The 144179-nt window shown below is 41.0% G+C and overlaps 6 protein-coding genes and 2 long non-coding RNA genes across 28 annotated transcripts in view; 4 read left to right on the top strand and 4 right to left on the bottom strand.

The window, feature by feature from the left end:
- The window catches only part of LOC307046268, a 3089-nt gene extending 2146 nt beyond the window's left edge, over positions 1-943 (bottom strand). The window contains exon 1 of the long non-coding RNA XR_013810122.1: positions 858-943. This is a non-coding gene — a long non-coding RNA (uncharacterized lncRNA). The remainder of the gene's footprint in view (positions 1-857) is intronic.
- Positions 1-5483, top strand: part of fsip1 (fibrous sheath interacting protein 1) — a 43830-nt gene extending 38347 nt beyond the window's left edge. For all 4 annotated transcript variants that reach the window (XM_079692614.1, XM_079692613.1, XM_079692616.1 and 1 more), the window contains one exon: positions 4005-5483. In XM_079692614.1, the coding sequence (XP_079548740.1) occupies positions 4005-4112 (108 nt within the window). In that variant the 3' untranslated portion in view covers positions 4113-5483. The remainder of the gene's footprint in view (positions 1-4004) is intronic.
- Positions 5484-19769: 14286 nt separating this feature from the next.
- LOC307046255 (thrombospondin-1-like) lies at positions 19770-28438 on the bottom strand. Of its 2 annotated transcripts, none has more exons than XM_079692585.1 (22): positions 28261-28438; positions 28080-28163; positions 27224-27783; positions 27019-27097; positions 26754-26843; positions 26549-26658; positions 26122-26247; positions 25612-25705; positions 25337-25510; positions 25066-25242; positions 24798-24971; positions 24426-24706; positions 24121-24339; positions 23908-24015; positions 23345-23504; positions 23115-23233; positions 22687-22921; positions 22328-22555; positions 21970-22241; positions 21772-21869; positions 21528-21667; positions 19770-21431 (listed from the first exon to the last, which is right to left on the bottom strand). In XM_079692585.1, the coding sequence occupies exons 2-22, from the start codon at positions 28141-28143 to the stop codon at positions 21424-21426; spliced, it is 3516 nt and encodes a 1171-aa protein (XP_079548711.1). In that variant the 5' UTR covers positions 28144-28163; positions 28261-28438; the 3' UTR covers positions 19770-21423. The 2 variants fall into 2 exon arrangements, with proteins under 2 accessions (XP_079548711.1, XP_079548712.1); XM_079692586.1 differs by having other exon boundaries at positions 25337-25507.
- Positions 28439-76431: 47993 nt separating this feature from the next.
- On the bottom strand, positions 76432-93870 carry acp7 (acid phosphatase 7, tartrate resistant (putative)). Its single transcript, XM_079692611.1, has 14 exons — positions 93792-93870; positions 92603-92738; positions 91280-91480; positions 91010-91192; positions 89987-90012; positions 89052-89149; positions 80496-80558; positions 79708-79822; positions 79384-79497; positions 77982-78048; positions 77531-77598; positions 77368-77439; positions 76865-77002; positions 76432-76755 (listed from the first exon to the last, which is right to left on the bottom strand). The coding sequence occupies exons 2-14, from the start codon at positions 92709-92711 to the stop codon at positions 76690-76692; spliced, it is 1320 nt and encodes a 439-aa protein (XP_079548737.1). The 5' UTR covers positions 92712-92738; positions 93792-93870; the 3' UTR covers positions 76432-76689.
- Positions 93305-96425, top strand: LOC307046263 (KATNB1-like protein 1). Of its 2 annotated transcripts, none has more exons than XM_079692618.1 (10): positions 93305-93461; positions 94090-94211; positions 94411-94448; positions 94540-94810; positions 94916-95031; positions 95118-95168; positions 95253-95342; positions 95499-95603; positions 95812-95905; positions 95993-96425. In XM_079692618.1, the coding sequence occupies exons 1-10, from the start codon at positions 93452-93454 to the stop codon at positions 96023-96025; spliced, it is 930 nt and encodes a 309-aa protein (XP_079548744.1). In that variant the 5' UTR covers positions 93305-93451; the 3' UTR covers positions 96026-96425. The 2 variants fall into 2 exon arrangements, with proteins under 2 accessions (XP_079548744.1, XP_079548745.1); XM_079692619.1 differs by lacking the exon at positions 93305-93461 and adding an exon at positions 93890-93916.
- Positions 96426-96804: 379 nt separating this feature from the next.
- Positions 96805-99571, top strand: LOC307046264 (fibrinogen-like protein 1-like protein). 2 transcript variants are annotated; one of them, XM_079692621.1, is made up of 3 exons: positions 96805-96971; positions 97074-97234; positions 98255-99571. In XM_079692621.1, exons 2-3 carry the CDS (start codon positions 97090-97092, stop codon positions 98947-98949), a joined length of 840 nt encoding a protein of 279 aa, XP_079548747.1. In that variant the 5' UTR covers positions 96805-96971; positions 97074-97089; the 3' UTR covers positions 98950-99571. The 2 variants fall into 2 exon arrangements, with proteins under 2 accessions (XP_079548747.1, XP_079548746.1); XM_079692620.1 differs by having other exon boundaries at positions 96806-97234.
- chrm5a (cholinergic receptor, muscarinic 5a) lies at positions 99025-131326 on the bottom strand. Of its 15 annotated transcripts, XM_079692600.1 has the most exons (8): positions 130992-131326; positions 129766-129841; positions 129557-129636; positions 115112-115190; positions 113174-113631; positions 109768-109871; positions 107406-107615; positions 99025-101643 (listed from the first exon to the last, which is right to left on the bottom strand). In XM_079692600.1, the coding sequence occupies exon 8, from the start codon at positions 101559-101561 to the stop codon at positions 100005-100007; it is 1557 nt and encodes a 518-aa protein (XP_079548726.1). In that variant the 5' UTR covers positions 101562-101643; positions 107406-107615; positions 109768-109871; positions 113174-113631; positions 115112-115190; positions 129557-129636; positions 129766-129841; positions 130992-131326; the 3' UTR covers positions 99025-100004. The 15 variants fall into 15 exon arrangements, with proteins under 15 accessions (XP_079548726.1, XP_079548724.1, XP_079548728.1 ...); XM_079692598.1 differs by lacking the exon at positions 113174-113631; XM_079692602.1 differs by lacking the exons at positions 109768-109871; positions 113174-113631.
- LOC307046269 lies at positions 127351-128628 on the top strand. Its single transcript, XR_013810123.1, has 3 exons — positions 127351-127472; positions 127593-127728; positions 127943-128628. It is a non-coding gene; the product is annotated as an uncharacterized lncRNA (long non-coding RNA).
- Positions 131327-144179: the final 12853 nt, after the last annotated feature.

The following is a 144179-nucleotide window of genomic DNA, read 5'->3' as shown; positions in this document are numbered from 1 at the left end:
TGTTGTTTGTGTCTACCGTCTCTGCGTAGAATAACAGTAGCAACAAGAACCTGTGGGCTCACGTGCGCCCCCTTCAGTGCGGCAGAGGTTATGGCTGCCTCTCCTGCTGCTTTTTTCATTGCCGTTTTATATGATGAGACCAGCGAGCCTAAATATCATATATACGTTAAATAAGTTATTTAGAGACTATGGATGGCGAGGATAAATGTAATAAAGGGATCTACAAACATTACATTGGTGACATACAGTGAGATGATAACAGGCATGCGCTTAGTGCCCGCGCTCCAGCCAGTTTCTGTGGGGTGACACATTCTGAGGTGAGGCAGAGCTCATCTGTGCCTCACCTCACCCCACAGTAACTGGCTTGAGCGCGCTCACAAAATAAGTACCCGCGCTAAATTAGTGCCCGTGCTCCAGCAAGTTACCGTGGGCTTACGAGAGGCAGAGCTCGTCCCTGCCTCACTTCTCATCGCTACCCGTAGTTGTAGCGGAGCTCGGCAAATTGGCTGATTTTGACTTTAAAAAGCGATTGGAATCATACATAAATCACACTTACATCATAGATCAGTGGAGACATTTTATTATTATTACTATTTAGTTTTTCTTTAGTTGTTTTTCCGTTACATTGGATTCCCTGACTGCACGTCGCTGCTATAATATATTAATTACTGCTGTAGACTACAACCACTACTTTTTTAGCTAGCATAAACTCAACAGAGCAAGCATTAGCTGGCTAACTGACGTTATTTTGCCGCTAAACTGCACGATATAAAACGGTGGTCTTCAAAGCGGATTTAATCTTCAATCACAATAATAATATTCAAAGTAATACTGGGCAAGTAATGGGCAAAACTTACCGTTGATTGACGCGCCATGTCAGCGGACTGGTAGCGACACGAACCGTTAGCCCCGCAGTCAAGCCTCGTCTTTCTGATTGCTACGCCCCTTCGCTCCAACCCCTCTCCCTCCCCCCACATCTACAGGTGAAAATTACTTTTGCGACACATTTATCGCAAGAAGTGTAGCAAAAGTCAAGACCGCAGATTCGTCGATTTATACTGCCACAGAGCAGATTCGTCAAGTTGTAATTACTGATTTGAGAGGTTGTAGTAACCAAGTTGCAGTTGTAATGGAAAATATATTTAAAAATCTGTATTTTTCTGCAAGTGAATATTTCATCACTAAGTTCATTTTTTTTCTACAAGCTAAAAAACTTTTTTTTTTCTTCTGTGACTTCAAATTTGGTTCACAGTAACGTGGATATTTTATACAAGTGTATATTTGGTTCACAGTTACGTGGATATTTTATACAAGTGTAAATGTATGCACACAAGCTCAGATTTTTTTTCTGCAAGTGCTCACATCAGGTTTTACATGCTCTCGCATTTTGCACCATATCTACCTTCATACACCTGGTGGTTGAAGAACGTTATTGAATTTTATTATTTTATTATTAGATATTAATAGGATCCCTATAAAGTATATTCATTACTCGTTATTCTCTACTAATAGGGAATTAAAGACTGTATATAATGACTAGTTTGCACATCCCTTTCAAGATTTTAAGATTTTCTATGCTAAGGTTTATTGACATATCATAGTATACACAACTACGGTGTAGTTATGCAATGAATGAAAAATTTGGGTTGCAGGTTCCTCAACAGTGCATTAAGAGACATCTATCAATATGTGTGTATACCTCCAGCATTAAACTGTCATTCTGCACATTTCTTATAATATCTACATACATCTTATAAGAGTATAATACATATGTATAATATCAGTTTAATAATAATCAAATAATAAACAAATAAGTGCTTGAACATACTTAACATTGCAGGAAAGCAATATATTAGACCTTAAGTACTTTGTCAGGCTTAATATTTATCTGTAGATACAAATGTCACTGTGTGTGCTGTGTGCTCTGCATGTGTGACCATTAAAGAGGGTTTCATCCCTCCTTATTCTTCTTCTATACCCCCAAAGCTTTTTTCTTATCAAAAGAAGACCTTAACCTAAAGTACTCTTTAATGTTTAAATTAAGCCTTATTAGTTTGTCTGTTTTGCACATCCTCCTATTAATATCTAATAATAAAATAATACAATTCAATAACGTGCTTTAACCACCAGGTGTCCCTTTCTATCAGCTCTGCACCGTTATGGTGTAAATACAGCCTATCTACCAATTGGATCAAATATAAAAGTCAGCTGAATTAGTGTTGATACAAGGAGACGTATTGTGTGAAAGAAATTGTAAGATGTTGTTTAATTGCTTATATATTTATGATCCACGTCACATTTTCAGTTTTTGCGGCAGTTCTTCCTGTTTGTCTAGAATTCTTCTCAGCAGGGCTCTATAAATAGAGAACTAGGGCAGATATGTAATATTTAATGCAGCCGAACCGTGTATTACAATGCCGTTATGTGATGACTTTCAAAGAGAAAAGCAAGCACACTCGGAATAAAGTATTATTTTATTTTTAAAAAACGTTTTCAGATTTCAAATCAACACCAAATCCCAGCATGCATTGCGGCTAAACCATCAAATCATCGAGCTGAGGATCTTGCCTATGTCAGTTTCCGGTTTCGTTTATCACCAATGTATTTTGTCATACACACATTCCTTCACGTTTACATTTTAATTTTCATTAAAGTATTTCATGAGGCCTTCTAACATGTTTTTAAATATAACTACGGTTGTAGTTGAAGAGTTTGTAAATGAACATGAACCGAAGCTGTTGCCTGGCAACGCAATCGCACAACGTCACGTCCGTTAATTCCACATCCACACGCATGGATTAACATTGATTTAATACATTAATGTAGCCTTTGTTTCTGCTAAAGGAGGTGTCGACCAGCTAGGGCAACAAGAACATCGGCGTAATCGAGTGTGACTATTAAAAAATAAATAATTATTATATTAATATTGACAATAACAACCGACCGTCGGGGTAGCATTTGCTTGGCATTTCCGGTTATTTCTCCACTGGTTAATATGGGTTAATAATACCGTGTAACTGTCATGTTTGAAGGGACGAAATCGTGACATCTTCGCCTCTCCCAGCATGGTAAATCGTCACATGTTCACGTCTTGCCGTGGCATCGGGTTGGCCAGATAATACATCAGTCACATCACATGGATAGATATTGACATTTATTCAAATAGTGAAATTCTTTCCCCCTCGTTACCTACTTTAAGAAGTTTGGCTTTTTTCTCCTTGAACTCACATGCCCTCCCTTAAGGCTGCCTGTGAGGAGTCGGACTTATCAGAAGAAAAACAAAAGTTATTTCGAACTGGAAGTGTTTATCCCCAAACGGCTTCCAACTAGGCACAAGGGAGGAGTGAGGAAATAGATACTGTGAACTGCCACTGTTATGCATTCATACATATTGTCTGTATATGTCAATAACTGAGTTTTATATTTTGCTAAAAGATTTCCGTAATTGGAACAAATTTAAGGAGGATTGATGAAAGATAATGACATGTATTATGAAAGATATTCTATTGTCACTTCTGTAATAATATATGACCCTGATGCTGCCAGAGGTCTGCTGCTTGTGTCTTATTGCTCATAAAAGAACAATGCGCTGTGTGCAGATTTTTTTTTTTTTACCTTAGCATGAAACACTTGAAATAACTAAAGGACAAGAAAGTAGAAAGAAAGGGAGGTGATAGAAAACTATTGCCGCTAAAAAGTTAGCAATGATTGAGAGTCAGACCTAAACATTTCTGACGTGTGTATCTCACACTGCACTGTAACTTTTATTCATGTATCTTTGCTTTTAAATTAGTGTTTTTAAATACCATTTTACATCGTTGCTTTTAAATTAGTGTTTTTAAATGTCATTTCATAATATGTTTCTTAATGCTCTTAATGTCATTCATTTTTGTAAAGCACTTTGAATTGCCTTGTGTTGAAATGTGCTATATAAATAAAATTGCCTTGCCTATCTAAACTCATATATTTTTTAAATCACACATTATTTTTGTGTCTTTTTGCAGAATGAGTCACCGGACCTTATTGAGGAGCAGTCACTTAGTCTGCTGGATGAATGTGAGCTGACAGACAGTTGGACCCAGGATCTTGAGACAAACGCAACAACTGATTGAGACTCAAACAATCTGTATGTTCCAATACCCAAGCTAACATACTATGGAGTATGACACAAACAAATGTAGTATGTCCATTGTCCACAATATATAAAAAGTCAAAAGCAGTAAGCCAAAAATAATTTTTCCAATTCTTGGAAGCTGCAGTACTTACTAAAAGTGTTTTTTAAAGCATGCGATTTTTACTGCTGCCAAAGATGCTAACAACTGGAAGCCTTACAATCAGAACGCCTATCAAGATGCATCATTCCTGGGACAGCACTATCCGGCTACTAGGGGGTTTATGAGAAAAACATTACTGGATCTAAACATATTTAACAAAAAATTCCACAACTGATATTCTGAATTTACGAACATCTGAGTGAAATTGTCGCTTTTCTAATTATGTAAATATAACTAACAAGTCTTATATTTCTTTCAATGTTGTACTCTGTCTTGAGCAATGTTTCTCAAACTTTTTCATACTAAGGACAACTTAAAGTTAAAAAAATCTGCCATTTCCTTATAGAGCCCCTCCTCCAACACACACGAACGCGCACATGACCAATGAGGGCACGAGGTACATTTGTGCACAGATGGAAGGCTGAGAGGCAGGTAGGCCATACAGTTATTTTAGCCGGGCCGGCTAAAATGATTGGTCGTACTTTTTACAGTACTACGGCTTCCACACACATTTTTTTATGGATTTTTTGTCAAAGCACTTAAGATATTCATTGCTATTGGGATGTTAAGAGCATTCCATGGAATATAACAAAAAGTGTATCTCGAGCCGGTTTCTCAAACTTACATACCTACCTTTAACCAATAAAAAATATATAGAGATAGATAGATATAGAGATATTCCCGCGAGAGTGCGGAAAACTTAAATGTAATTATTTATTTAAAATGTTACCAATATACTCACGGACCACTAGGGGGCGCTCACGGACCACCAGTGGTCCGCGGACCACACTTTGAGAAGTACTGCTCTAGAGCAGTGCTTTTCACAAACACCCCCGCCACACACAAACATTTGTATCATCTGCTGTAGACCCAAATAAATACAATAAAATAAGAACTCATTCTCAAAAAAGATAAACGCCATTCTTAAAATGTATGAACGAAAAATGGTTAGATTAATATTGATTAGAGTGCACAATAGAAATAAAATAATTGAGAGAAGAAAAAAAGAGATATGTTAACTATCAAAACCCAGTTAGATTAACATTCATTGGATTGCACACTTTGTTTGTTTGTGTGGAAATGTAGCAAATTAACATTGTAATAGCATTTAATGACTGACTAAAAGGAAATGACAACAAATGAAAATGTAAAACGAAAAAAGCGATCATGAAAATGTTTCCAATAAATGAATAAAATGATTTTTGACCACTTTGTTGTTCAGATATATCACATATTTGTAACTGAATTATACATTAATTGAAACAAAACACTGTATAAACTGAGTTGTGACTCCTGTGGGTTTCATGTGTTTTCTTCACTCAGCTGGAAAACTATAGGTTACTAACGTAACCCCAGTTCTCAGAGTAACATGAAGTGAGATGTCTCACTATGGATGCGCCTCCCCGCGTATGCCTCAGAAGCATCAATCTCATTACGGCAATTCTGATTGGCTGGTGATATCTTAACGTCCACGTCAGGGAATCCACCCACCCTTTAAGTAGCTTGCGCTATGACGCAGCGTCATTCAAAATAAGCACCTCTTCTCGCTTCGCCTCAGCAAGAAGGGCTGTCTGATGAGACATCTCACTTCATGTTACTCTGAGAACTGGGGTTACGTTAGTAACCTATAGTTCTCATTATAACACTCTGTTCGATGTCTCACTATGGGATATTGAGACTCCCGTATTGCTAGACTGAGCAATACGGAAATCATCACAGGTAGAACTCTGTCCCAACACGGGGCCCAGCACTGCATGGGCCACACTAGGAGCAGAGACATCCATTCTGTAAAAATGGACAAAAGTGAGCGGTGAAGACCAGCTCGCTGCTGCACAAATGTCCTGGATGGAAACACCCTTGAACAAAGCCCAGGACGTAGCCAGGCCACGAGTAGAATGAGCGAGCAGGCTCGTTGGTGCTTGCAAACCCTGACTCGTATAAGCCAGAGCTATCGCTTCCACAATCCAGTGGGAGAGTCGTTGCCTGGTAACGGGCTTGCCCTTTTGAGGGTTAGCCCAGGATACAAAGAGTTGGTCATTGCATCGAAACTCTTTAGACCTGTCCATATAAGTGGGCACAGCAAATTCGGCCGCTGTTCTTCAGAAGAACATAACGGTGAAGGAAATGCCGCAAGGTCAATGGGGGTGCATGAACCATTGAACCAACCACCTTGGGCACAAAAGCAGGGTTGGGCTTCAGCAACACTCTTGTTTGCCCCAGGGCAAACTGAGTGCATGAAGGGTGTACAGAGAGCGCATGAATGTCACTGACTCGCTTGGCAGATGCCAGAGCCAGCAACAACACTGTCTACAGTGACAGGTGTTTCATGTCAACTTCTTCCAGGGGTTCAAATGGAGGTCGAGTGAGCCCATCTTAAACCACTGCCAATTCCCATAAGGGCACCAGTGACCTGGAAACAGGGAGGAGCCTGCGAGCCCCTTTCATAAAACGGCAGATCAAGGGATGTTGGCTAGCCGTCTTTCCCTCAAAACCCACGTGGCATGCAGCAATAGCAGCCAGGTACACTTTAATCGTAGAGAAAGATCTGTGTTTATCAATCAAGTCCTGCAGAAATGACAAAATCACACCGACAGGACATTGAAAAGAGACGTGTCCCTTTTGGAGGAACCACTCCTCAAACACCCTCCACTTACAGTCATAAAGAAATCTGGTGGAGGAAGCCCTTGCACTCTGAATAGTGTTTATCACCTTCTGAGGAAGGTCCACTGTACTCAAATTATACCACTCACGGTCCAGGCCCATATTGCCAAGCGTTCCGGGTGTGGGTGAAAAATCGTCCCCCCTGCCTGAGACAGTATGTCCCTGCGTAACGGGAGCTGCCACGGCTGCACGCACAGCAGCTGATATATCTCCGCCAGCTAATACATTGCAGGCCAGTGCGGAGCTATCAGGATCAGCGTGTGGCGATGCTCTCTCACTCTGGCCAGAGTCGGAGGTATTAGAGCCAGGGGTGGGAATGCATACAGAAGGACCGGTGGCCAAGCGTGCGCGAGCGCGTCCACGCCTAACGGTGCGTTTAGACCTCGCATTGAAAAGAACAGTTGACACTGAGCGTTTTCTTTTGACGCAAACAGATCTACCGCGGCTCGGCTGTAACGTATCCACAACTGACTGACAATTGTTGGATGTAGAGTCCAATCTGCATATAGTAGTGCACCTCTGGACAACAGATCCGCTCCGAGGCTCATCACCGGTACGTGCGTTGCTCTCAGAGAAAGGAGACGTCCGCAGCTCCATAGTATCAGTTTGCGTGCCAGCATGTGTAACTGGAGAGAACGCAAACCCCCTTGACGGTTTATATACGATATTGTGGTCGTGTTGTCTGTCCTCACAAGGACATGATGTGCTTTGAGAAAAGGCAGAATGCGTTTTAGGGTGAGAAACACCGCTAAAAGATCCAGATAGTTTATATGTGACTTTTGGAGATCTCTGCTCCAGAGACCCCTCACAGGTCGACCTTCGTATATACCCCCCCAGCCCGTCAGACATGCGTCTGTGGTGACCACCTTCCATGATAGGACAGCACCCATAGGTACGCCCCGTACTAGAAAAGCCGGGTGCAGCCAGTGGCGCAGTGCCATTACGCATTCCACAGTGACTATCACTCTCCGTGCGCCATGACGCACGGGGTCCAGTCTGAGGGCAGCTACCCAGCGCTGAAAATCCCTCATGTGTAAGCGGCCCAGTCGTACCACCAGGATAGCTGACGCCATGAGCCCCAGTAACCGCAGACATGATCTGAAAAGAACATATTTGCGTGGCCGGAAATGAGCGAGGCAAGCCCTGAAGGCTTTCACTCTCTCCGCTGACAGGCGGGCTGTGAAGGACACTGAATTTAGGCATAAGCCCAGGAAGACTACAGTCTGAGCTTGGGACAACATGCTCTTTTCTTTTTTTATTACGAAACCCAGATCAAGCAAGTGTTTCATGAGGATATTCGTCTGCGTAATAGCCTCCTGCTCCGACTGTGCAAGAAGGAGCCAGTCGTCTAAATAGGTTGCCAGGCGAATGCCCTGTTGTCTTAACGGGGCGATTGCTTCCTCCGTACATCGTACAAACACCCGTGGACTGAGAGACAGGCCGAAGGGAAATACTCTGTACTCCTAACAGACACCCTGAAAAGCGAACCTCAGATATTTCCTGTGTGGATAATATATTGGGATGTGAAAATACGCGTCTTTCAGGTCGATTGATGTGAACCAATCGCCCTGACGCACGAGATGCAGCCGAGATGCGTGAGTGAGCATCATGAACTTGTATTTTCTGAGGTATTTGTTCAGAGCCCTTAAATCCAGGATAGGGTGAATTCCGTCCCTCCCCGTTTGGGGACGAGGAAATACCTGGAATAAAAGCCGCTCTGACTCTGTTCGGGGGGCACTATATTTATGGCCTTTTTTTCTAACAGCGAGAAAATATCCTGCTCTAGAATACGGGCCGACTTTCCCCGGGCTTGTGAATGCACAATGCCCGAGAAGTGAGGGGGGGTGACAGCGAATTGGAGTCTGTAGCCCCGTGATATCGTCCTCAATACCCAAGCTGAGCTTGTGAGCGCTTTCCACCTCTCGCTCATGAGAGGGAGAGGAGAAGTAGCCTCTGCCCTGCTGTCGGCTCTCTGTGCCTTCATTAGTTGTGTTATGGGGCCCTCTAGTGTCTGAACACGATAGTACTCCTGACTGACAACCTCGGCCGACACTGCGCATGCACGAGGTGATAGTGCATTGTCAGACTCGGTTACCGTCCGCTTGTTGAGAGAGGCGACAGCCCCCCTCAGAAGCGGCACAGTCTCCTGACTGTTTATTGTTTTTCTTTTCATTATTTTTGACTGTGCCCTTGGCTTCAAGCCTGGAAACGACAGTGGAATATGCTTTATTGAAAAACGTGGACATGTGCTTGTGTGACTTAGACGGGCAGCAGAACCTGCTGTCTCTAACATAAAGTCCATCTTCCTCACGGCGCAAACTTTGGGATGTCGTTTTGACATCACTCGAGGCGACGGGGAGTCAGGGGCATGGGTGGCCCCCGGAAGCACATTCCAGAGCAGAACAGGTGGGGCTGGAAAACAGGGAACTTCCAGCTCTTCCACCGAGGAGAGGAGGGAAGGCTGTCAGGCCGCTCTCTTCTTCTTCCTCGCCTGATGACCGAAGGTCTGGGTCGGCTGTGCCGGTGCAGCTGCAGCTGCAGTCGGAGCTGGGGACTTTCTTGGCCAGCTCGTCCTCGCCTCGTGCCTGGGTGGGGGACCTGGGGCGGGCTGTGGCTTTTGCCATTTCAGGATCTTAAACTGGGAGGGTCGTGAGGCAGCCTTAGCGAAGGTCTGTCGCGGGGCCGTTGGAGGTGGCGGCTGGACCTTCGGGGGAAGACAGATCTGGAGAGCCTCGTCTTCTCTCTTTTTGGCCTCACACAGCTGCTGCATCGAAGCCAGAGCAGTGCCAAATATACCTTCGGGGACAATTGGCATGTCCAAAACGTCCTCTTTCTCCCGGTCTGGTAGGTTCGTCAGGTTAAGCCACCTGGCTCTCTCCTACACTACCATCATTCCAAGTGATTTAACCGTGGCTTGGACCGAACAGCGCTGCACGCGGAGGCAAATGTCTGTGATCGCGGTAATTTCATCCCACACAGCAGGCTCAGGTTTATTTGTCATGTCTTCGCACAGCTCTGCTTGGTAAGCAGTCAGCATCGATGAGACATTGAGTGCCCTGACAGATAAAGCTGCCGCTTTGTAAGCCCGTTTGGTCATTACTGACTGAAAACGATCTGCTTTTGTCGGCAGTGTGGGGTTCTTGTTAGACGCCGAAGACAGCCACGGTTGGAGGTGGGCTGCAACAAGCGGCTCCATCGGAGGCATGCGAAGCAAGCCGAGTTTCTCCATACCCTCGAAATCCAAAGAGGAAGCTCCCTTGATCGGGGACTTACTGCTGAACGAGTGGTCTCTCCACGAGACAGACACCTCGTCCAGCAGCTCCGGAAAAACTGGGAGAAGTTGTCTTGCCATCCTCGCAGCCTGGGGCAAATTCTTCCCTTCGTAGCAAGATCTGGTGGTCTCCTTTGCTACTTCAGGGGATGTCCAGCCTGGACGCAGCGCGTTGGCACACGGCTTGCAAGTCCATGCTGAGACGGGGCGAAGTTGGCATGCTTTCGCCCGGAGGAGCAGACACAGCATCAGGCTTGGCAGCTTGAGCTGATGAGACGAAAATATCATCCTCGTCTTCGTCTGAGTCGGATAAGAGAAACTCAGAGGCACCCTCTTCGTCTTCCTCTATATAGTCCAACTCCAGGACATCCTCCGCGGGCGGAACCACGGTGAGGTCCAGCTGGGAGCCCCAGCTAGCCTCAGCGCAAGGCTCAGCCTCCGCGGCGGCTACCTCCATGTCTCGGTTGCCGGCCGGCACATCGCTAGACACGAAAGGGTCTCCTCCCGACAGGCTAGCTTGGCGCAGAGTCGAGCCTCAGAGCCTCCGTCTCCTCTGGTGTGAGGGAGAGAAGGGTCCATCCTCGAAAGCCGGAGTGCCGACTTGGAGGAACAGAACAGTAACTGGTATGTTACTGTTCGATAATCAAAAACCTTACCGTTAAAGAAAAAACAGCGGGCAGAGTTGATTATTAACTGGTGCGTTAATTATTCAAATCTGTTCGAAGCAAGTGTAGCCGGCAAGTGTACAGCGAACGAAAGATGGCTTTGAGTTGTTCAGTCTGTAGACGGTTAAGCTAGTCAGGCTACTGATAGTTTAGAGATGTGCTCCGAAGCGAGAAGAGGTGTTTGAATGACGCTGCGTTGTAGCGCAAGCTACTTAAAGGGTTGGTGGATTCCCTGACGTGGTCGTCAAGATCACCAGCCAATTAGAATTGGCGTAATGAGATTGATGCTTCTGAGGCATACGCGGGGAGGCGCATCCATAGTGAGACATCGAACGGAGTGTTATGAATGAGAACTGCTCTCATGTCAAAAAGCAACAGATCAGTGCATGCGCTGCATCGTCCAATCAGTGAGCGATACACAGTAAGGGGGCGGGGCGAGTGTCTGAGGATTTCACCGGAGGATGGTCTGGTGGTTCCTCGATTATCGCTCCTCCGTTATCGCTCCTCGATCCTCGGTCCTTCGGTACACATAAGGCCACTGGGACGCTACTCAAGATGGCGCAGACAAATCAACTTCCGGCGATACAGAGACCGAGGAGCGAGGAAATGAAAAATAACCGAAGTGAGACGCAGCCGCAGGGTGTTTCGAGGACGCTTGGTAGCACATGTCTTCCGAGTCACTTGCTTCAGAAGCCAGGCAAGAATCCTTCCTAGCCTCGGAAAACGAAGAATTGTGGAACAGGCTAACAGGTGTGCAGGTGTGCGTAATATGCAAGACCCCGCCTTAAATGGAGCGAGATCTCCGCCAAAGATTTGGAAATTGGTCCGTGCGCAAAGCATTGTGGGGATTTTAAGACCGCGGAGTCTACACATGTGCAGCCCCGACATTTCCCGCTACGAAGTACGCGGACCTCGGTAGAATTCCAAGTATGCTGGACATTGGAACAGTCCTTCGGCGGCACTCGATTATGTAGTATGCTTGAAATAGTGGCTCTGGAGCAGCCTTCCTCGACATTGAGAAACACCCAGAGTCTCTATTCCAGGAATGGTGGCTCCTTATATTCATTAATTGGCTATTGGTGAAGAAAGTATGTCGTCCATTGTCGCAGGGTGTGCGGCTGAGCTTTGCAGTTGTGGGTCGAATATACAAAAATACAAAAAATACAAAATAGTGCTAGCTCAGGATTAGCATCAGAGCTAATAAAGTCTGGTTACAGGTGCTAGGTAGCAGCTGCTGTTAGCTTAGCCAAAACCTTATACCAAAACATGACATTTATCTTAAATTAACAGCGACTGTAAATCACTATGTTTAGCCACTTTATTATCACTCTTTTAATCGCATTTATAGTAATAACGTCGTCACACCGAGAGATGGCCAGGCAGCATAGCACTAATGATGCTCTCACACACACCTGTTACTCCCGCCCCCAGCCAATCAGCAACTAAGCAGTATGTCTGACTTCTAAGAGTTAGCCAGGGGTCAGCAACCTTTTTGATATGAAGTGCCATTCAAAAATAATTATTTTATCAGCGTGCCGACGCTCGTGAACTGTCAACAGGAGGGCGGGGGGAGCCTTGCTGCGGGGAAGCAATGTGTGGACCTGTCAGCGCAACTTACATGATGCCGAATTTAAAGGTGACATGTCATGCTTTTCCGGTTATTACCCGTCCCCTTGTGTGTTATGAAGGTTTTTCTGCATGTAAACAGTCTGCAGAGTCAAAACGCTCTAAGTACACCCTGTAGCGAGTAAAACTCTAAAACGGAAAATACCTCCCCAAAACGCCTCGTTGGTGAAACGTCATCATGACGTCATTGTCATTTGATTCTTTCGGGTACGTGCCTGGAACTAAATGGGCCAATCCGTGGAGCCGTTACGTTACGTCGGCGGAGCCGTAACGTTAAGCCCCCGCTGATTGGTCCAAATTGACCAATCCACACACACACTCAGTGCAGGCAGCCCTGCTGATTTCTTCTCCCTGCTGCAGGCTGATAACAGATGGTTGGGATCGCGCGAAATTCTCTCTGCAGACCCATTCTCACGGCGTTTATCAACCTATAAACCTTTTTCTTACTCAATATCAAGCCACACTTATAATTTTTATTTCGGCTGCGACTTTGTGTGTGTTCAGGGTGAGTTTGGCTGTGTATCCCTGCAGCGAGCCGTTTAGTGGAGAAAGTGAATACTGCTGAATAGACATATTTTACAGAGATGCTGTATGCGAAACCAATGTGAGTTTGGAAAATTGCACAGTATTTTTCTATTTTAGTATACCTCAACAATGGAATTATGATCAGTAGAAATGGCCATGACACCTCTCCTTTAACAAACACATTTAAATAATTGGTTTAAACGGCATAATAATAAGGACGATCGTCCGTTCTGTGATTCTCCAGAACACACATGGCCAGTCCACCCCTGTGTAGCATGTTATTTCGATGAGAGATGAACAGATCGCCTCTGGGCTTTCAACTAAAGACACAGCCACGCAAAAACTGCGGCATTTGTACAGCTCCTTAAGGGTACCGCAATAGAGAACCCGGAAGTAAGTTAGCATTTTTAGCACTTCCGGTTCCTTCCTCCAAAAGCAATGCATTTTTTCCATAGGGTTTTGGAAAATAGCTCGAAATAAGGTCTGTGGTTGACACAAATTTAAGAGATAAATCACGTTTTGTTCTACGACATTAAATACATCAGCAGTGACCCCACTGGGGATTTTTGAAGAGTTTACGTGTATGAAAAACGATGGTTGTTACCGAGTGGCTGAATAGGACTACAGAAATTGTCGAGGCCGTTTTAAGTCATTACGCCGAACACGTTTGTTTTCCCCTGTGTTCTTCTTGAAAGCAAATACCTGCCTATCTTTAGTATCTGTATATCTATATCTGAGCATTAGAATCTGCATTTTTGAAATTGTCGTTTTTAACACCGTAGTTTTACAAATGATAGAATAATTAATTACCAGTGTTTTCCAATTTTACTCGGCAGTTCGTTTCGTTAGCTAACGTTAGCTAAAGCTAGCGCTACTAGTTAGCTACGCAATGGTTTGTTGCTTTGCTCCGGGTTACAGCCACAGGTCTTCGCATGAGACGTGCTTGTTCTATCGTTTCCCGGCTGATGTTTTCCAAAGGAGAGTCTGGATTCGTGTCATGAGGTAAGCTGACGTTACATTTTTGTCCATGTCACGGTGAAATGTAAAAATGGGTTGTGACTGTATCGCCGTTTTCGAGATGGCGCTGCTGAAAAGACCGCAACATAAGTAAAGATAATGAATACATCCTATTAAAACCTGCGTGGCTTATATGATAAGTCTAATTAGTACAAGCAGCATAACGTTTCACCATGTAACTAAAGATTGTAGTCAGGGAAATCAGTTTGACATATTGAACTAATAACAAATCACCTCTGGCTGGCAGAGAACTCTCTGCTCCATAGCTTCTCTTGGACGTAAAATCACATGTACATTTTACATTTATATTCAATTTAATATTCCATCCCTCACATACTTTTGTATATATAATAACTTATATTTTGTTTTTCTTGTTATGCTGCTGCAACACAAACATTTCCCAAATTGGGATCAATACAGTAATATCTTATCTTAATTAATTAAGAAATATAACTATTATAATTAGTGTAGCAGCTGACACCTATTTTCAATATGGATTAATCTACCATTTATTTCTTTAGTTCAAATTTCATCTATAAAAATGTCAAAATAGTGAAAATGTTCCCGAGACTTATCGAAGTGCAAGGTTATATCTTTAGATGTTTTGTTTTAGCCTATGTACTGCATGTCTTAATGCTCTTATATGTGACGGTGTGACTTCCATGAAATTAATATTTTATATCTTCCCAACAGACGGGCTGACAGGAAACCTAACAATCTAACAACCACAACATTGCAAAGGCAAGTAAATGTAAATTAAAAACAATTCACAATTTTTTTATTTCTTCTTCTTTCTTGCAGTGAGGTGAAGCTGACCTTGCACTTGGTGCCAGTAAGGATGTTCCTCATGCAGGCTGAATGTTTCTCCTTCCTTACTGACAGCCCTTGATTTGCAATGCTTCACTAATTGTCATTTCCCTGGCTCTGTAGGGACACTTTACCTCCAGCACAGCGGAAGACCCTACCAGACCATCTGGAGATGCCCCCAACAATCCTGATAGGGAGAGCCACAAATCTGACTCATGGACCTGCATCTGGGTTGCAGTGGTGAATGCCCTGACGCCCTCACATTCATTCATAGTCCCCCACTGTACAGACAAAACACCATCAAGGGCCTGTTGTTGCCCTAGCACCCTGGCAATAAAGGAAGCAGTCACACACTTTGACCTCAGGACAGCTCCAAAGTTGCTGGCAGTCAACCTTCCTTTCCTGAACAAATGCCAGTTTGGGTTGGTTCGCTTACCAGTGGTAGCCACCTGAATTGCCCTCTGTTGCTCCTCAGACAATGCCATGCTTGCCACAATTGCCTCAGGTCCCTGATGCCCAACAGATTTGATAATTTCAGGAACAGTAAGTGTTTCCAAGCTGCAGTGTTCCTCTTCTGGCTCGGGGGAGAGAAGCCAAGAAATTCCTGAAAACCTGCCCCCGAGTCTGTCCCTCAGCCAGTCACGATCTTCGGAGGTGGGCTCTCTTGTGAGCGGGTTAAATTAGTTATTGGTTTCAACAGTCACATTAAAACAGTTACTAAATCAGCCTACTATCACCGAAAGAACATATCTAGGATTAAAAGACTAATGTCACAGCAGGATTTGGAAAAACGTGTCCATGCTTTTATCTTCAGTGGACTGGACTACTGCAATGGTGTCTTCACAGGTCACACAAAAAAATCTATTAGAAAGCTGCAGCTGATTCAGAACACCGCTGCTCGAGTCCTCACTAACACTAAGAAAGAGGATCACATCACTCCTGTTCTGAAGTCTTTACTCTGGTTCCTCACTAACACTAAGAAAGTGGATCACATCACTGTTCTGAAGTCTTTACACTGGCTTCCTGTGTGTCAAAGAATAGATTTCAAAAATACTACTGCTGTTTATAAAGCACTGAATGGTTTAGGCCCAAAATACATTTCTGACCTCCTGCTAAATTATGAACCATCCAAGTCTCTCAGGTCTTCAGGGACGGGTCAGCTTTCTGTCCCCAGAGTCAGAACTAAACATGGAGAAGCAGCGTTCAGTTATTATGCTCCAAATATCTGGAACAAACTCCCAGAAACTTGCAGGTCCGCTAAAACTCTTACTACTTTTAAATCCAGGCTGAGGACTTTTCTTTTTGTCGCTGCTCTTAATTGAACTATTAATATCTTAGACTGCACTGTAACTTTTATCCATGTATTTTTTCTTTTAATGTGTATTTTATGAGCTTTTCTTTTAATGACTGATTTTAAATGCCATTTTCTTAATGTCTTTCATTTTTTGTAAAGCACTTTGAATTGCCTTGTGTTGAAAAGTGCTATATAAATAAACTTGCCTTGCCTAATAAAGATTTCATGTGACACATACAATTGATTTGTTGATGGGAATTCATGTGAATAAATTAACTCTAGGTTAACGGTACTCTTGCTATCACTACTCACCGACTTGTCCCTCATGCTAGCCCTGACAACACCGGTAAGCACACCTTCATCTAGGCTGCCCTGTTGTACGTGTCCTGACTTGTAGTGGTTCTCTCCTATCTACACTCTTCTTGTCATCTTTGTAAAACGATATCACACTGGTAATTGACACAGCCATGACTTCTAGTTAAATTCAGTGTGGCTCAAATGAAAAGCTTTGTTAAAATATGCAAGCACGCGAAAGTCAAATTCAGCTTTATTGTCAAAAATTCGACATGTGTTATAGCCTACATCCAGAAATATCGAAATATCGTTTCCCACAGTGTGACATGTATACATAAAACAAAAAGGGCCTAGATAAACGTGGTATACATTAAACAAAACAAAAACGGGCCTAGATAACCGGGGTATACAGTTTAAAATTTAAAAGTGTTCAAAGTGCAGTTTCAGTGCAAGTCAGTTGAAACGATCTTAAGTTGGCGTGACGTTCAAGTAGTGCAACCCTGCTGCTGTACTGGCTTGTAGTTCGTTTATAGCATAACGTTAGCATTTTGCTTCTGGCGACTAGATTTATGATTCAAAAATTATAAAAGTAGGGTTGACATGTGGAGATTATCCGGCTGAACAAAACGTGATCCCTCTCTTAAATGTGTGTCAACCACAGACCTTATTTCGAGCTATTTTCCAAAAATCCTATGGAGAATTTGCATTGGTTTTTGACAAAGGAACCGGAAGAAGTTTAATTCCGGGTTTTACGACGCGTCACTGCGGTTCTCTATTTTTGAAGCGCTTTCCTCTGTGGTAAAACGATCAGCACTGCACCACGGAGGAAAGCGACAGAAAGCCGCCTGGAGTTAAATAGAGCGGGACTGCGTTGCGGGCATGGCTTCCTTCTGCAGGTAACGGGGAAACGAGCTCTGGCGGCGGTCTCGTTCAGGATCCGAAAATAAAATGTTAATATTTTGCACACTTATTCCACTTATTCCTAGTGTGCCACTGGTTACGGCCAATGGTGGCACGCGTGCCAGGGATTGCCGACCCCTGAGTTAGACTGTGACAAACAACAATATTGGATGTCCAGGCTTTTTGATATCTTATGTCATTGAAACATAAAACATGGGTAGGCATAGATAATGGTAGAAATATGTCCAAAATATTATGGTATTATGGTGATTGACATTATTCACCCACGGAACTATGGGTTGGGGTATTGTTCCGCACGGACATTAGTGAGTTGACCGGACTTCCTGTTTCCCCCGGTCTTACCTTACCGGGCTGAAAGCTGTTTACATGTTGTTCTGATGTTAAATAAAAGTCTAGCTTGTACCTTCGATACCCCGCCTCCGACTCCCGTCTCTCGGCACTACAGTATACATTTATAAAACAAATAACAGATTGATCCTTCTCCAGTTCACACGAGGAAAGCTTTAACACCTCACCATGTTCTCTGCACCCTTGGTGTAAGTGTAAACAATGTACTTTTAAAACAAACTTCTTCCATGTGTAAATAGTTACAGACATTTAAACACCATTACGTATTTTATAAATACACACATAGAAACAAGAAAATTGCCTAGTTTAATAAAAACTAAATTACCCAGGGGGTTACATTTAATACATTGTCCACAATGTGTCACAACTGGGACATTTTTAGTTTGAACTTTTGGCATAATGAATGACAGCTGTTATTTTTCAAATCTTAATTGGGCTCCATGTTTTCAATATGCAGCTGGATTGTCTCCCATTGTTTTTATCTATGTTTATGGCCCTGCATGAAGAAACAGAAGCAGCAGGGCCACCCTTTGTATTAACCAAAGTACCAAAGATTAGAACAGTAAATTGCTGTCATTAAATCTAATAACCGGGTACAGTGGCCACAGGATGTTCTACTCCACCCATAAACAAGTACTCACACTATATTGTATTAACTTTAAGACCTCTCCTATAAAATACAAGATATTCGGGACAGAGAAATGATGTGTGCTCCACAGGAGTGACGGTAGGATCCACTTTAGCATTCCTTTCATTCCTGCCTCTATAGGTGATCTGCTACAGAGTGGGCCAAATTAGTAGGATCCTATTAACCCTGTGTGGCCTCTTACCAGCTTAATTTTCATATAAAAAAACAGGATTCCACCTGAGATTACCAACTTCAAGAGTGATGCTTTTTGGTTTGTTTGGAAGATTTATTGAGCTTTTGACACGGTTATCCTGCTTGCAATATGTCTGCACCTGGCTGACCTCACCCCTGCCTTTCTCTGTCCTAGGACTAGACACCTAAAGGCCTGTTCACCTCTCTCTTCACCGAGTTCACACATTCCGACCCCTTCTAAACGACAGGTATTATGTCACATTCCTCTAGACAAAAAATATGTTGGCCAGGTGAGCCTCCAAGGTCAAATCCCTTCAAGGGCCTTGCTATCAGTGAGACATGTATATCTTTACCAAGATCTCAACAGACACCTCAGCACATGTTCAAGAGCACACGCAAGCACTTTCCAGACTGACACCACTTGATCATAGTACCATGCTTTTCTTATAACCATTTAATAGATACACATGTAGCATATGTATCAGTTTGTCCTTTTACTAAAACAATTTATATAATTGACACAAGATATCTTCAATAGGGACAATATGCTGCTCATTTGGGGTAATGGAAACACAGTGAGCTCAGTGTGGTAAGAATGAGGTCACTTCTAATGTAAAGAGAACCACGGCATTCTGAGACTGTCTGGGTTTTCTGGCACAACCCTCACTGGTGCGTTAGATTACAGCTCTTTCCAGGCCCTGTTAAACATCTAAATTAGCAGTCAGAGTTCTGCTTGCTGATGATATACCCTTGCATAACAGTCAGCGAGTGGTAAACCCAGTCCACAGAAACCTCATCTGCTTTGATACGTTTTATTAAGACACTTTAAATGCACATTGTGAAGAACAGCCATAAGTTTTCATCCCCAAAGACAGTGAATTTATCACTTAAGAGTGCAAAATTCCATATGTCTGAATCTCACATGGAGTGTTGTCGTTTGAAGGTGTAAGGCGAGCTTGTGTCATGTGTAATCAGATCTGTATGGATGAGCTGTGTAAGTGGGCTATACTTCATGTTGGATTTTCCTGCTGTTGACTCCCAAGGATACTCCCTTTCTCCAAAGCTTCAGCAGACTCAATAATGGATTCCAGTTGCTCGACACAGCATGGCTTCACTTCTCTTACTTTTCTAGGGAGAAGAACTTTATCAGAGTCTGAAGTAACAAAAATCTATGAGAAATAAGTTTTTGAGTTTTGAAACAACTCAACTGAATGTTTGCCAAAAAAGAAAGAAACTGTGCGAGATCTTCTTTTTATCCTGAAGTGTTTATTGTTCACTTGACATTACAAAATACAGGTAGGAGTATAAACAGCACTTTGGGTAGAAACTATAGTACAAAGTTTATAGAAAAGCTTCACTAATAATAAAAAAAAAAACATACAAAAAACGAAAATAACAAAGACATCCTCATGTCAGTGTGCAAATATGTTTATACAGACAGAAACGCTTCCATATGAGGCTCCGCTTCTAGATAAATTATTTAAATAGCATATATCTACACAAATGAAATAACCTCCACATAAAACAAACAAAATAATTTATCAAAACAAATGCACAGGAAATACACATAGCAAAACATAGTCAAGAAAACATTTCTTTAATCCTTTACGATCCTGCTTGGGCTTCTACAAAAATATCTTATATACAGCATATAAATGATACTAAAGTCTTGCTTAAAAAAGAAAAGAAAAAAGAAGCCAACCAATTTATACTCTGTTGCTAAGACAAATGATTCTTGTCTATCGCTGACCTAAATACAAAAGGAATTAATGAGGTAATATTTGTACATAAAGGGTTTCCTTTGATTTGACCTTGTCAGAAATGTACACACAAGCTCAGGCACACCAGTCATGCACACTGTGCAGCATCATTACACTTTTTACTTTTATCGGCCAAATGAACCGCCAAATCTTTCCACAGGCAGATATTTTATTTAAAAAAGGCAAAATGGAAGGATGCAGAGATGAATGAGAATCAAAGCCTTTAAAATGTGTAATCATACGAACTTACTATGGTTTACTCATGGCAGGAAATAGACTGGCCCTCTCTGTTTACGTCCCTTGACACATTCAATAAAAATTAGAGGTATTACCATAATATTAGCTAATTATTGCTATTCCAAAGCAGTGGTCAGTGCCTCTGCTTTGGGGCCCTGTGCTGTCCTGAATTTTGTGCTCTCATCGTTTCTTCTTGTGGTCTTTCCTGAGAAGATTAATATTTCGGGCCAGACCTAAGCCATGACACCTGATATACACAGGTCTGCGAGAGGGTGGGGTGGTGGGTCGTTGATAGAAATCAAAATAAACCATTGACGTGGTTGTCTTCATAACTATGCTTCTTGAGTGGCACACATGCACAAACACACAACATCATTCACTCTCTTTGATAGTAACAGTCAGTCCATACTGTCCATGATCCCTCAACAGTTCCTTCAAGGGGTATATAAAACCCGGCCTAAGAAAATCCTCCTACTGCTCTCTTTTCATACTGAAAAAGCATCTTTGAGTCCAGAACAGATGTATATTAATGCTCAATAATAATAATACTTAAAAAAAATAAAACATGGAACACTCTTCCCTTTGGTCCCTCATCCACAGAGGAAAACCTCCAACCGTTCAGGTGTGCAAAGCAATAACATCTAGGCCCCCCCTTCAATGCTGACCATAGCAACAAAGTGAGAGGGCCAATTTCTTCTGAGCAGAGCTGCACTCGCAATTTTAAGTTTGGTGCAGAATCATCATTGTACTTTCATTTGGCTTATAGTCCTGAGGTCAGTTTACCTCTCATTAGCTCACTTGTTGATCATTCCTCCAATGTGCAGTTTCCAAAATAAAAAAAGTTGACGAGATATCAATCCAGGTTTTATACTATATCTTCATTCTGAGTAGTCTGAAGTCCAATTATGTGTCTGAAAGAAATTAAACAAAGAAAAATGTTTACAATTACCGTCTAAGGTGATGTGAACACTCTTTTTTAAATTGTCAAACCAGGTTTATGTGCTTACCTCTGCATTCGTATTTGAGATCTGAGAAGTAAACCATCTCCTGAGAGAAGACGTACAAGCCTAGTCGCCCACCAGCATATGTTTTGTCGTAGATGTTTCCAGAATCAGCCATGATTCTCTTGCCTTCGTACATGACCACTCTGTTGGAGAAAATGTAATCACATGAGCCCGTTGCGAATTCTAATATATATGGTGCAGATATTTAGTTGAATGAAAGGGCATTCTCCTGAGGCATTGAACTCACCTTATCAGTCCAGTCTTGGGTCTGTGGGTCAGATGCCATCTGTAGGCGGTGAAGTCTTTCCAGCCGATGTTCTTTGGGTCGTGCCACAGAGTACGCACCTGAAATGGATGAATTGTAATGGTTAAAATTAGAAAAGCTTCAAACATTAGATAAGCGTCAAACGATGTTTCCAACCTAAGTCAATAAATGTTCTCTCACCTGTCCTGCGGTGTCTCCGGTGTGCCACAGGGCGTTCCTCAGATGCTCACCAGGCCCGGTGGTAGAGTTGACCACTTGGATTGTCAGGCCAGAGTAGCCTTGAGCTCTTGTGGGGGTGTGGGACCAGTAGGTCTGTGTGACCTGTTTCCACATCACTGTGTAGAAGCGTGAGCTGGACTGGTAGCCAAACACGAACCCAGCATAGTCATCATCTCTTTCTGTGTTGATGAAGAATGTTCCACTGAAGTCCACCGCGCTGAACTCATCAAAACCTGAATCAAGATCAAAGACGGGTTAGCAAATTGTTCGGTATTTCTTTGTGACCATGCAGTGAGATGCCTGTCTGTGTATAACATACCAACAGCAATGCCAGGGTCGCAGTTGACAGTCTGCACCAACTCCTTGCCCTGATGCCGGACCACCCAGTTGGGGTCAATCTGTGAGGTGCCCTTGGGGTCCAGAGGAACCATTTGGAATCTGCGGAAGTCTGTTTCACTAATGGCAAAGTTCTCAGGGCACACGTCATGGATGTCCAGAATATTGTCTTGGTCAAAATCGTCTTTGCAAATATCACCCCGGCCATCACCTGAGAGGAAAACATGGACATGGTAATCACAAAAATGGACGAGGAGCGACAAACAATTAGCTATTTGTCAGATAAATAGCACCAACGTTTCAAAATACCACATGTGAGACAATATTGGGAGACTAACTCACCATCAGAGTCCAGCTGATCAGGGTTAAATGCCAGCCTACAGTTGTCTTTGTCATCAGGGATGCCGTCGTTGTCATCGTCATGGTCACATGCGTCACCCTTGCCGTCCTTGTCGTGGTCTGCCTGGTTGGCATTGGCAATATAGGGGCAGTTGTCCAAGTTGTTCTGGTGACCGTCCTCGTCAATGTCCTGGTTGTTGTCGCACTTGTCTCCAATGAGATCTGAGTCAGAGTCGATCTGTGGGAGAACGGCATTCCTTTATGATGAGATTTCGCACTCACAATACAGACCCTTGTCCTCAATTCAAATAAATCCCGTAACTGTTTTTTTTGCCAGATTCAATATGAGAGGTGCTACTGATTTAAATGTAGCCCCTTGTTAAAGCAGATCAATATATGTTACCAACGATGGCTTGTAAAGGAAATATTACCTGATCAGGGTTGTGCTCCAGAGGGCAATTGTCACAATGGTCTCCCACCCCGTCCCTGTCGGTATCTCTCTGGTCCTCGTTGTAAACAAATGGGCAGTTGTCGTCCTCGTTCAGAATGCCTGTTTAATCAAATTATACAGATCTTAGCCTTCAGGGCGATATAACAACTTTTTCACACAGAGTTAAGCCATGAAAAGAAACTTGCATAGAATTTGTAGAAAAGCACTTACCATCGCCATCAATGTCAATAGCACAGGCATCACCCTCTCCATTGTTGTCAGTGTCGGTTTGGTCAGTGTTCGCCTCGTGCACACAGTTGTCACAGCTGTCGCCAATGTCATCTCTGTCTGCGTCATACTGCCCGGGGTTGTACACTTTTGGGCAGTTATCCTAAATATTTAGAGAAATATCAAATTGCAATTAAATTACTTGAATGGGTCCTTCTCATATAAATTATATTTATAGGAACAAAACTGCTTTCCATGGCTTGTTTTCCCTCAAACTTGTGCTGGAATGTGATATTCCACTGCAAGCAAGCTGGTAATTTTTTACCACAGCATTTTTCTTGCCCAACTTTCCAAATCCACACTAAGAATTATGGGCAACAGGCCACCTCATCTTCAATTCTGGCTTTGTACTTTGCTACATGTTTTCCACTCTCTGGTGAAAGCACAAAAACATAGAGACTTAACATTCCTACTACCCAAAGGAAAGATGGCTGCTGCTGATTGCTATGTTTGGTCTCTGAGGAAAGCGCACTTTGGGGTTAAAATAAACTGATGTCATGACTCACCCTATCATCGGGGATCCTATCATTGTCATCATCACTGTCACATTCATCACCCAGACCATCTTTGTCATGATCTTCCTGTCCAGAGTTGGGGAGGTTGGGGCAGTTATCCTACAAAGGAACAAAGGAGTGGTTAAGGATGGAATCATCACAATAATAGAGTGAAAATAGGTAAAAATAGCATTTTGTATTTCTGCCTTTGTGGGGTCTGGCTACCTTCTTGCAGTGGTAGGTGGCGTTCTCCACACAACGCAGGTCAGTATTGGGCCATCCATCAAGATCACTGTCCTCTCCGCAAATTCTGCCATTTCCGGCGTAACCTGGCCTGCACTCGCAGCGGAACATGGTCTCGGAGAAGACGCCCAAGTAAACGCAGTTTGCATTTTTATGGCAGTCGTGGCTACCATCTTGGCAAGGGTTACGGGGTTTGCAAACCTAAAGAAAAGAACAGGGAATTTAAAAAAAATGGCTAACAGCTAGCCTATTAGCTACACACATAGAGAGCAAGTTCTTATACCAACCTGTTTCTTAGCAGTTGCCTGTTCCACCCCTCTTCCAAAAGGCTGGGGACCGGAGAAGCGGGCGGGGCAGGGCAGACAGTTATAACCAGGCTGAGTGTTTTCACAGCGATGGACTCCGTTAAGTGTGTGGCAAGCATCAGAGACTGCTTTACACTCATCGATGTCTTTGCAAGCGACGCCATTCCCAGTATAGCCAAGAGGACATTTGCCGCACTTGAAAGAGCCGTCGGGGAAGCTGGTGCACTTTGCGCCAGGAAAGCATGGGCTGGAGAGGCAACCATCTGCAGAGGAAAAGACATTGAATGTTAAAAAGGTAATCTGTTGTGAATAATGACATATTTATTTAACATTAGTAAAATCCTAAATCCTTACCAATTGGGCAGGCCTTTTTGTTGCACAGTTGGGAACCAGTAGCATCACCACCACACTCCTTTCCTCCATATTGGGCAATGGGATCATTGCAGAGACGTTTGCGGGTCTGAAACCCTCCACCACAGGTAACACTGCAGGTGTCCCAAATTGACCAAGGTCCCCAACTGCCATTGACTTAAAAGATTCATAAAAACCACATTCAGTATCCTCCCTTGAATTAGGACACATTACAATTCCGTATATACTTTGATACTGAAATGTAACTCACTAGGACAGGGGGACTTTTGGCAGATTTCTGTTTGACGTCCATCTCCCTGGCAGTCCATGCCACCCATCTGGGGTGTGGGGGAGTTACAGAGGCGTATCCGGGTGATGACCCCCTCCCCGCAGGTCACAGAGCACGAAGACCAGGGTGACCAGAAGCTCCAACCACCATCCTGTTTGACTGTGAGCAACGCATACAAAATTAATTCATCATGATCTCAAACGGAGAATATTTTATATCACAATGGCTGTGGGAAGAATGCAGAGTGACTTACAGCGTTTGTCACATTCCTGGGGGTAGCAGTCACGGGTCTGGACAGAGGTGCCCTCACAGTTGTTGTTGATGCGGTCACAGGAACGTCCGCGCTGCTGGATGCCCCGACCACAAGTCACAGAACAATGTGTCCAGTCAGACCAGGGGGACCAATCATCCTCTGCTTCGTCGCCTGCTTTGTAAGGGAAGACATAAAGTTACCTTGGGATAAGATTTTGCGAAGGAATGAAACAACATTTGGGTAAAGGTTACGAGCAGATTTAAAAATAGGCTTACGGTCACAGCGAGGGCAGCACTCTCCGTCGGGCACGGTGGCATTGGCGCATGGGAGCAGAGGGCAGGAGATTTTGCGACACACAGTAGCAGAGTTCTGGATAGAGGAACGGTTGAATTAGTACAAGAATAATGAGTGAGCTCACTGGTTGACTGGCTACAAAAAACAGGCTTTGCTGGGGCTAATCCAAACCTAATTGCTATGTTTCCCAATGGAGTGATCTTTATCACTGACATGACACTTCTGTTGTGGTGATATAAAACATAACCCTCACCAACACTCTCACACTCAACTAATTACACAACCTTCACTAGCCTCTTGCTGCTTTGTTGCTAGTTGAGTTAAGTGTTGATGACATTTAGACAGTAGCGATTTGGCTCTAAAGGGAGGTGCTAACATAAACACCATAATCACTTCATTACCCCTGGGATAAAGGAACACAACAACGTCATTCCTCGACTGATTTTTGACTTGTTTAAGTGTTGCATTCCAGCAGGTGTGATGACACTTACCTGGCAGGTGCACTCGGTGCAGCCATCCACAGTCCATTCTTCTTTGTCATTGTGCACGATGCCGTTGTGGATGCAAATGCCACTGCGGATTTTCATTTGGTTTCTGATGAGATTGCTTTCATCAGACTAAAGGAAAAGAGAGAGAAAGAGTTGCTCAGGATGGAAAACTTCCCTCGCCAAAGTTCCAATACAAATGAATCACCGACCGACACCGTGATTATGACATTGCTTGAAACTAGTGGAGCAGTGCAAGTGCATACGACGGCCAAACATATTTGTGTATTCACATGGGTCTCATTAAGAACTTGGCCAGGGACTGCCATTACAGCGACAAGTGGCTACACACTGGGAACGTGTGAAATGGAAGTGGAGGGGAAGATGGAGATAGGGGTAAAGAAGGACTAAAAGACAACCTGATGGCCCTTACCACTTTGCGCAGATCGAAGGTCAGCTGTTTCACAACCAAACCGAGTCCCTTGAGCTCCTTAAACATGCCGGTGATGTCGTCACAAGAGAAGCCGCAGACAGACTGCACATCTGAAGGAAAGAAGAGTCCAATAAATGACTTCACTTCTTAAAGATTACAACTGAGGGAAAGAGAGGGGACACAGTAAGGGGAGGAGAGGCCTCACCTTTGGCTTTGTGCCCGGTGTAATCATTCCTAATGGCAGGGCTGGAGCCGTTGATTGGGTTTTCCAGGGTCATGACATCAGTTAAAGTAGCTGTAGGGGGGGAAAGTGAGGTTAGACACATTCATTTCTGTTGACTGAAGCACAATTAGTTGGTCAATTTATATCATTAATTACATTTGCTTATTATGCACTTGAATAGCAATCACTTGGTTAAGAGAAATTAATATATATGTTTCAATATATCTGATCTATTTTCAAGACTTACCTCCATTCTGGCATCCCTTATTTCTCAGTATGGCATCAATAGTGGTTCCAAAGACAAAGCGCACATTTTGAAGCACTCCCTGAGGGGACAATACATTCCAGTTAAGATAAATATAATTGTAATAACCCTATCATTTCTTACATTACTTATTCTGTAAGCACAATATATCATTTTCATCATTGAGCTAAAAGATTGTGTAACTTACCATAAATCTGTCCCTTACAGCTCCTTTTCCAATCCTGAGCTTGGCAATGTCTGCCACCTCCGGGGTCAACACTTGAGAGATTGGCAAATCCATCTCTGATATATTGATCTCCACACAGCCGACAAAGAGCTGCACCCGGTCATCCTGAACAAACAGGGTGATGTTCTTCCATTGTCCGGTGGCCAAATCTGCATCCTCGATGGACACGACCTGCTGCTGGGTCACGGTGGAGTAGACCACATCCAGAGTGTTGGCCTTCCCGTTGGAGATGATCTCAAATACAGGTCCAGATCCATCGTTCTTCTCGATGGTCAAAAGGCTTCCCCTGTTTTTCTTGAACTGCTTCAGGTTGACCAGGAGGAGGAAGCCCCTCTCAGCCTGGATGGAGTCGAGGAGGTCCCTGAGGGAGCTGTCGGGGACTTGGGGGATCAGGTCTGGGTTGAGGACTTTGTATGCAGGGCTGTAGGGATCTGCACCTTTCACTATACTCACTCCATTGTGTCTCTTGCTTACCCGGGCCAGATCAAATAAGTCATACACACTGCTATCATCTGGGCTCTCTGCAGTCAAAGAAAATAAAAAAAAGCATTGTTATATTTCTCATCAGTGTGCATGAAAACGTTTGAAAAAAATACAAAGAAACCCCAAAGTCACAAGGGAAGAAATATTGACTATAATCCAACAAAACCTTACAGAAATACAGATTTCTTATTATATTTTTGATTTATGTTAATATAAGATATTAAGATTATAATTTCAGTTAAAGTCCCTGCAGTAATGACTAGTGTAAATATGGGATTACTTAACGTTTTTACAGGTGAAAAAAAACTATTAAATTCACGTTTTCCATCCTCACCTGCCAATCTGGCGCTTTCACAGCTCCAAAGCATCAACAGCAAGAAGATGCCACACAGCATCATGTCGATATCTCAAGTGATCCCTATTGAAACCAAGAATACCAAACACGCCGTTAAGGGACACATCTAGGCTGCATCATCATCAATAAATAATGATAATAATACAAATATTCTACAAACCTTAAAAAGGAAAATTCTCTCAGAAAATAGTCAATAAAAAAGTCCTTGATTGTCCGATTATGTATCCCGTTTTTCTTCCTTCAAGTCTCTTATAAGCTTTTCGTTTTTTGTAGAGGTCTCTCTGTGAGCTCCTGTCCGGGATTTATTCCGTTGCTTTGACTTATTCTACTGACTTATCCTCAGATACTGCTGCTATTTAAACATGTTGAAGACATTCCTGGAATCCGCATGGACCAATGGGAAAACTGCGGGAGAAAAAATAGGGACGGACTTATTTTCTTACCTCACAGCCAGTCAGAGTAACATCCGCGACGCACACACTCAGGGGAAAAATGCATTCCTGAGCCCTGTTTCCATCACCGGACAAAAATCTCATACACGCTCCAAAGCCAAGTCTTGGTCGTTTCCGGTCAAATAATAAAAGTCTACTGATTCGTCTAGCAGTCTTAATTTTATAAAGCTGTCATTTTATACAAAATAAGAAATAATATATAGGCCAATAGATTCCTTTTTAATATGATCCAAAGTAAGTTGGCCAATTATGTCGGTAGACTGGTAATACAAAACCACTTATGAGTGGATTTAAAAGTCATATAAAAGATTAAATCATATTCCATAACCCTAAAGTTATGTGTTATTTCCAGCTCATATTTAGCCTTTAACATACTTTTTACTGGTTTAATATGGTGTGTTTTTAATAAATGATTTTCCTAGTCTGGCCGCCAGGGGACTCATTGAGTAATGAATGCAATGAAATGGTCTTCAAATGTGAGTTAAGATGAGGGATGCATGGGTTTGGGTTCCTGTATAATAGTAAAGTGTAGAAAGGGTGGGGGAATACAACGCCATATACATGCCCACACCAAGTTTTTTTTAAGCTTGAAATATAATTATACAATAAAAAAATATACTAAATACATAAAATACATTGCTGTGTTGTGGCTGTGTTATAAGAAAGAAAGCAAATAGGTGGAATAACCTCAAAAAGTGAGTTGGAAATAATGAATTTTATTGAGTGTGTGTGTTGAAGATCATGGATATATCCAAACATCTAATCCATATTATCATTTTATTTTAATGTTAAATACAGAAAGCCAAAGATATGACATGAATGAGAAGCCTTCCTATACAATGATGTGCTTTTGTTTAAAACCCTTGGTTAGAGCCTCTACTAAAGGGTCACAGGGCAAATGTAAGGCACTGTGACATGATTAATGTGGTAGAAAAAAGGACAAAATGTTCTCCTGTCTAAACTTTTATTTGCAAATAATTGGACACTTTATACCTATTTGTAACTTTAATATTTAAATTAATGAAACCATATGGGATGCATATTTTTGACTGGCTCTGAGAAGGGGCCATGGTTAAAAGGATTTGGAAACACTTTTTCGAAATGTTAAGCTGAAAGTGAACTACTAATGTGGCAAAAAGCATGAAATGTTGTACCTGAAAACAGGTTATTACGTGTGTAAACGTACTCTTAACTAAAAAAAAAAATTGAAACGGTTCACAATTCATTTACTTTGATACTCTCCACCACTTTTTATTCCATTCAATTGAACTGTGTATTTCCTTGTATTTTAAAATTCTCATGAACTCAAACATTTGCTTAGATTCTGTCAAATCATGACATCACCAGGCAGATGAGGTCTAATATTTACTGCTGAGCATTTAACCTATAACCTCTCTTTCTCCTTTCCAAAACAACTCCTCATTACAGACTTGTGTCACGTCAGCCGCATGACCAAACATGCATTTGTGCTTTTTTTTAAAAAACTTTTTGAATCACGTCAGAAAGCAAACTTGTGGATAAAGAAGGAAGCTAAAAAAGAAAGTGAGTGTGTAACAGTGACAAAAGACTTATGGAAAACAGGGGAGGGAAGCCCAGAGGCGCCTATGTGCTTTGACGACTTTCCCTCTCAAATCCAGGGACTGTCTAAAAATAGTTTGGATATATGGACCTTAGAGTTTTTTTGAGACTCAACATCTGGATACCTGTTGTACAGCCAGTGTACAACAGGAACTCTGATTTTGTTACGATCTCTGTGACATAAAGGATTTACAGCGTGTAGGGCTCACCTTGGTGAACCAAAGGCCTGCAGGAAGTCACGAAGCAGTAATGATGCTTTACTGCTCCAACTGTCCTTCATATGGAAAATGGCTTCATGGCTGTGAAATGGTATGAAGGTGGGATAACAATCTTTGGTTTCATGGGAAAAGTTTTTGAGATATCATAGGAAGGTGCGACTGGTCACGTCGCAGTAGGCGTGACCGTGAGCTCACAGCGTGGGAGGTGTTACTGACAAGACTGTGTTGGAGGTGCAGAGACTTGCCAAGCTCTGATGAATACCCACTGCAGTGAGCCAAAGCTACAGCAGAGACAGATAGCAAGTGTTTACTCTCAGCGTATTCCCTGGTGTTAGTTTCCAACTGGGGGCGCTTATACGCTTGTCAGTGAGTGGGAGAGCTCGTTTGTGTTTAATCGCAGAATTTCTCTGCTCCTTCCTGCATGGCCTTGAGATAAAACACTTAATACTAACAGAAAATGATTACATCATTTAGTTTAGTGTGTTTACAGGATAGGATGTCCCAGAATATGGAAAATAGGAACTTCATAATTCATTTATAAAATGCATTTCTGTCTGTCATAGCTCAAAAGTCTTTTATATTGAATGTTGTAAACACAAAAAATGTGGATGGTTGTTTATAGATTAATTTAGATTGGAGCACCGACAACAACTTGAAAATAGAAGGGCTGTTATAAGTAAAACATAATGTGGGTATCCCCCCTGTGATGTATCTGCTCAAAAATGTAATGGGTTCTTTCCTGGCAAATGTTACACCATTCCACCAAGTTACATGCAAATAATGTCAATATTTCTTCCGTATTCCTGATGATAAACAGACAAACAAACAAACCAAGAAACCACACTGAAAACATAACCTCTAAGTTACGGAAGCTACCTTGGCAATGCAAACCAATCGAATAGCAGAAAGAAAGAGATTTACATTTTCATAAACACCTTCACAGAGATCAATGGAATATCTCGACATATGAGGCATAATAAGATAAGCTGTCTGGCAGTAAATTAATATTTATTGCACAGACAAAGTGTTATCAATATTATCATCTAACTCTCGACAAGAAAGCAAACAAACATATTTCCAAAGATATCAAACTGTTTCTCTAACTCCAGATCTTCAGGCGATCTTCAACATGCTCAGGCACAAACAGATTTGATAGACCTGGTATTTCTAATATGAAAATAGGGCACCCCGGGGCACATTCAGAGATAATTCTTAATGATGCGGATTGATAGAAAGAAAACGCGTTGCCAAATAGGCTAGTTACTGGTAACAGGTGTTCAAAACATCTAAACCCCATCAAAAAGAAGTGATACCGACAATAAGGATCAACAAAGAAGGAACTCTATGGCAACGTTATTAATATTGCCCTGTATTAAACATTGCTATTTACTTCGCCTCAGGCTTCAGATGGTTGAAGCAGCTGGATGATCGACAATTGTAGGGTAGTAGGATGAGACACTCACCAAAATATGGGGTTATAGAAGGGGATTTTGCACGTGTCAGCTAAAGGACACAAAGTAATCAGGCACTTACAGTAAGTGCTTAAGGAATGAAATAAAACTAAGCCTCAGCGCTGTTAGTGGTAAGGATGGTAGCTCTTTTGAGTGCTTAACAATTGTTATGGGCACTTAAGAGACAAAAGCAAATCTCATGAAAAAATATAATTACACTGAAATAACAAAGTGAGAACGAGAGATTTTTAAGTTTTCTAAATGCTAAATCTGTGCTATTTTGTGGGCTGTTTCCAGTTAATTTATTCACTCCTAGTCCTAACTAAGCCTAAATGTATTTTTCCATATTTAAAGCTGCATCAGTCTTGTGTTTATGACAGCATGGTAACAGCACGCTGAACTGGAACAACATCTGAGGATGGGCAGTTTATAGGAATGATATGACGCAGTAACGCAGTGTTATCTTACAGACAGGTTAAGACTTTCTCCTGAGTTTTACCTTCAATTACAATGACTAATACATCAAATATGTAAAGCCTGTGCCACCAGCAACCTGGATAGGCTCCATTGTGATGTCCCCTGCGGCTGTAGTTTCTAACAGCAGAATAGCATGTGTATTAGCAAAGAAAGGTGTGTATGAAAGAGTAGCGTGTATTAACCATTTTTATTTGACAAGTGGGCCTTGTTTAAACTCATCATTCTTATCTGCCACAAATTAGCCCCGGGGGAGAGCAAGCTTGGGTAAGTCATTTTTTTTTGGGAGCAAAAGTGGAAAGAGTGAGTAAGAGGCATATATGGCTACTAGTCACGGACAGAACAACATGAGTCACTAAACAATCAGAAGGTCACCAGAAAAGATCATAACTGTTCATCTTTTATTTTGGGAAAACTGCTGTTTTGTGTTAAAGTCACTGACAATAATCCATGAACCCAGTATGGCCAGGAATATATTGAACTTTGTGTGCGACATTCTTTACAACAGTAACAAAATCCAATTTCCCAGTGTGGCTGAATGCTCTTCCAAGGGAATTTGGGAATCAAAAGATATCATTTGTGAAAGAGAAGCCGTGTGTTGCCAGATTAAACACTTTTTCTATTCTTTCAGCTGTTTTGTGTACGGCGCATGCCAGATGTCTAAAATGACTTGGACCTGTTGTCAGTTGTAAATCATTGTTCGTAATCCGCACTTGGCCTCGGAGGGATAAAAGAGGGAAATATGGATATTACCGGTGGCTTTGGAGCTGGCGTATCATGGTGAAAAACGATGTCCTGTGAAACAGCATTAAAAGAACCTGCTAATACGGTAAAATATCTTCTCGAAAGATGTTCTGTGTAGAAATATGTTCCAATATTTTGTTCTTATGCACCATCAATCAATCATGTTTGATATCTTAAGCTACATATACAAAGAACATTGGATTTCAGTTTCAGGGAATGCTGAACACAGCCACGGCAAAGAATCCGAATGGGACCACATTTTCTTTTCACTTGTGGTGGCTTTCAGTTAGACCATGCTTGGATGTTGTCATGGTAGAAAATGATTAATTGGTAGCAGTAAGTCTGCTCGATTCCGGCAAGTGATGTCAGAGTCTGATTATGTTGGACAGGCGCTCTGAAAGCTGGTCTTCTTAGTGTTTACGGACTGACACCAAGTCATCCATGGGGCTCCTCGCATGCCAGTTGTACAAGCACCGAGGAGGGCTGCCGCTCTTCTGAATGATGCCGGTAAATGCTCTCTACGGTTCCGCGACATTTCTCCATGTAAATGCACACCTTTGACTAATGAGCTGACAGACCACACGCCACTCTAATGTAAAAAAAAAACTGTACGCAGGAATGTTAAAGGTCTTTTAAAAAGCGGCAGAAGCAAGTGTTTGTTTTGTGAAAGAACTGAGGCTTATCACACTTCAGTTCCTGATGACCACACAAGTGGATAATGACTTTTAGCGTAGTGTTTCTAAATGGTTCGACAAGTACCGCTATTACTTAATCCACTTTAAGAAAATACCAGGTCAGGCGAATATAAGAGCGAGAGGCAACTGTATTCTTAGAAATGATTTAAGAAAACGTTGTGCCCATGGTTATAGAGTAAAGGGGGTTAATCCGTTTATAAAGATGCTAACGTGTAAGCAAACAGTTGCCTATTTACACATCCGACAGACATGGAACAACATTCATCTGGAGTAATATTTCTGACCCCCCAACAAATGTGAGTGAACTTTCAACCTCTTTTTTGGTCTCCACCAACTTCTTCTATAATGTATCTTGCTGTTAAGTGGAAACATCACACTAGCTAATTGTTAACTTTGACAGGCTATCAAGTGAAGAGGCTCAAGGTTTTATCTTGATAAAAGTTTAGTGTTTGGACTCTTATTTCATCACAGGGAGACATGAAGATTCAGTCGCAGAAAGCTGGTGACGTAACATTTAATTGTCAAAAGAACGTTGTGATGCAAAAATGGAAATATTCAGCTGCAAGTCATAATAATAGACTGTTCGTAATTGGTACTTTCTTCAGCACAGTACAGTAAAGTATGTTCAGTTTAGTCACTAAGATTCTTTTATCTGTAATCATGAATTATTTGCAAGACATCCGGTCTATTGCAAAACAGATTTCACTAAGAATAGTGTCTTGTATCATTGTTCTTTTTTGTTTAAGGAGGACCACCGGAGAATTTTAATTATTTCCTGATTCATGTGGACTTTCAACACTACATGGTTATACGTCTGTTGTCACTATGGGAATGTAAGAGGGAAGAGATCCACTTCAAACCCTTTTCACACAGCACCATCAGAGCCCGGCTCTCCCACAATTCCTAAGAAAAAGGAAATAGCTCACTGATATTGTGCACTGGGCTATACAAAACAAATTAAAGTTAATGGCACTAATTCATTCTCCGACACACACATTTACAGTTTAGTTTGCTATGAGTCCCTGTTTTCTTTGGCTGTCTTCTAAAATTCCACACCGATTTTAGGAAGTATACTCCCTCCATGTCGACCCTGAAGGATATTAAACTCATAGTAAAACAGCCTTTAGTGATGGCAGCCAGGTGAGGCCAGAATTCTCTGTGCTGCCACATTTTCAAAAACTAAACAGCTATTTAACACAACACTAAACAGTCAGTACAGCCAGCCACTTTGTATCTTTCCCATGAGCTAGTGATGATGGTCTAATTCTGTCAAAACAACTTCATGGAGTTAAGTAGGGAGTCCTGCTGCTCAATGCTGCCTTGGCGTAACGTTAAACAGCCCAAGTCTTTTTTATTTGGCTCTTTAAAGGAGTGCTGAGCTTGTGCAAACTAAACTGATTGACCCCTGACCTATTTATTCATAGACCTGATAGAAAAATAAAAGCTGAAAAGCAAATATGTAAAAAAGAACATCCAGTACTTATTTTACCCAACTGAAACAATGTGTCAGTCTAAAGTCATGCAGTGCAGACAAACTTTGTTCAAACCCTCAAACATTTGCTTTAAATTCAAGTGGAGCGGAGATCCCAAAGTCCCAAAATACCAATCACGGGAAAATATACTGGAAATGTGAGTATTAAAGTATGCGGAAGTCGAAATGACGACGTATATTCGTATATTTCCATTAGATGGGTGAGGCCATAAACACTGGGTTTGAATATTTCACTCATCGTGAACATCATAGCTTGAGTATATGGAAAGAACGAAGTATAAAGATGTCCGAGTATTGAAACAAGTCATTTTTAACAACAAAAATGTGCTTTAACTTAACTTTTTTTTTTAATTAGGGTAGGTTAAGTCTGAACCCAACATATTGTCACAAATCTACTAAGTGCTCTTGTTTCTTCACATGGAGTTGCTAAGTGTTTCAGTCTACTGAATGGCAGATATGGGGTATAATGGAAGTCTTGCTTCAGCTGGAAATGTTGTTGAAGGTTGATCAAAAATTGCAAAAATCTCTCTGCAGGTTGAGGTGATAGTGTGTGCCTTCATCACTTAATGACCATTCAGTATTTCTTCTATTGTTATCACCAACATTTCGATCAGTACTGCTTTAAAGGAAACTTAGGTGAAATAAAAAGGGTGAAGTGGCTTCAAAGAGTATTTCTTGCAAGTTATGCAGAGGTGGAAGAAGTACTCAGATCTTATACTTAAGGTTGAGGCGGCAGTGGCTCAGTCTGTAGGGACTTGGTCTTGGAACCAAAGGGTCGCCGGTTCACTTCCCGATCGGACCAAAAAAAAAAGATGGAGTGAGCTGGTAGCTGGAGAGGTGCCAGTTCACCTCCAAGGCCACTGCTGAGGTGCCCTTGAGCAAGGCACCTAACCTTGAAACTGCTCCCTTGGCGCCGGGTAGCTGGCAGCCTCTCTGCTCTGCCACCTCTCCTATCTGCATTTGGTTGTGTGTGTGCATGTATATCCTCCCCTGTGTGTGTAATGTGTGTAAACACAACAGAGTGGGGAAAGAAATTTCCCTGTAAGGGATTAATAAAGTGTATCTTCTTCTATTTAAAGTAGAAATACCAGAGTGTAGGAATATTCTGTTACAAGTAAATGTCCTGCATTCAAAATGTTACTCAAGTTAAAGTACAAAAGTATTACCATAAGAATGCACTTAAAGAACCAACTCGTTATGCAGATTGGCACATTTCAGAATAATATATATGATACCTTTTGATAATAATGATTGAGCATTCAAGTTTATCAAAGCTGTAAAGCTGCAGCTCGTTTGAAGGACTTTGTATACTGCAGGGTAGCTTTTGAATTTACTCCAGGTAACTAAAGTCTGATTTAAGTGTTGATTATAATTACCATCATCAATCCAAATCTGTAAAGTAACTAAAGGTATTAAATATGTATAACAAAGTAATAGTACACAATTTACCTCTGAATTGTAGTGGAGAAGAAGTATAAAATGGGAATACTCAAGCAAAGTATGAGTACCTCAAAGTTGTACTTGAGTACAGTACTTGAGTAAATGTACTTTCCACCTCTGACGTTGTCATATGCCTTGTTAGATGCATTTAGAGTAAAGAAATAGAAAATGTTTCTGGCAACAAGTTCATCCTTCATGCTCTTTTAGCAACATACGTATATTTACGATGTTGTGCCTGAGCACCAGTGGCATCCCATATGTTAGGACTTACACACGTGTGCTTGAAGATAACAGGGTGTGAAGATCAGGTTCAGGGCATGCTTTGAAAATCTTTATGGCTCATGTACAGTATGGGCATTTCGTTTTTTTTTATTTTAGCGCAAAGATCATAGACGATGTCCCACTGAGGCATGTTAGAGACATGAAACTCTTCATCCTCAATGCAATGGTGGACTTTTGGAATGAAATGTAACATTTACGTTCCTTTTACAGATGACTATTGTTGTGTGCACAAGCCACTGATTGAAATGACTGATTTATGATGCAAAAGCTGCCCTATCTTTGGAATTCTTTACCTACTTGCAGATGTTTTTGCTGAGCAGAACCAGCTGGGATTTGAATATTTTCCAGTAGCTTTATTGCACACATTCGTCATATGGTATGGGTCTGTATAGGTTATACACTTCTGCATGAGTGTCCCAGCTTGCACTGCATGACCGGGTGGGAGATGGTATCAACTTTAAAACTCTATTAAAACATATTGCCAATGCCAATTCTGTGGCATTTACTGGTAGGTTTTTTCTCCATTTGGCATCACTTTAAGGTCTGTAAACGTACCATGCAGTTTTTACAGCTGATTCAAAATAGTTGGCTGTGTAGAGTAAGTGTCCACGGTGTTCTGGGAAGTATGCCATCGAAAGCCATTCCACTGCTCTTCTCCTGGAAACAAATCGACAGTCTGTCAGGGTCACAGTGAAAAAAAAAACTAATTAAGAGCAGCATTTTATTCGATCATCTTCTCTGTGCTTGATAAAGACGGTTGTATTTACTGCCACTTGTGCTGCTTCTTCCAGTCAAAGGCCAGCTGTCTGCCAAGTGTCAAATGAGAAGTTTCACCAAGTTGAACTCAAAAAACGTTCTTCTATGACAAGGAATTGCACAACATTCACAAATGGACCCTCACTCGAGATGTACGTGACATGATCAAAAGATGTTCTTTTCCATTTACCTCTTATTTTTTCCCTTACTTAGGGAATCTCTAAATTGCCTCTGTATTTTTGAATAAACTTGGCAAAGCCAGTTCAGTCTCTGAGCCTCACCAAAGCTCCTTTCAGAGTCTGGAAATGCTGCCTAAGAATGTACCAAAACACAGATATATTCTTGGCTTTTCCCCTCCTCAATTGAATCTGTTACTATTCAGTGTGCAAGGGCCTCAAACAGCTTGGAGAGTAGTTAAAGGGAGTGCTGACTACTGTTTTAGTCCTTACATCTTGATAATCTATCACTGCACCTTCCCTAGTGTTTGTCCTGGAGCTGCGTTTCTTTTTTGAAAGCTGAAGGTTCTCATCCGTAGGCCTAACGTACAAATAGAGATGAGTTATTGCAGCTTCTTGAAAGGTTTCATTTTATTTTGGCCCAGCGTGGTTCAGCTTGTGTTACTGTAGAACACTGATAAGGGAGAAACAACCTGCAGACAATTTATCATGACTCAAACACATTGAGCCAAATGAGTTGAGTAAAATGTGTAAATGATTGTCTTAACACATCTTACATCGTTACAATCTGCTTAAGTCAATATGCGTGTGACAATGCCAAGTACAACTGGTGAACTGCTCACACAATACTGTAACTCTAATCTAAACATGAGTCCCGTTTAGTAGCAGTCCTGGGGTACAAGCTTAGCCTCTGTTGTCTTGGTTGCTCAGGAGGGCTCTTAAACAGACCACACCTGATGATTTTTGGTGGTTTAACATCACTGAACCACCACACTGTATTTAAAATACAGCGGTGCAATAAATATAGAGCTTAGCACAGATATTGGGTCATCAATCAAAATTATATTTCTTTGAGTTTGTTTCGGTGTCTTGTTGCCAAAATATCTATTTTTTATATATCCTGGCGTGAATCCATTTAGCAGGGTAAAAATATTCCTGACACAATCGACAGGTGCTACTTAAGACCATGACGTTGTAAAACGTTTCCCAGTCAAGTGTCTCATTGAATTGCTCTTCTCTGACTGTTCTCAACTACATGGCTATAAAAGTGTATTTGAAGCATGAATTATAAGTTCTTGTTGTTGTACATCAAGTCAGTGAGGTCACTAGGTGGATTGCCTGCAATCTGGGCAACATGCATATTGTGAAAAGATATCAAGTCCAAAGTCCAACAGAGGTCTCAAAGGGAATGTGCATCACGCAGTCATTGGTAATACGGGAAACGCCAGCCCAGGCAGATGTTCACTGAAAGGCTCACAGCTCTGATTTATGTACATGATGTACAAAACATCACTGATTAGTATGTTGAGGTTTTTCTTTTGATAAATGGGACTTAAAACAGAAGAAATAGAAGAAATAGGGGAAATAATTTCCCCTCCAGTACTAGGTCCATTATATGCGTCGTCAGTTACTTGAAAAAAACAAATTATACTCGTAGCCAACAACAGGTTGAGAATATGCACAAATCCACAAAGTGAGGAAATCAGGTCAGAATGAAACGGCTTTCCTTTAATCTAAACGTGTGGCGTAGGCCTGTATTGACGTTACTCATCTGTGCATTGCTGTGGCACTTTTGTTAACAGGGCCTGTACCCTCCGGGTCTTGGGTTGGGCTAAATCAGTGTGAGTTCAGCCAACACAAGACCCCACACCGGGAGTCACAGTGGGCTGATGGAGAGGTGGGTCTAACCTGTGTAAAGGCAACAAGTCGGTAATCCCCTGCTATAAATCTATTAGTGTTATGTCTGAAGCAATTAGCTAAATGCTAGCTGAAGCTACGTCAGTCCGGTTAACCAGTTTTCCTAATTTCTTTAGTTTTGAAAGTAATCTTTATTCTCTGGACAAATCCTGCACTATACTGAGTCACTTTCCCTCTAGAGATGCAGTTCAGTTCAATAAGCGAACACATTTCAGTACATCTCTGCAATCTATACATAAACGTTTTTTCGACATACAGTAACATTAACACTGTCACCTCCTTGCATTCAATTGGTAATGTCATTATTTGATTGTTATACAATTGTAGCCATATATTACCAATTGCACCTTCAAGGTCAATGTTACAACACATTTTCAATAGCTTAATTTCGAATCACAACAACAAAGCATTTATTCTGTTTTTCGGGGATTCAAAACGAAATGTTACACCAAGAGTCATTTCACACGTACATGTTTAGAGGTGTTCAATTCTCACTCACATGTGTTTGACACATGTGTAGTACATTTCCCCAATAATCGGTCAATAAATACCTTCATGAAATCTTTCCAGCTTTCGGATCATAATTGTGTGTGGTGGTGAGGTAGGGGCATTGGAAACAAACACGTCACACAAGTGTGCTATAAAAAGAGAAGAGAACATAAGTGCGTGCTGAACTCCTAACCAGAGTTACTAGAACAAGCAAGAATCTGAGGAATTTTCCACACGATTTCGGGGCTTCTCCACTCTGATAGAAAAACTGGTCATTTCTCAGAAAAAGGGGGAATGAAATATCGGCCCATCCCCCTTAGGGGTGCCGGGAACCCCTTCCCCCCCCTTATTTCCTCTTTCCATGCCCCACAAATTTGGAGGTTCCCTCCACTGGTTATAACTCTTGCTGTCATGTCTGCGCATTTACGGTAAAGCTGAAGCATGCCGGAGCTATGCCTCTGGGGACGAAATGGAGACTCCACGTGGCCGTTATTAAGTGAGTCGAGGGTCTTAGTTTGGATGCCTCGAGACAAAAAGGCTTCCCCTGAAGAAAAGGAAGAAGAAGGGGGGTTTATTCACCAAGTTAGGAGTATTGTTATCTCAGCAGTGCTTTTGCAGCTATAGAAAAAGTACAGCTCATAGAAAGTAATCAATTCCATACAATTCGTGCTACTTGAAGCACTGCAGTTCAGATCATCTCTGATGATGTGCCAGCAACAAATGTTCGGAAGCATATTTAGCCATGTGATTTGTTCTGCACATGGGGAAAACACTGCCACCAGTCACCAGAAAGCTGCATGCAACATTTTCCTATTAGGAGCTTTGGCTGCTAATGCAATGTAAACATGAATCCAATTTAAAGTCAGTGAACAGAGAGTTTAAGTGCATTTATTCCACTAAATCTTGCTGCAGGTTGACGCACAGGAATCCGTGTCTTTCTTTTTTGTGAAAGGTAACAGATAGAGCTACTAAACAAAAACACATGTTGGGACACATTCCTCCATTTGCCCCCTGACTTCCTGCTGGTTTTAAAAGGCTTATTCTACGTGATTATTCAGGCTTATTAGCTATAGTATATGTTACTGTACCTCTTTGTTTTATGGCTCTGTCAGATCACTATTAGCAAATATAAGTTTTCTGTCTCAGTGTTCTCTACCAGTGTGTTTTAATCTACTTTGCAGCATGGGTCCTTGGTGCAAGTTCATGGTACAGATCCATGTCCAAAGGTCTAAAGTGAATTTCTTTAACAGATGATTGCAGGCGGAAGAGGAAACTCTTGAGCTTTAAGAAAATGGCAAGGGATGAGTATTGTTCCAAATCCTCACAAAGGTCAAAGCGTCTTTCATCAGAGTCCTCTGAATGCTGATGAAGACGAACTGCTAAATCTATCAGAAATTGCCCCGCACTGAAGCCTTTTGTTTCACTGTCAACTTACTTACACAGCACTGATTGCACAAGAAGTGTGCCAGGAACAGAATGTCAAGTCCTGTGTCACTTTATTAGGGATATTTCCTCTGAAATGTCAGCTTAATATTGATACTCCCATCAAAAAGGCTCAGAGGCTTTCCACACTACACACCAGAACCAACATCACAGCTCCAGAATAAGTAAGAGATACCGAGCCCTGTGTGGCTAAAGGAAACACTTCTGCCATGCAGTGGTGCCAATCGTGTGTTCACAGACATCTGGGCCTGTGAGTATTGGCCCTGTGAGGGGGGGTTTGTCATCTGCTGAAAGGAGAAGTGGCACGAGCCAACTGCTGATAGATGAGACTTTTAATATGACATGATACAGAGCAGTTTCTTCAATAGAACCATTTTCAAGCTCACAAATGTATTCATATCCAGCTACCACTTCTCTACAGTCGGCATTGTGTGTGATACTCCATTGGAGGTCCTTCACAGCAGCAGGAATGTGCCAATGTTAATGTGCTGTGTCAGGGAAAGAGGAGACATAGAAGCTAAGTGTTTTGCTTCCTTCAGGTTGCAGATGCTCAAGTCTTGAGACTGACACTTTCCTGTGTTTCTCCCATTGGGAGGCATAGGGGTGCTGGGCCTGCTGGGCCGCAGCAATGAGCATGTACTGGGCCCCCTGCAGAGATATAGTTTTCCAGACTCTGCAGGAGGCACACACCAAGAAAAGCTACTGGTAGGGCTTAGATGCAGAAAAATCCAAAGGCCCCTTATTTCACTTTTAGTTCCTTTGTTTCCATATTGACACTGTCATGTGATCTATACATATTTATTTTAAAGATGGTAATACAGTTTAATTGGGTCTGATTGAATAATAAAGTCATACACACCTAATTGAAACACCTTGAGATTGAGAGTCAGCGTCCTCAAATGGCCCCCGTTCTTACCGGTGTCCTCCTGACACAAAAATACATTGACCAAGTTGTGCCAACGTGAAGAAGTCAATGTATCATGAAGGATTAGTTCATAATAACATTAATCTTAGTAATGACAACAGAGCCCAATTAGTTTCCACAAATCACTGTAACCTAATTATATGGGATTTTATGTGATGACCATGGAAAACTACTGACAGAGCAATTCAGAACATTTACAAAAGGACGAAAAGAGATGACAATCAACATAAGAGCCATGTGTTTACAGGAAACAGCAACAAAGAGAAGAGAGGAAGAGGACACATCTTCCTTACGGGGATTAATGGTTCTGAAGATGAAATGTTATCTCGGCACTTGAAAATGGGACATTGACATTTGAAGTGTTGGAAAACTCCAAACAGCTTAAGCTCTAAATAATGCTCTGGCAGACCTGACCTAAAACAAAAATCAAACGGGATTACTTAGGGCTTTGTCAGCGGCCTTTATAATGTTGTCTCTATTTGCCTTAAGACCAGTTGGACTATAGTGTTGACATGTTCCACTCTTTTTCCAAACAAACCAAGATCATATCACTGACAGCTCATTAGAAGAAATCTAGAGAAAGAAGGTGGTAAAGGTTTGTCGGTCACAGCAGTATTAATGTCAAAATCTCCCAGCTAATGATTTCAAATATAACATAGTTTAGTTTGTTAGCATGCCAACATTTGGTAATTAAGATGTAATACTAAGTACAGCTGAGGCTGTTACGTTATTCATCTGCTGGGATAAAATCATAAACAACATTTTGGACACATTTAAATCTACCCAACAATGTATTCATATAAAAGAAAGGGGGGGGGGTTATAATAATACATCCTGATGTCACGGCAATCCATCCAATACACATTTTATTCAAAAGAACAAATAAAAAAAGTAACGGTGGTAACCAAAGTCAGAGCCTCCTCTTAAGACTCATACAAAATAATATTAAGTTATAATTAGAAGCACTAATTAAGATTAGTTTTGTCTGTTCCAAAGTGGTGGACCATTTTTAACTGGATTTAACAAAAAAGAAAGAAAAAATACTACATTTCCTTTTGTTATCAGACGGCGTTATATAACTCCTCTCATTGCATTTGTAGTCTCTAAACAAATAGCAACTTTAATTACCCCATTAACTTGAGCTCCTAGTGATGCACCAGCAGTAAAGAGGTTGACAGCGAAATCACTCACAGTGTTGAATACGAAGCCATGACAGCAGCAGAGTGTTTTAAAGGAGGGCAGTTTTTATAGACCTCCCTCCCCCCCGGCTGTAGGATTTATGAGAATCCCATTTTTCTCCTCAGGGGTTCTCATGCGTCGCCGCCAGCGCCACAGCCATCTGCACAGGAGCGCTCTACTGTACGCCTCAGCAATGCAAACAACCTCAGGATAGGTGTGTAGTATACTTGTGTAGTACGTGTGTAGTACTTGTGTAGTACTTGTGTAGTACTTGTGTAGTACGTGTGTGTGTGTGTGTGTGCCTGCTGGTGCTTTCAGCTGAAGGGTTGGGAAGTTGGTGAGGATTTACAACAACGAGTTCTTGTAAAATGTTAACCTGTTGTTTGAACTGTTGAGTTTAACTAGTCTATAAAGTTTGACCTTTTGAATAAGGGTTCCGTCATATATATATCTGTCAGAAGATATCTATACCTCCATGTTTAATCCTTTAAAAATGACTGATTATAATAGTTGTGACTGTATTTAAGTTGATTTGTTTTATTAATATGCATTTAATTAAAACACATCATTATATATAATTAAAATTGTTATATCAACCCATGGAAAATGTAATTATCATGTGTTTGTGTACATTTATTTTTATGAGCCTTTTAAACATTTGGATAGGACAGTGAAGATGAATCTCTGCAGCTGTGGTCTGAGTAACGCTCAGAGTATTTCAGCAGACTTGGCGCCAACACCTCCTTTGTAGCAAGCGTTCACTGAGTCACCTCCGTGTAACACTGAGTGTAAAAGGGAATTTGTGCAAAGGTACACTTATCTGTCTCACTTCTTTGTTGACTGGTCAAATGGCATGCAGTCTGCCTCTGTAGAGACTAGAGAGTGCACGCTTGACAGACCATCTGACTGTCTGATGGGTTTAGATAACATGTGAGGTCTTCCAGAGCAGCCCACCAAGAAGGCGGAGCTAGTCAGGTTCACCTCCAGCTGGCGAACAAGTTTGCCAGAATGTAAGGATGAAACATGCTTTGTCGTCCTACACATAAAATCTGCTACTTTTTTAAAACAGTTAAATCTCACCTTTACAAAGAATCAAAAAGACACTTTTAGCCATGTAAGAAAGACGTTCTAAACGGCTGAGTGTTAGGGTTAACATGTTTAGTCATATCATAACGTAAAAGTATAACTTGCAATCTAAACATATAGTAGATTAAGTTTCAAGAAAAACCCATCTGAATATAAGTTTGTGTCATCTGCATAAATGGATATTATAAGTCCTAATATTTGGAAATGTTCTCGAGTGATTAGAAATAGGCTTGAACAGATGTCTCAACATGCATAGCAATGTGTATATGTAATGTTTGTTTCTATTTGGTGTAAATTCTAAATACTGCAACATTACTGCTGTGCCTGAACTCAAGTTTTTGAGAGTTTTACAAAAGGTTAGGTTTTACGTGCAGATATAATTTTGTGAAGACACATTTAAACTTTGAAGAGAGTGGGAGCATGGAAGAGACCCTGTGAGTTGTTAGATCTTGGTTATTTGAGTGTAGAGTTAGATACATTGCAAACTAAACAGTGTCACATATGTTTTAAAAAAATACTGAAGCAGCAGTCATTTATTTTTCTACATAGTCTCAGCCTAAAGAAAGTTTTCCACTAAATACAAGAGTATTTTGTGTCATTGAGAAACGTAGTGAAGAGGAAACCTCTGTCAACAAGAGTACTTTATAAAATAAAGGGACCTGAACACAAATAACCTTTGGGTCTTCCAGAGGCAGAGCAACATTGTGCGTGTGCTGTGTACACAGATCATGTAGGACTTATCCTGGATCTAGGAGACAGTCAGGAATGTCAGCTATCCAGAACCACCAGGGCTTGATGAAGGCATCAAACTGCAAATAAATGTCCATCACATTTCACTTTCTGACCAGGTTTCTTTCAACACCAACCAACACGATTGACAGATGACTTTGACGAGGTCTTTTTTGGCAAATATACTGAGCTAGCTATCTGCCAAAAATAAAATGGTAACAACAAGACTGCTGTCGTAGGAGATGGTTAAAAGAATTTAACTAGCGATGTAATCCGTGACAAAAAAAGAGTCTTAAGTGAGCATAACTGGAAAATGTTGTTCATAGCTTTGAGGTTTTTAAGGGATTTACAGAGGACAATGTGGCTCATTTTCCATCATAATATTGTTAAGACAATTTGGGGATTTTGGTCAAGAATGAGTGATATTTTTTAACCTTTTTGCATAAAAATATCACTCACCCCAATATGGGAGTGTAAAGGACTTCACACCCATATTGGGATGGGTGTGTAGAGGGATTTTATTGTAGTTCTCAGATGTAATGATTGTAATGAAAGCTGGACAGGCTCCTGCTAAAGTGCCACACAAAAAACTGATGGATTACAAACAGTCCTAGAAACAATGTATTGTGCTGGCAGAAATGATGGCACAGACTGTGTGTCATTGTCTTATAAAATGACTAGTGATATTTAGTATTTCTTCTTCAACAAAACAGACACTGGCCTTTTCCTACAAACAGGTATAGCCTGTTTGGCCAAAGCCTGATGTACAGTATCTCACTACAACAATCTATAAAAAACCTCAATGAGGTTAAACAAATAAACTACAGTGCCCTTGTACTTTATCTTTTATTTTTGTAAATCCCTGTCCTTTAATACTCACTAGTCCAGCAATTGTACAATAATAGACGACTGAAAACATGGGATTTGTTGTCAATCAGAACACAATATAGAATCAGACCAGCATTGTCCTTTAAGATGAGGAGATTCTGAGTATCTTAAGTGGCGTTTGTAAACAATCCTGCATTATAAAAAATATCTCTGGCCGTCATTGCTGACTATTTGGGTTTATATTTAGAAAGAATACTGAAAGATAAAAACAGACAGTGGATAATATTTAGAGTTATGTATGAGGGAATGGATATTTTAGAAAAAGTAATGGAAACATAAGCTTCATCCCAATAACTTGGATGGTATATCTGGGCCATGAATTGCAAGAATGCATGAAAACCTATAATTCAGTAAATATTTTGGTCAGGGAATATGGAAGTGTTCACCACACTCAGTCATTTTCCGTTATTATTGCCACACACAAGCTTTTATCTGATTTTACTCTCACTTCTCTCTGTGTAATGTAGGCTCACTCCTGGTTCAAAGATGTTTCCATTTGTCCATTGTAGAAACAAACAGTGACGCATTAAACCTTTCTACATTTATCAACAATTGTACAAGTCGTTTCTAAGCTGGAAATTCCCTTCCCAGCGGGAGCACTCTTTATCTGGAATTCAGATTAGAAAGTGCTGAGGCAGCAGCTGTTTTAAAGTTTGTCAAAGTTGTGTTCTGTGCCTTTCCAGGGAATTTAGAACAATTGTGCACCTGAATGGGTAGGAATTGATAGTCTAAGTTTTGGATATCACAAAGGTTTAGTGTTTTTCCTCAGTCCAAATGAGTTAAAGCTAAACGTTAGTGCATTATTACATTACATGTCACTTGTTAGACATTTTTTATCCAAAGCGACTTACATACTCTATACTGTGGACAATCCCCACAGGAGCAATTTGGGGTCTTGCCCAAGGACACAACGACATGTTGACTGCAGTGGGGTTTGAACCTGATCTGAACACCAACAAACTAGTCCACTGCGCCACACGCCTCCTCCTTATGTTTTTCGATCTAGTTCCTTGTTTGAGATCCCATGGCGTGACTCAATCTGCACTGACCGGCTGAAGCTGCAGAATGCTTCTGGACAGAGGGATCAGCGAGGAGACTGACCCCTGAGATCTGAGGAGACGGTATAAACACACACAAGAACTTGACCTGTGAGCATTAGCTGAAAGCTTAGAAATGCTGACACAGCTCCAGGGGTGAATGTATCTGCAGAGACAGCATTGTGCTCCTCATCTGCAAAACAGTTCAACACTGGGGAGGCAGCGCTGGAAGCAGATCAAGCGATTATTGATTTAAGCACGTGGATGAATTCTTGCAGAGCTCGTCTTCTACTGTAAATCAGGACTCGAGTCCCTGGACTGAGAGTTGTGCGGTTTAGTTTGACTGAATGATATAAAGCAGCCATTTGTTCAGTGGTTCGGGAAATGTGATAATTAGTCTTAAACTAACAAACACGACAACCATGGGAAAAGTCAAAGGAATGTGTAGGAGGTTTCTTGGGAAAAATGAACAAAACTGTAAAGACACCGGTCTGCATCACCCCAGTGAAGGATATTTCCAGGGAGACCAGCTCCCATTCAGGGCAGCTTGAAACCGTTCCAAAGTCCAGAGGAAACAGGGTCAGGCGAGTCCAGACTATCAACACATGCACTCTCAAGGCGGTGTGGCGAGTTGATGGCAAAGGGCTATTTTGGGTTGATGAGGGGAGGGCATAGTTGCCTGACAGCCAGAACAAAGATAAAGGTGCTAATGAAGAGTAAAAGACACATTGCATGAAGGTACACATTCACAAGCCAAGGGGGAAATGTTTACAGGGAAACATAATGAGGTAAAGGTTAAGATAAATGACGCAAACATGTCGTTTTATTTTATTTTAAACGCATTGAGTGCCCTTTTTATGGATTGGGTGCTTTAAATAGAGTTGGTGATAATGTTGTTTATTTTCAGCAACAACTGGCAAACTCAGTGTGTGAGGAATCATCAGTAAGTTCTGCTGGGGTCACGCCATACTGCTGATAAGAGACTGACACAAGACTGTTCTGAGGTATGTGTTTACATTTTATGCTTTGAACTGACATATTGTAAACCAAATCCTTCTATTAACTATCTGGAAGAAACCTGACTCGTGAGAAACCCAGTCTTGGAATTCTATTTCAATTATAAAACGATCAAAGTCAGGTCTGCTGGGAAGCAAAACCACAGCAAATAAACGATTAAAGAACTTGTTCGGACATGAATGGAAGACATTAATCAGGTGGCTAGAAACATGACTCCCAATGAATGGTTATGTTGCTCCATATCTGCTGGAGGGAAAAGTATGAAACAATATGCAAAGAAGTCGTGCGAGAGTTGTGTGCAGCTTGTTTTGGATCAGGATTGGCCTCCAAACTATATCTGATTTCATAAAGTTGTGCTCATACCTGCACGTCTCAGATTTAAGATGAGCCTTTTATCTATTGTATGGTAGAAAGTATTAATCAATACTTTGTGTAGCCTATCCAAGAAATTTTTCTAGTGCAGTGTGTTATTTTGGTGCAAGAAGCTCTTTACAGACCCCTGAGGCCAGAGAGTTCAAAACAAACACCGGGTATTGGAGGCTGCGCTACATCAGGAACAAAACCTCTCGTCACCTGAACAGTTTCTTCCCCTCCGCTACCGGCCTCATAAACAAGGCCCGGCCCCCCCACTGACACTTTACCTCAGCCACATCATGGACATGAACATTATTTTGTATTACAGCTGATTTTTATTCCATATTTTATTCCTCTATTTCATTCCATTTCAATGTGTCTTATTTTACTATATATTTTTAATTATTTTAAATATCTTTCTAGTTCTCTATCTGTGTTTTTAATTCTTGTTTTTATGCACCACGGTACCAAGTCAAATTCCTCGTACGTGTAAACCTACCTGGTAATAAACCTGTTTCTGATTCACATTCACACCTTATTGGTGCGCACTAGTTGCAAGTTTGTTACATTGTTTCATTTTTCAGAAGGTTCGGTTTGCGTTCACACAGGCAATGAACCGCTCGTGAGTTCACTAGCTAGCGGTCCGAGACCACCTCGTTTAAGCGGACCAGAGTCCAGTTGTTTAGTTCACATCAGAGGTCTCGGACTGCGTTGGACCGCACCAAGGGGTTAGAGCGTCCAGGGTTCCATTCAACCATACTAAACAAGGCTGGTGTGAATGCAACCTTAGTGAGAACCACCATTCCTCAACAAGCAACCAATAAGTCAGCCAGGTGACAGAAAGGTGTAATGTATGCTTAATTGGGACCGTATTTGTTGGTTTTACACGAGAAAATAATGCTGTGACTAACTTCTTGGTTTGGCAAGTAAACATGTGGTTCTTCCACAACTGATAAAAACCTTTTCTGAGCTTTTCTATGAAAAACATACGACAACCAACATCAAACGTTCCAGAGTAAATCTGCTGGGGGTCTTTGAAATACTATGGCAATGAGAGAAGACACTGTACCCTGTGTACCCTCGTCTCCTCTCCATATATTTTAACTGTCGACAGAGGCCAAGTGCTAGCTACTGATATCTGATTCAGCTTTTATCTCACAACTGTAGTTGTAGAATGAAGGAAATAACACATTGAGGGGATGTGATGCTCATCATAAGGCTGTGGTTAGACAAGAAAAAGACATGGATGTTCCTTTTGATTTAAATTGTACATCCAAAGCAGATGTCTCACTAAGATCTATGTTCACTTCCTTCCTCAGAGAGCTATAATTTATTTAACGTCTAAAAGCAAATGACAACCTCCTGGACTCTACTTCAATAAAAAAGCGAGATTACCGTGATAAAAAGGTGTAAACAAGTGAGTTCAGATGTGGCATGTGGAAAAACGCTTAGATTCTATATTGCACTTGTAGCAGAATATCATCTTTCCTCATTGTTTTGACCAGATATGCTTCTGCATATGCTCCAAGAATAATATTAAATATAGTATATCATTACATTTGTATTCTCAATGACAACAAAGCATGGATTTATACAATGTTAATGCCATTCACGTTTATTTCTGCCGTGGATTGTCTGGGAAAAGACTGGTAGCCTATAGGCCTGAAACAGCTGGACATGTGGTTATATTGGAAACAGATGGAGCCTGGAATGTCCACCACATGGAAAAGCTGATTGTGCCTATACCTTTTACAGTAATAGAGGACCAACAGCTAAAAAGTCTACTCAACCAAGCTAAAGAAAAAAAAACTCCTGGAAAGTTGTGGGATTAACAAGCAGCCTCCTGCGTCCAGTTCTCTCTTGCGGTCTTGTTGACCTCGTGGGTCGTCTAAGCATGAATTTTTTTTTTGAATTCATTTGTGTCAGACACAAAGTAAGAACATGACACAGCAATAATTTACACATTTTCTATTTTCCACAAATCAAATTCCATATGGTGTCTGTCTACACTGCAAACCATCTACAGCTCAAATAATTGTAGGACTGCCATGAGGCGTTTTACACTTTGTTTCTGCCTTTATTCCCTTCATTTCCTTTACCGTACCACTGAGTTTATGACAAAGTTATCTAGTGTTTTCCAAAGTGAGCGCATGGAGACAGCAGGGGCAATAAATACAAATGTAAACTCAAGAATAATGTACCTGTTTTCTTGAAAAGGCTAAAAGTGTCTTTTATATTCCAGGGAACATCGCACCTTTTGTGAACTTTCCCGCAAATTGAATATAAACATAATTTAAACACGCATGTGGAGGGCACATGTGTCAAGGAAGTGCCAAAGTGTGGTTTTATCAAGGCAAAAACACCAAGCAGACTTCACTTCAACTATAATACAGTATCAGTCAGCTCTGCAGCGGGAGAACTCAGACCACCCCCCCCCCCTCCCCTCCCTTCTAGCGGCGAGAGCCACCACAACGGCCTATTTTACACTGCGAGCACCTCGCTAAATGTCAATCGCATCTGGAAGCGCAACAGAACATTTTTACCTCGGGGCTCAGTAGCTTAACAGAGGGGGATATTTATTGTGATTTGAACATGCAATCATGGAAAACTTGCAAGCATACCTCTTCACAAACCTCTCTGTAGACATTAGACAACCAACTTCCTTCTGCTAAACCACTTAGTGCTCCGATAGCTTCGCTGCCTTTGTTTGGACTTCGCTCTCGAGACTCAGAGAAAGAGATATCCATACCACAAATGCTGGGCATGAGCCCGCTAATGATTCTGACTTGCGCTTGGCCTCACGAGGGAGTTAATATTTCCAACACAACTTCCTCGGCAGGCCAGAAGAAAACTGTGAATGTGACCGCTCTGACTCACTCTCAAACACTCTCGAGCTTTTATGACTGTGACAATAGCATCTTAGATGAATTACAAAGTGATCTGCAGGCTGCGCGGCAAAGAGTAAAGCTGCAATCTGACGGCTTTGAGAAGGTTACTGATTACATCATGTCTTTGAAAGCATCCAGCAACATAACTGTGGTGAGTCTGAGGAGCTCATTAATAAACAGTGGCCAGGTTGACTCCAACACGTCATGTCTGAGGTTCACAGATTATCTCACAGTGGCTGTTAGTGAGATTGATTTCAGTCATCACTAAGCCTTATTCAAACCCAATGCTCACCACATGTGGAGTGGACCTGCCCCCCCAACTAGATGAGGGAAATATGGATTGTTCTCCATCTGCAGTCTCAATAATATCACGAGACAAAAGAGGAAAACACTTCAATAGACGTACGATGGCTCCTTATCGGTTATTCCATTCCTTAGTAAAAAAAACAACATGTGCTTTACTGATCAGCCCGTTCACTGAGGACAACATGTTACCTTGTGTGTCATTTCAGCTGAACTATAGAATATATCAGTGGTATCAAGAAACTGCAGTGCTCAATATCTGAGTGATTTGCCCCCTTAGTGACTTCAGCATTCTGTATGTTACTCTGTGATTTGGTCGCTTTGGTACTCTTTGGTTATTTTTTTCAAATAATGAAACTGAAAAGAAAAAAACCCAAGCTAGCAACCAAGTCTCCAAAAACTGCTTAATCTATGAGAAAGTTGCCAAATTAGCAACAATGGCATCCTGTTCCTTCAAGTCTCTGTCCAAAGCCACTCCCCCAAATGATCACAATAACTGTAAACATATCATAATTAAGGTAAAAAGCAAACATGACTATTGTTAGTAGCTAGCCGCTTGTCGCTGACGGCTTGAATCTCATAGAAGTTTAGTTTCTGCCTGTACTGATAAAATGTTTGCAGGAAAACTGAATAAGATCCAGAGACTCAAGCAGTCACTGTGGCCTGTACTGTATATTCCAGTTAAAATGAAAACCAGATTGACAAAGTATTGGGATTAAACTTTATTTTCACCCCGGGAAAAATGTATATTATTCCAGGAAGAAAAATAGACTATATGGCTTTTACAGTATGTGACTCAATGACATCACGAATGAGGCTCATGTGAAAGGTGTTGCACATAGTGACAAACCTAAAGAGAGTTAACACCTGACACTCCCGTTTCCATCAGACTTTCGGAGCACTCATAATGTTTCCGCACTTTTGTTTGGTTTACGACCTGCAACTATTTTTTGGGGGGTTTTGTCTCAACGGTCTTATCGACCCAGTTTGAAGCTAGTGACTAGCTTGTGAATGCAATTGAGCGCAAGGGCGTAAGCTTGACTCAAAATGTTTAGCAGCAGACATTTTATTGCTGCATATGGTCTTGATAAGATGTAAAGTCATACAGTTACTGGACATGCAAATCTAAAGGCTGAGCATGCGTGTTGTGTTTCTGAGGCAAACAATTGATTGCTCCTTTAATAAAGGTAAAAAAAAACACCAATGGTTGTTAATTCCTATGTGATGTGCTTTTAAATGAATGCCAACTAAATTAATTGGCTGTATTATTCCTCTGTCTTAAGAGTTTAATAAGTATTGATTAATAACTATAGTTATAGCATAATTATGTCATAATGTTTGGGGGGTGTAACCCGAGTGGTTTGAGTGTGTGTATGAACAGGCCTGTGGTTTGGTCTTTTCCCCTGAGGATGGCTGCATTCATTATATTAACAATTAGTAGACAGCAGGACAGCCAAAAACACATCAGAATTTGATAAAGTGTTCCACTAATCATCATTCAAATAATTTGCTGTCTATTAAGTGTTCATTGTTAACAGACACATCAGGGAAAGTCAATATAAGAACGCCACAGAAGCTCAATTATGCTCCTTAACAAGGAGGCCTTCCAGTGCTTTTCACCATGAAATGGTCCTGTTATGTCATGTAAATGCCCCTGGCACTGGTTTCCCTTCTCACAGTCATAAAAAAGACATAAAGAATGGCTTCTGAAAATGATCTAATTAGATGTCTGGAGCAACATGTTTTATTTACTTGGGTATTTTAGAAACTGGCAAAGATGAACAGCTGGTTATGGATGTTTGATAATAGCATACAGAGCCCAGGGCGGTATTCTTTGCATTCTAGGAAACAATACAAAAAAATGTGTTAATCCCCTAGTTTTCTCCTGTGGTGAATTAAAAAATAACAGAACAACATACTGAAACTTAATTTAGGAGCCTTCAAGGTAAAGTTTTATATGTCGAATAAGCTTTTTCACTTTCCTTCCATTAATTACATAAGAAGATGAACAGCACTTTCCTTTACATTTCGGTAATATAGAGCTACAGCTAGCACCCCATCAGCAACTTTAAAGGTCAGTTGCAAACTTTTACAGATATAAACATTTCATATTTTTTCTCATAGCCTACATTAGTCAGGCAAACAGTAAGTGTTTTAAAAATAACCTTTAAAGTTATGTGTGGCTTTTTTCTCTGTATATTAAAGGGACCCTATTGTGCTTTTTATGATTTTCACATGTAACTCTTCTATAGGCTATCACTCCAACACATTGTACATGATGGGCTAAGGGGTGGGACATCTCTAAGCGGTTGACCAATCACAACAGACCTGGCCAGCTGACCTTTCATAGCAGACTGGGTTCTGGTTTCAGACAGAGGGTGAAAAGAGGTGCTGCAGCACAGGCAGTATGAGAGAAATAGAGAGTTTTGTCCTAGTAGAGGCACAAAATACAATTTAGAACCTGAAAATGAGGATAAAAGGGCCCCTTTGAAGTGTCCTAAACTTTAACGTTAAGGACATCAGATTTGATGGCAGTTCCATACCCGATAACCTTATATTTCAGAGCGAGTCAAGCACAGCGGCTTCTGTCTCTGAAAAGGAATACATTTTTTCAAGTATCCACATTTATCACAGTGAGTGAATCAAATAAATGCATTTGGTTATTGTGCTAAAGCTAGTGTTGCAATAATGAACCCTGTCTCCAGAGATACAATGCAACATGCCATAGTGATTTTTATTAGTTATTTTGATGGATCATAAATAAAAGTGCTGCGTTACTGAAATAAAACTGTCTCTGCGGTTACTCAATATTCCACACGAAATGTTGACCTTTCAAAGCCAAAACAAAGTCTGTAATACATTTTGGAAAAACAGTCTGTTCAGTAGCAGAAGATGTAACCTCAAAGGACCAGACACTGCATTTTGATATTAATCATAGACATTGATACACATGCTCTAATAGCTTTTGCAGATTTTTGAAAAGTCTTTACTTTATTGTATGACATTCAGAACAACTCATACTCTTTGAAAATTGAAATGATTTACTCCCCCTACCACGCAAAGGGACAAATAACTCATGCAAAGCTCATCTTCATTGTAAAAAAGTTATCATAGAGAAGCAAGTTTGTAGCAGATCTAGTTACGGTAATGTCAGTCAGTCGGTCAGTCAATAACTTTGGTCCATGTACATTTGGTACAGATATCTGGGCTCCCATGTATACATCCTACTGACCATGGTGATCCCCTGACTTTGTATCTATTGCCACCAGCAGGTTCAAATATTGTGAAATATCTAAACAAATATTGGATCAATTGCTATGTAATTTGGTACAACCATTTAGGATCCCTTTAGAAAGAAACGTAATTGTGACTTTTCCTGCATAACACCAGAAAAAGCAATTACATTCCCTAAAATCTAAGCTGATTTTATCATCACTTATTATCATATGTTAGCATGCAATCATGGTAAAATGTGTATAAATGTATCAACTAGAAATGATGGTTGTGCGACAACCTGTCAGTTTTGAAGCAAAAATGATTAGGTAAGTTGAATCTTAAACAACTGCTCACTGTAAAGTAAATATTAAGTGTCCATTGATAAAAAGGACGAATGAGTCAATGAGTGTTTTTCGGCCGCAAAAGTCATGGTAAATGACACTTTAGTGTTTCTTCACTAAAAATGTATAAAAGAAAGAATATTTAATGTGTATAAACTGGGTCAAATATTTTGGAAATCAATTTAATTTGCCCACAAATAGCATCTTGGCTCTCAGATAGCATACCCTCTTTGACATTTATTAGCATCCCACACACCAGGAATTAAAATACGGCCCATCTTTAAAGTCAAGGCGTTTAACAACACTAGCGTTTCTTTTTTTATCCCTTTATGGAGCTATAATTATAGAAATCTATTTTCCATAAATACACCGTAAAACCAAATTCAACTTCCATGTTGAAGCAAAGCTTTGTAGTCACAGTCTCTCCCTCTTCTGAATCAGTGATGGTATTTTGTACTAATAGTTCATCAGCCTTTGTGTTATTCATTGGGTTGAAACATCTGACTTTCCTGTTTTAAACATTGCACCATTTCCTGGGTGGCCGAATGGTATAGTCATCTGGACAAATGGAATAATTATTTGGGTGTCTGTGCGCTCCTGTGGTTTGTGCATAGAAGCAGGTATGACTATAATGGTATCTGTGGCAGGAATGCTGTGGCTAACCACAGCTATGAATGGAGAGAAGCTTCACATAAACACAGTTGCCTTGTTTTGATCCAGCTTAAGATAATTTAAACAAAACAGTTTTCACACTGTATATATCATGTCAGGTCTTCGCACTCAGCTTTGAGTCAACTGTCTGACTTTCCAACGTTTAAAGGAAAACCCTCAAATGATTCACAAACAGCAGCCTGAAGAAAATAAGTTTTTAGATCTGTCAGTTCTTTGGATTTCATTTTAATTTTGAAAAAAATTATGTTTCTACTCAATCAACCTTAGCTGAACTTTATGTGTACAGTATGTGCATTCTGTGACAACATGAGCTACCATTCAAACTGACTATATGAACATAGTACCACCAGTTTTTAAGGACCCACCAGAGAGTAACAGTGAATTACAGTACTTCTAGCTTATTTATCACAGCCTGCCAGGGTTCAGACTTCAACTGGAGAGGCTGTTGAGATTGCGGCCAGGTTTCTTCTCAAGAAGAAACCTGCTGCCAACAAAGACAGCCACAGCTGGAGAGGAAAATAAAGCCTCTTTCTTTAACAGGAAATCTGCTGCCTTGACGTGGTGTTACATTTTGCTGCATTTATTTCCAAAAACCAGTTGCCTCTTCAGAATTAATGAACGTCACATCCCACACTGAAAGCTTTACTTCAACAGCATGAATGGCCAACTTATGAGGAGATGTATTCCATTGAAAAAAACAGTATCATTAATTGGATGTTAAGCAAATTATCTATAATTAAGATGTCTACCATTACTATAAATAAGGTAACACTTGTGTTCCTAGGGAAAGTAAGTCAAGAATTCCCTGTTTTATATTGTTCAGCTCCACCATCCGCTTTCTGCTGCCAGAAACAATGCTGATAAGACCAAAACATAAACTACAAGACCCTAAAACACTTTGTATTACTGAGGGCAGCTGCAAAGTCATAATTATTGTGGGTTCAACATTACAAGCATACAAAAAACGAATGTAAAATAACATGTTGTTATATAAATATATTGATTGTAGCCTCTTTTAAAAGGAAAATTAACGATTTAACTAGTGCTTTCAAATAAATAGTGTTGCATAAAAATGATGGAGTATCATCTGTTGTCCATTTAATATTGAAATCCATTTTCCCCGGCTTTTTAATAAACTCTTATTCCTACTCGTAATAATCAGAAAACATGCAACAATAGCAATCATAATGCTCCTGGAGAGGAACACTATGAACCTTTGGTGATCCTTTGCACAGCCATTTTAGTAGTGACTGGACTTGGAGAAAAGGACTTCCAGTAATCAATAAAAAAATGACAAAAGGCCATTTCTGCCTCTCATTAATCATTTGCACTTCCTGCAGTCAATTCTAAAACAGTGACCCGTCCAATAAAAAGATGAAACATGTTTTAACTGAAACGTGCATCCTGACCTCACTTTCCATAACTTCTTGAGGCCATTGACTACAAACTGGCCATTAAATGCATTTCCCATCCCATGTCCAGTCAGAGTCCACATTAAGTAAATATTGACTGACTCCACACGACCAAATAGTTAAATAACTTAAGGTTGACGGATAACTGACTGGCTATTCACAAACCACAGGCTTGTTCTTGTTTTCGTGTTTTGTCATTTACTGTCTTGACATATGGTGGCCTTTATAAAACAGCACTTTCTTCAAACACATGCTTCTTCCTCGTAGAAAATAGTTTAGGTAGGAGTTTCTTTGAGGTGCTTTTTGTTTAAGGACACATGTACTGTACAAAAAACACCAAAGCACTTAAGATATTGAGGTTTATTTGATATTTCTCTATATATGTTTTGCTAACTGTAAAATGTAAAGTATTAGTTGGTATTCAGAAAGTGAAGTTCAGCTTTTCATCCGCCTAGTCTGATGTAAATCTATATAAATAGACTTAGAGTATTCATAAATTGCTCAAAAGCTGTAAAAGCTGCTGCTATTTTTCAGGGTGTCTTCTATTTGACTCCCTGCATAGCAACCATGTTTACTCGTGCCTATCAACACATATTCCCAAAGGCCGTTCAGTGCTGTTAAAAGGAATCTGTATAGTCCTTTCTGGCTGTGCACTTATATGGCTAACTTGATGCAGATGTATGATAAGAAAAGTAATTATGCAGGAGAAAAAAGCACCCATTCTTTTCGTGGGTATACTGAACAGTAAAACTTACAATAAACTAACGTGGCAACTCTAAAAGAATTTTCGGAAACAAAGTCAAAGTCGATTTATCGTAAATTGATCAGAATACCTGTATTCGTCCAACAGAGGGGAAATGTACATTCATGAAGAATAACAGATAATTTAAACCGGCTGTTCATTTGTTCAAGAACTTCTGACTCATGTTGATTTCGGTAAACGCAGAATCCGATAATCAAGATCCTCGGACTTTACAGGCAAAGTGGAAAAGCTTGATAGTTTTGAGAGTCCATTGATTCTCGACAAAAGACGTCATGTCATGACTGAATGATTATTGCAAACATTGTCAGAACCTGGGGTCTGTTCATTTGTGTCTCTGTTTGATTTGGTTACATAAACGCAGCAACTTACTTCAGACAACTATAAAAGCTTGTTTGTTCTTGAGCTGGATTAGACTGCAGATTGTTCTGTTTTGTAAACTGGTGGTACCACCAGCCATACCACACATTCCAGTCACATTCATTGACAAATCCTGCCCAGCTCAATGTTTAATCTTTAGCATACACTCCTAGTCGTTTTCAAGTCTGTTATGTAATTGAATTTTGCTGTTTCTGAGACCTTTACAGTGGCTGTCCCGCTCAGCAGGACAAAAGACGAGGACAGCAGCTGCCATATATGGGCAAGGATACCGTGTCATCTACACAAACATTCCCAGACATAAATGGTATGTGCTTTCTTTCACTTTTCAGCTGTCTTTTATCCGTCCTGGTATGTGTATCTGTTTGTTGTTTGTCTATTTTGCACCTATTTGTCTCCAATTAATTGTATGACAATGTGCGTTCATTTGTTTTTGTCTGAGACTCTGAGAGCCAGCAATTTGTTTATCTATGGAGGGTCTTTCCCATGCAGTCACGGATGATGTCATGAGACTTGTGACCGCTGAATACATTGATTGATCGATGCTCAAATAGTCATATTTACCATTACAGCCTGAGGTTTGCTACTAAGCTGCAGTGACATTTCATTTTATTATTTTAAGATGTCTAAGGCAGTGTTTCAGAAAGATCTCTCTGTAGTAACGGGAAGAGTCTAATCAAAAACGGCATGTCTATAATCACAGACTCTTTATTTATTGGGCAGCAAACAGACGGAGGGGCCACAAAGTCAAGGTTGTTATCATTTGGCTTCATCTTCAAAGACACCCACGCTCACACTCACACGCTTCCCAGACACTGTGGTGTGGCCTGCCTCTTTAGAGCTGTGAAATAAAACATCTGTGACAAACTGCATCAGAGTGGAATGCACAATCACAGCTTGAAATGAGTTAAACTTCAATATTCTGAAATGTTAAAGATGCTCTCTTTCCCGGATTTAAGGGAGAGAGATCTGTGTCAAATTTGTGGAGCTGAACAGTGTGTGTGTGTGTGTGTGTGTGTGTGTGTGTGTGTGTGTGTGTGTGTGTGTGTGTGTGTGTGTGTGTGTGTGTGGTGTGCCAGAGTTCATTAGATTGGGTTCAGCTGCTGTCAAAATGTTACCTTATCAGTAGATTTCAGTCAAATCAAAAATGAAAACTTCACTCCCAACTTGATATATTTCTCAATCCATGTCACCTTGATATTGTTGAGTAAACTTAGTTTTCTTGCATGCCTCCACAATAAACGGGAAAAAAACAGCAACAATTATTGATAAATTGAAGTAAATGGATATTTTAAATCAGCAAAACTATATCAAAACATGAGTATTCACTGTCAAACAAGTAATATAACTATATACAGACAGAGCATTTTCAGACACAGAACAACCATAGCACTCATTAAGGTGTCATTTTTCAGTGGACGTCGTTGAATTAAGACATATTATCATATAATATTCTCCCCTCTTTTAACTTTGTAGTGCTCTCCACCAAATCCTGAAGATAAATATATGTCTTTTGACCTGCTAATTATTTAGCCATGTTCACCAGCTGGTAATATCTGTGTCTGTCCGGTCAGGTAAAGTAGCTTACAGTGGGTTTGAAGCTTCAAAATCTCTTTTTTTATCCAAACAATTGTACTCCTGCATGAATAATTTATATCTCCTCTCTTGCCACCCTTAATCTTAAAACCATTGATCCATCTTTATCCGTCAGAACACTTAATGATTGCAAACCAAACACAGGGTTGCACACATAATTAGTAGAGTGCAACAGGGACAAAACTAAGACATTTGTATCATTTAGCCACAAGCTACACAAAGCCTTCCTTCCAAGGTTCAGCTCCCAGTCATCCCAAAGTCACTCCTGAGATAACCAAAGGAGGAATACTTGTGTGAAGCCTTTTTCCACCATATCTTGTTTATAAACCAAATGATTGCATTGCTACACAATCTAACTGCGGGGCCAAAGGAAAAGGACGGTACAAACTTTATAGCAGACTTTAAAATTGTTTAGTGAAGTGTTGCTTGGCCACTCTCCTTGCTGGAGCTGCTTGTGTCTGTTCTTTGTCTGGGCGAGAGCTGCTGCTCTCCGTTTCCTTCTCTCCTTCTCCCTGCTGAGGTAAAAATGAGTCACTGAGTCAGCAGCTGGTCTCCGTCATTCCCAATATCGCCCAGAATTCCACAGGAGACCAGCTGCTGGATCGCTACTCTCTGACAACATCACTTCCCCTTTGCCCTTCTATGGACATGTTCACGGCTGAGAATAAAGCCGGTAATTACAAGATATATGATGATTAGACTCATGTTCATGTCGGCCCATCTGTAATTTACATGTTTTGTTTCATTTGTTTAAACAAACTCTGTGTGTTCTGCCTCAAAAAGTATCTAATGTTGCTAATATATTTTACTGCAGCCTATCATGAGTTTGTTTTCCCGATATAAACAACTGAAGCTGTACATCATCGAAATCGGTGCTATTTGTCTCTCAGAGGCCGCCTACATCAACAGGAATCTGGCCTCGACAGAAAGGCATGGGTTTCAAATAAAACACTATTTTATGAAGTTAAAGCATCAAAGGAATCTTTAAAGACCTCCATGCATTAAGGCACAGTGACTTTAATGTCAACAGTTGCTATGTATTATATCAAAATCCCACAAATACTCCATAAGTGAAGGCCGAACACATTGACGCATAGCAGCTTGATATTGGGGTTGTTTCAATCACATATATACTGGCATATTGAATCAAGAGTCCTGTTGACTCTATGCTTGATGCTCTGTTAGGCAGCAGGACAACTAAGGCAGAGTGGTGCTTTGAGCTAAATGCTAATGCTAGCACGGCCACGCAGTCACATGACAGATCTTACATGTTGATGTAGAGCAGTTTACCATGGTTACTCACTATGTTTTGCCTTTTAGCATGCTACATTTGGCAAGATATCATTTAACAAAAAGTGCAGATGAGGTTTATTAGATGTATAGGTATTGAGGGATTAAGGTCTACAAAGTGATCAATTCTTTCTGAAGGGGACGTAAACGCTCACCCCGCATTTAAAGCCAAACTATCCAACAGTTGTCAAGACGTCACAAAAAATGACTTGACTTGAAATCTCGAAAGATTCATCCTCTTATTAGGATGAAAATCTGTACAACAGTTGTTGTGATAGTTTAGTCCGGGCCGAAGTGGCTGGCCAACATTGCCACCACAAGGGCCTCGTATTAACAAGGCAGCTCTACGAAGTCTTGGAATGGAGGATGTTGACAGGCTGCAATTGGTCAACTTTATTTTGGCCTAAGAGTTGGAGCTCATAGTAAATACTTGTACTTTTTTATTTGACGGCGTAGAAGGAAAAAAAAAGAATAATAAAAACAATGGGGAGGTCTCCATATTTGTCAGGGCTGTTGATTACGGATGAGTGGATTCCATCGTTCAATGTTTAAAATGAAGTGTTTAGTTTTCCCATTCCTCTGGCTGAGAGGACAGACAGGTCTCTGTGTGTAAAGGGAGGTGGTATGCCGTGGGCTGCTTATTTGAAGAGTCACTTTGAAGGCATGGCAGTGAAGATGAGTGCTGGAGCCGTCACTGCTTCCTGACAGCTCACACTCCTAACAGCCCTTTCTGCTAGATGTTTATCCACTAAGCCGTGTGGAAAATACAGCCTGAATTCTCAGAAAAAAGGCGGGTTTCTCTCCATCCTTTCACTGATTTTGTTTTTCAGTTGGAGAACTGTTTGACCTACCTGAGGGCCTTCCTCCACTTATTCTTGGGCAGTTTATCGCTCCGCCTCATCTTTCCTCTTTGTTTTTAAGAAAAAGAAAAGCCAGTGGAAAGACTTGAATGTGTTTTGCCATCTAGAGAGAGGGAGATCAAATCTCTTCATTGCACATTAATTGTAGATTAGAAAAAAATCCAGCTTTGTTGACTTTGGCAGGCTGAAGATGTTTTAGCATTAGAGCACAGGGCACCATTGTTTGTCAATTCAATAGTGGGCCATGTTGCCTGAAGCAAAGACACTCATTGATCCAAAACATTAACTTTTAGGATGACTAGGCACAGTTTACTTCAGCAGATCGTTCCTTCTCATTGCAAGTAGTCACTAATGACCAAAAGCTTTACAGAAAAAAAAAACCTTTAATGGAAGCAATTATCTACTTCTTGATAGCATTGTTATTTATAATACAAAGTCATGTGTGAATTTTTCCCCTGTGACTTTATATTAAGAACAACAAAAACGTTAGCAATGTTGATAAGCAGCATTTTTTTTGAAAAATAGCCATTTCTATTACCACTCTATGGTAGTATTCAATGTTGGAGGTCGAGTTCGCAATCAACATCCTGAATTCATGTTTGAATGGTCCAATGGTCAAATGTTCATGAATGACATAAGGGTGGAAATTTGTTTCACTTTCTGTATTTAGTTAAAGGGGACCTATCATGCAAAATGCACTTTTGTACGTCTTTTATACATGAATATGTGTCCACGGTGTGTCAGGGAACTCACCAAGTGTCAGAAAACACAACCGTCTCTCTTTACTCCATACCCAAATCTATAAAACCGGGGCTGCAACGGAGCTGATCCAGATTTGAATTTGTCTGACGTCAGAAAAGGGGAGCTCCGCCTATATGGGCAGCTCTCCACCTATCAGGGGAATGGAGGGTTGGGACACGGCCATTGCCACTCGAAAGCGCTGGAGACGCTGTAGTACATATGCCAGGCCTGTAGGTGGCGCTGTAGTCTGCCACAAAAGCAGCGAAGAAGACTTCTCAGATTCAGCCCTTTCAAAAACAGGGCTAAAATAGAGCGAAATGAGGCATGGCTAAAATGCATGATCTGTTTGGTATTTGGAAAAAAAGACTTCACAGACATGTTTTATATAAGTATGGCCCTACAATATATTATTCAAATATAGCATGATAGGTCCACTTTAAGATAACATCCATCTTCTCGGAAGGATAACCAGCTCTCTTTACTCCATCGGCTTTCGTGTGGATGAACGTGGTATAAATCAGATCACTGTTGCAATCATTATTGGCTTGTTGGAGCAGTAGATATGCGAGTTTGCTTCACTGCAGTGTAAACAGATAAATCAGTTGCTCTTCAGTTGTACTTTCAACAAAGTAGCTGCGCAACTAATGTCCTTTGGTATTTTATCACACAAAATTAATGGGGATGGAAACCAGGGCTTAATCATACATTAAGTATATCAAAAAGCTAGATATTTAAAGCATTTCTCCCAAAATATTAAACTATCTCTTTAATCAAATGTTAAAAGTGAAGAAAACACATCAGCCCTTGATTTGAATGTTTCCATCTTCATGCCAGAAGCTTTTTCATTCCCATCAAGAGACGTCATTTCCAGTCAGAGCAGATATCAACCATGCCCCTGTGTAAAGAGTTCTTCCTGAGTTACTTATTAATGATGTCTGGGTTCTGCCATGCTCTGACTGAATGCTGATTGTCCTCAATTGCTGATCCATTAACACAAACGATCACTTAAGTGTAATTGTTTCACTGCAGACGGTTGATTGTCTTAAGGTCTCCATTAACAACCGTTACTGATAATCAAGATATTATCGTTGGATGTCGACTATAGCGTTGCACATTATATTCTGATGAGGGCTATTATAAATGTTAAAAGGAATTTTCTGGTACTTGAGGGGATGTACAGAGACTGAGCGACCCCTCCCTGTGTGAGAGCTGTAGTGTTTGGCTTCCAGGCCTTCATGACACCATCGCTCTGCAACTGGCCAGACTCATTTTCTCTCTCATTGGACTTCAGTGACTGCTTTTATTATAGTCGTGCATATACTTTTTCACAGCTCTGGTGAGAAGGTGAATAAATAAGTTAAAAGCTCACCGGGAGAGGAGCAGGAAATCTTTTTATAGCGTCCTTCTGAGAAGTGAGAAAGAGAGAAAGTGTCTCATTGGAAACTTTCAAAGAAAACTCTTGGTCTCTTGATTCTGAGGTCCTTTAATTATTACCTTCTCTCACCCTGTTCCGTCCAGGGGATAATGTCACACCTCATTATGAATATGCTGCAGTGAGATCAGTCAATAAATAAGCCGACAAAGAGCTATGGAGCCCATCTTGCATATATCACCTACAGTCTGAATTTAGACTAATGCAAGTAATATCTAATGCCAGAAGAACACGCTGCACCTCTGCTCCTTCCTTTCTATCTTTTTTCAGACAATATCGGAAACCCCAAGACTGAAAACACCTTCGCCCAATCACCTGGTCCTCCTTAACATCCCATTGTAGATCCGCCAGCTTGCGCTCAGTCTTTCAACGATACCTCAGCTGGATCTGACAACTTGTTTTTCATTGTTGGCCCAATTTGAAGGAATTTTCTCAACAGCCACCTCTCATGAAAGAGCCAATTCTTCAATTTCCAAAAGCAACAACATGCATATGTTGATTCTCTAGAGCTGACAGTGTCGTGCCTGTATCAAATTGATTTAGGGCCTTCTTTTCTGTTTAACATAATCAGAATAATAATCAATATGTAGAAAAGGGCAACCAATAATTTTGTTTGGAAAAATGCAAGTCTCTCCCTCAGTCATCTGTTTGTCATTTCTGCATGTGTATTCCTAAAAGTGTACGTACACAGACTGTTGCTATGTAGACAAACTGTTACAAGCCCACAGCTGACCATTAGCAGGGGGAGCATGTCCAAGTTGGCAGCAGGTCAAATGGCAAGGCTAAGTCAACAGAGGACGGGGGGAGTGAGGGGAGGACGAAGAGGCAGGAGAGAAGGCTTTGAGTCCCACAGCACAGAGGAGGGATCAGGCCTCTCTGCAGGACGAGTGACTAACTGGTGTTTGGATCCCTCACAGCCGTGAAAACGAGTGCAATCCAAACCATGACTGGAAAGACACTCCACACTTGTATCATTGACAGGTGTGTGTACTGATCACACTCGTTGAGTCAGAAGTCACATATGCACATGTTTAAATACAGACATGTGCATATCAAAAATGTAGTTTTACTTATCCTGCATTCTGCAAATGAAAGCTGTCATATGCAAAAAAACAGAGTAAAACTAAACATGTTTGTGCTTTTTGTTAGGAGCTACTTATATTAATTATTTTATAGATTTTGCTCTCCTTGTTTTGACCCAAAAGGAAGCATATTTGTAGAAGGGAAAAGAGCAAGAACTGGCTTGGTCTATGATAGTTTACATGCCACCGAGAAGACAAATTGTGTAGACACATAGAGCTGAGACAGGAAGTTCTAAACCAAACACAAGAGGAATATCTCACCTTAATGCTAACCCGTAGCTGACCCTGTGCCAGTTTCAAGTTGGGACAAACAGCACTAAAATTAGAAACTCAGGGGAACTGAGAGGACTGTGTTAGGTGAAAAAGATGAACTCCTGACTCTGGTTATTTCTACCCTCAGTTCCTGTAGTCTGGGGAAAGTAAGCTCCTTCAGATATTGTGTTTTTCAGTCTAGCTGCATAACGCTTTCTATAGCAGTTGCTTTCTTCTTATATCATCCATCATGCGCATCCCACATGATATAATGTATCCTTGTTGCTAAAAGTCAGCTGAAAGATCAACCCATATTTGTTCTGTACACCAAGCAGATGTCTAGAAGTGAAAACAGACATCATATTATAAAACTCAGAAAATGAAGGCATTTTACCAAAGCAGGGGACGTACTCTTACTGAGTCTGGGCAATAAGCTCGTTGAAACAAAACAGAATTTAGCGAGCGTAACACAGTGTGATGACAATAACTTTTGTGACTTTCCTTTGAAGGAGGTATCACTAACCACAGCAGGAAGGACATCTACGATTCGTTCAAAAGTATTAAATCTTGTCCCTTCACAGGTTGGAATGCCGAGGATAGCCACGATGCGGAGACTGGGAAGTCTTAAATCACCAACAGGACTTTCTTCTATTCTGCAGACTCATGCTTTCTTCTCTGTCTCTAATTTGTTGAACTCTTTTTCCCATCATGCCTTGGCCTTAGTCTTCTGTTATGCAGAAAGCAGCCATGCTGTCACTTGCCTTAAAGCTGCTCTAATTAATATTTTGTTTATAAGACCAATGGATCAAATTAGTATAAGTAATGAAAATGGTTGTCAGGTCTACGGAGCTATCTAGTAGCCAACGGCTTTGGTTTTACAGTTTGAGTCAGTCTTATCACTTTGATACGTTTTTATTTCCAGAAGTATGAAACAGCTTTTTATGGATTAAAAACTATGATGATCATATTGACTTGTTAAGCTTGTTGTGCTGCCCCTAAGTGGACAAAACTTTGTAATAGTTGTATTGTATCCCTACAGCAGTGGCGGCACAGAGTATTTTTGTTGGGTAATCTATGGTAGGGCTAATCCATACAGTGGTGGGGCTCAAGTCAGTATTTGCAATGTAATTACATACACGCTATATCGCCCCTGTCAGGTTTGGGGAAAATAGGATCCAAGTGCAGTTAAAAAATACAAAAACGGTTCGTTAACAAAAAGCGAGCTTTATTATAAAAAGCCGAAGGCATGAAAAAACAGAAACTAATTAACAGAAACAAAACCGGGGAGCACGACAGAGAGGAACACACTTACAGACGGGAACAGGCAAGAGACACGGACAAGCATAGGTGACAGGGACATGAAATGACGACGAACAGACATGGAGAACAGGGGAAGACAAGACTAAATACAAAGAAGGGTAATCACGGGACAAGATACAGCTGGCAGGGGAGGCAGAAAAACAAGGGCAACAGGTGAACACAATGAGGCACAATCAGACACAGGAGGGAAACTAACAACAGGAAGGCAAACACAGGGGCCGTTTCTCAATCGCGAGGATGCCTGCTTGGTAGGACATGTCTTCCGAGTTACTTGCTTCAGAAGCTAGGCAAGAATCCTTCCTGGCATTCGGAAAACAAAGAGTGGAACAGGCTAGCAAGTGTGCAGGTGTGCGTCATATGAGAGGCCCCGCCTTACATTTTCCGCCAAAGATTTGGGGAAATTGGTCCGTGCGCAAAGTGTTGTGGGGATTGAAGGACGCGAAGTCTACTCATGTGCAGCCTCGAAATTACCCCTAAACCAAGGACGCGGCCTTGGTGGAATTCCAAGTATGCTGGAGATTGGAACAGTCCTTCGGCGGCACTCGATGACGTAGTATCCTTGAAATATTGGCTTGGAAGCCAGTTTCCTCGAAATTGAGAAACGGCCAGGGAGTAGGATCAGACAAGACACAAGGAGGAAAACATTTCAAAATAAGGTGGAAAATGAAAACATAAATCCAAAACCATGGCAGCCCCCCTTGACAGTGAAACGCCACACGTGAGGCTTAGATTATTTCCCTGTCTCAATCAAAATGGAACTGTATGAAATAAAACGGCACATTTGTCTTGTAGTAAATAAAAAGGGATCACTGTGAACGTGACGTATGATAGTACACGTTGAAGATCCAATGGAGATACTAAATGGCGGTTCCGACTGATCACATCAGTAATGCATGACGCAGACCCAACGTTTCGTTGCTGTGATTGGCTGTAGGTCTGACTCTATTCAAATTGCATTCGGAGGCATTTTGATCTGACCGCGGCCGCGCTGATATTATAACGCCAGAGAATTTCCACACCTTTAGTGTATAAAACTCCCCCACTACTTAGACTATTCCTTGCACCCCTCTTCTAGCATAAGCCCGAATGATCTCAACCATATTGCATCAGTAACGTGCACTTGTTGTTACAGCAGGATCAGTTTGTGTGTTGTGGACACGACCCGTATATTTTCGCAAGCCGTTTTCTCAACATTTAGCATTTTGCTTATTATTTAATTTAATTTACTTAAACATCATTTTTCATGGTGGGGCTAAGGTGGGGCTAAGCCATTTCTTGGTATGGCTGTAGCCTACCCCAGCCATACCCTGGCGCCGCCACTGCCCTACAGTACTGTATTTAGGAGGCAATATATTCAAGAAGGAAAGCGTTTGGTTTCATAATTATACACAGTGAGAATGTATATACAGAGTACCAAATTCAGACTATGAACCCATGTTAGAGGGATCAAAACGTAGATTAAAACCAAGTCTCCCTCAGATAACAAGGTATTTTATTTCTTGAGATTACTTGAACAAAATGTTCAGAAGTGGCTACTTTGTAATGGCACCACTTTCCAGGTACATGTTTAGCATGTATAAATAGTTCATGGGTTTTGGGAATCAATCAAATCAAATAAAAGTTACTCCAAAATATATGTGCAATTATATTTAGGCTCACCACTACCTTCCAAAAACACAAACAGTCTTTTAAGCACGAGCTGTTCTCTGTCTACATGCTAATGTTTAATTGAGATGACATTGGAGCAAAATGCAGAGCCTGTTTGAGGTGGCAGGAAAAACACAGCAGGCTGCCAAAGGACTGTATATCCTATATTCTGTTGGTTTAGGTTTGGGGGGAGAACACATATTTAAGTCAGAATTTTTTTAAAGAATCTTCTGTGCCTCTTTTCTCTGGAGCATACATAAAGAGACTGCAACCACAACATCCCTCTCTTTCTCTCTGCACATGTAGGACTCTCTCAGCCACAGCGCTCCAGCCTCAATAGACATCTCGAATGACTGCTGTCAGCATGCTCATTAAGTCTTTCAGTCTGGGTCTGTTTAAACAAGCTCCTCCGGCGACACCAATTCCAATTCCCGGCCGCGGGATGATTTGTTTCTCTCTGCCCAGAAACATGCCTTGGTCCATTTAAAGGGTGGTCAAACATACTTATTGTTAGGGAGAACAAACACTGCAGGACATGTTTTTGTTAGCCTTCTTGGCTCTTTGCGATGAAAGGATACACAATTGCTACCACCTGCTTCTGTTATCACCTAAGAAGAATGTAGTACGCTGTCAAAATTTGGTTACATTTCTTTTTGTAAATTCACAAAAATATTTAAATCTTATGTCAGTTTAGATTTACATTGTAAGGGTATGCAGCCATGCTAGCCGCTCTCCCTGAGGCTGTACATGCCAGCAGAATGCTAACGTACTGCTAAAATTCAGTCAGCAGATCCCTGAAGCCTCGATACTGCTGCTGTTATTCAAAGTTAATATTGACTGGCATTTCCAAATTGCATCAAACTCAAGACTGCACATCATTTGGTCCCCAGAAATACAAAGGTCAAGTGTAAAGTAGATTGTAGAATGCCAAATAAAAACATAAACACACACACACTCCTTGTTAGATTTCTAAACGAAACACTGAGCTTTTTTTGCCCCAATAAGAAAATGTAATATCCTTTTTAATTACATTATAACTCATACATGTCACGAAGTCTATTAATCCAAAGCAGATATATGTAGATAATCTAGCTATAAAGACATGAGGTATCCTCACAGGTCTAGACAGGGGGACATACCTGTCTGTCTGAGTCCAATCGTAGCATGTCATCAGGCCAAGGACATCAATGTCCTCTAATGGCAAAACCTGCAGTCACAGATTCTCTGAATACTTTCTATTCTGCGATTTGAGACATCTGTGTTTTTGTAGCGAACCATTCACTCAGTTCCCGACCAACAGGATGGTGAAGAGAGACTTTTTTTTTTTCAAGGTACGCTGAACATCTACATTGCCCATTCATTTCACTCTCCATAAACATTGAAAACCGCTTTACGGTCAGTAAGACAGTCTAATAAGACTACAGTCTTTCAAAAACAACACTGGATACCGTCTACCCGGGATGATTACCTTTACAGCCTGAAATGTGGCTTTGAGGACAGAGACATCTTTCAATGCTGCCCGTCATCTCTTTCTATTTCTCCCCATACTCAATTACAAGCATCCCCCTCTTACCAAACACACACACTTATGTTCTTAACCCCTTTTTGGCCAATGGGTCATCTGAAACCTGGGCTACATAGTGCACCCCTGAGTGTTTTTGTCTTAACTGCCAGCCTCCAAACCTTCATGAGTTAGAGGTGATAGAGACAGTCTTGAATGCAAGACGTCCCAGAGGTGGATGGGAAAAAAGTAGCTCTGACATTCTGTATTTTTGCTGAGTGCTGAGAGATACTTCAGTGCTCGCCACGGCACGAGTCGCCCTGTGGAGAGCACTTGAGTTACTAAAGTGAGATCCTGCTTCAACTCCCCGTGGGAAACAGGGTGTTGAAATCTCGTCTTCAGTCCAGGACAGGTTGTGCCCTTGTCACAACACTCGTACAGAGCTAGATGATTTCCTTTGGGCACTGCTGGGGTTGTTAATGTGGGATTGTCATGTAAAAAGTAGCATCAGACCTGCATTTAAAATGTTTGAAAAGGCTTGCGGTTTCCATCCCTTTATTTATTTCCAAAATGTGGGCAGTGTGATTTATGCGTGCCTGGAACACTCAGAGAGTCCTGAGGCTTTCTTTTGTGATATATTTAATGTGGTAAGAGTTTAAAGTTTTGGGTACAAAATCAGTGCTCGTGGGACAATTTCTGTAAAACATTGGGCATGTAAACCACCCACGGAACTTTCCTTTGCTAGAGCTCAGATCTCAAGTGCTGATAGAGCGATGATGGCATTTTACTTGAAACAAACAAGGTAGGCCATTCACCTCAACAAAGCTTGCGTTCTACAGTGATGCCGATCTGAAGGTGGACAAGGAAGAGCAACACATTATATTGTTCCAACATGACAGGCTTCACTGATATTTGGAGCCCAGTGTGAGAAGATTACAGTAACTAAAGTAAAAGCAGACTGCCTGGCGAGCGCAACATTTAGGACACAGGATATGCGTAATGAGCCTGGCATTGTTATCGACAGCATGCTGCATTCTGGGAGGGCATTTGCTTAGTCAGTGAGAGAAGACAACTCTGCATTGCAATTTGTCTCAACCAACCGGGCCTGACGGAGCGCTACGAGCATGTGCAGTGGTTAAATGAGTTGGATCTGTGTGGCCTGACTGTGAGGAGAGGGGTGAATGGCTTCAGCTTCCACAATAGCTTAGGTGTGACCACTAATAGGGCTGGTATTGTGACAGTTATTTGATAATGAAGCCTACAATTAGACAGAGTTGCCACATTGCTCATTCCAACATAGTGAGGCATTCTTCCTAGTCAGTCACTGGCAACAAGTCCCACATCATATTGTTGACTGAGCAAGCCAAACAAATGTAGCCTCCGAACACTAACCAGGCTGCCGAATGACAATTATTTTTGGACCTAACAGACCCCAACACGGACTTCTTGAACCGAGTGACATGACCCAGCTCTTCCTGCCAACAGCAGCCAGTGTGGTAGCATACCCCTGTTGTCGCTGGGCTCCCAAGGCCCCTCAAGTGTTCATTCTCAAAGTGAATGAGTTGAATCTCTGCCTCCTGGCACTAAACTAGCACTTCCTGCAAACTGAGAGGAGTCTCAGATTGGCATGCTTCAGCCTTCAAGGAAAAACCTGTGTGTAGCAGAACAAACCGACCTGTGTGTCCCGACATTCTTCTGCTATGTACAGAAGATTGATAACTTCAAAATGAACGGATAGGACACAAAAACATACAGGCTAAACCTTCTCGTTTTTTTTAATGCAGAGTGATGCACGCTGATGGTCCTATGCTCAGTTCTTCTTGCTTGACTTAATGAGAGTAGTTAACCTAATATCTTCCTGGTAAATTGCAGGATTACTAATCAGGATGGATGCTGCAGAAGCACTGCCCCTGATGCTTGCGAGCTGTTTTTGTGTTGCCTGTTCATGGCCTTGTGGTCAGAACTGCATGGAAATGTTTCCATCTGTAAATAATCATACACCGTGCATTATATTTGTTGGGTGAAGGTTGAATCATGCTAAAATACTGGCTTCTTTGTCTGATGTAGCTCTACACTCCTGTCAAATCAGTGCAGGAACCCTTCATCCATATCTCCTAATATGTTCCAAATGTATTCTGTGGAAAATATTTTATACCAGAGGATGTTTAACATCATTATTGATTATATAATAATGGATATTGTAATTACGTTTTGTTTTTTTCATTCGATGGAACAGTCAATGATTAGGGTGCTTTAGTGACATATTAAACGTTATAAAATAATAAAATAAAACGTAAATAAAACGTAAATAAATGTTAAACTTACTCTACTTTAGCTCTCCAACCATCACGTACATTGTTAATTTCTTTAACTATCTATTTTGGCCATTCATCATTCTCCTTTTGGCTATCCAGCACCCAATCCATAGCTAACTACCGCGACTACTTGACCAATACTTTAAGATTACTATTTCGTCAATTACTGTTTATCTATGCTTTTAAGCCATTGGCAAATTATTTGAACTTTTTATTAATTACTTCGCCTTTTCTATTTCCAACCTCTCTTTAGTACTTTTAGCTAACATAGAGATCAAATCAGTCAGGATACTGACACGCTAATCTTAAGCTTCTTTCCAAGTACTGCAGAAGTTAACCCTGGGGTACTGGTTGTGAATCTTTAAGTATTTAAATCAAATCTGCATATTTTCTCCATGGACTACTTGTATTACTTTGTGGAGGAAGCACACTCTCTGTTTGAACTCTGATTGTGGTTTATCAGTGAAGATTGTGAGACTTTATTTTCAATGTGAGTTTTACCCACTTGGCCTGCGTCACATATCCCCAGAAATAATAAGTTGCTTTCATCAAAAGCACTCTTATCTATTTCTTTCTTTTTGTGCAAGTATAAAAAACAAACGCTATGTTTACCTCAGATTTACTTTGGCAATTTAATGTGCACAGCTCACATGCTGAGTTGATGTTGATGCCATGTTTCAAAGCCCTGTAAGTCACTGTGGTATTGATGTTGAGAGTTAGTTATGGCAAGAATGTGCCGTGATGTGCCTGAGCAGACTGTACTTGGCTGTTTGTCTTGGTGGTGGTCTGAGGCTGCTTTATTCTGGCGCTTTGGTTCTGGAAGAACACTGAGCTTCTGGATTGACAAAATATCCTCAAGATCTGAGGGCCTTGAATTCATTACACATGTCCCCAGTCTCCAGTTTAACCCTGTGATCAAGAGCCGCTCCTTGATCACCCGTGGAGAGAAATACCACACAGAAGCCCTCTCCTTTCTCCAGAGGGAATTTGTTGTTGAGTGTAAGAGGAAGACTCTTCTAAATAGATAAATAATGTTGGTAAGCCACATAGATTAGATAAAGGGAATTTAGAGAGGTCCTAAAGAGAAGCTTGAAAGCGGTTTGGTGTAGAGAGAGAGAGACATCCGCCTCCCAATCTGGCATGTGTTTATTAGTTGTAGGTTTTACTAAGCCATTAGCTTAGGAAGAGATAAATAGCTGTTGATGTCTCATTAGAGAGCAGCAGATTCACTTAAGTGAGAAGGTTATATGGTCATGTCAAGGCCTCAGAAAGTTTAGTAGAGTAACCAGACAGAAAGGCCTGATTTACAATGCCATAAACTTTCAATTGAAAACCAAGCTGATGAGGACAGAGTGCAAATTCCTGCCAAATGTAGACCATTAAACCGCCAGGCATTAGTGCCCAAGAAAACATCATATCTCCTGGTTACAACAAAACCTACTGATGTACACAAATAGTAAGAAGCAAGGTATTATAATCAGTCTGCCTCAAAAAGCGCTCGCTTGAGAGAAAATGAGAAATAGCAAATGAGGGAGTGAGACTGGCCCCATCAAAGGAGATAATCAATATCTGTCATCAACATTCCATAAACGCACTACCACCAACCTACTGTTCGTTTATCGTAGGCGATAATAAGCACATCATATTTCAGGAAAAGGCAAATGATCTGAGGTGACACGTTATGTTCTCCTTGCTCTTTTTTTCCTGGATAGCCATCAATGCTTTTTTTCTGGATTGTAGGAAATCAAATGAAGTAAATGGTGAGGAACATTCACGCCACATGACGGGCTCCATATTTACGGCAAGAACTTTCCATCCATCTATTTTTACACCAGACATTGTACATAGCTGACTAACTGGAAAACAACCAACTTTTATAGCGTTATAAAAGGTGAGCTAACAAATGTAAATAATTCAAATGATTCAATGTAAGCTGTAGTCTGGCAGCACACTCTCCCCGGCCCCCCCGCTGGTCTGCACGTAGCGCCGCTTCTTCCATAAGACAATCACTCAGTATCAAAATACAGAGGATAGCTTGAGCAGGTCAAAGGTCAGGAACTCAGTGGGCCCTCACTACAAAGATACTTTTAAATCATAAGGTGGTGTGTGAGTAGCAGCTAGCAGTGGGTATCACACAATGAGCATGTGAGTGTGAGGTGTGATCACTGTACCTGCCTGCCAGACACACAGAGCAGCGGGGCATCAACATCAGAGAGAAGCTCTGCAAATGCTCGGTTACATTCACATACGTGCCGCTGGTGCCTGACTACTTTTTTTGACTGACTACAATAACTCTCAGCTTCTCACAACTAACTTATAATGACACATCTTGTCCAAGTGTATGCCGGTTTTTGGTACTTCGTCCAGTTGAAAAATATTATTTTCCCAAAAGTGTTTCCGTGAGGGAATAATATAAACCCTCTCATAATATTGCATGTGCCATGGATAGAAATGGCTGCCAAATAACGTGCCATATGGTAACACATGTGTGTAGTGTTAATCATTGATTTTGTGTATTATGTAAACTATGTTGTGTCAACACAATTATGCAGAGGCAAGATTAAACTCTGGCGCTAACAGACAGCTTGACAATTCAAAACACAGACAAGTGCAGATCCATGCTGGTCGTCGGACAATATTCATCAGAGGCAACCTGTGGTTATAAGGAATGAATACCATAATAGTGGTGAGAGTTGTGGCGTGAGCAGCAGTTTATTTGGTGGAAAGCTCCTTCTCTCACTCTGTACTTGATTTGCCCATGAGTTGCATAACAGTCCGTTTGTGTAGGCGTAGTAGACTTCCATGTGCCTTTTGGTCTCAGGTCCTGACGGCCACACAGATGGACAATGAAATGAGGTTCCAATTTCCTGGAAGGATTAGCCAAGTGGGAATCTGTCATCTTCATAGACTGATAGAGCAGAGACTTGATCTGTGTAAATGAATTTCCAGGTTTTAAAAATGAAAAATATGCTTTGAAGGGCATGTGGCCCGCTGTCTGCCAGACTCATGCATTGTAGATTATTCAGGCAGCAATGAAGGGACCTACCTGTCAATGACAAGTTCTTTCTTGGAACAAAGTCTGGGCTTTGGCTCCAAGAATAAAGGTATCAACGAATCCCGTTGTGTAGAATGGACGTCGCCTCAAAACGTACACTAGCAAATACTTTTGAGGTTCAGAATCAGAAGGTTTATTGTCAAAAAGGTTTTTACTGAGAAGGAATTTGCCTTGGCGTTTGGGGCATACAGTTAACATATTGAGAGGAAAATAAATACTGGGAAAGTAAAAAGTAAAGAACAAAAATATATATAGGATTATTAAACAACAGGAAAGCTCTATTCCAAACCAAACTTTTATAACTCTTCAAAACTTGCAGTGCATACCAGATGCCTTACCTTTGATCTTACCTTCACAATAAAAGCCCTTAAAGTGTGTAACTGTTTATCAGAAATACCTTAAATGTATTCAGAGAGTTTCATTTAAAAAGGAAACTCTTTTTTTCTGAAGAAAGAGCTACCGAGAATCTATTTGAAACTCTTACTGAACAAGTTTTGAATGTGTTTTACATGTGCATTTCTGCGGGGATGTAGTTTCGATACTAAATATTTAGTGGCTATTATTTAGCATCTTTGTATAGTTTTCTCATCATGCCCTCAGTGTGTAGAGGCCTTAAAACAACAACAACAAAATGACAGTGATACAATATTGATCGTTTCCATCAAAATTCCATTTAAAAAAGAAGATTTATTCAAATGTATTTTTACATATATACATTGTTAGGGTATATTATCATCATAAAGTGGACTTTGGATTGGATACAACATAATTTGATATAAATGTTTAAAATCAATGGATCCGCGTCATCTTAATTTGAACAGCTAAATAACTTTCATCATCAGTGCATGATTTGTGTGATAAAGTGCTTGTTTTTAGTTCAAAGAGTATTTCCTGAGCAGTCTGAGTGTTTTGGCATTGGCAGTCTTCAGAACCAGGAAGAGAAGCCATGTTTTTCCTTCACCACCCATATGCTGTCAATCACCTTCCCATACTAGAACACACAGAAAAGTATTTGTTATGAATCAATACTCTTTGACCTTAAATGTATCCTTTTACCTTTACTGTGCTTGTATGCATGTTTTTCTTGCATGTGTGCTCACCTGATCATCTGACACCTGCTCCAGGTACAGGTGGGTAGCGTTGACCACTTGCATGCGGGTGTAGCCGTAGTCTGTGCTGCGGAGAGCGCTCCACTCTTTGGGGTTTGGATTGAACAGGTCGGTCTTCTCTCTGCAGCCCTGCGGAGGAATCAGTGATTTAACTAAATCTGCTAGTAATGAACCGCATGTCTTTCACAAGCTCCGTCCACGAAGCCCTGTAGGACATTTACAACTGTGGCTGAGTCTCGGTGTGTGTCTGGCCGCATTTTGATACGCTGATGAGTAATCCCTCTGTGGTTGGATGACGAAGCATGCACTGCACTGCTCACAACCACATCAGAAAACACTCAACCAGAGGCACAGCTGCTACCAAACTCCTGTGGCATACCAACTGCTGCAGAGCGGACTGTGAACAATACATAACATTGTTTTTGTTGGTGAAACTCTGTTTGTTCATACACCTGGGGAGGATAACAGAGTTGAAATAAAGTGAAAGTACTTACGGCAGAGCCTGTTATGATGTGGACTGGAGCTTTAGGGTTCACGTAAGGCTGCGCTTTGCTCCCATTGTAAACCTAAAGAGAAAAACAGATCAAGTTTTTTCCCTGATCTAAAATAAAGACTATAGATATAAGAGCGCGGAGGATTAAGAATGCAAGAGCTGACCTTGTCACGGTAGACGGGCCAAAGTCTCTCATATGTGTGCTCATGTGCCCACAACGCCACATCCACTCCTGTAAAACATATTTGATTAGAATCAGGAACCTTCCATAGAAGAAAATATAACATTCTTGCTCTGTACGCTCATGTTTCTCAGATCCTCTGCCCATTTCATTTTGAGATGTCTCAGAAATCAACAAAAGCTTAAAATCAGAGCGACCAAAAAGTTCCATTACGACTAAACAATTAAATGCAACAAACAAAAGTCTGGGAAACGTAATACAGGAAAAACATTTGCAAATGGGCTGAAGGGATGCCAGCCAGACCAAAGCCTGCTTTTTTAATAAAGAATGTTTGGATTGCTGTGCTCTCTGAAACTTTTGGGACATTAGTCTGTCTGAGTGCGCAAGTATGTGATCTTAAAGACCCATTAGCGGCACACAAATAGAGACCATACCTTGGCGGTAAAATAAATCCTCGAGACCGGGAGCTGGCGGTTTGGTGAAATTCAGTCCCAGTCTGACCTGAGATAAAACAGAGAGGAATTATGTCAGCGTGAACTTGCATTACTGTCCGAAACACGACCTGCCTCCTGAAACACAACCTGGTAGCATGCCCCTATCAGCCTCACTCCAAACCGTGCCAAGTGCCGAGGGAAGTAAGCATAAGTGGAAACTATTTGGTACAAAATACAGTGATTATGACAGCACACCGCACTCAATGTGCCTGTGTGGTGTGGCCAGCCTGCAACACGTGCCACACGTCTGCTACCGGGGCCGTTAAAGTGTCCGGTAACACAAATCCTACTAATACCTTTTTGATGATACAAAATAAAGCCTTTAAGGGTACAGATGATGTGCTGCAGTCTAAAGAACACACTGTAAAACTGTGTTTGTAGGCAATTAATCAAATGTGTTAGGGTAATGATATCATTTTCTTTTGCTTGGCCAAAACGAATAAAAGGTTAGGGACAGTTGTAACACCAAAACCTTTATAATCACACCAATAAAATGTCTGCCATAAGAAATTCAGTAAAGTCATAACAACAGGAGCTTTCACACTTGACACCGAGTAGCAGTGTGAGGTACTTTGTGTTTTTAAAAACAACAACCACCTGATGATATTAAAAGGTGCTTTGTTATCAAAGTACAATTCCCAGCTTTGGTGTCAATGGCAGTAAGATTTTGTTTTTATTTCAGTAACCTGCTAAAAATAGAAGTTATTGGATGTTTACTATATTTTATCTATAAAATCTTTAAGGACAGAACCCTTGGTACGTTGGTAAAAACTTATAACCATGGCTTTTTCAGCCGAGTGTATTCAAAAGAGTTAAACGCAATAAAAAAAACATATATTTTATTTAAACTTCTTATAACATTAAAATAAATGCATTGTTTTCACATTTAAATACCTAGCTTTCATCGTCAGACGTATAGGAAATGTAAATGTCCGGCCCTTTGACCAATCTTTCTTTTCTCATAAAGTGATGCTACTTGGAGAGGTCCCAGTTCACCACCTGGGCCCTGCCGTGGTGCCCTTGAGCAAGGCACCGGACAACCCCCTCACTCCCATTGCTCCCGAGGCGCTGTACAATAGCTGCCCACTGCTCCTGGTACTAGGATGGGTTAAATGCAGAGGCCACATGTCACTGTTTGTGCTGTGTGCTCTGCATGTGTGACCATTAAAGAGGGTTTCATCCCTCCCATTAAAAAGGGGCCTGGTGTATGTGCTCCTTATCGAACTGCTGTCAGTACGGGTTTTACAGCAATACATCATCTGGCAGTGTGAAGAAATCCTTAAATGAGGTTACTGTGTACATTAGGAAATGTGTGTGGATTATGTGTGTTTGATTTACATACAAGGGAGTCGAAGGTGGTACAGTCGTCCTGATCGTCGTCGGAGCAGTACATGGGTCTGTGTCCCATGGTGATGATCCACGGACGCACTGCTCGGTTCTCTGGCTTGTTGGCCTCCTACGTTGGGAAAAGAAAGACAAGCACATGTAAATGTGTGTGTGAAATCTTGATGGGATCATTTTACGATGGAACAAAATAAGAAATCAGTACATTTTATTTGTTTATGCAAAGAATGGAACTATTTCTACAAACAAATGGAAAAAGAGAGTGTTAACAAAAGAGAGGACTTAGTTATCATCAACACGTGTAAGTGGTGCGGTTATTAACCTCCAGGTCTTTCTTCAGCCACTCGTACTGCTTGAAGACGAGCTCCAGGCCATATTCGAGGTAGAAATAAACCTCGGTGGAGAGGGAGATGATGTGCGCTGACCCCAGGTTCCAGCTGTGGACACACATCGTTAAAATGATACACAGCCGAGAGCCAGCAGAGGAAGCATGCTGAAAGTCAGCACATAAGCAAAAACAGGCCTCACTTTAAACGCCACAAAAGTGTGAAAAATACTTCCAAATCCAAGCAATGTTCTTGTCTCTGACATTTCGCTGCTGGATGCAGTGCCAGATCCACTTTGGAGCATTAAGTCCCTGCTGTAACATGAGCGCTTACGTGTTCATCCTGCTCGGTTCATGGAAAAGCGTGTGTTCTGTGCATGTGTTCTGCATGTTGTAAACTGAACTGTTTCCAGTAGCAGTGGTGGGACTTCTTGTTCCCAGAGACTGATCAGCGGGCAGCTGGCCTGTGGTCGAGCATCGTATTATCTTACTGCCTGAGACAGGGACGTCTGCAGTGTGCCATGAGTCACTTAGTTAGATGTGTAGCTTCTTTGTGCAGTTCCAATGTCTCTGAGATAGCCAATTCCTCTGGGCTGCCTCTTGCAGGTCATTAATGCTTGCTGAAATACAGTAGGAGGCTAGGTAAACCTTCACATGATACTTCACATGGGGCCCATGTTGGAAAATATATGATTTCTTTTTCCGAGCCTCCATTTTTTACGGCTAACCAAAACGGCTTGTGGTTTATCACGTCAAAATGCCCCACATATTCTCTTCCAGCTTACCTGTACCACAGGCTCTCCGTCTGGCCCGGCATGCTGAAACGATTCCTATAGTTGGAGAAGTTACTACGGGGAAAAATAAAGAAAAATAAAGTTAAACGGAGGGACTGATCATGCAATCTACGTTCTTTGAATATCTAAGTGATGGCAATTAACGCCACAGACTCCAGCTCTCTCTTATTTTGTGGTGCCTACACAATACACTCATTCTCAGCTTTGCTTGGAAATATATTATATCTTTAAAAAAACTGTCTCGTTTTCTTTTGTTTCTTCAGTTTTTCACTTTGATTTCAACCTGCCAGAAAACTCAGGGTGGTATATCACTGGATAAAGATGACCATCAAGCTTCTGTGGTGACATCTGCTACAAAGTAAAAAAAATATATATGAAGCTAGTTTTAGATATTTCGGAGAAACTGTACACTTTGCTGTCGCCAGCATATCAGTGGCTGCTTCTCCAAATTAGAGGCTGTAGAAAACATGAACGTAGCGTTTTTGACCTCACCCTATGGCGTTCTAACGGGAGCTTTTGAAGCTTAGAATCTTGGTCAGATAATCAAAATTTGGGGGAGCCTGGATGGAGCCAAGATGGGACAAGAAAGTAGGAGCCACCATGGCGGAGAACGCTTCACCTGTCAATCACGAACACAGGCCGCTAAACACACCCCTCACAAAACCATGACATCTTTAAAGAACAGTATAATTTAAGATCTAGATGAATTACATCTCGTGCACTTCCTTGGTGGTTTTTGGGACTGAGATTTGGTGGTTCCTACTTGCTCCAGATATAGGATGTAGGATAGTAGCATTTAACTATCACTGTCACCACAATCACCACCGCTTATTTCGGGACTCTTTACATTTCATACATATGAATCCTTAATAGGAGCGTTCACACCAATAACTTTTCCCACAAAGCTTCCTGAGAACTCTTTAGTTCTCATGAACTAAGTACAGATCGCGTTCACATCGGAAATGAGTTCCTGGGGGTGGATTAGGCAAATGAAGCAATGAAGCCGCTGACGTCACTGCTTCTTCTTCTGCTTTAGGTTTACTGACGGGCCGCAAACAACTTCACAGCGGCCGGAAGTCCCCGGAGTTAGGGACTGGCTTCAGTAATAGCTGCTGAGACTCCCAGCAGCTTCTACTGAAGCCTTCCGACTCGAGTAAACGTTCAGAACGCCGACACCTCCTCATCTCCACCATTCCCATGTTTTATTTTGTGTTGTCATAAGTTAGTCTCTCTGCGTTTCTGCACTGGGCTAATGCTAATGCTAATAATGCAATGCGAGGATAATAAAATGGCAGCTTCACAAAAGTTTTTGGGAGTTTGACGGGGTGTGGTTTGCATTCCGCCCAGCCAATCAGAAATAGGAACCTTTTTCTCCCACGAAAGTCCCTGCTCTCTAGCAGGGACTGAAAAGGGGGTAAAAAAGGTTCTCTAGAACTAATTTAGTTCCTGGGACTTTTTGGTGTGAACGCAACTAAATCGTAGTTCTCAGGAACCTTTGTGGGAAAAGTACTTGGTGTGAACGCGCCTATGACAAAAATAATCAAAAAAAACATTCAACAGATCGTATCAAACCAACACTCCATCAGTACAATGGGTGCACCATGCGAGAAGGAAAAACTCTTTCATGGAAAGCTCAACCCGCCAGTCTCTTTTCACGGTTTTTAATTTCCGCATGAAGGCAGGAGCCAATCTTCTCAACGGGCCATTAACTCTCCGAGGTGATGGGATTGATTGTTTTCTTATCTTACATAAGGGATGGAAAAATAGGGAGTATACTGGACCGCAGCCGGGTCAGGGTGGGACAGTTCAGATCCCTGCACTGACTGGGTTAATGTAGGGTTAGGGGTAACTAGAGAGCAGCGGGGTCATAGGTCAAAGGCCAGGAACAGGGACACAAAGGGAGGATCACAGCGAGGTCAGGGTGAAATGGGCCAGTGTGCGATCCAGCAGTGGCTCGTTTGTGATCTCTCAGCATTAAGGAGAATGCAGAGTCGTTTTTATGGACATACTACAACTTTGTGTAAGTGTGACATACTATTTTGAAAGCTGAAATGTCATATTATAGTCTGGATTGTTAGGAAATATATATTAAACGAAGCATCATAGCATTTTCAGCAATGCATCAACTGACATGTACAGTATGTTCTGATGCATCATAGAAGGAGATCAAATAGATACGTATAAAGAGTGAGATCAGTTCAACTCATGGCATTGAACCAGAAACGGTCATAAAATGGGTTCATACTCCCATCTTGTGGCTGGGAAGTGTACTAGCAGCCATATAGAGGGCTCTGGGAAAGCAGTTAGTAGAAATAAACATTTTATTCAGTAAAAATAATACACACACTCTCTAGGAATTCAAACTGAGTATTATAACCAGGCATGCCCTGAGGGGAAGGATTAGCCTGTAGAAATACATTCATCAGCAGGTTTTAAAGTCTAATTGTAAGGCTTAGCGGTGGAAAACCTTAAAGAAATACGATTCAATTATATTCGTCTCATAATTATGAACTACGGGAGTCCGACATTTAACATGCGAGTTGTCCTCTGTAACCCAGAGCAAGCGTGTTTCCATGTGTGTTTGCTTTTCCATTAAAACAAGACCGAGATGCAAATCTGGTTGCTGTCAAAGTCAATGTGAACAACCTGACTCTTAAACTGACCCAACAAGACCCCCACCCTCCCTTCATCAGATCTTCCCTTTCATCCTCTGATGAGCTTAATCCAGGCAGTTGGAGACATTGTCTCAACCAGTTGTAGTCTAAAGGAAACATGTCACTATCTTCCATCCCAGGGCAGCGTTTGAAACACAGATGCTCGTTCCCCTGTCCCTCCGAGGGCCCGATGAACCATATTGTGCTCGGTGAACAAAGACAGTCTTGATTGGGGCCTTAGCATCTTCTGAGGGTCCACTGTTCTCATCCTGCTGGAATGCTGACTGAAAACGTTTGTGGTCAGCCATGTTTCAATTGCCTTTTTAGATTTTGAGGTTGGAAAGAGGGATGAATGGAGAAGTACAGTGCGAGAGGAAGAAAAAAGCAGGGGCCAGCTGCTGGGAGTATTTGGATTCGTAACAATACCACAGAGCAAAACACACATTTAGGTATAGGAAAGGGAGGGAGAGGGTTAGATTTCTGGTTATGTAATGCAGCGAGCTGTTTCTTGATGCTAGGTTTTTGTGTCAGCATGCAGCGCCAAGAAAAAGAGACTACTGTTAGCAGCTTCTTAATAAAGACCAGGCAGTAGTCGCGTTGCACATTGCGAGGCCAGGCGAGGACTGTTCAGCAGGGGCAGCAAGTAAATATTATGCTGCAAGATCAGGCACCTCTAAACGCTTCAAAACGCATAAACACACACAAGTGACTCCAGCAGATGTTCGTGGAAGTTAGGAATACATTAGCCGCTAACGCTCGGAATGAGGCTGCTGAGGGTCTCTGCTTTTCTCTCCTCTTTACTCATCTTCATCACAGCAACATTGAACTCGAGGTTGCAAAATGTATCCAGGACAGATTATAGGCTCTTACTTATGGACAGTGGTACATTTCTGTTCCATATTACTGGGACTTCAAACAACCATGTGTTTATGAGTTGCATTGTGGGGACATTGATAGAGCTCAAGGGATAAAGACAAAATATAACAGAATATCAAAATACGACGAGGCTGCTACAATATGTTTAGGGCTGCAAAAAAGGTTTTATAGCCAATTAATCTGCATTATTTTAAGATCTAAAGTGGCTTGATATTTGCTTTAACGTATCATTTGGAAGTAAAAACTGAGTGCATAATAAAATGGCTGACCAATGTCACCATTAGTGTTTGGATTTGATCCCCACTTACCAAAGACAATGAATGTAAGCTGGTCGGTGGTGAAGAAATGTACGTTACTGTGGAGAACAAAAAGCAGTGTGTCCTGTGTTGTCAGTGTTAGTAGGCAGTGAAAACAGAAAGCAGTTGGTTGTCTTTGCAACAGTGAACCCAACAACAACACCACTTTGAAACACTGCAGATCTTGGCCACCCCTCTCACCGCATGGGACTATCTATAAAATGTCCACTACAATTGTTTTGTCTGGCCATCAGTCAAATCCTCACATTTAAAGGCTGGAACCAGCAGATGTCTATTATCTTATATTGAAAAACACTGATTACCCACTCTTTAAAAATGATTTAATAAAAAGATTTATGTTTCCGCAATGGTCCAATCAATAAATATTTCAGCTCTGAATTTGTACTTTCCCCCATACTTCAGTTGCATTCTCTCAGACCGGAGAATGTCCCAGACCGCAAGACGTTCAGTGAGGCCGAGTCAATACGCAGACAGAGTTACAACCGTGTCTCTGAAAAACATGTAGTGAGCTGATTATTACCAGTCAGATAAATGTTTGCTTTGGAGAGCGTTGCTTTGTTTACATGTTGTTGGCTATTAATGCTGCTCCAGCCTTTAGAGACCAAAATAGCTCCCATCTGCTCATGGTAAAGTTAGGAGTTTTCAATAGTGTGTTCATTAAAGGGGAAAAACTGTGGTTCAACAACAATTTTGTTTTTCGGGTGTTCAAATCATCACCACACACACACACACACACACACACACACACACACACACACACACACACACACACACACACACACACACACACACACACACACACACACACACACACACACACACACACACACACACACACACACACACACACACACACACACACACACACACACACACACACACACACACACACACACACACACACACACACACACACACACACACACACACACACACACACACACACACACACACACACACACTTCAATTTGTCATGAAGTGTCTGGCAAGTCTCTCTCAACAATATGGATGTGCTGCTATTTTTGCCCAAAGTCCATTAATCATACTTTTGCCCCGAGGCAGAATGTGGCATAAAATGTATACAAAAAAGGAAAACATTAGCTAATCAAAAACAGGAGACGGACCGGAGACATTCGGACAGCTTCCATGTTGTCTCACTGTCTATGAATCTCTGTTAAGTGAGGTTATATGAGGTACTTATCTATAGCAGAGAGCTGTTGGCACGGCCCTAGTTTGGAGAAGCAGGATGGAGCACAAGGAAGCTAAACACAGGCTACTGAGGCAGCGAAATGTATTAAAGCCTAGATAAAAAAATTTTTTTCAGTTAAGTGTACTCTATTTTTAGAATGTAAAAACCGCTTTACCTTCGGAAACCCCTTTTTACAGAATTTAATCCGTTATCTATGCTTACCAGACTACATTAACTTCAACAGTCATTTGACTAGTACAAAAAGGGCAGTTGCTGTTCTACCACTGTCTGGATCGGTTAGTACTAAGGATGTAACGATACCAAAAACTCACGGTACGATAATATCGCGATAACAAGTCCACGGTACGGTATTTATCGCGATATTGAATAATAAAGGGAAAAAAATCAATTTTCTTTCTTTTTTTCCACTCGGAAAATGTTTCTTTATTACATAATACATCTGATTTGTACAGCATTTTAGTAGGATAGGAGTATTTTAAAGTGTCAAAAACAAAGTGACAGTAACAGACTGGAACAAGAAAACCAGTGTTTGTGTACCTACTAGTACTACCAAACAAAGTAGGCATTTTCTTTGTGCCACAGCATCTCACAAATAAACAAGCTAATAATCAGACCCTGCAATACAATAAATCAGGTTTCACTTTAGTTTTTCAAGTAACTCAACTCAAACTCACTAGTCACTCACTCAGTATCATCAGACAGGTTTTTATGAATATGAGAATGTCCACATTTCCAGGTATTTATAAGCTGGGATGTTTGGGCATTTACGATATCCCCTGCGCTGGAAAAAACTCTCTCGCTTGGTACTGATGTTGCTGGGACACCAGTGGTCGCGTTAACCGAATATTTTATTTAACAATGACGGAAAAATCTGAAAGCAGTCTGTCATTTTGACAGATTAGAACAAACTCGGAACAGCGCCAACGTTTCCCCGCAGCGAGGCTCTAGTGTTATGCCGTGTTATGCATGCCCTCCAAAAGGAAATGATATAGTTCCCAAACCGTACTTTGCCGTACAGATCAATACATGTCTGGGAGGCTTTGCTTTACGCTGTGCGCGCTCCCGCGAGGTGCATGCACAAACGGCATAACACCCCCCCCCCATGGACAGTTCAAGAGCGTGCTCTCTCGTGAACTGTTCAGACCCGACGGGTAATAAGGGATTATGACGGATATTTTACGATCCTGTCTGTCAAAATGACGGACAGCAAAAAAGTCTAACGCCACCTCAGTGGGACGGAGAGATATGCTTTTGCCATGGGTGACAGCAGTGGGTCAAACTGTGCATTGTCTCTCCACCACTTCAAAAACAATACAGTTTTTGCCAAGAAGGTGAGGCTTATTGACAGGGCGAGATATAAATATATGGTTGGTACTTGTTAATGTCTCTAGGTGTGTACATGTAGCCCTGTAAATACGATGTCCTTTTGTGTTATCTGTTGTTTTATGTTCATGTTGTAACCTACTTGCTGCCATGTTGGACAGGTCTCCCTTGAAAAAGAGATCGATGAGGTTTAAAAAAAAAAAAGTTTTTTAAAAAGAAATCACGATAGATTTTGTCAGTCTCACGACGGTATTGGGACGTTTATTTACCGCGATACCGCGATATTCGGTATATCGTTACATCCCTAGTTAGTACTGATTTTGTCAATGAAGTCTGGGGGCTTTAAGGAGGGTATGAATAATGACTTTGGTCCTCAGTTGGAAACAGCTGTCATGGTCTGACAGAAAGGTAACGCCTTTAGTTAACAGATATTGATTATTTTAAGGTGGCTAGCAGCAGGACATTGCTCAGCCTCCATTCTTCTGAAAACTGGGGTCCTGCTGACCTTCATTTACTGTAGCCTGTAGGCCAGGCCTATTCAACTGGCGGCCCGCGGGCCAGATGCGGCCCAGAACCAACTCCCGAGTGGCCCAGCCTCCCGTAGCCAAATTCCTACACTAGTACAGACCATGAACGCAACACTCCGCGTTGCATAGAAACCACCAAACCACAACGCAGCACGTTTTTTGAAAGTGCATCTTAGTGGTGCTAGTAACGGTGGTCCTATGGTAGCAACTCTAAAACATGTCTCTCTCAACTCTGAAGCGTAAACAGAGACAAAACGGTCATTGATCTTGTGGAGCAGATCCAAGTCAAGCTGGACCTTTTCGCGACCGACTTGAGCACGGATCGGATGCTGCATTTTCCGACGCTCCCCAAACACATCACATCTCCGGCACAAATCACGGATGTGATGACAGATTTCATTGCGAGGTTGAAAGAGAACTTTGCCGGTCGATTGGATGGACTTGCTCTGCCCACAGAGGTGATGGGCTTTGCCAGAGACCCCTTCACTGTTGCAATAGAGGGGGACGTATCAACCAGAGCAAAGGAAGTGGTTCCCTGCATCGACAAGGGGAAATATACACTGGAACTTATTGACATGCAGCGCACTAACGGGCCATCGAAGTTTTGGAGTGATGTCAAAAAACGGCAGTTCCCTAACGCTCAGAAAGTAGCGATCTGTGTGCTCAGTATGTTTGGATCAACATACACATGTGAATCAAGCTTTTCACACATGAACTCAATCAAAAGTAGCACTCGCTGCTCCCTGACTGACAGCACTCTTCACCAATGTCTTAGGATTGCATTGATATCCTATGAGCCAAAAATCACTGCTCTTGTTCAAAACAAAAGATGTCCCTTCTCCCATTGAGAAAGTCAGCGATGACAAATCACAAATGAGGTGATAGTAAGCACCTAGAGTAGTTTACTATAGTAGACGTGTAGTGTAGTATTCATTCATATAGTTACCCGTATCCCTTGTTATGGGTTTGTGCACTGAAGGGTTTGACAGTTCTTTCTGTATTCATTTAAATGCACTTTGTAATGTGTCTGGGTCAAATGTGACCAAAACTTATGATTTTTTTGTTATTACTTGAAAAGTGAAAAAATAGTATTGCTACAGTACTACCTCTTTGTGTTGCATTGGAGCTCTTTAGCTGTTTTTTTTGTATGTCAGGAAATGTATTAAGACTGCTATTATTGTATTCAGTAAATGCACTTTGGGATGTGCCTGGTTCAAAAACAATAACCTGAATATTTGACTTCTAAAGCAAACAAATGTAATGCTACAACTGTGCACTTTTTTTTCAGATTCTGTTAAATTAATGCTAATTTGTTATGTTTTTATGCACTTTTTGACCTACCTTTGTTAGATGAACAATGAATAAAAATTGCATGTTTTTCATCACAGTAATATGTGTTTGTTTAAAATGTGTCACTACCCGCTTTTTACAGGCCGCTGAATGTCTGGCCCAGCTGAATTTTGTAGTTATAAAATCTGGCCCAACTGAATGTGTAGTTGAATAGCCCTGCTGTAGGCCATACACTGGATAAGTACCACATCAAATCCCACTTGAAATAAATCCAAACTAATCCTTCACTAAATGCGACTTTTTTTAATGAATACAGGTGAAATCAAATCAAATAATTTACTTCCACCTACTATGTGGACTCGTGGTTGCCGGGACAGGTCATGTAGGGCACGTAGGCGGCTATGGACTGGATCTGCCTCATGAACTCGTCTCCGATCCTGGCGTTATCCTGGAATATTGACAATCAGGGGTTACTACATGACGACAATGATTTTTCCCATGGGATAACATTGTTTCTCCAAATTAGATTAAACTATGCAAGTCAATTTTCCAGACGGCTTCAGGAATGCATAGCCGACAAAGCTCACTTAAAACAGAGGCTATTTCTTTCTTAGATACACATTGTGGTTAAAACCTGTTCTCACGGCTCGTACCTGCCGCAAACATAATGACCCATCACACAAAATTCCCTTTCTCTGCTTTTCTATTTACAATATCAGTGAGGCCACAGAATGTACGTGCACATTCCAGCTAAAAAAACACATATTGGATGAATTATGGTTATTAATGTTTGCCGTAGTCTGCTGATTACATTTAGCATTTCGCACGAATAATGCAGGATTTGAAGAAAAATGATATGACCATCGAAGACAAGGTTATGCCTAATATCACAGATGACAGGGAGACAATGAGCGAATATGTTATTGGGACTTAAGTTTGAAGTTTGAAATGGCACTTATTTTATTCAAGAAATACTTTGGCGATATGACCCTGACTCTCGTCTTTCACCACAGGCTTACGGCATCTCACAGTAATGCTAATCCTAAACTGTGTGTCTTAACCACAGCGGAGGGCCTTAATATGAACCAATAATAAACAGTGGAGAGTCTCGAGGTGGAGGCAGAGGAGAAGGGCAAAATGGCTTATCTCATCTGTCACTGTGGAATTAGTGGAAAATCTGAGTGGCTTTGAGAATATACGCTATCGATGAAAGAAATTCGCGGTCAGTAACCTATATTGGCACATCAGAGGTCATAATATTGAAATTATAGAAGAGTAAAAATACCTCGTGCATATCATAGGCAAAGTCCCCTGTAAAACAAAACAAAAGTCCACAGATTAGAAGGAAGTGTTTGTTAGGACTGCTACTTTCCCACAGTATAGAGAATGAATACCTCGGGTGCACTATGCCAAAATGAGTTCCCACCCCAAAAATGTGTTATTCTTTTATTATATGAAAAAGCAAATGGTAGATTTTTGGTAAATTTGCTTTATAATTCTTTTTAAGAGTTAGATGAGATTAATGCCACTCGTATGCTTAAAATAATGCAGTTAAATTAGCTTAGCATAAAGACTGGAAAAATAGGTAAAGATCTGTCTATAATCTATGAAGTTACAGCTAATCTGTAAAATAAATGTGATAAACAACGTGCATCTTTTACAGGGAGTTGCATGCTGGGATTTTTTTAGTGATCTCAATATATTACGACTTTGTATATTCATCCCCCAAATTATTCTTATCTGCTGTTGGCTAAAGGTTATATAAAAGTGTACATTAATAAGAATGGCATCTGTTTTCTCATCTAACATTTTCCAAAAACCAAACTATACGTTTAATAAATAAACATTGGGCTAGCGTTAGCCACATGCTAAATTGTGATCCCACTTTATGAGGCAATTCAATTAATTATATTCTCTGCAAACATGTGAAGTGGCCGTAAACAAGCGTTTCATTTGGTGTTTCATTTGATAAAGCAACGAAATGCAAAGATAAATTATGCTGTCATTTTATTATCCTGGCATTTAATAAAAGACAGGAGCCAAAAGCTGTAGCGCCAGGGATTTGGTCGATCACAATTCGGCATCCAGCACATATTATTCAAAATCAAAACAACCACGAAACATTCATTTCTATAATGATAAATATAACACTTGAGTGGATTTTATTTGCGTTACCACAATCTATTGCACGCTGTGCCAGGTATCTGTGTATGACTGCAGCCTGAGGCAACAGCTGCTAAATCTTAATAACTCTTGGCAGCTTTCACAGTTCGAATTGTTGTAATATTTCCATCCGTGTGGATCTTACCTATGTGCAGGATGACATCGTACATGCCGAGCTGCGTCTCCTTTTGCAGCCGAGCCAGAGACTGAGGGTTCTCATTGCCCAGGTCACCATACAGAGCAAACCTGGGGCTGAAGCTAGCGCTGTCATTCAGAGCAGTGAAGAAGAACACATCGCTCCAGCCCTCATCGCTCCCACAGTGGTAAACTGAAAGTGCACAGGAGGAGAACACATCTTTAACATGAGTTATGGTACAGAACGTGGAAAACAGAGTAATATCAAAGGTCCACCCACCATACGTGGCGGCAGGTTTGAGGCCTGTGAGCGTGACTCTGTGGATGTACATCTTCCTCTTCTCCTCTCCTGAGTCCACAAACAACGTAGCGTCGCCTTTGGCACTCATGTCAAAGAGCCGACCTCCCATAAGGCCATACTCCACCACGCTCTCTGTCTTGTTCAAGGTGGTCCAGGTCACTCCCATAGAGCCTGGCTCTCCTGTGAAAGAAAGCCCAATCATTGGAATTGTGATGTGGATTGACCTGACTGAACAACTGGATTCACTTACTGATGCATCTATAAAACATAAGAGATGCTTATGAAAAGGCTGACTTTGCACAAGTGGACCTTGTGATCTTGCCGCTGGCAGATAAGCAGACTACAGGCCACGTACTCATTTCATCAAGACATGCACGCATTTCATGAATACCACAGTTCACCTTCATGGGCTATGCCACACAGACTGTTTGAAACAAGGAGTAACATCAGCTATTTGAATAAAGGGTAAGGCAATTATTTGGTGTCTCTAACCTAAATGACTTACACAAAGTGCACAGGTGGTGTTTTCAAGTGACAGGACACTTAAATGGGATGTTGCTGTCGCATTAATAAACCTTAAAGATGCACTACTAAGGCCTTCAGCTTTATGTGAATTATCAGCCCTGTGTTAACTTGGATTTGTGTAGAAAACTTAGTTTTTCTTAGATAAATGTCCATTTTTGTATTACTTTATAACGACTGGGCCATGTATTATGACAGCCAAGCTATATCAGAAACATTTGTATAAACTCTCACACACTTCTGCGGTATAATCAAAGTCTCATCTATCCAGTCGTATGCTCACTTTTGCTCAAACGTACTATTACTATATCTACTAACTTACTATTCACAAAATATAGTGCTCACATAGATGAGTTGCATGTGAGGTTGTTAATTCTGAGCTATTTACTTCAATTCATGAAGACATTTCTGTTGTGGGTGCATGTAAGAAAATAAAATGTTTTTCATAAATTCCACACGAGCTGAGATAATGATAAACAAATCATCATTCTCGAGGTAGTATTGCTGCATAATCCATTACATGAATCACACAGACTTTTTTGTTAATATTAAGGTCACTGAAACTGAATCTAAACTTTTGTGAACCTGTTGCATATCTTCAGTATCCAATGTTTAGCTGCCAAAACATACCAGTGCTTTCAGTTATTATATTATTGAGTGATTTGTACAGAACATCTGTGAATCCATATGACTTGGATACTGGTTTGTATTGCTGAGAGGAAAATTGTATCCCTCAAAGGAAAATAAATGATGAGGCTGATGGAAACAGTTGACACTAACCTGGATAGGAGAGGTGAACCTGCTCTGGCTGGGTCCATATGGGAGGAACACCGAGCACCAACAGGGGTGCGAGGCTCATCAAAACACAGGCAGCATGAACAGGAACCATTTTGAGACTGAATACAGGAACGACAGCCTGGATAGAGAAGCAACACATACCCAGGACATCAAATCATCTTGTAGCTCTAATCACATGATGTTAAAAGCTTCCATGCAGACATCACATGACACAGTGTCTATTGATGTGAAACCAAGAGGATCAATATTTTAAAATGACAACCCGTGGGATGAGAAATGCAGAACTTAAAGCGCAGAGTCAGCAGCAGAGAACAGATGATGTGACAATAAAAGCAGCTGATGTTGTTTTTCATTGTGCATTCAGGGAAGTCAAAGTGAGTTCAAGTACAGCAGGGATTAGCTTCCACAAGCCACAACTTGCCTCTGATCAATAAAGTGCTAAGGTGAACAGCTGATACTGTATGCCTGACTGATCAGAGAAAAGGCCCTCTCAGGGTCATTACCCACAAGGGACTAAAGCAAGTTTGATTTGAGCCAAAACACAATGCCAGTCAAACTCATTATCATTTGTTAACTGCCTCATCTGACTAGCAGACTCAAAACAACACATTTAGATCAAACCTGCCCTTTAAGATAGTATTTGATTTTGTAATCTGCACCATTGATATCTCAGTAGTCGCTAGAGGGTGCTACCTGCAAATTGCATTATGAATAGATGCTTTATTCTCTGACAATGGGCGGCAGTTGATATCGGTTGTTACTAACAGTATGTTGGCAATCGCTTAAAAGAGATACAAGGAAGGTTTAACTCTTTATTGTCTCTGATGAGGAATGGAAAGAGGTAAGCAAATCATTTCGGACAAGTTATTCGTCTTCTATCGACGCTGTTGTGATTTGAATCTTAAAGCAGTTTCATAGACCAATGATTGTAACGTTAACCCGTGGTAACTTGTGTTTAGTCGGTTTATTACGCTTTATAGCTGGCGAATTCCAACCTCTGTTATCAACGTGTGTAGCGTTACGCCAAATATACCGTTACGACAAATAAAACGTATTTGTATGTTGTACATGACAACCCCTGCACTTTAAAGATACTGAATAAGCCTCTCCAAACGCTTAAACACTGTCTGACAAGGATAAGTTAGCTAAATGTTATATTAAAAACACTCACCAAACTATCTTTGTCCCGCCGTCGGGAGCACTTCCTGGTTACGTCACAGCACAACAATGCCCACGTGGATTGTGGGAAATAGTAGTTGTTAAGCCTGTAGAGTAGTAGACCATAGAATGTATATGGTGTGTAGTAGAAAGAACAAAATACAACATGAATGATGTGAATGATAGATTTTAGACACACAAACTATAATGGGTGTTGACCATGATAATCTGACTGTGTGCTTGTATTTGTTTAATCAGGTAGGCTATAACAATGTATTATAGCTGCTTAAAATGGCCTTCTCTTTCTTAAGGTATAATGGACTCTAACGACTCTAACAGTGAAGACGGAGACTACCAAAGTCTTGAACATGCCCAGAAACAGGATGCAGCCCAGTACAGAGTGAAGTATCCTCATGGTAGAAACACAACAAATGTGAGTAGATTGACACATTGATATACACACATTTATTTCTATATTTCTATGGTCGAACGCTCTTATTGTGGTCGAACGCACTTATTGTAAGTCGCTTTGGATAAAAGCGTCAGCTAAATGCAATGTAATGTAATATGCTGGTCCTCTTTTACTGCTTATAATTGTGTTGTTTATCACCATGCAATATCTTTACATGCAGATCGATAAAGATAAAAGTGAGGAATTTAGCAAAAAGAGGTAAGTCATGTATGTTTTTTGGTTACATTTTCATATAAGGCAAGATGGGACTTGTTTTCAACGTAAAGATTGAACTTTTTATCATGACCAGGAATCCAGTGAGTCGTTCCAGCAACCCGGGGAGAGTAAAGCGGGTAGTCTCATGTAAGAGAAAGACCCATCATCTGACGGTGCCTCGGAGGAAGCAGCATGGGACTGGGAAGACGTATAATGCTGCAAACAAGGAGAATGGCATGGACTGCAGGAAGGACGTTCAACAGGAGGGATTTTACATGAACCCTTCAGAGTTCCCGCTAAATGTCAATAATAACCTAAAGACCGGTAGAACTGGTTCTGAACAAGCCGACGACTGTACCACTGAGGTTAGAAATACTATCATAGCCCGGGCTACATTTCTGCTTCTTGCATTGTCTTTTATTTGTTACTAACATGTAGGTAAACCATCTGAACCTGACAATGTTTTTCAGCTCACAATGGATCATAGCACAATGACTGAGGTGCTCTTTGGAAGAAACCTGAGACTGAAAGTATCTTTAACACTATGGCAGAGAAATGTTGGAGAGCTGTTGATGTATTTCCTAAGGTATGTAATGTGTAGTTGGTTTCCACAAAGGGACACTATTTTCACTATGATTTCAAAAGTTGACATACTTAACTGTCTTTTTACAGAATTCAAGACATTGGTGTGTTTGTTGATTTTCTACCACTAATAAGCAAAAGGTGAGTGACTTAATAATTGCAGAAGTCTGAGTCTCGCTGCCTACAAGTTGAGTTAATGTTAAGTTAATCTAATTTTCTTTTCAGCATTGAAGAACATTCCCAGGAGGTCACCATTGGCTGTTGTGTTGACCTCTTTCCTTTAGTAAGGAGAGTCCTAACCAATCCATACGAAGAGTGAGTGTTTCTGGTGAAATGTACTTCTAGTTTTGCAATAGAATTGAATTATTACAGAATAAAATGCATTGAGCACTTACAGAAATCAACAGTATGTGTAAGGATAATAGAATAAATTAAGTACTAATACATTAAGATATTTATTTTTTCTCACAGGTATATCATAGTTGGTTTAAAGTGGATTAATTCAGTTTTGAACAGCTGGTGTGAGGAATTAAGAACAAGTGGCTATAGTGGATCAACAAAGCTTCCAATGGATAAGTAAGTGCAGTTTTATGAGTTGTATGATACTTCAGACTGATTAATTCTGCATAGATTCATGTGAAGTTGTCTTGTTAAAGCATACCAAAATCATTAGGACACATTTAATAAAATAAAACATATAAAATACCATCTACCATTTAATACAAGCCAGAATGTGCCACTATTTTCAAAAAGAAAGTGGTAAAGTATTTGTACTTTGTTTCAGAAATTTCCAGGCATTTAATCAGCAGTTATTGGAGTTATGGTTTCAGGAACCTTTACTGAAATCTGTTCCAGGACCTGCTGGAGACATGGCAAAGGTCAGTACTGCATGTACGAATAAAATCCTGACCACTTTTCTTAATCTAAAAAGGTCTTAGTCTTACATCATGATCTTTCTCCCTAAGGTCATTGATTCCTTCCTGTCCCAACTAACCTGACGGCAAAAAGGAAACGTACAAAAGATCCTTCTCCAGGAGCAGCCTCCTAAAAAACATTTCGCAGAATCATTTGGAGCTGATGTTGTTTCTATGGAAAAGTACCTTTGAGCTTGTACTGTACCTGTCCTGAGAGGACATCTGTAGTGATGTATTTATTGACTGGATGATAAACTTAAAAAGTTTAAATACTGAGAATGTGCAATACAAATGTAATCTTGTTGCAAATTTAACTTGATTGTCAAAGTGGGATCCTGTAATCATATGATCAATGAGAGTTAATGTATGTCAAAGAAACTCGGATTGTGTCCTGAATGTAAAATAGTTATACTGATATATCGTTTGTGTCTATCTTCTTTGATTGAACCATTGATGATAAATAAAATGTGTAATTTACAGTAAATGTAAAGTTTGTTGTTGAAGTATATTTGGTACAACCAAGGCAACATCTATAAATCCCCTTTTTCAGCAGGAGAAGTGGTTTTACTTCTGAAACTGCAGCTGCTTTAACAACACTGTTCTTTACCTTAAGTTAAAGCAAAGTTAAAGGAATACACTTCCAGATAAAAAAAAAAAACTTTTGAGTTAAATCCCTACAATTCAGTCTCATCTGAACTTCAGTTTCATTTGCTATTGAAGTGATTTAAGTAGAGCAGAGATAAGTGTTTACATAGATCATATCTCCCCATTTACATGTAGCTTTATCCCCCATGACACAGATAAGTGGAGGGTTGGTAGTTTTCATTGGGATGTTAAACTGAGGCTGAAGTCCAGCTGTGACTGCAGTAGAAGGCTTTGTGAAGGGGCCTGCAATCAGTGAACTCTCAGCAGCCAACAGCCCTGCATGCATTCCAGTGATTCTCATTCAACAAGTGGAGATTAATACAGTGGAAGTGTGGAAGATTTGGGTAAATACAACAACATATGTTATACAGGGTTGTCCTTGAAGGTAAGGGTTTTTTCACTACACCTTGTTAGTGTTCTGTTCATTTAGTACACTGAATTCAGTAAGAAGCGTACAGTGCTGTGTTATTAACTGTTAGTTTGACAGCAAAGGAAAGTGTAGGATGCAGTGTGTGAGATGCTGGCTGCAAGCAGCGATCCTGGTGCTGCTCAGTGTGGCTGGAGTAGACATGGAGTACCTCCAAGCTGAGAACCTAAATCTTCTTCCCCCTGATGAGCACAACTTGGTCCTGAACGGTGGAATGAGAGGTATTTATTTGTGCAGACTTTTACTTTCAGTTCTTTTTGCTGCTTGATGTCAGTAACGTACTTTGCTTGCAGTTGTTGGGAATTTGAAATGGTCATAACTTGTGCAGAATATTGAAAACTCAAGCTAAAAATAGAGATATATTATGCACTATGTGTCCTGTGATTGCTTTAATCATTTTAATTACTTTTATCTTAGATTATCAGTGTGGATTATCCAAAGAGTGAGGGTCAAATTCCAAACCTAACTTGTTTAGTGACTTATTCATGATAAGTGTTATGTCCCGTGATGTGATTTGTGCATCTTAGTGAGATCATTTTTCAGACAAACAGTTGTAATAGTTTCGCAATTGATCAAGGTTTAACATGTTTACCTGGGAGGAATTGAGAAATAGTGCTGTGCTGTTGACATCAATGTTATGACTAATCACTGGCATTGCTTTCCAATGGCTCAATGTAGTGTTTTACGCTGCCACCTGGAGGTCTAGATACGGATGTTATCACATTGTTCAAAAAGTGGTTGCAAATCTAATTTACACTTAGAATTTCCCGGAAATATAGTTATTTAATGTATTGCAGGGAGCTACATTTTAGAGGTTTGACCAATGTGTACGATGCATCTGAAGCTAAATCTAGCAGCCTGTTAGCTTCTTAGCACAAAGATTAGTTACAAGATCCACAATCAGCGACCAGCTGCCCTAAAACAATGCAGTGCTTTATCTTTGCATCTAATCTAATCGCAATAAAGCAAGTTAGCGACCACAATTTGAGGGGCAGCTCTGCTTCAAAATCCTACTCAATGTGACAAGTACCAATAAGGAAGAGAGTAAGAAGCACCCAAAGAAACACAATGACTTCAAAGAGAGACACATTTTCTACAAAGTGATACAAAGAGAGACAAACAGGCTCCTGATATTAAAAATGTAATCATCTAAGGATACATGAAGGTTGATTGTTCCATCTGTTTATCATACCTAATCTATCAATCACCAGTCAGGACTTAAATATACATTTACCCAACAGTGCTGCCCAGAGACTGCCATGAAATGCTGATGACCTCTTCGGGCAAGGCCAGAGACGGGGTTTACCTGATCCAACCAGGTGACCTCCGAATCGTGGCCTATTGTGCCATGCAGGAGGGAGGCTGGACCGTGGTGCAGCATATCACCGTCAATAGCAGTGTGGATTTCGATCGTACCTGGGCTGAGTACAAGAATGGCTTTGGGGCTGTAACTGGTGATCACTGGCTCGGAAACGAATACATTCATCAGCTCACCCGTGGCCCTGGGCGCTACAAACTGGGAGTAAAACTAGTGGACCGAGAGGCCGTCACTAAAACGGGGGAGTATGATCCATTCCTGGTGGAGGGTGAATCATCAGCATACAGGCTGAGGCTGGGCTTGTTCCAGGGCTCAGCTATTGACGCTCTGACCCTGGACACAGAGAACTACCTGCATGACAACCAGCGGTTCACCACTAAAGACAGAGACAATGACAACTACTTCCAAAATTGTGCTAAGCTGGAGTTTCAGGGGGTGCCGGGAGGAGGTTGGTGGTACGACGCGTGTGCTGGTGCCAACCTCAATCGCAGGAATGTTATCTACTGGCAAAAGGACTGCAATAAGGAGCGACTGTGCAAGTATGCATGGATGATGGTGAGACCTTCAGACACAGTTAAACTGATTCAAAGTGGAGACTGCAAGAAGGATGAGCTATGAGGAACCAGGATTTGGCAACTATTGAGGGCCAGGAGTTTAGTTTTTTTCATTTAGACATTTTCTTTGTGCTGGACACGCAATTTACCACTTTTATTCAGAAATGCATGGACAGGATCACAAAATACTGAAAAGAACAAAAAAAGAATCACAACATTGAAACACACTATAAAAATGCAGTACATTTTAGCTCCATTGATCACCATGTCAATACATGAAGCAAAAGGTCTCATAACTCCCCAAATTGCAAGTGCAGATTCATCACAATTACAAAAAGTGTTCATAGCATTATAGCTTATGACACATGTACATTTTTTTCCAAGTCATCTCTGATCCAATGCTTACACGAAGGAACATTTCACAAATAGCATTTTATTTGCCACAGTACATTACACGTTTTCCAGAAGTACAATGAAGATATGATGACATATTTACTAAGCTACATTAATTCAGAGGAAGAAAATACTATATTTGAACGCAAAAGAAATATCCTTTAAAAGTTACAATCTTGATTATGCAAGCAGGTTCTGACCTTAGGAAAACATGTATTAGTCCTTTAAGTTAAAATAGCAACTTTAAAATGTGCATTCTCAATACAAATAAAAAAATGTAAATACCAACAGAATACATTTGCATGTGTTTTGACTTTTTGGGTGTAAGAGCATCAATACAGGAGTTATCAAAGGGTTGGAGCAATTTGATATGATACAGATGTTAAACTGTGCATCTTGAATACAACAACGGTCTGTGTAAAATAATTTCAGTATTAATCGATGGCATATCCTGCATAAGCACATCCATTTTGGATTTTTACGTTTTAGAATATATTTACACTGTCACTGTTTGTTTTGGGGCACTTTTATAATGTCTTCCATTTCCAAAGTTATAAACATCCACTATAGCAGAACAACTGATTAATGAGAAACATTGTAAATTGTACCAGTTCCTTGACACAGTTTTAATACTTGTGATACTGGGTACAATTCAAGTTCATGAAGCTTACATTAACAATAGAAAGAAACATACCTAACAGCCATTATCCTAGAATAAAAAATAGTTCATGTCAGTTTGGAGCTGACCACAGAGTTTTGTCCATACCAGTAAAGTTTCTCCTCAATCCTTTTCTTCTTCCACTGGCAAAGTAAGAGCATACGGAAGGTCTTTTGGAAAGTCTTGTTACAAAGGGCGTAGCACATGGGATTGACGGTGCTGTTGACGTAGCACAGCCAGTAGCCCAGATGCCAGAGGGAGGGGGGAATGCAGTCTTTGCAGAAGGTGGAAATAAGCACCATGATGTTATATGGCGTCCATGTTAGGATGAAAGCCAACAAGATAGCGCTGAGAGTCTGAGCTGCCTTCCTCTCCTTGATCAGCACCATCCTCTTCCTCTTGGTGATCTGGTTCTTCAGTGTGGCGTCTATGGTCTTCGCCGTCGAGGAGGTGGATGGAACGCTCATGGACTCAGCCGAAGAGAAAGTCGATGATGCCATTTTGGTGTCTCCATTTTTGATGTGGTTCTCCACGTCAGTGTCTTTGGCCACAGGCTTAAATTTGTAGGACACACACTTGCCGCTCTTCTGAGAGTTGCTTTTGGGCGGAGTCTGAAAGTAGCAATCCTCCTCATAGCTACTAAGCTGCTCGCTCTCGCTGCCCACTCCGCTCTTGAGGGTCTCACAAGCCTGGTTCCTGAAGGAGGGTTGCAATCCCCCTGGTGACACTGGCCTGTCCTCGTCCTCTGACGAAGCGTAACTGTTGAAGGTGGTCAGCTGACCAGCTTTGGACCACTCGTCATTGGTGGTGGCTGCTGATTTGGCCGCATGGCTTCTGCTGGAGGAAGACCAAGAGGCTTGATTCCTGTCATGCGATGTTGACCTTAATTTACAGCTAAAACAGGATCTGACAATGGTCTTCTGAGGCGGGGGGACCCCAGACTCGGTAGGATAAGTAACCCCCTGCAACTCAGCCAGATCTTTGGTCCTTTTCTCAGTCTCCTTGTAGATTCGACAGTACAGAATTGTCATGACTGACACGGGAATGTAAAAGGCGGCGATCGCTGTCCCAAAGGTTATCACAGGCTCGGAGAGAAACTGGATCTGGCATTGCTTCTCATCGACATTCCTTTTTCCGACAAAGTACTGCCAGCAGAGAATAGGTGGGGCCCACAGAACAAGTGACACCATCCACGCCAAACCTATCATGATGCCAGCTCGTTTGGGAGTCCTCTTGGCCCTGTAGGTCAGAGGTCTGGTGATGGAAAAATATCTGTCGAAACTGATTACCAACAAGTTCATGACAGAGGCATTACTGGCTACATAGTCCAATGCCAACCACAGGTCACAAGCAAGGTTCCCTAAGGCCCAGTAGCCCATCAGTATATACGAGGTATACAGGTTCATGGAGAAAACACCTATGATGAGGTCAGCAGCTGCCAGGCTCAGCAGGTAGTAATTATTCACCGTCTTCAGCTGGCTGTTGACCTTAAAGGACAGCATCACCAGCACATTCCCTACAATGGTGATGAGGCTGACTATAGCCGACACGGTGGCAATGGTAATCACCTCCCAGAGATTGACCATGTGAATATCCGTTGTGGTATTTCCAGTTAAGTTCGACATGCTATCTCCTATTTTCTTCTTTCATTTATTTGCATCCAACCATGACAAGAGTGTTGGGACTTTTCATTTTCAAGAAGATCTCCTGGTAAGAAAAGAAAGCAAAAATGTTATTCTGGAGCCATTCAGACAGAGATGTTCCATTTATAGCCACTGGATGGCATCAATTCATCATGTTGAGCATCACACACTCATGCTTGGCTAGATACTAAGGAGTAGGAACATTGAAAAGATAGTGTTTTGCTTTTTGAGACTTAATGTTTGTGTTTGGCATATATGCTTAACAAATGGATAGCATTTACTGTTGACAATTATATATCATGTTACTGAAGGCTTGTTTTCTCTAATATTTGTTGCTCTCATCGTTAAGGAATTCTGTTAAGCTATTGTACTACATGCAGCTCACACAACTATATCAAGCTCACGTGAGTATACCCATATGGCGTTTTAGGCAAACATCTGTGGCACATTCAAATAAATCCAGGCCATTGCACAATTGTGTTATTTGCTCTAAATCTGTTGTGCTTGTGCATAAACTCAATTTGTAGTTCACTAAGATGGACATAACTTGATTAAACAAATTATGATAGTGATTTTGGCTTATTTGGTCCTTATGTCCTTGTCCTTTGGGCTTACTAGCTTTACTTTTAGGGTTCTTGACTAGGAATGTTTAACCAAGCAAAAATAAAACCAACTCTAAATGAGCCAATACTATCAAAAGAATCATTTAATGTGTTTGAACTCACAAATGCAGTTGGTGCCCAACTTAGAGTCTGGTGAATCATACAAATCTGCCTACGTGTCAAACTCGCTGCCAGCTAATACTTCAGCCATGCATACTATTTCTGCAGTGTTTACTAAATGTTTAAGAGTTATGGCCCTAAATGATCAAATGAGCAGATATCTTCTGAGTGGAAAGCCTGCGCAGTTCCATAGTTGTGCAATATATTCACTTTAGCAACAGAAGCATTTTCAGTTAGCACATGTTATCATTTCCCTCTTTAGAACAACAGTTGAACTCCACATTTTTTGAAACTTCCAGGTCTCCAAAATAATTACAGAGGTACGTGTATACAATTAAGTACATTAAGTAAATCTTGGGTTTTAAAAATCACAAGTATACCGACTCGTCTTGGTTTTACACAATGATTAAGCATTTTTGTCATGGGTGATTAAACAGTGTTCATGCTCGGTGCAAATGTCTGATACTATCAAGGTGGTATATCACTTACATCAACACACCCTGCACCATTAGAGGGCAGCCAACAACGTCCACACATAGAAACTAACATGAAAGCACAATTGGCCCCTTCACTCTCAGGCTATTACAGTGGGGTGCATGCTATTTTTTATCCCAGGGTGCTGGACGCACCAATCGATAGTGGCTGGGGGTTTACAGTCCTTTGATGGCAGCGCTTGTACACTCCAGGTCTTATGTGGGAATGGTGGGGGGTGGGGTGGGGTCATGTAATGCTGTTTCTCTGCCCACGTGTGCCTGTGCACCAACACTCAAAAACTACATTGAGGATTGTTTCTGTGGATCTGATATTACTCAAACTTTTTGATGCTCCAAACTAAAAGAAGCTTTTGGAAGGTCATGCACAGGGCGCAGATGCTGGGCTGTAAAACATGGCACTGAAATGTACAGATTTTAAGCAGAGCAAGTGGCACAGCTTAAAATACCAATGCCGTAATGTCCAGTTGGCTGAGGTATTCCCCGGGAGAGGAGTAAGGAAATGACACTGTAGAATAGTATACACAGAGACTAGCATCAAGCTCAAACATTGTATAGTGACTATATATATATATATATATATATATATATATATATATATATATATATATATATATATATATATACTAGTCTGAATGGCCATCTTTGTTTCCCTACAGAATATAAGTATTTGCATATGCAAATACTACAAATAGTGGAATTGCCCTCAAACCGAGGGGATTTGATGCTGCTTCAACACATTTGATAAAAACTCTCAAGGCAAGAGAAAGACCACATGGCACTGTCATGCATTTGTAGGTCATGAAAGCCAAGGCATCAAAGCAAAACAATGTGTTGTCCCCTAGGTTTGTTTTGAACACACGGGTCCAGGTTGGCAACTTCGTAGAACAAAGAACTTAAAGGCAACGCTGGCTGTGTTATAGGGTCATGAGGTTTTCTCCCTGCAGTTTCCCTGTTGCATTGATCATGAAACAAAGGTTGCTGAAAACTATGACCTATGAGTATTTTGCAATTTTTTTCCACTTAATCTTTTATTTCTCATGTACTAGGAAACACTCTCCTGACTGCTCTCTGTAGAGCTACTCCTTAAATTGTTTGCAATTTTAACCAAAAATGTATTGCTTTAGACAGCATCAATATCCGGTGAGAAATAACTTCCTCACTCATTGGCAATTATTTGACAGTGCCAGGTTTGCAGGAGTGCTACCAACAGCCTGAAGCCCACACAAATAACATTCCAGTCACCATGGGGGTCCGCCTGCAGGACTTGTATCGGCTCTCATCTTGTTGTAAAAGGATATTTCAAATCACATCACTCAAAATCCCGACATCAACACTGTTTAGTTTAGCATAAATGTATCCCCAGATCTATCTGCTATTTCCTGGTGAATAATCATTCGGTACCAATTGTTTACCTTCATAATGAATTAAGATGGTGTTGGTTTTTAAACTTAAGATATCGTTTTTTCCATGTAGCTGGTGGTTGGTGTTGCTACCTTGGTTGAAAGGCCCCCCACTTTAGTCTTCGGTAAAATATAGAACTATTGGATCAATTATATGAAATTTAGTGCTGATATTTATTGAACTTTGTATTGTTAAAAAAAACACCAGACACATTTAACTAATTGTGCCTTTTAAATAGTAAAAGTCTGCTTGTTGGCAGTGTAATTGTTAGCATGTTAGCATGTGGACGTTAGCATACAGATGTAAGCATTTTGTAGCTTGAACATAAAGAGAAGCCTCACAGAGCCATTCGTTTATTTTTTATAGACAGCGTAGCCACTCTGAAGTGTTCAATGATTAATTTAAACTGTACGGACATACAGTAAGGCAGTGTTGTAGGAATTAAACCCAAATACCCCAGTGGGTATAAAGATAGTCCAGGCATATGTTCCCTTATCCAGGACAAAAAGGCTGAACCATCAGTGATTAATTTTGATGCCACAAAAAAGTAAAACAATAATGATCAGCAGGAATTTGAGAAACATAGAAATTGCTGACTCACTGATGACTGTTGTGTTGCTAAGCTTTCACAAAAACAGAAAATACTCATACCTCCGGACCTCAACAGGTAAAGAAAGTCAAGCTTGCTAATAGCTTCTAAATCGAGGCAGGAAGTGTCTTAATGGTACACTCAGAGTGTGGGGTAAATATGGACTCTGCATTACTATAAATAGTGCATATGGTCCGGTGTGGCCTCTAGTTGGACTTTTCAGGGATGCAGTTTGGAATCAAATGTATCCTACGGTGGGGGAGAGCTTTGTGAGGCTGTCTGGGTCAGAGGAATGGGGGAGGTTTTAAAAACAAAAGCAATGCTGCAGAATTTCGTAGCACATCGCCTATATTGGGATTGGGTTATACAGCGTATGAGGATAAAATACCCTTGAGTCATTTGTGCCATATAATGGTGCAAAGAGGTCTTGCATTCACTCTTGCCCAGAAAACTCATTACATGTACATCCTTAGAGTATTAGACTGCCTCCTGAAATATCTTGTTAGCTCTGTATGCATAAGTGATGGTCATTGATCCACTGATTAACAGTGTCCAGTCGGTGAGGCAGGTAGCACAAATCGGTTCAGAGCCTTCACACTGAGTACAGAGGTGGACATGTTGAAGGGTGGCTTCCTGCAGGTCCTCTGGCACCTGGCCACCAGTGCTCCTGCTCAGTGGCTTCATACACCGGCCCCCCACCAGGTCCCCCAGTCATACATAACCTTTTTCTACACTCTCCTTTGGTTGGAAACACGAAAGCGCATGTGTGTGGCATTTGTGGAAGAAAGGGAAAAAGATAAGAGAGACCAGAAGAAGAAGTAGAAGAAGTAGGAGAGAGCCAAAGAGATGCGAGTCAAAGCAAAGGAGTCAAGGGACACCATGTGTGTCTGCGTGGAGAGCAATCTATGTATGATGTGCAAATCAGCCCAGAGCTTTTTGGTACAATAGTTCTTGCATCCTGTAGTCAGCAGCACTGACCCATGGTTAAGTATCCTGCATATGTGTCTTTCTGAATGAGGACACAAGAAATGCTTGAATAATTATGTGAATCAGGCATTGGAGGAGAAGCAAAGAGGATTATAAATGTTCACATGTAAGATCCAGCTCCTAAACATGCAACCTGAAATATTCATAAGTGCGTCACTGTTGGTGACACACGATGTGTACTTTTCTTCTTTTTGTGTATTTAGAGCCTAAATATTGTGCGTCACTGTTGAGTTTAAAACAAGTAAAAACTTTGAAAAACATTTCCTCTCCGCTGGGAAATGGTAATCAGATGAATATTATGATCTGCTAAAGGACACCCTGCAGTGGGTTTGGCAGCTGCTGAAGGGCATACAACGAATTTGCTTAATGCCTCGAGGAGTTCATTTTTATGAGCAACAACATTTCATTAATGATCCATCGTTTGGATAATGATCTAGCTATGAAGTCATTTGCATTTTCTTTAATGAAGATTTCTCTAAATGTGAGTGTCTTTCTCTGTTTGAGCCTCTGGGTTGTCTGATATCACCAACTCATAACACGCCCAATCTTCTCCGTAATGATGTCTGCAAAAACAAGGGTAATGGTTGGAATAACCTCCATGCTGTTCAAATATTAAATTTCAGTTATGGTTGGAAGTAAGGCACTTACTCAGAAACACATGAACATTAAGCTACTATCTCAGTTTGATAATCTAGTTATAATCTGTCTGATGCTATAGCATTTCCCTACAGGACATTTGCAAAATCACATTTAAAAAATACAATTTACGGGTCAAATTGCCAGTCAATGCTAGTGGTCTACAATCCATTCACGATTCTTCAAAACCCACCTAACCATTTCATTTTATGGCAGCTACTTTTTATTTTGAAAGAACCCATGAACCTTTGTTCATTGGTTGAAGCACCTCAGAACATCTCTGGGGACAGGATGGACTCGTTAAAATCACGCTTCACTGCTTAATCCTTCCGTGTTTAGTCATTTCCACTTAATCAAAGAGAGAGGGAGAAATTAGGTGAGAGCGACGTGCTTTAGCTTTTGAATTTTTGTTTTTTTGTTTTGGGAAAAACAGGAATTTAAAATATCAGAACCAGCAAATTAAATGAGGATACTGTTTTTGAATTTTAAGATATTTTTAAGACAACAAATTGACAGGAAATGGGAGTAAAGGGTAGGTAAAAATAGGTTAGGAGAATATATGAAATAGAAATAAGTGGAAGAAGGATGATGGTATAAAATATACATGCTGCTATATGGGGAGGCTTACAGACCCTCAAACACATACTTCCTCAATGTCTTTAGAGATAAGCTTAACATAGGCTTTAACATGTATCTAATTTGTGATTTAATAATACACTTTTCTATATAAAGTCTGCCAGAAGAACAGATGCATGCACATCTTTCCGGCAGCACATCCTCTGTTGCCTTCATTAAGGTAAAAGGCTACATTAAAAATACATGCCGAGACCTCTCAGACATGCACTTGTGCGCACATGACGCTGTTTCCCCTGAAATTTAGGTCATGCCTTTGTGCATTAATCAAAAAGTGCATACTCAATCAATCATGATTCTCTGACTGCGAAACAAGTCACTGATGTAAAGGGGGAAGGGGGAAACGAAAGATGAACATACTCACAGTAGACTTTCAGTTTCACAGTCTTCTGTTTAAGCGCAGGTTGTGTATCCTGGTGAGAGTAAAGTTCACGGTTAATCCCTTTGTTTTGCCTGGGAAGCCTTCAGGTCAAGTGTGGCGCTGAGGATCACAACACAGTTGGAGAGAGGATTGAGGTGGATGTGAAAATCCTGCCGACTTGACCCTCGCATGCCAGAGGAGTCCGGGGTACAACTGTGAGAGGAGAAAAGAGAATGAAGAGGAAGAGGAGGGTGGACAACCAGGAGGATTCGGTCATCCCTGTTCAAGAGGCGCAGAGCACAGCATCACGTTCCCTCCATTCAACACAGGCACCTCGATGAGTAAAGTATCCTCAAGTTGCACAGCATCCTTACTTGGTCATTCATACACAAGTATAATCTAGCCAGGAACCTAAGAAAGAGGACAGGAGAGAACTTTCTTCCCAGTCTGAGCTGAGCTTGATGAACTGCCTCTCAACCAAGTTGAAGCAGAACGTCAGCGAGAGGCTGCCTGACGCCTGAGTCCAGTCACTGCTACTGCCACTCTGCTGCTGCCGCTGCATCTATACTCTGGCTGACACACACAGATGTAGCTGACGTTGGCTTGCTGGGTGGAGAAATTCCCATAGGGCTGAATGGTTCATCGTGTTTCGGGACTGTGAGCATGCAGCTTAGACCACAGAGTGTGAGAGGGAGGAAGGAGAGGGAGGGGGAGGTTGAAAAGGAGGTGGCTTGGTGGCTTCTTAGGGGTTCTTTTAGGAAGGTGTGGGCGGAAGAAGGGAGTGTATGTGTGTAGGTGGTGGTGGTGGAAGTGAGGGTGGTGTTTAGTCCGAGCAGTCAAGCCGAATCCTGCTTTTGTGTGGTTGTATCAACCCATTAATTACCTCCAATGGCATGTCTTTTGTGTGTTTTTGTACGGAAAAGCAAGAAGAGACAGTGTTTGAACAGCATATCAGCCAACTCATCTGCAGAGCATAAAACGCCTCTGCTGCCTTTGTGCTCCCATGGGAGAGCGCTGACATGGCTGGGCCAGATAAGCACACTACTGAAGTGACAGATGTTTTTTATTGGGACATTTGTATGGGTGTTTGTGTGCGAGTGCACGTGTTTATACTGCATTGTGCTGATTGGAGAATGATTCGTTTGGCATCCTGGATTGCTATAAAGTCCTTGTATGTTGTAATCCAGATGATGGCTGCTGATGGGTCCCATAAGCTCCCATCATATCAGATGAGAGATGCACTAATAAATCCAGTTGCTGCCACAATATTACTTTGAATTATAGAACACACGGGAGGTATTGTCCCTCTTTTCAATTTATGGCTCTGGATTATATTCACAAGGTCACAAGACAAAGCTGCCTCTTGATACAGTCATTTATTGTGTAGTCGAATAAAGGAAATATGAGGGGTTGTGGAAGGAATAACAAACAGGGAAATAAGAAAATAAATGTCATGGTGCAAACACTGTTTATCTTTTCAGACTTTTCTCAAACCTTTGCTTTCTTCAGGGTCATTTCAAATCTAAATTTGCTTGAAACTACTTGGAGTACAATGAGTAAGTGAAGTGTACTTTTTTAAGGTGTTTCTGAGAGACAAAAGAAGGACACAAAATAGAGAATATAAAGAAGTAATAAAAAAAAAGAACATAATAACATTTGCCAATTATTATAATGTAGAAATATGTTAAAGACCCTTTGAAGAGCTGCACTTTGCCCTGTGTGGAAGCTGCTTAGTGCACTGTAGATAGACAACACTCCCCCCTATCCTTCAATTTGACATTTGTCATAATGCAGCTCTAACCCATGATATTGCGACCATGTCCGAGCTATATTCCAATGACATGATTGATGCGTTTCATGAAATCCGTGTCACGTCTGTTCCACAGAGCAGCGTCTATGCCTCACGCCCCTCCACCCTGCCTGACAGTCTAATCTAATGCTATCTCCAGGCAGCTAGCCAAAGGACAGACACCTGGCTCATCATTACCGTTGAATCGCTGACCGACACAAAGTTAGAGCATCGTCATGTTTTTTATGTGAGACATACACACATTAACACTCACACAGAGGTGCAGGTTCGCATATCAGCAATGTGCTTTTACAAGCCCATTCATATTGATTATATTTTTGAAGATGTCTTATTGATTAAATCACAAAAGTCAATTAGAAGTAATGTCAAGCTTATGCATTATTAACTTTCTCATTATAACTGATCAGTACCTGAAATAAAGCTTGACCTTTAACATTAAGCCCAAACAAAATTATAGATTTTCAATACACTTAACCTAAAAGTGCTTTACCTCCCATATTAATTGTGTTGGTTTTGGTAATCCTTGCCTCATCCTCTCTGGAAAACAATACTCACAGGTTATCTAACGATGTCAGGGAAGCACTGCTATCATTTTCTGCTCATCTGCATCCTGGAGGAATAGCAGCTTTTGCACAGGTCACTGTCTGATCACCGCATGCCTGTGAGAGAGACAAGATGGGAGAGGACATCAACACAGCCAGGGATGGATTGCATCTGTCCACAGACCACAGGGGCTTGCTTATCTTCCGACCCAATTGTGCACCCATATGCTGGAGGGAAAAAATATCAGTTTTTCGATCTTTCCTCCTCAAAAAGTGTTTGTGCTTTAGGCAATAGATGTTTCCAGAATTGAAACTAATACATTATCTTTATTTAGCTAAATACTGCCCGTGGGTTTTTGATTTGATTTGTTATTTGCCAAATTAGCTTGCATCACTATAAACAATAAAGCTCCAGCAGAAAAACCTGAATCAATCAATAGTTCACTCTGGAGCCCGCTTTAATCTTGTAGATCCCCGGCAGCATACGTGTCTCTCCACACTGCTGAAAGGATCGAATCTTCTGATGTCCTTCTCTTATAAAGGCTTTGATGTGCAACAATGTTTATCTGCCGTCGTGCCTGCCTATTCCTTTTCTTTCTGTCTCCCTCCGTCCCCAAGCAACAACTCCTTTTTGACATAATGATTTGCCAGTTCCTTGTAGCCTACTGTTTCAGTGAATTTACAAGTCCCCCTACTGTGGAGCTCGCTTTTATGCTACAGTATAAAAGATTGCTTTCTCAGATGATAAGACACACAGGGTGTTTTTGTTTTTCAAGAAATTTGCTGCATAAAATACCTCGTTGAATACTCTGACCGTTGTGAGATTTCTAAGGAAGTTATCCAACATTTGATCAAAGCTATATGTTAAGGATATGAATCGTACCAAAATTTGAATAAAGAAGCAGTGTCCTCGTCACGGAGAAACAGCAAATGAGCAGCATGTACCAATGAGGCAGGGCTGGGTGGCACTTGAGCTGTCCCTTGTAACAATGCAACTTTAATGTCGCCGTGACAGAGGAGATTAGGTGGAAAGCTGCTTTGAGTGAGCTGTTATTGTGGACCTGTGGGGACATCCAACACCGACTCCTCTGACACTCCTACTGTACGTCAACAACATGACCTTATCTGAACGTGACCTGGGATAACCTATGCATGTATGAGCATTCATGCGTGTTTGTGAGGAAAAATGGTCCCTCTGTAAACCATAGTGGTAAAGATCAGGGGCTGTATTCACAAAGGATCTTAGGGCTAAAAGTAGCTCCTAACTGGCGAATTTAGGAGAAACTCCTAAACATAATGGGCGTGTCAGTCTTAAATTTAGGACTCCTAATTTTATTCACTAAGAGCAATTCACAAAGTATTTTAGGCCTAAAAGTAGCACCTAAGTTTAGGAGAGCTTAAAAGTCCTCGAGAGGACTCCTAACTCAGTAAGACCTATTCACAAAGAATCTGAAAATGGCTGCGAGACGAAATGTTTTGGAGACAATGGAAGACTGTGAATTGATCAAGAGATATAGGCAAAATCGTGAGGGTATCAAACTTGTTGTGGAATTAGTGCAGGATGCAATAACATCCCCGACTAACAGGAATAACCCGATTAGTCCGGAAATAAAATGTTTGGCAAGACTACGATATTTAGCAACAGGGAAAATGCAACTTTGCAATGCCGACGATTTAGGAATATCGCAACCATCAGTCAGCCGTGCCATAAACCAAACCATCAACGCGCTCTCTAGACCACATATCATCCAACAGTTTATCCGGTTTCATTTGGACAATCAACAACTACACAGGATCAAAGCCAACTTCATGGCAATTGCAGGTATGCCCGGTGTGGTCGGTGCTATTGACGGGACGCACATAAAAATAATTGCGCCCTAAAAAGATGAGGACGTGTTCGTCAATAGAAAGAAAGTACATTCCATCAACACGCAGATTGTTTTCATTCATCATGATAGGGGGGCTTTAACGGCGGTATGGGCTGTTATTGAAAGTGTTTAAGTGCTGGAAATATGCTCATTGGATAATAGTTTGCGGGGTGCTTTTAATTGCCTCCTTGATTTAATGCAATTTACGTATTTTTATTGTTTGCTCTCTCTCTTTAACGTGCATATACAACGTCATTATCGTGGTCTGCACAAACTTGTCATCATGCGTGTATTCTGCTAACTGCACTGTCCATAACTATTTGATAGGAATACATTTCTAGCCTAGGCTATTTCCTTGTTTTAGTGGGCTCGTTTGTGGGATGTTGCGGATGAGTTTCACCGAGACCGCCTGCTCTGAACAACCAATCACCGTACTGACCGCTTCTAAACTCATGCACGAGAATCGACGTAATCCATAGCAACGGCGCGTCACTCTTAGTTCACTCTTAGTGATTGATCCTTAGTATGAGTAGGTCTCAGCAGCTTTGTGAATAACTTTTAAGAAAAAACTCCTACGTAAAATGTTTTAGCGCGAGTTAGGAGCACTCCTAGCGGTAAAATCAAATGCTTTGTGAATACGGCCCCAGATCCTTAGCGGTGTGAATATTCTGTCCTCAGCATATAATCATGGTTAAAGAGCCACATACATGCACTTTCACCCTGAATAAAGCGTATTTAAGTTGATTGGACAGCAAAATAGTAAAATAATTAACGTGTGGTGAGTTATTCATCCATGGATCGCAATGATATTATTGCCTACATTAGGCATTATTTGTTACATTATTTTTTGTTTCTTTCCCTTTTTCACATAAATTAGACAAAAAGATACAACTTTTCATGTCTACTTCAACAGCTAACGATACACGCTAGGTAGCCTAGCATAACAATAGCATTGGAAAGGGGGAGATTGGGCTACCCTGCTCAATTTTTTCTCTTTCACTTGCACTGCAACCCTGATGTTATAGACATCGGTCAGTGGAGCTGATCGCAAATGTCCGAATCATTTGGAAAAGGCATCAAATGGACTTTTCACTGCCAGCTGGTTATTATCAAATCTGTTGAAAAAAATCACCTACCAGCTGTAATGTAAATACATGATACATTTTATATTTGTGGTTTGGGCTGTACAAAATCTAGGTTTACATTTTATTCGGACCGGTACTAGCTGTCTGTTTGCCTATCTTAGATAATTACACTAGCATTTGTGGGCTGTAATCTAAAAAGTAACCACCATGTTTATCTATGTGAAGAAGACGCCTTCATCACAGTTGGCATAGGCTGTATCTAAATAATTGAATTAAAGAACAAATACAGGGAGTAAAGAAAGTGAATTCCTTACAGCACATGTGAACACAGAACTTTACAATGGTATAGTTGCGAAAAGAAAGTAAGAAATGAGCACATCTGGATTAGAGTTTATTTCCAATTTCACGCTAATGACATCACTAACACGCCATTGTCCTCTTTTAGGCAGGCTAGTGACTCACGTACATGCTGATGTGCATACTGATGCAGATCCTGTTGAGGACACTGTGTACGCTGAAGTCCAGATTCCCTCCCTATCAGGTCGTCCAGTCACCATCTGTCTGAATTATTGGTCACTAAAAAGGGTGTCAAGGCTTCAGATGAGCTCGGCAATTGCCGCAGAGAATCTTATCAGCAGTGGCCAAATTTCCACCGTTCGGAGAGAGAATTTTTTTAACACCTTTTCAACAAAGCTTGCCCCAGCTTGCCCCCAGAAAGACAGAGTGGGAGAGAAAATGGAGTGAAAATAATTTATAAAAGGTGTTCAATATCTGATCTTTCTCTCCTGCTCTGCTTGACTGTCTGGGCACCGGCACGCTCTCACGTTGGGGGGACTTTAGAGGGATGTCTGTGTCTTTTTAATTACTGCAATTCAGAACCACCTGCTGAATGTCTCCATCTGCCCCTCTCTGAGGTGAGAGATCCTGTAAGAGAGAATGTATGACATTCAACCTTCAGAGAAATAAATCCATCATGTTCATGATCATCCTCCGTGGACAGGTCTAAAACTTTTCAATCTTAATTCTCACACTGATATAAAAAGACAGAGTCTGATAATGCATTAGACAATCTCTAAGATTACTTTGTTTCTGGTGTCCATCCCCCAGGTCATTGTTCTAATTTGCTTTGTGCATCCTCTAATACAAGGGGTCATGTCTCATGCAATATCCTGAGGTATTATACTATGTTTCAGTGATTTTACTATATCTCACTGTACAAAAATCTTTACGCCACAAGGTACACTTTCTGCTCATGCCGCTTATGAGAGATGACAGTTTTCTCTGAAAGGCGAAGTTTAGCAATCATGACCTCTGCTCAGGCAGCTGTGAATAAATAGATGTAACATTTACACTATTTACACTGTACAGAATATACATAATGTTAACATTTAATATTAAAGTTATACTAATTTAGTAAGCTATATTCATCTATTCAAGATAAAGATGATGTCTTTTTTGAAACATGGTATTTGTTTTCTGCTTTTTTTCTCAAGAGAATGAGATGAGAAGACTGATACCACTATCAATTCTGTCCATATATTGTGAATTACCAGTAAAGACAGCAGTCGGTTAGCTTAGCATAAACACTGGAATCTGTGTTACAGCTTACCTGGCTCTGTCCTTGGGAAAGATAATCACTAATTACTTATTGTATTTGTTTTCCAATGCTTTTTCTCACGTGACCTGTCAGGACTGCTTCAATCCATTGTTTATACAATTCAACAGCATACTGTATTATCTTCTAACCCAGTTGCAACATTTTGCAAATGTTTTGGGATTCAAACTTATTTAAATCAATGTCATCCTACTTCGCACTCGAAATAAACACAAATGGAACGTCAATGTTTTTTGGTTGAAATTATAAACTGTATTGCTTCAAAGACAGAACGTATCCAAGTTCTGAAGCAAGAGGACAAACATCACACCAAAGTGCATAGTTGTAACTAAATTAAAGAATTCTCTAAACTGATGATGAACAGAGAGCTGTTCACACAAGAGTCCCTGCTTTCTCGCTAATCAAATGTTTTTAATTTGGACATTCAGCTTATGCAGTTTGTATGTGGCCCGAATTTCACTTTTACAGTTGAATCTGCTACCAAAAACAGCATGACCCAGTTCAAAATGTGGGTTTGAACAGCTGACAGTTTTTTGCCTCCAACAATGAGAGTGCCTGCTGACCCATAACATGAAGAGGCTTCAACTGCTTTACTGTACTGCAGTCATTCACAAGAAAAATCTGCTTATAAAACGACTTTTGTCTGTTATGTTTGTGTAAGATTCAAAGAGACACAGAGATAATTGTCTTTGAAAATTGAGTGGTGTCGTTCCATTGACATGTGATCAATCTTATTTTGACACCATATATCTGACAGAAAAGAGCGATGCTCGGAGGGCCATCTCTTACCTGTCCGCTGGCATTTGCAATGATGAGTCAGATGAAGGGCAGACAGGAAGTGCATGACAAGCAGATGTTTCACTGACACCTTAAAGAAAAGATTAAAAGTTAAATGATTAACAAGCAGGATGCACTATAAAGTACAGATTTAGGAAATTAAATAGGAAATTACATAACCAGGGTGCAGATGGATGTAGGCGCCGCCTACCCACATTTAAACTTTGTTTTCCCTTTATCAGAGCATCTACCCACATTCTCTCTCCTAAACGCCTCACACTATTCTCTTAATTAAATGAGCGGTTGTTTGTTCTGTAAATCTGTTAATTACTGTTAACCCCATCCTTTAATCCACCCACCGCCTACTGGCATTTACATTGGGACTGTCTTCTCTAAACAAAACACTAATGCAGCACGGCACACCACTCACTGTCACACAAACAGAAAATATTATTGCAACCAAATAGTACAATAAGTGAGTGACCAGCCAACAAGAATATGCAAGATTGACACTACTCTCATGTATGTGTGTTGGATATGAAGCCAACGTCTACAGCATGCTAGCTTAGCGTATAGACAGGAAACAGGAAAACAGCTGGCCTGGCTCTTCCAAAGGTAACTAAATCCACCATTCAGCTCACTAAAGCTAACTTCCTATAACACACATCGTCTTGTCTGTTTCGTCTGCATAAAAACATCAGTGTAGTAGGCTTATAATAAGTTGTCGGGATGTTTCAAGTCCTTTTGCTAAACTAAGCTAAGCAGCTGCTCCTGGAAGCTTCATGTTTAGCGTAGCCTGTATACATCAGATGGTTCCAAAAGTTTGGAAAAGCAGCAGAATATTTGAATTGATGGCGAATGATCTGTCGCCATGGCAACGGTATTTGATGACACCCCATAATACGCTTAGATATGTTGATGGCTGCATCGTTGGCAAACCTGTGAAGTTTTGGGCTGTTTGGAGCATTTTCACTGAGGTTGTGAGAAAACCGTGTTTCATGGCGAGCATTAGGGCTGCACGATATATCGTGTCGTGACGATAATCGCGATATGCGCATGCGCAATATTCACATCGCAGGACGTGCGATATTAAGTAGGCAAATTAACTCAAACACGTCATGTTACAATTATTTTGCTGCTTGCTACAAAAGGAAAACTTGCTCTCATGTCAGGGGTACTTGAGTGAGTGACATGCAGGCTCTGCATGCACAGCAAACCACCTATCACATAAAATCTCCAAAGCAAACGGACCCGGTGATTAAAGGTAAAAACACTGAATAAAGTAGTTTCATGTGTTTCTCCAGGGCAGTTCGGCGCTGCTAACCGAGCTAGCTCATCTTGTTGCTCCGATAACTTAAGATCCAGACGTCCATGACTAAAATCCTTCATCCGGTTAAATATAGTTAAAAAAATACCAATTGCATAGCATTAAAGTTCAAGAAAGGATGGTTTGCGGGGGAAAAAACAGTCTTTTCTTCAATTCCTGTATGTTTTCATATCGCAATATATATCGCTAGGAGGGGGGGGAAACCGCAGTTTTTTCCAATATCGTGCAGCCCGAGCAAGCATTGTGTTGCCATGGCAACGGCATTTGAAGAAATCTCAAAACTGTCCTATAGATGTATTCACGGCTGGACTGTTAGCACACATGTGAAGTTTTAGCACTTTTTGACAATTTTCATAGGAGTTATAGCAATATCGTGTTTTATTGCAAGGGTTGCGTTGTCATGGCAACAGCTTTTGAGGAAAACTCACTAATGGCACATAGAGATGTTGAGGGCTGGAGCATTAAATGTCATCTGAAGTCTGGTGGTGTTTTGACCATTTTCATATCAGTTACGACAACATCGTGTTTTTTGGCGAGGGATGCGTTTCCATGGAAACAGCCTATGGTGAGATCTCAGATTTGGCGTAGAGCTGTTGAGGCATGGACCGGTGATATACAAGCTAAGTTTGGGGACGATCGGACCGTGTCCATTGGAGTTACAGCCAGGGCCGGACTGGGACAATAAGTCAGGCCGGGAATTATACACCCAGCCAGGCCACTACCAGTTTTCTTTTGTGCCATTTTCCTGGATTTATTTGTCAATATTTACAGCGTTGCTGCCCATAGTGATAGTCCTACACTTTAAATCTACTACCCCAGAATAAACATATGGACATGGGTTACTATTTAAAAGAAAATTGCAAATCTATTTAGGAACCTATCCATGGGAACATATTTTAAGTGGAGGTGGACCTCAAATCCTCTAGGGGGGTCCGGGGGCATGCCCCCCCAGTAAGATATATTTTTTAAATGTTGGACTTAAATGCATCAATCTGGTGCACTTTGAGAGGGAAATAAAGAGACTACAACCACATGAAACAGAACTGTATACGTTGAAATAATCATAAAATCATAAGAACATGACCATAACCAATAACATACCATATCCAATATGAAAAAGCATTGAAACTTGTTTATTTATTTGTTTTTGGTTCATTTATAGTTGTGAGTGTGTCTGGGCTCCTGAACCAGCCTCACCTGTCTCCCCCCTCTCCCCCTGCTCCTCTTTGAGGCAGCAGCAAAGACTAGTTTTAGCTCTCAACAAGTTTTTAAAGTTTATCTTGCCTTTTTTCACCCAGTTAACATTGTTTTTGTATTATTCATGCATATTTTACGAATCACTCCCCCTTCAAATGGAAATATGTGTTTACATAAATGGTGACCAAACCGTTTGAGACCCACAGAGAACTTAGACTAAGTTAACTATCTAAACACTCCTTTACCTCACCTGAGCTGTAGTTATCAGTCTCTCAGTCTGACAGTAGAGGACTCTCCTCCACCTTGTTGACAGCTCATTATATCCGTTAGCGCCGCTAGCGCTGCTAGCTAGCACCAGATGCTAACAACAACAATACACGTAACCGGTGCGCTCGCTTTCTCTCTCGCTCGCTCGCGCCACACATACACACCCTCCCGAGCTTGAATGACACACAGAGACCAATCGAGGGCATTAGTGTATGATCTGTATGAAAGTGGCCATGTTGGCAGGCCACATCATGTAGACAGCCAGTCACCCTCTGTGAGGCAGAGTCAGACCCACCTTTGCGCAGCGTTGCGTTCACAATACATACATAAAAAAGAAAATTCGTCAGGCCAGCAGGCCACTTAACAGGCCAGGCCATCGTTAAACCGTGGTGATTTTAATGCACATAATACAATGTGGGGAGGGAGATCAACAGATTACAACGGACAGGTGGTGGAGGATTTAATGGAGGCAAAGGAATTAGTTTGTTTAAATAATGGGCAAGGTACAAGGATCAATTTTAGAGATGGAACAGAGTCTGCGATCGACCTAACTCTTGTAACAAGGGAATTAGCTTCTGGTAGCAGTTGGGAAGTATTGGCAAATAACAGTATTGGGAGTGATCATCTTCCGATTATAATCAAGTTTGATATAAATCATGTGGTTGAGCTAGACGGTATCATGAGATGGACTTTTTCTAAAGCAAATTGGGAGATGTTTGCTAAATTGTGTGATAATGAATTGGATCAGATTCATATGGCAGAAAGTATTGATGAAATATATGAGCAATTTACTTCAAATATAATTAAAAGCGCTAATCAAACTATTGGGAATAAAACTGGGAAACTTAGTAAATGTGTTAAGATGGTACCGTGGTGGAACAAAGAATGTAATGATGCAATCCGAAACAAAATCAGGCTGTTTGGAAAGCTAAGAAAGACACATTCATTACATAATTTATTAGAATATAAAAAGGCACAGGCTCAGGTAAGGAACATTGTTAAAAGAGCAAAAAGGGAGTGTTGGAGAGGATTCTGTTCAAGTATTGGGAGAACTACACCATTAGATAAAGTATGGGGAATGATTAAGAAGATGAGGGGAATAAGACAGCAGAGTAACCTGCCAGTATTAGAGATTGGAGGGGAAGTTGCCACTGGTGCTTTGGAGAAGGCAGAAATTCTAGCAATTTTTTTTGTCAAAGTTCATTCTTCTGAAAATTTGACAAAAGAAGGTAAGATCAGGAGGCAGGAAGTGTTAGATGAACATCCTAATGTATATGAAGAAAGACATTCGTCGCAGAGTGTTGTAAATATAACTTTCTCTATTCAAGAGTTGAGAAGAGCATTAAGTAAGTGTAAAACGACTGCTCCTGGGAAAGATAATGTATGTTATATAATGTTGACCAAATTAAGTGATTTTGCATTAGGAAAGCTGCCGGAGATGTACAATAAGATCTGGGAGAAAGGGAAGCTGCCAATAATATGGAAAGAGTCAGTCATTATTCCTATTAGGAAACCTGGGAAAGATCCAACCAGTCCAGGCAGTTATAGACCTATAGCTCTGACATCACACTTGTGTAAAGTTATGGAAAGAATGATAACAGAAAGGCTGACATACTACATTGAGAAAAATGAACTAATGACTCCTTATCAGAGTGGGTTTAGAAGAGGGCGGAGTACTTTAGATCCACTGCTGTGCCTGAAGTCTGAAGTCAGGAAAGCCCAAGCGAACAAGGAGTGTGTTGTAGCTGTATTCTTTGATGTGGAAAAAGCTTACGATATGATGTGGAAGGAAGGATTATTAATAAAACTGGACATTATGGGTCTGGGAGGTAATGTATATAATTGGATTATGGATTTTTTGTTTGGCCGTGCCATCAGAGTCCGAGTTGGCAAGTCATATTCTTGAAGGCATGAAGTTGAAAATGGAACCCCGCAGGGGAGTGTCATCAGTCCTCTTTTATTTTCTATCATGATCAATGATATATATACACAAGTAGGATCTGATATTGGTAAGTCACTTTTTGCAGATGATGGAGCTATTTGGAAAAGGGGCAGAAATGTAAAATATATTGTAGCTAAGATTCAGGAAGCCATTACGGAAATTGAAAGCTGGTCTTTGACATGGGGGTTTAGATTGTCGGTGGAAAAAACTGAAACTTTATTTTTTACGAGGAAAAGGATAGGTGAGGAGGTTAGGTTAAAACTTTATGGAGAAGATCTAAAGAAAGTGAAGACATTTACATTTCTGGGAATATGGTTGGACGAGAGAGTCACATGGAGTACTCACATTGATAAAGTAGTAGATAAATGTAAAAGGGTTTTAAATGTTATGAGGTGCTTGGCAGGCACTAAGTGGGGGGCTGATAAAGCTGCTTTGAGGAACGTATACACGGCCTTAATAAGATCAGCCATAGAATATGGACTAATAGTGTATGGGTCAGCTGCATATTCTTCTCTTCAAAAATTAGATAGAGTCCAGGCACAAGCACTAAGGATATGGTGTGGGGCAGTAAGATCTACACCAGTGTCGGCACTTCAGGTAGAGGTCGGAGAAGTACCTATTTCTTTGAGGAGAAAGCAGTTAATTGTTAATTACTGGGCAAATCTACAGGGTCATAAAGATACTCACCCTACTAAACAAACTGTACAAACAAGTTGGGAAAGTAACAAAATAAAAAAAGAAAGTTTTTGTTTTTCGGAAATATGTAAGGAATTCAAAGTTAAAGAGCAACTTCCAGGTTAAAGACACCTGTGAATAAATGTGTATGAAAATGATGAATACACTAGATTTTCAAAAAAATATACAGAAATATACACTACAGTGACATCTGGCGTCGTTTTTGTAAGAAATGTTCACTTCCGCATATAAAAGCCTCGGCACGTGACCTCCCGCGTTTGACGTAACATGGGGGACACAAGGGGGAGAGCGGCCGGTGTAACGTATTAATAAACATGGATCCCAATGCTAGTTTCGACACAGAAGAAGTTGAACATGAATATTCGAATGCATATGACGGACCACAACCTTATAATTATGAGCCTGCTAGGCGTCCAAGAGACCAGGAGCAGCCAAGGATTAGAAGAAATAACGGCCATCGGAGAGAAATTGAGCTGTGGTGTGAGGAGAACCAGTGGAGAACTGGGCAGCTATCTTGGTGAGTGACCGGCGTTAGCTACAGAATGTTAGCTAACGTCACATCACAACATTCTAAAGTTAGCTATCATATATCAGGCTATAACTAAAGTAGCATTGATAATATAGTAACGTTACTGGCAGGACTGTTGATACTGATCCATAACAGAAACTAATTCGCAAGTATCAGCCGTATCTCGCGTTACCTAATGCAACTCCACACTACGGTGCTGTGTACCGGAGGAGAGACGCGAGATACGGCTGATACCTGACGATCTGGCGGAGAAAGGTTGTGGAGCCTTCGTTGATATGTCATTGTAAATGGCTTGATGGAAAGCAGGTGTGTAGTCGGGGAGGGTGCACAGCTGATTGCAGCAGGTGAGTGGAGATTGAGCCAGGAGTGACAGCCACCACGCACACACAAACAACACAGACAGGGGGAAACGAACAAACACGAAGGAGACGGCTGGAGCAGTACAGCCACCACAGCGTTACCTAATGCAATGTCTTACGGTGCCGTGTACCGGAGGGGGGAGAGAGAGAGAGAGAGAGAGAGAGAGAGAGAGAGAGAGAGCAGGGAAGGAGGGGGGGGGAGAGAGAGAAGTAATACGGTTTCCTGATAAAGCTGTGGAGAGTATGTGCTGCAGGGAGGGGGTGGATGCACAACGCAACCAGGAACGAACGCTAGCTCCGGTCCTTTTTACTGTGGACTCGATGTCCTGACAGGCTGGTATTTGTGCAACCTGCACAAACACAATACTGCACCATGATTACAAATGGTGAAATACAATGTAAAACTACCGAAAAATACCAGCTCCTTAAAACACAACCGCTCTACTCAACACAACTCTACTATACCCGCGGTCAGAGAGCGGAGATGTGTCCCCTGCGTGATCTAATATGACGCGTTTGACGTATGACCTTTAAAAAAAGCCGTTTTTAAGAGCAGAGCTCAAAATTGCTCCTTTCCCTCTGAATTCCTGCCCTTATGTTTCGTAACACATATTAAATCCTGCATTCACTTTTTTAATTGTAATTTTCAAGCAAGTTTAAGCATAAATGTAGAATAAATAAAAACCTGCAAGATGCTCTTTAAAGAATGGAATATTAGTCCAACGGTGTTGTTATCAGCTGTTCCACCATGGTTGCTACCTCAACCTATAGTAGATTTATCACTATTGAAACGGGTACATTCAATGAAAAACAAATTCAATGTACAGGCTTATGTGAACACTGTTCTACATGAACAATATGGGCACTTTATAAAAATATTTACTGATGGATCCAAAAATCCAGAAAATGGTCTAACTAGTTGTGCATTTTATGTTCCTGAGTTAAAAGTCAAAGTGGGAAAGCGTACAAGTGATCACATTGCAGTATATACAGTAGAGATGATGGCTATCTCTCTAGCACTTCAGTGGGTAGAGGAAATACAGCCAATGCGAGTGGTCATTTGCTCTGACTCCAATGCAGCTCTGGAGAGTATAAACAACTTCTCTTCAGAATGTCGTCAGGATATTTTACATGACATTTTACAAAGCATGTTTAGGTTAGTTCATCTGGGAATTGTTGTTCAATTTGTGTGGGTTCCAGCGCATGTGGGTATTAGAGGGAATGAAGTAGTGGATCAACTGGCAAAATGTGGTTTGAAAGCAAACCAGATTGATATTATGGTACCCATCAGTAGAGCAGAAGTCAAATCTTTTACAAAAGTGGTTATCAAGCAACAATGGCAAAAACTATGGGACAGTAACACCAAAGGAAGACATTTATATCAGATACAAAGGGAAGTAGGAACAGGAAGCACTTGGGGGAGTAGTAGAAGAGAAGCATTAACAGCAGGATAAAATTCGGACACTCTGGACTAAACTCATCACTGCATCTGATTGGAAAACATCCAAATGGCAATTGTGATGGTTGCCAACAACCAGAGACAATACATCATGTATTTTTTAGCTGCCCGGATTATAACAGACAAATATTCATTCTGAAAACTGCACTGGAACAACTCAACATCAAGGACATGGATTTCAAGGCAATATATGAAAGTAAATCAAGAAATGAAGCAAACAAGCTGATCTTCAAATTCCTCAAAAGCACTGGTCTGAGGACAAGGATTTAATATGAGCATTTAATAACTCAACAGTAGGTGGCGATATATGCTCCAAGTGGAAGCGATTCGCCATTAAAGAAAAGAAGAAGAAAAAGAAGAAGAAGAAGAAGAAGAAGAAGAAGAGATGAACCTCTTACATGTGAGCGTTTTGTGGAAGAACCGTAACAGATATCTGTGAAATTTGAAAACGTGAAGCATGTCAAGGAAGTTGAGTATCTGAAGTGTAATTTTTTTGTAGTTTCGGGTTAATAATGTGGCCTTTTTGGCAGTTTAACTAAAGGTGTGCAGCTGCTGCCGTGAGGAAATATCAGCCTGAAATTACAATGGGCTTTAATGGAGGAATGTTGAACGTTTTTGTCACTTCATGCCCTCAAAAAGCATTTTGTTTAATTATTTTTGCTTAATTATTTTTCATTTTTCAAGCTACGAGATGTTTTCCTACGTTTGTCATGATAAATTATGTCTCAGGAATGTAGGGTTTGGGAATTATGGCAGTTTAAAAAAAATATATGATTGCGAATTTCAAGCTGTCCTCCACTCTAGCTGTGACATCACACACTCTAGTTAATGTTAAAATGTGAAGAAAACCTCTAAAACAAGGTCTGAACAATGTTTAATATCTCTAAAAGTAAGAATCAGATTTATTTGTTTTACACGAATAATGTCAGAAAGATGTGTAACATTTTAAAGTTGGAATGAGGTGTCTGAGTGAAAGTATGAATGAACAGTTAGCAGTTGAATTGCATGAAGATTTGTTGAAGTCTGAAGATTTTCTCCATTGACTTCAATGTTAAAAATGTGATGTATTATGGGATGTATCTCTAGAATTATGAAAGTTATGAATGAGAAAAGTAATAGCCATCGATTCCCGACCGAGCTGAACGTTTTGATGTTTGAACGGAGTTTCTGTGATGTTCAATGCGGGAGGAGAAGCGCGGCAAAATACCGGCGGAATAATAAAAATGTTTTGCGTAGAATAACAGTTAGTTGGAATGCTGTTAACAGCATTCCCACTAAATTATCTGAAGTGTGCTGCTCTGAGCATGTCAGTTGGAGTTATGACATCATCGTGTTCCATGACACAGGTGTTTATATTTGAGCAAACGACGTGGCCAGAGATCCAAGGTTTCCATGGTGATGTAATCAGTGAGAGGAGAGCATTTTCATTGTTCTGAATGAGAGATAAACCTCTTACATGTGAATGTTTTGTTTGTATCGGTGGAATTTCAAAGCGTGAAGCATGTCAAGGAACATGAGCATCTGAAGTGTACTTTTTGTGTACTTTCGGCTTAATAATGTGGCCTTTTTGGCAGATTAACTAAAAGGTGTGCGGCTGCTGTGGTGGGGAAAGATGAGGCTGAATTTACAATGGGGTTTAATGGAGACATGTTGAACGTTTTTGCCACTTCATGCCCTCAAGAGGCATTTTGTTTAATTATTTTTGCTTATTTTTTTATTTTTTTTAATGTTCAAGCTACGAGATGTTTTCCTACGTTTCTCATGAAAAATTATGTCTCAGGAATGTAGGGTTTGGGAATTATGGCAGGTTTAAAAGAAAATATGAAGGCAAAATTAAATCTGTCCTCCACTCTAGCTGTGACATCACGCACTCTAAAATCTGAAGAAGGCCTCTTTACCAAGGTCTGAACAATGTTCAATATCTCTAAAAGTACGAATCAGATTTAAAAGTTGTGATACACGAATAATGTCAGAAAGATGTGTAACATTTTAAACTTGGAATGAGGTTTCTGAGTGAAAGTATGAAGGAGGAGTTAGCAGTTGAAGTTGCATGAAGATTGTTGACGTCTGAAGAGTTTCTCCATTGACTTCCATGTTAAAAATGTGATGAATTATGGGATGTTGTGCTGCCTTAAAGGCATTTTATGTTATAATTTGTTTGCAGTCAATAAAGTCACCACTAGGAGTGCTAATGGTCATGTTATCTTTAAATTTGCTGTTCTTAGCGTCACTTCCGGTTTACGGCATCGCCACCTCCGGTCTAGCGTTAGAGAAACGGCACGGTCAGAGAGTGTATTTCTCCAAATGTAATCTGCTTCCAACAACGAGGAACATCCTAGAGGCAATGCTGTAAATTCGTTTATTTGACCTATTTCATGTGAAAGATTATTTATTCGGAAGAATATTGTTAAAAAGATCATTGATTAGTTTGTTTAAAAAACTATTTATTTACTACTATATTAAACACTGTAAAGAATGCAGGAAAGCAATAGGCTCTGTGCACAAGATGGCGGGTGGGTGTGAGGGCAAGTACTTCCGGTTTGAGTACAGAGTTTTGACAGCTTTACAGTTTGACAGTTTGTTATGACACACCAACAGCAAGAATGAACGGATTTCGGGGTAAAGAAAAGCGATTGGCCTTCCAGCGGGTAAGAAAGTCAGCACTACATTGCCCCTGTGTACGAATTTGTCCCGTTATAATCAGAAGATAAGTTTCCATGCATTTCCCATTAATGCTGAGGTAAAGGCTCAGTGGCTGATCAAGATCCGTAGGGACAATTTCAGCCCCACAAAAAATACCCGTGTGTGCAGTAGGCATTTTCGACCAGGAGACTTATTGGTCACAGCTGGAGGACTGCACAGTAGGGGTGCACCGAATGGGAAATTCTTGGCCGAAACCGATACCGAAAATAGGAAACAGTTGGCCGAAAACCGAATGCCGAAAGGCCGAAAATGATTAATAGAAATATATATATATATATATTTCTATTAATCATTTAAAAAATGTATACATTATATATATATAATGTATACATTTTTTACCAATGTTGTTCAGCTGCCTGATTATGGAAAAATAAATGATTATGGCAAAACTTAACTTAAATAATAATCACTATTATGGGTCCATAAAACATTTATTCAGCACTTTTGAATGCATACAGTACATTAATTCCAAGTCAAGTGTATTTTCTTTTCTCTGTAGGATAACTACAACAAAGTGCATTCAGAACAAAGCCACGGTGCTTTAAAACTGCATAAACATCTAGGCCAGTAGGCCCACAACAAAATAGTGTCAATAAAGACTGTAACAGCAAGGCCTTCAACAACAACAAATGCACCTATAAGTGCATGCATACAAATGTGCAAACTGGATAAATCCACATGAATGTAACTATTTACAAATGAAATTACAATTGAATTTCAAGAATCTGTAAATAAGGCTGTCTGTCCTCATAAGCAAAGTAGTAAACATTGTATAAAGATACATAAAGTGAAAACTGGATACAAAATCCACAACCAATTACAAATTAAATTACAATTTCAAGAATCTGCAAATAAGGTGGTCTGTCCTCATGAGCAATGTAAACAACATTGTATCATTTAGATACCGAAAGTACAATATATTGAACACTGTGCTGCTGTCATTTCCCCCTAATGATAACCTGAGATGGTGAATTATAACTCACAATGAAAATTGTTCAGGAAAGTGGGTATAGAGTAGACATGTACAACTAGATAAACTTATGATAAGCCAGCCTTGTCTACTTATTAAGGAAAAGTGGGAGGTTCTTTTTAATGAACATTAGCTTCTCTGCTTTATCAGCCATAAGTCTGTTCCTCTTCTCATCAAGCACATGAGAGGCAGCGCTGAACAGTCTCTTTCTGTCAGTGCTTGTGATTTGATCTTACTCCGCATATTTGTCCGCGTGTTTTGATTTCAAGTGGTGGAGTAATCCCGAAGTGGTGAAAGTCTTTGCAGTTACACCCCCTCGAGAAATGTCAGCTGAACACGTTTTACAAATCGCAATCCGCGCCTCTTTCTCTGATATTTTAAAATATCTCCAAGCTGCAAACATGTTGGCTGTGAGCCAGCCGCGAGCATGGTCGCGCGCCGTGCTTGTCGCCGCGTTTTGATTACGTCATCACAACAACAAGTTAGCTTACCAACGTAACCCTGTTCTCTGACATTCGGTGATATTTTTTCGGCTGAAAGCCGAAAGGGCCTTTTTAACCATTTTCGGCGGCCGAATATTCGGTGCATCCCTAATGCACAGAGTACAGAAAGGAGCTACACCTTTTCTCTTTTCATGGAATAATTACGAGCTACCTACACCAAGACGAAATGTTTGGGAGCGTCGGCCGAGGGCAGAGAGCCCCACCCCGGACTTGACAGCTGAGTACGAGGTGGAAACAGTTGCGCTGCCTGATCATGAGGACTGTTTAAATCCAGCGACGGCAGTGATGGCAAATCAGGTGGCCGACGAGAACGAAGCCTTGAAAAGTCAGATTAGGGAGCTCCAACACCAGCTGGAAGTGTTACAACTGCGATCTCATTTCGGGATACAGGGTCGGACGAGGACATTCGTTTCTACACCAGGTTTGTTTATACGGCTATCAGGATGTTGTTATGGCCACTAGTTTGAAAAACACCCTTCATTTGGGGATGCTAATTTAAGAAACAAAACGATGTCTAACATGAACAATATTACATTCTTAGATTTGCCACATACAAGCATTTCCTTGCCTTTTGGTGGAGCCAGCAGCCAACAACAAGATGGTGCGGATCACCAATTTCAAGGCATTCTCTGCCATTCTCTGCCAGCAGCTCGGATTCCTCTCAACCAACAACAACGGTACGCAGCATAGAAGCATGGATGTATATTAATAATTATGCACGCTGCACACTATACCACCGTTCAACAAGTGCATCACATCACTCACACAACACACACACACCACAACCACACACAGAGAGAACAACAAACCCCAGGAAAATGTGTTACAACTGTACCCGGTCTCCCCTATAACAGTATCTACAGTATGCCTAACACTTATGTGTTTTCACAGAAACTTCCACCCATAGATGAGCTGCTGTTGTTCCTCATGCACCTATCAGTGGGCCAACATCAGAGGGATCTAGCAGAACGGTTTGGCATTCACCGCATCACAGTCAGCAGAATTATTTCCACCTGGACACACTTCCTCTACCAACTGCTTGGAAGCAAACGTCTGTGGATCCCACGCGAAGTTGTCAGAGCTCACCTTCCACCAGAGTTTTCAGCTTTCCCTGACACACAATTGGTGCTTGACTGCACTGAAGTTTTCTGCCAGACTCCATCATCTCTCCTGTTGCAGAGTGAGGTGTTTTCAGCACACAAGTCGCATGCTACATTCAAGGCCATGATCGGCATGGCACCACATGGTGCCATTACATTTGTGTCTGGCCTGTATGCAGGATCTATGAGTGACCGGGAGATTTTCAAGCAGTCTGGCATCGTGAGCCTGCTCACACCAGACATGGCAATTATGGTCGACCAAGGGTTCCTTGTGGACAATCTGGTTGAGTGCAAAGTTTACCAGCCTGCCTTTCTGTAAAAAAACAAACAAATGAGCAGGGAGGATGTCAGGCAGACTCAATCCATTGCACGTCTGAGCGTCCATGTGGAGAGGTGCATCAGAAGGGTCAAAGAGAACAAACTCTTTGACAAAGCCATACCACTGTCTGTGTGTGGAAGTATTGAGGAGCTTTTCAATGTGGCTTGCTTCCTGGTCAACTACCAGAACGGACCACTGGTGAAAGCATGGGCAAGCCTGGGCAGCAATGATTAAAAGATTTCTTGCTCCCAAACCAATTGTGTATTTCATTGTGGTCATTACTAAAAGCAGTTATACCATACTATGTGTAGGTACTAATGAATTATAACCTCAAAACAAATGCACACAAAAATAACATAGGACAATACATAATATAATAAAAACACAATATGATAACATTTTACAGATTCATTTAATAAACTTTTACAAAACATAGGTTGATGTTATATTGGGGGGAAAAAATACATATTTAAACATTTCAATTAGTCTCTGCATATTTAAGTAATGCTAGTTTATGTAACAGATGAACAGATCAATGCAAGATAAGTTAGTTAGCATCCACAACATTTGTGAATGAATAACGTCATAACGTCATTCCACACTGTTGCTCTGCTCCCTTGTGGCCACCTCGATTTTCCTTGCCATGAGCAATGTTGCCGCAAGTGACAGTAGATGGAGGTGCTGTTGGTGACTGCACACAAACTCACAGGTGGTAGGCCCCAGCCTATAGCCATCCACAGGTAGAGGTGGTGGTGGAGGGGCATCTGGGTGACGCACTATAACCCGGCTAAGAGGTAGCGGATGCTGGTATGAGATAGGGCTACCTTCCTGAACTTTTCCAAACGTGTAGTTAACCAGTGGCACGTCCACACTTATAGCCATGGTGGTGCGATGTCTGCTGAGAAATCCTTGTATGCCTCACTGACTTTGAGGACTTCTGGGTCTGGCAGCTCCCCCCGCACGGCCTTGTAACGTGTACTCCTTTGTTTATATGATAATTAGGACTTTAAGAGCAATTTTACACTCAGACAACAATCACAAAGTTATAGCAGGCTACATACAATTACTTAGGACAGTAGATATTACCTTATACCGTCAGCAACTGTAAACTGCTTTGGCTTAGTGGAAATGAACACCATTTCACTCACTATGCCTGGTTTCACACCCTATTAATTACACAAAAGAATTGTCAAATTAATTGAAATGGTCATTGATGCAACATACTAAATCAGCTCTTGGCACAAAGGAAATACTCATTAAATCGTGGATTGGTAGTGAATACATACTGTACATACCATGGTTCTTGGCTTGTGCCATCGCTGCTCTGTTTAAGTGCAGCTGAGCAGAAGCCAGGTTGAGTGTGGAGCAGTGCTTGAATTGGAATAAAAAAGGTGCCAGTACTCTAAATCAGCAACAAGTATTTGGCACAAAGTCATAGTATATCCTATAATGCTGGTGGGTTTGTCTCTTTACTGTATATTTTAGAAAGGCTCACTGTACTTAAACAAAATGACTCAGGGTGCATCTGAGATTAGAGGGGGTGCAGTGGTAAAGTGCTATTTTTATAAGTGGGGAGTGGACCTGACACCCTCTAGTCTAGGGGGGTCCGGGGGCATGCTCCCCCGGGAACATTTTTTTAAAAATATTGAAGTTAGATGCATCAATCTGGTGCAATTTGAGAGCAAAATTAAGAGATATATGGATACCTCTCAACATCCATAATGAAACAACTGTAAACAGATTTACTTTTTCTTTATGGATATAAAAGAAAGTAAAGCTTGACTCCTACTGGCTGGTTAAATGACTCCTCGTCCCTGAGGCCACTACCAGTTTTTTGTGCCATTTTGCTGGATTTATTTGTCAATAGCGTCGCTGCACAAAGTGATAGCCCTCTAGTTTAAATCTACTACCCCAAAAGAAACATATGGAGATGGGTTACTATTTAAAAAAAATTGCAAAATCTATTTGGGAACAGTGGGGCCGGGCCTCAAATCCTATAGGGGGGTCCGGGGGCATGCTCCCCCGGTAAGATTTTTTTTAAAATGTTGGACTTAAATGCATCAATCTGGTGCATTTTGAGGGGGAAATAAAGAGACTACACCCATATGAAACAAAAATGTATACATTTAAATAATCATAAAATCATAAGTACATGGCCATAACCAATAACATACAATATCCAATATGAAAAAACATTTAAACTTGTTTATTTATTTGTTTTTGGTTCATTTATAGTTGTGAGTGTGTCTGGGCTCCTGAATCAGCCTCTCCTGTCTCCCTCCTCTCCCCCTGCTCCTCTTTGAGGCAACAGCAAATACTAGTTTTAGCTCTCAACAAGTTTATCTGACCTTTTTTCACCTAGTTAACATTTTGTTTGTATTATTCATGCATATTTTACTAATCACTACCCCCTCAAATGGAAATATGTGTTTACATAAATGGTGACCGAACCGTTTGAGACCCACTGACATAACTTAAACTAAGTTAACTATCTAAAGACTCAGAGAGTAATTTACCTCACCAGAGCTGTAGTTATCAGCCTCTCAGTCTGACAGCAAAGGACTCTCCCTCCACCTTGTTGTTGAAAAAGCTCCTTATATCCGTTAGCGCAGCTAGCTAGCACCAGATGCTAACAACAATACACGTAACCGGTGCGCGCGCTTTCTCGCTCGCTCGCGCCACACATACACCAACACACACCCTCCCGAGCTTGAATGACACACAGAGAACAATCGAGGGCATTAGTATGATCTGTATGAAAGTGGCAATGTCGGCAGGCCACGTCATGTAGACAGCCAGTCACCCTCTGTGAGGCAGAGTCAGACCCACATTTGCGCTGCGTTGCGTTTACAATATATACGTATATTGCCGGCGGCTGAGTACCGGCATTTTGCCGGTACTCAGTAAGAAGTGCCGGTACCACATGGGTAAAAATCAGAAGTGCCGGTACTGCGTACCGGTGAGTACCGGCCCAATTCAAGCACTGGTGTGGAGTATTGTGCGGCAGTGTTTCTGCCAGACCAGGGCTGAGAGGGCGTCCACCCCGAGAGCGGGGGTCAAGAATTTTGACTTGAGCCGTCCCTTATAGATACTGTCTTTTTACGTTAGTGAGCCGGATCATTTGGCTCGGCTCTCTTAAAGCGCCAGCTGTTTCGGCGCCCAAACGGCTCTTCATGTTACCACAGTTTACTATGGAGCTTCAGTTTCCCCGCTGCGAGGCTCTGGTGCTCCACTAGCACTGCTCATCGCGTCCAAATCGCGCACGTTCCGTGTTCATCTTCATCTTCATGGGGTGTTGTCCTGTAGCAGCCACCGCCGATGTCGGGGAAACGATCCTCAATACTACTAATAATACTAAGAATCCCACCAGACTCCTTTGCCCCTCCAACAGAGGGATGTCCTTATCCTTTTTCCTTTTCGTCATTTCAAGCGATAAAAACTCTCGATCTTCTCTCAAATTATTAATATTTTTGGACGCCCTTGGCTCGCGTTCAGGGCGTCCCAAGCTGAATAAGGGCGTCAAATGACGGCAAGACGCCCCCCTTGCGGAAGCGCTGGTGTGCGGTCTGTAACAGCAGTGCAACATTGTGGTTGCAGAGTGCTGTTCCAGCTACACAGGAACACTTTGCCACTGCAATCTCCACAGGTGAGCAGTTCTCAAAGACAATCTACACATTAAAATAAAATGTCAGTCATTTTACATTTAGGACACTTCTTCAATACAACACAGAAAAATGAGAAAGCTGAGAGCAGGCTGATCAGGCAAGTAGTAGGTGTGGGAAAAGGCTAAACCATGTCAGGTTATCAGTCACATCACCTACACAGAAGTTCTGCTGTTTGGAATACTGTCATTTAAGGACATTCAAACAGATAAGCTCTCTCAGCTGCCTCAATTTATTATCTTATTATTATATTATAACTACATAAAATAGTGTTAGTAGAACGTTGAACCAGCACTTACCTAACACTGGCCCATACAAATAAGTTGGACCCTACATGGATTATACTAACCATACAGTAAAGAACAGCAGCCGTCACAACCAGTTTCTGGGGTTTCCATGAAAGCAGAGACGGTTTTCAACCTCTCATTAAGAATCTTTGATGATAGCTAAGTTTGGGTTTAGCTAATGTATTTATCATTTTACATGGGACGGTTACAAAACGAAAATAAATCTGTAGCCCTTTCATGCTACACACACATAGCTAGCTACAGGCCCGGTTCCAGAACAAAATGACACAGGGTGCATCTAAGATTAGAGAGGGTGCAGTGGTAAAGTGCTATTATAAGTGGGGAGTGGACCTAACACCCTCTAGGGGGGTCCTCACCTCCTCTAGGGGGAGTCCGGGGGCATGATCCCCCGGGAAGATTTTTTTTTTTTAAATATTGAAGTTAAAAGCATCAATCTAATGCACTTTGAGAGCAAAATGAAGAGATCTATGGATACATCTCAACACCCATATGAAACAGAACTCTAAACAGATTTACTTTTGGTGCTAAAAATCTTAGCAAGTTCTTTGTCCTTTTGAAGGGTGTAGTGTAGTCCATCGTTGCTAGAATAATTCCACAACTCCCCTCGCCTCTTGGGTCCAACGCATCAACAGAGCCACGGAAAGTCAACTGGTTTACAGCTATAAATTGAATTATGTCCACAATAGCTGCTACATAGGTGCGGTTTCTCTCCAGTTGTGCTGCATTTACAAGAGTGGAAACCTCTGTACCAGTCTCACTTCTTGCACGCCTCTCCTTCCACAAAGCCACTGACTTCATGTGCTCTTTGCTTGATTCATGCCTTCCCAGTCCCTTATCACGTACAAGAGCATGGTGCCAGTTGTTGTAGCCAGTTGTGGTGAAGGCATCTGACGTACAGTACTTGAACCGAAATGTCTACATGCATAGCAGAAGATGGCATCTTTTTAACATGAATATTCCAGCCAATCTCTGTTTTGAAACCATGAGCTGCAAAATGAGCGCCTTACCCCACTGTACAGGCGAGTTGGGTACTTTTTTAAATATACCTGGGCAGGCTCTGTTGTGTTAAACACGGTATAAACTGAGGAGTGACTCGTGAGTTTCATTTATTTTCTTCATTCCGCTGGGAAACGGCTCTCATGTCAAGAAGCATCAGATCAGTGCATGCGCTGCATCATCCAATCAGTGAGCGATACACAGCAAGGGGGCGAGGTGAGTATCTGAGGATTTCATCGGAGGATGGTCTGGTGGTTCCTCGGTTATCGCTCCTCCATTATCGCTCCTCGCTCCTCGATCCTCGGTCCTCCGGCAGAAATAAGAGCCATGGGACGGTACTCAAGATGGCGCAGGCAAATCAACTTCCGGTGAGACAGAGGACCGAGGAACGAGGAAATGAAAATAGTCGACCTGAGACGGGGCCTGCGCGGTGCAGTGACGCGTCCTAAAACCCGGAAGTAAGCTGCGCTCGGGTTCCCTCGACAAAAAAACTGGGATTTCTCCATAGGATTTTGGAAAATAGCTCGAAATAAGGTCTGTGGAACGAAGCTGTTAGATAAATGCACATTTTGTTCAGCCGGATAATATCCACATGTCTACCCTACTTTTATTATTTTCGAATCATAAATCTAATCGATAGATTTATGATCGATAGATTTATGATTAGCATAAGTTTGTTCATGATGGCTCACTTCAGTGATAGTGATGACATCGTTGCGAAATTATTAACCGAGTCATTTTCAAGATTGAGTTACAATGATAAATTGGAGTGGCAAAGGATCAGCTGCATGATGTTAAGGCCTAGAGAATATTGGACCCCAAAGCAAAAGACTAGAGAGAGATGGTCAAAAACGAAAAGCTTTATTAAAGCAGAGGAACAGAAAAACGGTAGTGGAGGCAGGAAGCTGGCTGGCACGGAGACGTCAGGGACAGGTGGCAAAAAATCCAAGCAACAGATCATAGGGACGAGGAGAGCAGCGAGACACACCGGAGGGTCAAAAAACAAAGGAATTATCTGGCAGGGAAGTGGCATGAGGACCGGGCTTTTATATCCACGAGGGCCTAGGTATAAAAGTCACGGCTCGCCACTGCAACAGACAGAGGCAATGCACTTGCATTTGAATCTGCCAATCAGATCAATCTATTGCTGGAGAGGGGGGACCTCCCCGAAATCTGTGAGATTGATTTGTTTTATGATCACTGGCACGTAATGTGTCCAATGAGAACGTTAACACGTTTAAAATTTAGAGAGTTATAACCATGGATGTATAAGAAGAAGGTTATAACAAATATTTCTTTAGCGAAGACGGAGGTCAGTTTTGGATAGCGGAAAGCTACATGATCCAAGCCACTGTCAGCCGGAAGTGGCGCGTTCAATTACTGTTTTGGGCTGTCTGCCGTGGATGGGCTGCATTACACTCCAAAGCCGGTCGGCCGTAACCAGAATCCAAACGCCAGCGGTTTTATGGATTCTCATTAAATTTCCAAGAATATCTCAGTACTGGGTTATTTCCAATTTCAAAATAAACATATATATTAAACAAATATAAATAAGAAGTAAGTATATTATAGTATATTCAAGAATGAAAAAAGATGTGCATTGCATTGGACATATATGCATATATATGTGTGCATATATGCATGTGCGTATCTGTATATATTTATAAACTATATTATTTTCCATCATTCAATGGACAATGGAGTATTTGTACTTTTTAAATATATACCATCAAACATATGTTCATATATAAAGTGGGTAACTACAAAATGAAGTGAGATAACTGTTTATGAATATCTGTTCAACTTTATGTAAACTTGTGTAACTCATGAAAGATAAATGAGTGTTTCAATAAAACTATTACATATAAAAATGTATAGTGCAGTTTTTGTTTTCGTTGCAATATTTTTTTTTTATATGTATCAATATTTAGCCATACACGTTCCATGCATATATTGCAATATATTTAAAGATATAAGGACGACTTTCCCATATATGGAAATGTATGATCCAGTATATTGTATTATATTTTCCAATATATTACAATATATTTTTGTTTCATAAGGTATTGCTTGAAAGTGTATAGTATAACATTTACTGCACATTGGACTTGTGAAATATCTTTTCTCCTATACACCGAGAGCATTTAATAAACTCAGAAGTCAAGCCTCCACAGTGGGCTATACAGAAGAGAACCCAACAGACACATAGAAGTGAGCTATAGCCTCCACATCAAGCATGAGACGAGAAATGGGCTGGTGATAAGATTGAGGCAGGGTGGTACAGGAGTAATAAATGACACAATCAGTAACAGAGTGTGGCGAGTGAAGCAACAAGCTGCTGGAATATAATGACAAAGCAAGGAAGTGTTTCATCTTGATTTAATGTGATTGGGAAGTGTTTAAATGTGATTGGTAATCATGGAGTCAGCTGATACTGAAGTGCACTTCAGGCGCTTATCTGAATCTTCATTCATCATTTGTCATTTTAATCAGTGATAATTAATAGTGTCTCTTTCAAGCCCTGTGAGATCAACAGTTTTTGGGAGACAAAATTATCCTGTCATTTTTGTCATAGGTCATAACACTTGCATAGATCTTTTGCAGTTGCTTTAGAGTTTGCTTTTCCTGGCACATTTGTTTCCCATCCATTAGTGTTGTAAATTGTAGAAAACATCCCATAACACAGAAATGCAGGATTAGCCAAGTGCATCAGATGTTTGAGTCCAATCAAAATTAAATGTCCTCAGGAAATGCATCTTTTAAAGAGTTTCAACTCAAATCACTGCAGTGGATTTGAGCCAAGGAGTGCTTTTTTGCTGAGTTGAGCATTCAGGGATTTACAATGGTTGCAAATGAGTTTCCAGATTATTTTGGTGAAATGCTGTTTCGCAGTAAAACATTTGAAACCGGAGCAAATGCATATCGATCATTGGAAAACAATGTCCATTTTCTTATACCAATGGGTTAATGCCATGTTTACATCTATACATTTGGCTACATCAGAAGACTTGCTTTCAGAGAAATCCTGCTGGCTCTTCATTACATCTGTCTTGTGGTAATTCTTACTCTATCTTTGAACCAATAAATAGTCCAGCTACTGTTTTTGATCTTGCAACCTCATAAACTCTTGTTTTTCAACCTTGTTTTCATTCTCTCACTCAGTTGAGATTTCATGTATGTGTTTTTTACCTAAAAGGCAACAATGCTCGAACTTGGAGTTAGTCAACTAAATGTGGAATTAAAAATGAAGACAGAACAGCCACTCGATCCAGTGTAGAGCAGCTGAGGCAAATGGCACGCACAACTAACTGCTTAGGCTTCAGGCAATGCCTTTTCCCCCACAGCTGAGCATCATTATTCATCAGCAAACCTGTGGAGACAACAGTAAGGGGGAGAAGAAAGGAGAAAAAGTGCAATACAAAAAAATATGAGACCCACAGGCATCATAACATGGATTTCTGAATCACATACCTTGGAGGTTTGATGGCCTCCACAATAGAGGTGTTTGGTTGGTCTTGTTTGTTTCTGAATGGTGAAACATGGGCCAATAAAGATTACATTTCACTTCGGAGAGGATCCTAATCAAGAGGATGACACCGTTTTTAAAGTTGTTTTTACTAAAATTGCAAGACCTTGTTAACATAGTGAGATAGGGCATGGCTTTTGCAGTGGTATACACTCTATACTGTGCCTTTTAGTTGTTCTTTGTTTAACCTTAGATATCAGTAACTAGTAGAAATACTGTGAAGACTTATTTGATGTTCATTGTTTTAAAAAAAAAAAAAGATTTAAAAGCACTCTACCTTTGCAGTGTGGAGCTAGACTGGCAAGCTGCTTGTAACATTCCCATCTTAAAAAAGGAGAGTGATGCATTTTGTGAAATTCTGAACATGATGCAATGTGGGTAATGTCATGCATTAACCATTTGATGGTGGCCTGAGTGCACAAGCGTAATGCAAACCCTGCTATGGAGGTGGATATTGAGCTGCAGCAGCAGTCAGGAAAATACTCCCTGTACCAAAATCCCAAGCCATAAGGAGGCTTTTCACCATACTGCTGCTCCGAGGGCTCTGGTCACGCTAGCTCTCAGCTTCTAGGGCAGAGACCTTTTGAAGATAAGTAGAGCTATAGTAAAGGTCTCGATTCATCTTTACTTAGTGAAAACTGAGTGACATATTTTCAGATGTGATCCGTTTTAGGGTTAGCATAATGTGACAAAAGGGGGAAAAAAAAAACCTGACATGTGACTCATCTCCACGAGAACAAAAAGAATGTGATTTTCGTTATTCATGGTGACTCATTCACATTTTCTGCCTCTCCTTCTTCGTTCTGTCACTTTCACTCTCTATCTCACTCCCTCTCTCCATATCTCTGTCCACATTCCTTGGAAAGCATGTTCATGCCTGGGCAAAGCGCATCTGCTTATCTTCATCCATACCCCATTGCCCTCCATATGGCCTGAGGTCCACAAGCTTTGAATTTCTCCGGCGACAGGCACACTAAGGCTTACCTCAGTTCACGAGGACGTACCTGGGGACCCATGTGTGGGCAGTTAGACACTAAAAGTAGCCACAGTAAAGTTTGGTGCAGAAATTAATCCAACCTGAAGCCCTGATGTGCCAAAATGCAGCATATAGGCTACAGTTAAAACTGTACATGTACACCTCTATCAAATCCTCAGGCAGATGACCGACAGATATTCACACTCAACCACATAAAACACAGCCCAGACTTCTCTCCCACTCTTGTCTGTACATATGCTGTCTGGCTCCTGACATTTTCCGTCCAGTAGTGGTGAAGCAAAGCTGTCAGAGCACATCTCATCTACTTCTTGTCGCACTCACACAGCATCACACACAGAAAATGCCTGTGGAGGAAGGACAAGAAAAGTAATTATTTAAAGGCCTTGACAATGATACAAAATTCAGAGCAGAACAGTTTGAAAGTCAATCAATGTAACCTACAGTTTAATCTATTAAAATAAGTACATTGAAGCATCCCTACCTATATAACCATACCATCAATTCCTTGTTTCAAATAACTACTGGTGATCTATTATTAATGGAAACCCAAACATTTCAAAAAATATCCTGTAATGCCATGCCACACTCTGATGCTTCAAGCTAAATGCTAACTCTAGCATACTTACTTAGCTCACATCAGCTAGATTTCCATCCAAATTTAGCCCACATTTGTACTGAATGTCTCGAAGATAAATACAAAAATAAAAATGGAAATGGATGTAGGTTTCAGTCCAATACCATTAGGCAAATATTATAAAATGGTTCCTTGAGATAAACAAGCTAATTCGTCAAGTCATTTCCAGTCGGTTACCATTAAACCATTACAGAAGAAGAGGGCACAACCATGTGACCTGATTAAAAGATCATCAGTCAAGTAGAAAATATGAAATATGGCATTTATGCTTCATTCATCTCATCTCTTTTTTTGACTCACTTCATTTCACAAACACAGGTGGAGGGAAACGTGCTTGATGACAATGATAGCATGCCGATGTTTACCATGTATCATTTTCACCATTTACATTGCTTAGTTTGATTGTATGCTAACATTTGCGTTTAAATGTGTGATTTTCTGTATAGACAGAACCCATATTTTCGAGTCCAAAAGTATAAAAGTGTCATTTTGTCCTGTTGTGATACCTTTGGTATATGCCCCTGTGTTAACAAAGATCTGTTCAGAAAGCATGGTTTGAAAGTTCAACCCAGTGTCCCTGCAATCCATTACTGTACACCGGTGTCCACCTTTAGGAATGTCTGCAGGGATCGCTTTCCTGCCACCTCTAGCACACAGACATGAAAGCCCATGATGTTCTTTTATTTTCTTCTATGAAAATAAAAAATATAAAAGAATGATTCATTATTTCCAGATGGAAACATCTACAGCTGCCTGAAGCTGCCTTTAGGTTTCAGACAACAGCAGAAGAGAGTGGGTGCAGTAGCAGAGCGGTCTTTTGTGTGACTTTAATATTGTGGCATTAGTTCTGTGGTCAGAAGCATGTGTGTGGAGTCAAACTAAAGGCAGCGTGGAGGCTTTTGATGTTAGGTTCTTTTGTGTGCAAGCCTCATGGCTTTTAATGAGGCAACCTGCCTCATTATCAGAGCTCTCCGAGGCCCTGACACAGCCACATGGTGGGACCACCTTTACTCACTGTTCTGAAGCCACATATTACAGCAGCTTAGCCCCTCACTGGGAATAGAGGCCAGCCTAGTCGCCCATAATGGCACCTGAGGGACACAGAGTTGCACATACACATGTTTGGCCAAAACCAGCTTCATTGGGAATTCATTTGTCAGTCCCATTAGAGTTTACAGTTTCAGATCTGAGGCTTAAATATGTGATGTCGTCTCTCTCAATTGAGTGGAAATAATCATTAACACCAAACGCAGCAGTCTCTCTTTTCTGCACTGCCTCTGTTGTGACTGTTTTTTCATTTTGTTCGTCAGTAATATGCTGGCACAGTAGCTGAAAACCAAGTTTCCCGAGTCATGCCAAGACTGTGGCAGAACTTTTATTTATGGCATGTCCCAGCTGGGATGGAGATATTTAAGAATAATATTCCTCACATTCTGTTTGATTGAGACTAACTTTAATGCATTACCTGTTCTGCAGTTTTCATCCCTTGTTTCAATTGCCCTTTTTAAATGCAGATGCAGTTTAATGTTAATAATATTATTGTTCTTTACACCAGACTTTCTCCCTAATTAACCTGAACCTGAATAAACCTTTCCATCATTTTGATTACCAAGAATACATTCATTTCAATAACTTAAAATAAAAAACAATCAAAATCCATTGTTTTCTTTTTAAATTGTCTCTTACTGTATCTAAACTCAGACTTTTATTTTGTAATAATGTGGGAAAGGTTAACTTCATGAAGGACACATTGATGACATTGTTTGTTTGGGGTTGTCAAGTCAGGAAAAAGGTAGTGGATATTTTCTGACGATAAAAACAGTGCTGCCGTGTTTTATATTAGAGGATTAAAGACGAGACAACAGACACCTTTTCCTACTTTTTGCAGCCCTCATCACAGTACAAACATCTGAAGAACCTTAATGTGATCTGACCATTAAAACACACATTAGCATCCAATAACCTTGGATTCAGTCCCTTGGGCTATACCACTCGTGTTGCATGTTTTATTCGTTTACTGACAATTTGTATACTGTGTATATATTGAGATCCATAAATTACATTACATTGCATTTAGCTGACGCTTTTATCCAAAGCGACTTACAATAACTGCATTCGACCAGGAAGATACAACCTTGAAGAAAACAGAATCATATAAGTACATCAGGTTTCATAGAGCCAAACATTTCAACTGCTACTCAACTGGCTTTAGATAAGCCAGCCCTTTATTAGTATATAAGTGCTTTGTTAGTAATTCTATTGCTCGAAGTGGAGTCGAAAGAGATGAGTTTTCAGTCTGCGCCGGAAGATGTGTAAGCTTTCTGCTGTCCTGATTTCAATGGGGAGCTCATTCCACCATTTTGGAGCCAGGATAGCAAAGCCACGAGTTTTTGCTGATGGGAACTTGGGTCCCCCTCGCAGTGCGGGTGCAGCGAGCTGTTTGGCCGATGCAGAGCGGAGTGCACGTGCTGGGGTGTACGGTTTAACCATGTCCTGGATGTAGGAAGGGCCAGATCCATTCACAGCATGGTATGCAAGTACCAGTGTCTTGAAGCCAGTGAAGGGAGCGGGGGAACGGCGTGGTGTGGGAGAATTTAGGAAGGTTGAAGACCAGACGAGCCGATGCATTCTGGATGAGCTGCAGAGGTCGGATGGCACATGCAGGTAGAATAGCCAGGAGGGAGTTGCAGTAGTCTAGGCGTGAGATGACGAGAGCCTGGACCAGAACCTGCGCTGATTTCTGGGTCAGCTGGGGACGTATCCTCCTGATGTTGTAAAGCGTGTATCTGCAGCAGCGGGTTGTAGCAGCGATGTTTGCAGTGAAGGACAGTTTGTTATCTAGGGTCACACCCAGATTCCTTGCAGTCTGATTCGGGGAAACAACAGAGGTGCCGATGTTGATTGTAAGGTCAAGAGTGGGACAATCTTTTCCCGGAGGAAAAGCAGTTCAGTCTTGTCAAGGTTGAGCTTGAGGTAATGAGCAGACATCCACTGAGAGATGTGTGCTAGGCAAGCAGAGATGCGTGCGACGACCTGGGTCTCTGGCTTTATTTTCATCAATGTTCTGTTACTTGGTGCCCTAATGGACACTATCATTATTACGAAACACCACTTGAGAGTCAACAGCAGAACAGCATACATTTTATTAAAAACAAACTAATAATTATTTTCAAAACCCCAGTTAATCCTTTTCACTGGGGAGAGTGGTGATGTTGAACCCAGTAAAGTTGAAGTTGGCCTGGAGTCAAAACAAAGCTGAAAGGCACTCTAAATGCTCCCTAGAACTGAGGAGAACTGCTGAGTCAGATGTTCATTCTCATAGGAGAAACCTTACACACTACACATAAGGACAAGTAATGCATAAACACACTGAAACACAAGAGTTTGAGGAAGAATTTTCAGAACAGTACCTCCTGACAACTGCATTATCATGCTATGATAGTTTGTCCAAACATTAAAGTCCACTGTTTAACCAGCATCTTTCAAGTTGATTCCGCAATAATTAACACCAATGGCGGCCAGGAAGGTTAATCTATCCAACAACACATGACACTTTGGAAGACAACAGGCAGTAACAGTCAAAAAGTGTAGACAACATGCCAAAACAGCAGTTGCCATAATCATCCTCAGCATGCCCAGAAAAAACAAAAATAGAAAGGCTAAATCAACCTATGACGTTTACTGTCTAAATCTATTTGAAACGTTGTACCTAACTTTGTGTGTGACATTAAATATAGTTAACAGACAAACAGGTTCTTGTTTTCATTTGTGACAAATCATTTGATCCACTGTTGTCTAGTCATCCTGCTACTTTTGTGATTTCACTTACAAACTCAAGCTGTGTTCATATATTCCTGTGTATGATTAGACACAGGTGGATCAAATCAGGACGTGCACAACAATGAAAAAAGGCGGGAAAAGACAGACATGAGAGAGAGCTTTCATACAAAATAAAACAGGAAATGGAAAAAACAAAGCCAAGGTCATTACACTTTCATGCAGTCCTAAATAGGACTTTTGAAACTTCTGAGTGTGCGTGTGTGTGGAGTGTGTATATGATGGCATGCCCGGACTTCAGCACACAGTCACCTTGCATGTTGTTGATGAAAATTGCGCTACATTAAAATAATGTTTGTTGCCCGAAGCCGTAGGCAAGGTGCTGAATGCTAATTGGGTGAGATGTCTGTCAAGAGTCCTCAGCAGGCTGATGCCTGCAAGACATTTACCCAGCATCACCCCATCTCTCCAGTAAGGTGTTTATTTTGGGCGTAAAGCCAGTGCTCATCATGTGGTCCCTCATCCCACGCAGACAATTTAGCATCCCACCATACACCAGCAAATGACTTGCTCTCACATACACACCCTCTTCAAATCACAAAAAACCTGCTGAATTCATCGGAGTGAACCATGCTATGTTTTGCCTGAAGCCAGTCTTTCCATAAAGTTTCAGCCTTACTAGTTTGTGTCATAAGAATATGATGTTTAAGTCGGAGGCCCTGTTGCAAATAAAAATCAGTAAGTGCATGAGGCTTGTTCATCCGAGAGATCAACCCATTTCAATATCCTTAAATAATTCATTGATACATATAACGTGAAGTGTATCCTTGATGAAGAGAGAGATGAGAGAGGGGAGATGAGAGAGACACTCTTAATGGAAAATAAACACAGATGGCCTCCCCCTCTCCCAAAAGCGTGGCCTCATACGGCCGGGCCAATTGAGTAAATATTAAAAGTGACATCTCTTCAAAAGTTTGGGGATGAACCAAGGCTAATTCATAAAGTGCTCTTTGATGGGTTTAAGTGCCATGCTTGTCTTTTTAGGAGTCTCACTCAAGCATGAATCTTTAATTTCTATCCTAAATAATGTGCCGTGGTTTATTGATGAGATTCACTTTCCTGTGGTGCTGTGTGCTAATTGGTCGAATATATGCTAAGCTCTGAGGTTGAGTGGATAAAACCAAGGTAGCAACTTTGGATCTGTCAGACTTCTTCACTTAAACATTGTGCGATCAGTATCAGTAGGTTGTCCAGACCAGCTTACATAATAAAATTGTTTCTAAATGATTATGTTTCATGTTATTTACATTATAAATGTTGAAGCTCTTATTTGGAAGTTGTATTGTTGCTAAGACATTCAAATTAAAAGGGTGTCATCACTGTACAAGTGTCATATTTTGTGAACCTGGCTGATATGGGCACAATGTTTATCAGTATTTTCGTTTCAATTTCTAACCCTTATAACCCTACTCCTCCCTCAAGTCTATAACACTAGTCCTGTCCTAGATAATATTGCTTCAATTCTGCTGTGGTAATTCTGTACTAAGTGCATTGTATTTGTATTCTAAAAAACAGGTATTTCATATTTGTAAAAAGGGTATTTTTTGGATGAAATTCTCAAAACAGTGATAATTTGTCTTGTAACAAGATTTGGTTGAAGCCTCTTCCATAAAATACTAATGTGTTTTTTATCATTAAAGAATAATTTATTTAATTATAAATCATTATTAAATTAAAGTCATCAAACTACATTTTGAAATAGCCATCAAAGAGTGGGACTATTTGTAACATACCATCACTGAACTCATC

This window comes from Notothenia rossii (genome assembly GCF_949606895.1).
Source record: "Notothenia rossii genome assembly, chromosome: 7".
Taxonomy (NCBI): Eukaryota; Metazoa; Chordata; class Actinopteri; order Perciformes; family Nototheniidae; genus Notothenia; species Notothenia rossii.
The sequence above is the reverse complement of the archived record's forward strand: the minus strand, read 5'-3'. Positions and strand labels throughout refer to the sequence as shown.

Excerpts from the sequence above, each read along its gene's own strand:
- LOC307046263 (XM_079692618.1), top strand. Across the intron at positions 95,169-95,252 it reads CTACCACTAATAAGCAAAAG|CATTGAAGAACATTCCCAGG; the intron begins GTGAGTGACTTA and ends TTTTCTTTTCAG. Across the intron at positions 95,343-95,498 it reads CTAACCAATCCATACGAAGA|GTATATCATAGTTGGTTTAA; the intron begins GTGAGTGTTTCT and ends TTTTTCTCACAG.
- LOC307046255 (XM_079692585.1), bottom strand. The coding sequence starts at position 28,143 with ATGATGCTGTGTGGCATCTTCTTGCTGTTGATGCTTTGGAGCTGTGAA. Across the intron at positions 26,659-26,753 it reads CACCGGGCACAAAGCCAAAG|ATGTGCAGTCTGTCTGCGGC; the intron begins GTGAGGCCTCTC and ends TCTTTCCTTCAG. Across the intron at positions 22,556-22,686 it reads TGATCAGCTGGACTCTGATG|GTGATGGCCGGGGTGATATT; the intron begins GTGAGTTAGTCT and ends TTTTCCTCTCAG.
- chrm5a (XM_079692600.1), bottom strand. The coding sequence starts at position 101,561 with ATGTCGAACTTAACTGGAAATACCACAACGGATATTCACATGGTCAAT.
- acp7 (XM_079692611.1), bottom strand. The coding sequence starts at position 92,711 with ATGGTTCCTGTTCATGCTGCCTGTGTTTTGATGAGCCTCGCACCCCTG. Across the intron at positions 91,481-92,602 it reads GGTTCACCTCTCCTATCCAG|GAGAGCCAGGCTCTATGGGA; the intron begins GTTAGTGTCAAC and ends TTTCTTTCACAG. Across the intron at positions 77,003-77,367 it reads ACATCATAACAGGCTCTGCC|GGCTGCAGAGAGAAGACCGA; the intron begins GTAAGTACTTTC and ends ATTCCTCCGCAG.
- LOC307046264 (XM_079692621.1), top strand. The coding sequence starts at position 97,090 with ATGCAGTGTGTGAGATGCTGGCTGCAAGCAGCGATCCTGGTGCTGCTC. Across the intron at positions 97,235-98,254 it reads CCTGAACGGTGGAATGAGAG|TGCTGCCCAGAGACTGCCAT; the intron begins GTATTTATTTGT and ends TTTACCCAACAG.